The sequence below is a fragment of the Centroberyx affinis genome, unplaced genomic scaffold (assembly GCF_046629955.1).
Source record: "Centroberyx affinis isolate AG114_WGS23_722 - 3 ecotype Tasmania unplaced genomic scaffold, CSIRO-AGI_Caff_v1 ptg002641l_1, whole genome shotgun sequence".
NCBI lineage: Eukaryota > Metazoa > Chordata > Actinopteri > Beryciformes > Berycidae > Centroberyx > Centroberyx affinis.
This window is the reverse complement of record NW_027280833.1, coordinates 1-129508: the sequence shown is the minus strand read 5'-3', so window position 1 is coordinate 129508 and position 129508 is coordinate 1. Positions and strand designations below refer to the sequence as shown.

General features: G+C 41.6%; 7 protein-coding genes across 7 annotated transcripts; 6 read left to right on the top strand and 1 right to left on the bottom strand.

Annotated features, from left to right (window-relative positions):
- Nucleotides 1-368: 368 nt before the first annotated feature.
- On the top strand, nt 369-23230 carry wif1 (wnt inhibitory factor 1). The gene is made up of 10 exons (XM_071534969.1): nt 369-589; nt 765-904; nt 9318-9426; nt 9525-9665; nt 12732-12827; nt 14696-14791; nt 15248-15343; nt 17826-17921; nt 18799-18894; nt 20599-23230. Exons 1-10 carry the CDS (start codon nt 451-453, stop codon nt 20727-20729), a joined length of 1140 nt encoding a protein of 379 aa, XP_071391070.1. The 5' UTR covers nt 369-450; the 3' UTR covers nt 20730-23230.
- Nucleotides 23231-38090: 14860 nt separating this feature from the next.
- On the bottom strand, nt 38091-43793 carry tmbim4 (transmembrane BAX inhibitor motif containing 4). The gene is made up of 7 exons (XM_071534964.1): nt 43606-43793; nt 42748-42856; nt 42061-42166; nt 41092-41125; nt 40871-40988; nt 40714-40759; nt 38091-40011 (listed from the first exon to the last, which is right to left on the bottom strand). The coding sequence occupies exons 1-7, from the start codon at nt 43694-43696 to the stop codon at nt 39805-39807; spliced, it is 711 nt and encodes a 236-aa protein (XP_071391065.1). The 5' UTR covers nt 43697-43793; the 3' UTR covers nt 38091-39804.
- Nucleotides 43794-46100: 2307 nt separating this feature from the next.
- Nucleotides 46101-48523, top strand: LOC139657204 (beta-2-microglobulin-like). The gene is made up of 4 exons (XM_071534965.1): nt 46101-46239; nt 46781-47053; nt 47835-47870; nt 47989-48523. Exons 1-3 carry the CDS (start codon nt 46176-46178, stop codon nt 47846-47848), a joined length of 351 nt encoding a protein of 116 aa, XP_071391066.1. The 5' UTR covers nt 46101-46175; the 3' UTR covers nt 47849-47870; nt 47989-48523.
- Nucleotides 48524-50435: 1912 nt separating this feature from the next.
- Nucleotides 50436-53667, top strand: LOC139657206 (beta-2-microglobulin-like). Its single transcript, XM_071534967.1, has 4 exons — nt 50436-50603; nt 51718-51990; nt 52830-52866; nt 53001-53667. The coding sequence occupies exons 1-3, from the start codon at nt 50543-50545 to the stop codon at nt 52841-52843; spliced, it is 348 nt and encodes a 115-aa protein (XP_071391068.1). The 5' UTR covers nt 50436-50542; the 3' UTR covers nt 52844-52866; nt 53001-53667.
- A 5799-nt stretch (nt 53668-59466) lies between these two features.
- On the top strand, nt 59467-77137 carry irak3 (interleukin-1 receptor-associated kinase 3). Its single transcript, XM_071534968.1, has 13 exons — nt 59467-59603; nt 60704-60910; nt 61105-61175; nt 61732-61777; nt 62041-62216; nt 63201-63265; nt 63355-63469; nt 64735-64853; nt 69367-69565; nt 70076-70138; nt 70332-70499; nt 74492-75062; nt 75831-77137. The coding sequence occupies exons 1-13, from the start codon at nt 59486-59488 to the stop codon at nt 75938-75940; spliced, it is 2028 nt and encodes a 675-aa protein (XP_071391069.1). The 5' UTR covers nt 59467-59485; the 3' UTR covers nt 75941-77137.
- Nucleotides 77138-79946: 2809 nt separating this feature from the next.
- LOC139657210 (DNA helicase B-like) lies at nt 79947-94831 on the top strand. The gene is made up of 12 exons (XM_071534970.1): nt 79947-80202; nt 81725-82078; nt 82976-83244; nt 83370-84383; nt 85879-86053; nt 87166-87301; nt 87629-87771; nt 89169-89253; nt 90620-90679; nt 90885-91113; nt 92189-92356; nt 93720-94831. The coding sequence occupies exons 1-12, from the start codon at nt 79983-79985 to the stop codon at nt 94242-94244; spliced, it is 3378 nt and encodes a 1125-aa protein (XP_071391071.1). The 5' UTR covers nt 79947-79982; the 3' UTR covers nt 94245-94831.
- Nucleotides 94832-111760: 16929 nt separating this feature from the next.
- On the top strand, nt 111761-125804 carry LOC139657205 (DNA helicase B-like). The gene is made up of 12 exons (XM_071534966.1): nt 111761-111980; nt 113265-113615; nt 116023-116288; nt 116414-117427; nt 118841-119015; nt 119289-119430; nt 120091-120233; nt 121309-121393; nt 122639-122698; nt 122869-123097; nt 124261-124428; nt 125146-125804. The coding sequence occupies exons 1-12, from the start codon at nt 111761-111763 to the stop codon at nt 125668-125670; spliced, it is 3378 nt and encodes a 1125-aa protein (XP_071391067.1). The 3' UTR covers nt 125671-125804.
- Nucleotides 125805-129508: the final 3704 nt, after the last annotated feature.

Below are 129508 nucleotides of genomic sequence, written 5' to 3'. Positions count from 1 at the left end.
TTATCCATTGTGTCAAATCTCCATCTGAAAAGTAACTAAAGCTGTCAAATAAATGTAGTGGAGTAGAAAGTACAATATTTCCCTCTGAAATGTAGTGGAGTGGAAGTATAAAGTGGCATCAAATGGAAATACTCAAGTAAAGTACAAGTATCTCAAAATTGTGCTTAAGTACAGTACTTGAGTAAATGTAGTTACTTTCCATCACTGGTCTCCCCCCACATCTACACCCACTAAATGAAGTAATTAGCAGTCTGTCCGGACCCCGGCCCGCCTCTGCCCCCTAGTGTCGGGCTGTCCGCCCTGCAGCCCCGCTGAGCTATAAGACGCAGCCCTGCGCTTCATTCCAGCAGCAGTAACCGGCGGACAGTACAGTGCACAGCGGGGCTGACAAACTTCAGCACAAAGCCGGCAGGGAAACCCCATCAAGTGAAACATTTGCAACTGTTCAGGATGGTCACCGACACACCTGTCCTCCGCCTCGCCGTGCAGAGCTGCTTTCTGCTGCTTGCGGGCGCTTTGGTGAGCAAAGCGCAGGACCAAGGAAGTTTGTTCATGTGGATTGATGCCAACCAAGCAAGGATCCTAATTGGTAAACACAACTCCACTTTACTTTCCCACTAGATCTATTAATTGGATTTTTATTTTTTTTTATATTCTTGCATGCATTCATTCAAAAGTTGAAATGGTAACTTTGAAATGGGCAAAAAAAAAAAAAAAAAAATGTGTGTCATCTCGGCATGCTGAACTTTTGTTTTTGCTGGCAGGGTTTGAGGAGGATATTTTGATTGTGTCCGAGGGGAAAATGGCTCCGTTCACTCATGACTTCAGAAAGGCGCAGCAGCGGATGCCCGCGATCCCTGTCAATATCCAGCACGTCAACTTCACCTGGCAGGCCACGCAGCAGGTAGGACACACTGCGGGACTCACCAGTGAAACACTTAAAGGCTGCAGATCATGTGAAGGATGCGTGTCAGAGAGTTGTGACGTAGCCTACACAAAAGAGATTTTAATGAAGTCTAACTCTACAATAGGCCTATTTGATTGACAGCTGATTGACAGCCCCCGCATAAACTCACTTTACCCACCTTTTTATTTGCGGAATAGAGTTTGCCACCTTTTTAGTCTGGCATAAATATATTTTTTTTTATATCAATTCATCATGTAAGGAGCCTACTATCAAACTGACGTAATTTATGTGATGTGATAGAGCTTTTTAAAATGAAAAAAGCAGAAATCACTGCTTTTCTGTAAACATAATTGCTTTTTGTTGATACACACAGTTTGACCACCGTTTTATTTACCACCACATGACTTGTTGACACTCATTATATAACAGCAGCTGCATATTTTCTGCTCATTTGCGCGGCTGCGGAGCGCAGTTTCATTAATCCCCGCTCCCACTGCGGAGTCTGCGGTGAAGAGCGGATCAGACGTGAGGAAAAGAGGCGAACAGAGGAGGACTCTGACCACTCTCCTTTTTAATATTCTAATTGCCATCTCCTGCGGTATTTTACATGTCGGTGTGGCGGAGCTGCCGCCGCGGATCAAAGCCTCTTCAGCCATGTGCCAAACATCTGGCCCGGCCTGTGAGGAGCCGCTGGCTGGCTGCGGACGGCTGACCACCGCACAGCCTCAGAGAACTTCGTGAAATGAGCACGAACTCTGAACCGCAGGTTACGTGTCGTGCGTGTTGTGGACACGCATCGCGTGAACATTCCTCCACTACAAATTGGGAGTATGTGACTATAGCAGGGATAGGACGCGCCATTTTCACCTGGTTGTCACGTGAGTTGGCTAACGGTTACGTTTAGGCAAGTAAACAACTTTGGCTAAAGATACATCTGCTTAAGGTTAGGCAACTAAAACAACCTGGTTAAGGTTAGGGTTAGGTTTTAGTTATGGTTAATATGGAAAGCTTCACTTCAGTAAGCAGTGGTGGAAAGTAACTAGGTACATTTACTCAAGTACTGTGCTTAAGTACAATTTTGAGATACTTGTACTTTACTTGAGTATTTCCATTTGATGCTACTTTATACTTCCACTCCACTACATTTCAGAGGGAAATATTGTACTTTCTACTCCACTACATTTATTTGACAGCTTTAGTTACTTTTCAGATGGAGATTTGACACAATGGATAATATAACAAGCTTTTAAAATACAACACATTGTTAAAGATGAAACCAGTGGTTTCCAACCTTTTTGGCTTTTGACGTCTTACAAAAAGCAGTGTGTAGTCGGGTCACATTTCAGATGTCTATGAGTTGTTAACAGCTCCACCAAATAGTGATTTTTCCCTCTAAACCTCACATGGTTTCATTTCAATAAATGTTCAAATGATCCAATATTTCAGCAAAAATCAAAGATTAGAGAAAAAGTCCAAAAACTGAAAACAGATTTGTGTATCAGAACTTAGTTTTTTCTTCTTTCCTCTCCCATTAATCATCTCACGACCCCTCAGATTTATCCGGTGACCCTTTGGAGGGGCCCGACCCCTAGGTTGGGAACCACTGGACTAAACTAGCTAACTGTATATAAAGTAGTTCAAACTGGCTCCACCTCCAGCAGCTACAACAGTAACATGCTGCTTCCACACTGATGCTTCAGTATTAATAATCTAATGATGTCATATATAATAAAATATCAGTCAGAGGGACCAAACCACTACTTTGACTTTAATACTTTAACTACATTTTGCTGCTAATACTTATGTACTTTTACTTAAGTAGGATTTTTCATGCAGGACTTTTACTTGTAATGGAGTATTTTTACATTGCTGTATTGGTACTTTTACTTAAGTAAAGGACCAGAGTACTTCTTCCACCACTGCCAGTAACCCGGGTCATCAAAGTTGAAGGTAAATGTATTCGCCCATCCTCCCCTCCCCGCTGACCTCAACACCTTTACTTTCCACCTCGCTATTCAATGTCAAACTACCTGTTTCTAGTTGTCTGACCCTCCTACTCCATTGCTGGTGGAGGAATTTCTCTCACTTTTACCTGAACTGGCATTTGAAGACACTTCATTTCACAAAATCTCAGGGCACCAGGATCTGAGTGTGTCAAACTGATTTATATGCGGAGGGGTAAAATAATACATTAATGCTTTTCTAAAAAATCAAACAGATTTTTGTTCGTATTGGTGGATGCTTTATGATGATCACAGACTGGAGGTCGTTTTTATCTGCCACTACATCGCTGTGTAGGCTACATCAGTGGTTCTCAATGTGGGGTCCGGGGACCACCAGGGGACCTTGAGGGGGTTCCAGGGGGTCCCCAGCAAACTGATGAATTATTAAACTTCACCATTATTTCATTTACAAGAAGTTAACACAATTAGAGAATGTAGAAGAATGACTGTTTTGATCATAGTTTCACTGTTATCTCTCTACCTACAATACAGATAGTCATGGAATTCTGGACAAAATCATATCTGACAATAAAAGTATTCTCAGATTTGGGTCCGAGAGACAAAATCTCATCAAATGGGGGTCCGTGGCCCTAATGTGGACTAAATTATGGGTCCTTGATATGAAAAAGGTTGAGAATCATTGGGCTACATCACATTACAGCTGCATACATCAGGAACATATTGCTAAAGAAAACACAGTAAGGAAAGTGGAATGTTATATGCTATATCATAGACTATTCATTATCTTGTTAAACGTTAAAACTCTTGCTATGTTGTCACAATTCTGTCTCGTTTCTATTCATTGTGGAGTTTGAAAACTCTGAGTATGGCTTGCCTTCTTTCCTTTAAAACATAAAGAAAATAAATGAACAGTTGATTTAACAGAGCTTTAGTACTTGATGCCCTTTCTGGACACCCAGGAGCCTCTGAAACGCAGATTAGGTGTTGTGGACATGAATAATGTGAAGATTACATTCCTCCACAACGAATTGGACACATCATTTACATGTGTTCATCACAGGAAAAGGTTAGCTGTTAAGTGTAGGCAACTAAAACAACTTTGGTTAAGGTTAGGGTTAGGTTTGGTAATGGTTAAATAAGATTTTTTGGTAACACTTTACAATAAGGGTCACTAAGTTAAGGGTTAGTTAATGCTTAATAAGGATGAACTAACCCTTAATTAACAGTTAACTAATGTGTCTGGTAATCATTTACACATTAATAATACACATACACAATACACATTAAATTACACATTAGTTAACTGTTAATTAAGGGTTAGTTAATGCTTATTAAGCATTAACTAACCCTTATTAAGCATTAAGTAACCCTTAACTTATTGACCCTTATTGTAAAGTGTTACCGATTTTTTTTTTTGCTGAAAATGAAAACTTTAAAACTTTTAAAACTTTAGTTGGGTTTTGAACCTGGGTTGTCAGAGTTCGTCTTCCCACATATTCTTGTCCTTTAGGTTCTTGCCTGTTTAGATTGATCAAGTGTTGTGTATACAAATGAGCAATAAATCCCAATCATATTTATTCCAGATTTCTTCAAGGTTTTACTATAAAGACAAGTGCAAAAAAAACACAGGATGGGCAAAAACATTGTAAAGGTTTATAACCAATCATAGTAACCCTATACAAAAGCTTCAGTATGAATTTGCTCAACAATTAAAATACTTACAAGTGAACAATGAAAGTGTTGTTTTAGTAACAAGAGATTCAAAAAAATGAGTTTACTGGCTCCAAACAGGAATGAAAATGAGGTAGAATGGGAAATGACTTATTACGTTTGTGGTAGGCAACTGCTATTATGTTTGTGGGAAACTTATTACGTTAATGGGATTATTACATTAAAAGCTGCAGATTTGTATTACGTTTGTGGTTTAATACGTTTGTGGGATGTCGTTACATTTGCGGGTCTAACAATCTCTCAAACGACTGTCTACATGTAGTCTACTACACTGATTCTCAACCTTTTTCATATCAAGGACCCCTAGTTTAGTCCACATTAGGGCCACGGACCCCCCATTTGATGAGATTTTGTCTCTCTGACCCAAATCTGAGAATATCTTTATTGTCAGATATAATTTTGTCCAGAATTCCATGACTATCTGTATTGTAGGTAGAGAGATAACAGAGAAACTATGATCAAAACAGTCATTCTTCTACATTCTCTAATTGTGTTAACTTCTTGTAAATGAAATAATGGTGAAGTTTCAAGGACCCCAAGTGGTCCCCGGACCCCACGTTGAGAACCACCGGTCTACTATACAACTGACATCTCCTGAGAATCAAACCGACGGATTCACTACAAATGGACACTCAGCATATTCTAAGGACCCGTACACAGGAGGAGGCACTTCTCCGTTAACTACTCATGACAGCTGGAATACTTAAGAAGTGAATCTCTCTCTCTCTCTCTCTCTCTCTCTCTCCGTCAGAGTAACGAATGACCCGTTTCTCACGAGATCCATCCGCGGAGTCGCTGCCGCAAATCACACATGAAGGCGGCCGACCTAGGAGTTCGACAACACGAGCGTCTTTTCTCGAACTAACGGCGCGTCCGCACACACACACACACACTGAGATCATAATCCGCGAATGGCATGTCGAGGCGGCCCGACGAGAGGCGGAGTGAAAGAGAGAGAGAGCAGGGCCCTTCTCTTTCCCTGGGCTCGGTTACCCCCGCACTTCAAAGGCCTCCGCCGAGGCTTAGGAACAAAGGCCCCCGGCATAAAAGGCTGGCCGCCAGAGTTATCTGTGTCGGTTATTACCATTCAGCTGCAGGATTAGCCGGCTTCTCCACACGGCTTGTGTACTTTTCCCCTCATCAAACGGGGCAAAGCTTTATACACTGGGAATTTTTTTTTTTTTTTTTTTTTTTTTGCAGGGAAGGAAAATGGCTGCGTCTCCCTGTTTTGCGCTTTCATCTCGTTTCTGGCTTCTTCTTTTTTTTTTTTGTGTGCGTGTTTTTCACAATCATCTGACAAGTGTGTAATTTTCAAAGGGAGAAGACATTATTTAGGGGGTGAGGAGCCTCTGATTTTTTTTTTTCCAGAGGGAGGATACACTTGTTCTCACAAATAAGGACCTTCTCTCTCTCTCTCTCTCTCTCTCTCTCTCTCACACACACACACACACACACACACTACAACATCCATTCACTGGAGCTGAATTGTTGCTGTGATTGATTAGCGCGGACAAATTTACAGCCCTACCTTCCAGTGCGTTTTTTTTTGCTCATGATAAATCTCCATGATGAAAGCTAATGACTCTCTGCCAAGCCATCAGAAAGATCAACAGCTTCAATGTGGCCTTTTATGGATTTAAATGTTTTACTGCTTGTTTTGTGTTGCCCCAAGTTTTGCCCCAGAGTTGCCTGGGTCCAGACCTTTGAATCCGCCCACTCCACCAGTTGACTGATTCTGGTCTGGCATGAAACAGCGGTTTCTCTCGGTTGAAAAATCGACCGGTCCAATGAGCGCCGGGGGGGGACTAATGATTAGCCAATCGATGCCATGGGCGGGACTAACGCCGTTGTCAAGCGTTGTCAAGCTGTGTGCCGGAACCAAGGAGGAGTAATAACAACAATGGAGACCGCTATAGACAAGATAGACGCCGCTATCGAGGCTGTTCTGAATCCATTAAAAGTACCAATTACTTTGAAATCCAAAATACTTTGTTTTTACTTCGCTCCGTGTTGTCAAAGACGCTCTATACTTTCTGAACAACTGGTGTTGTCATGGCTACGCATCAGTGTCGACTTAAAATGACGTTAGATTCAGGCGGATACGTCGGTCTCTAGTGATTGGTTAGGGAAAATCGAATCCCCCTCCCCCATGGACATCGGTTAGAGTGGAGGCAATGTCAGACTGAAGATGGAAACGGAGTGGAACGAGGGGACAATTCTGTCTGATATCAGGCAAGCCCCAGAGGGGACTTTGACCCCAAAAGAGGTGGTTCCTTGACTCACTCAAGCTTGAGAGTAGGGGTCGACTCTGAGGGGTGAAGGAGTTAGCACTGATCGCAGTTAGATACGAGATCAAATAACGTCTTCGGTCCAAGCCGTGGTAATGCGCCCTTTCAAAGGTTTGCAGAACACCCGAAACTGCTCCGCTGATAGACGCACCAGAGATACAGGTGTCTGGAAGGACTGGTGGTTCCCCCGAGTTACCAAACTCCATTCGATCCACAGAGTCCCTCTCAATCTTTAAGAAACACCTTCTCACCTAATGGACTGTGTAACCAAACAAAAAAAAACTTTTTATCTGCCTGTATGCACTCTATGCATTGCCTCATAGCACTGCCTCGTAGCACCTATGTCCTGTTGGACCAGATCTTAGCTTTATGGCACTTACTCCCGTTGTTCTCTCCTGACTAGAACCTTGCTTGTGTTGTATTCAAATCTCATGTGTACGTCGCTTTGGATAAAAGTGTCTGCCAAATGGGAAATTGTAATTGTAATTGTTGGAAGGAGCCAGATGCAAGAACCCGAGGTGTCGAAACAAGTTTAATCAGTCTCATCCTCGATCTCATCAAGGAAGTCAATAATTGTTCGACTACGCAACCTGTAACGGCGAATAATTTCCATCTCGGTTAACTGAAACCGGGATGTTGGCGATGCCTTCTCCTGCCTACAATCACAGCTGCCGTAGTGAGCGTCACATCTCTTTTAAACCTCCATTACCGCCAGCTTTTGGGAAGGTCATAACAGTTTCGCCTCAATTGCGAGCGGCAATTAGCGATGATCTTTGCGAATTGGATGCACCCTGTAATGAGCCTCGTATGCATAGAAAGGGGTCGTTTTTTCCGCCCAAATGCATCTGGATAACGGAATTTAAATATGCATGAACAGCGATGGCGCAATCTGTGACTATTTTCCTCGGCGGCACAATTAAGTGCGCTTTCCACCCACTGCTGGTGGCTTGTGAATCACTTTTTTTTGCAGTGGTCTGACGGTCATAGTCCTTTTGTGAATTCACTCCTGGGAGTCCAAACTGAACAGTTGACTCTTGGTATCTGTCAATTATGCTTGTTTGACCATTTATTGTGCCAATTTCACAATATACCACACTAAAAAACATTAGCACCGTTGTCAAATTCTATTACCGTGATTACTGTCTTTTTTTACAGTCTTCTTTGTGCAGACATGTTTTATATTTCCTGGTGAAACAGCGAATAAACGAACCATATTTAATATGTGGGGGATCGTACGTTCATCACATCTCATGAGTCCATCTTTCTCCCCCTGCCAACTTTACTTAAGTTCAATCTACCTTGCATACGCTGACCTGACAATGACAGACTGCTTGTGTTAATCATAAATTCATAAATTTGCGACAGAGTTGACAAATTAACATCATGCTGGCTTCAGGTGCCTGTGGGAAATATCAGCTTTACGAGTTAGATGTGCAGTTAGATGTAAATATGACAGGGAGAGTCTGGATTATCTATGATCCCCAAGTTAAGACAAACTGCTAAAAGTTCAGTATAGAGCTTAATGTAAAAAGGTCCAATGTGAAGATTTAATAAAACAACACAAATAAAACAATAAAACAAGTGGGATATATCCAGTCAGTATAGGCCTAGTGTTCTATATGTACAAAAGTGATTATTATGTTAATAAAATGCAGTGCAAACATGCAGTGTTTTGTCTATATTTTCAACACTAATAGCAAGATTTCAGCAAATTGTGATGAAAAAATGTATACCCTCCCATGTCTAGTCTATAAAATAGCTAATTGTTTAGCTGCTTTAACATGAAGGTGGGACATCTCCCCATATTTCAAAGTGGAGTAGACAGTGTGTGCTTAGTCTACTGCTTATAGTCCATTGGAAAAAGTACCTCATCATCACCATCTCCACAGTGTGGCAATTCTTTTACACTTAAAGTTGACAAAGTTCCTAGACATATGGAGCAGAGGTACAATACAAGTCCTACAATGTGAAAGCACATGAAATCATTTGACAGAACTTCCTTCCTAAGATTAAAGGAATAGTTCACCCAAAAATGAAAATTCATGAACTCTAAAGAACAGGTCCCCATTGACTTCAGTTGTTTTGGAGAAGGCTGCTACCAAGTTGTGCTGGCAGCCTCCCTGTGTGTTATATGAACTAACAAATTTCACCTGTGTTTCATTTGGCATGAGGGTGAGTAGATGATGACAGAATTTTCATTTTTGGGTGAACTACTCCTTTAAGGCTATAGTTTACCTTCCTATGGTTTAATCTGTAGGAGTGGAGGAGTCGATATCAGAAACAGAATTGACTCCAGAAATCTGGTAATACTTCAATGAATCTTATATTACCAAGTGGACAATTTTCCCCCTTCTCCCAGTGCTGAGGAGTGAAGTGCCCCCTGCTGGCTCCTCCTCATGTCTCAGTGTGTCTTCATGTGTGTTGCAGGCAGAGTATTTCTATGAGTTCCAGACCCTGCGCTCCCTGGACAAAGACATCATGGACAACCCGACAGTGAACGTCCCCCTGCTGGGCAGCGTGCCGCACAAACCCTCAGGTCAGCGCCGAGCCTCCTAAAACCCGCCGCTAAAAAACCTCGCCGTCACCGGTTCCAGCCTACACAGTGTGTGTTTTTTTTTTTCTTGTCTGTGTTAGTGGTGCAGGTGGGTTTCCCCTGCCTGGGAGACCAGGACGGCGTGGCAGCCTTCGAGGTGACCATCCTGGTGATGGACGCCGGCGGTAACGTCATCCTCAGGACGCCGCACAACGCCATTTTCTTTAAAACCTGCCAGAGAGGTGAGGATGAATACACAGGTGTAGGTGTAGATTTGCGGGGGAGGGCAGCAGTCATGTCCTCCTCAATATTAGGAGAAGGATGAATTGTCCTGTCAGTTTTTTTTCTCAATTGCATATGTTGTGTTGTTGGTTTCTGTGCAGTTTTGAAGTAGGGGAGAGCGGGGTAAGATGAGCCGGTTTTTACTCAAAATCTTATTTTGGCGAGGAAAAATGAGACAGAACTAAAACAAATGCTTCCACCCATATTTCAGGATGTTGACTTTCAACTTAACTGGTAAGAATGCAGCTAAAAGAAAGAAGAATGAAAATACAACTTCCCTTGGCTCAATATGCCCCTTGGCTTTTGGCTCAACTTACCCCATAGCCACCTTTTTGAAAAAAGTTGGTTTCACACTAGTTCACTGCTAACCTTTTGCAATTAATTCGCAATTTGCAATTAATTCATGTGGTTTCAGTTCTTGGAAGTAGACCAACATTTACTGTACTTAAGTACAATTTTGAGATACTTGTACTTTACTTGAGTATTTCCATTTGATGCTACTTTATACTTCCACTCCACTACATTTCAGAGGGAAATATTGTACTTTCTACTCCACTACATTTATTTGACAGCTTTAGTTACTTTTCAGATGGAGATTTGACACAATGGATAATATAACAAGCTTTTAAAATACAACACATTGTTAAAGATGAAACCAGTGGTTTCCAACCTTTTTGGCTTTTGACGTCTTACAAAAAGCAGTGTGTAGTCGGGTCACATTTCAGATGTCTATGAGTTGTTAACAGCTCCACCAAATAGTGATTTTTCCCTCGAAACCTCACATGGTTTCATTTCAATAAATGTTCAAATGATCCAATATTTCAGCAAAAATCAAAGATTAGAGAAAAAGTCCAAAAACTGAAAACAGATTTGTGTATCAGAACTTTGTTTTTTCTTCTTTCCTCTCCCATTAATCATCTCACGACCCCTCAGATTTATCTGGTGACCCTTTGGAGGGGCCCGACCCCTAGGTTGGGAACCACTGGACTAAACTAGCTAACTGTATATAAAGTAGTTCAAACTAGCTCCACCTCCAGCAGCTACAACGGTAACAGGTGTTAGAGTACATCTTCCACCACTGCTAAATTGTACTTTTTGTTCCAAAAACAGTTTTATGAGCATAAATGTATTTACCACTTGTCCTATGTGGCTGGTTCCTTTGCAGCCATGTTGAAATCAAGGGCTCTTTCTAAATGGCTGGTCACATGACACATAATGCTTACCATTGCTAGGATACAGGGGGTGGTTCAACTCACCCACTGGCTCATCTCACCCCACTCTCCCCTACTACTGAGATTTACTGAAGTACGTTTTGGTTTTGGTCACACGAAAATGGAGCCCTTCTCCCAGCTGTTTGAAACTCCCTTTAATGCCTTTGCAAAGGAAGTTTGACAATAAATTAGACAGCCATGTTTCATATTTTGATTGCCCTTCAGATCAAGGTTCAGTTTAATGTCTTGCTGTATTTATAACTCTTTCTCATGTCAATTTGAATCATTTGTTTCAAACTTGCAGACGAACTAATGAAAAACAGATTTGCATTTAGTCTACCGCGAGTCCCATAGTATGTAAGCGTGATTTACTGCACAGGGTCTGATCAAGAGTGTGCGCCCCCAAAAGCTGAAATGAAACCCCTTGGCTTCCATGGTCCTCCCGGCCAATACCCTCACCCTGCTCTCCCTCACCCCCGGGGGCCTCGGCACCGGCCGGGATCGCAAAGCCGACCCCTGACTTGAAATCCACCGCGGCTGTATTCACACTGTACTTAGACCGCCTATTGTTGTGAGCGGAGTGAGTATAGTAGCCTGGCGGAGCAGGATGTATGTCAGCCATAGATCCCTGTGGATAAGGTCGGGCCCACATCACCAGTGGGAAGAGTAATTGGATCCGATTGGGGCTCCATGTGTCTGGCTGTGCTGTGGAATGTAGAGTGGAAGCAGCCTGGCGGTGCTGCTGCTTAAACCAAACATAATCTCTGCTGCTAATCAGCATCCGGCACAAAGGCCATTTCTGGGTTATGATGTCATGTGAATGCCCCCCCCCCTCCCTCCCCTCTCGCTCCACACACACACACCACACACCCCCCTACCCCCTACAGCTCTATACACACAGGGATACTGTAGACGGATTGACATACATACACATGTGTATATACTGTACGTACACAAATGGCACATATGCACACATGCAGGATCAGTAAACTGACCCGCACACACATAACCTGACAGTATTGTGTACATCCTAGACCTGCTCCTTTCAGCAGCATATAACAGCTGCCCTAACAAGTGAATTCCACCAGTTGATATCAGTTACAGGAAGCCATGCAACAAACCAGACTTCAAAAGTGACTTTGGTTACATGCTCCAGCACTCTTGAGTCACGTTATATAGTGTGTTAAGCGTGCACCTGACTCGATTACTGTATTTTAACATGATTTATCAAAGAGTTGACTTCACATCAGCCTTATGGCACACATGGCTCAATAAATGCCCCTGTTTATGCAGCATAAGATATGGGCCTATGGGGTGGATTATTACCAATATTAAACATTTCTTTTAAAAGTCGCTGAAAAGAAACGGTTGGCTTTGCTGACATGTTGATCGGATCCCGGCAGAACAAACTCAAACCAGACTCTCGGACCAGATGGGACCCCGCCATGTATACTACCTTTTTTTATTTTCCTTCATGAGAGCGCAAATCTCGTTGCCGGCTTTAGCCAAAGGCGACTGGACATCTCCCCCGAAATCACCTCGGACAACCGCTTTCGGTTTCGTAGACGCGGAGGAAATTGTCTGAGAAACAAAAAAAGTCCGCTGCCGTTTTTTTTCTCTCCTCCTATCGTGACTGTAGGGCAATTTTTTTTTTTTTTTTTTTTTAAGCAGGGAAGAGCCCTCGCCACTCCCAAGCTGAAAAGGTTCCACTGTTTGTTCGACAGTGCTGTTGACATTATACCCCCCCCCCCCCCCGCCTCAAAGCTTTCCCCTAAACGTTGTCGTGGTTTTTTCCCTCCCCGTCCGTCTCCGCAGCGAAGTGTCCCGGAGGCTGTCGGAACGGAGGCTTCTGCAACGAAAGGCAGGTGTGCGAGTGTCAGGACGGCTTCTACGGGCCGCACTGTGAAAAAGGTACGTGTCCCGCCGCATGGTCCCCAAACGAGAAGCCCTTCCCAAACGTCACGTATTTCAGGTCTGTGCATCTCGGACAGGGTTGTAGATGGTTCTTGGTACATCACTTTTCCAAACTGGGTCGGTCGCATCGTTTAAGTCTCCTTCGAAACAGCTTCCCCCCCCCCCCCATGAACTCTGAGCCATCGGTATAGATAAAAACAATGACGAGAGTTTACGAAATGATAATGATAATAATGAACGTAAATTACTTATATACACACATACAGTACTGTGCAAGAGTCTTAGGCACATGTAAAAGAAAAAAAAGTAAAGCGAAGATGCTTTCAAAAATAATTAAATGAAAAGTTTCTAAATATCAAAAAATGTACTATAAAGTGCAGTCTACTGACACACTAATGCAGAAAAAAAATGAATAAACATCTAAGACACAGTTTATATAAAAACTCTTTGGTGCCTAAGACTTTTGCACAGTACTGTATATCCACATGCATAAATGCATACATATATGCCTGCATATCAATTTGAGAGAAAAAATAAATAGATAAATAAATAAAAGAAAAAGGAAAGAAAAAAGAGTGTACAGTCTTACTTGGTAAATGTCAAATTTACGAAGTTAGGATATCAGGTCTTGATTCCAAAAATGTAAGAAATGAATCCCATATTTTATGAAAAATATGACTTTTTTTGTTTGATTGTGTAAGTAAGCCTTTCAATCACTATGCAAGAAGAAAGCTCATTAATCAAAAGGTTCAAAGACCGACAGCAAACACTTTTCCAGTGTCTGGCAATAAGACGTTTCACTTGTATTAAGCAGAGGTTAACCAACTTACTTTCATGAGTTTTTAGGGAGATGGTTCTTAGTTAATGACTGGCAAACATAGCCTATGGCTAAAGGCGGCGGTGTGGTAACAACAAAGCTGAACTTACCCAAAATAGAAACACTCTTGAACACGTTGCTGCATACTCACTGCGGCTGGATATTATTCATTTACGGTCACAGTGTGTGAAGAATTTGAGTAGTAAGAGATCACAGATTTGGCTGGAATTTGGTGGAGCACACCATAAACAAGACATTTGCAGTTACTCACATTTTCCTACAGGTAGTACATCCAGAAAATCATAGAACTCACACATCCTATTGTGTGCAGACTTGTTAAACGGAGGGATTTTGATCTATCAGGTTGGGTCAAGTTTATTTATATAGCACATTTCATACGACAGGCGTAGACTCAATGTGCTTCAAAATAAAAAGCAAAAAAAAGGCAAAGATCATACATGACAAAAACATATAAGATAGGAACATATAAGAAGGTATTACCTGTTAACCACGCACTTTAAACCTAACTAAAAGCATGTGAAAAGAGAGATGTTTTTAGTCTGCTTTTAAAAGAAGACACTGTTGTAGCAGACCTGAGTTCATGTGGTAGAGAATTCTAGAGAGTATGACCAGAATGACTGAAGGCACCATAAGCTGATTTAGAGTTTATTCAAGGTATAGTGAGGAGACCTTTATTTGATGATGTAAGGGATCTGTCCGGTGTGTATTCAGGGTGGCACAAGCCTCTGTTTTTCATGCATTTTCAGCTTTAAACAGGGGTTTTAGAGACTTATCCAGACTTGAAGGGTTGAAAAGAGAGTGGAGTCCATTTATTCTCTGTGTACGTACTTTGTGGCATGTGAAGCGTTGCTGAGGCACCTAGAAATGAAAAGTATATTGCTCGTATTTTTTTTGGTTTTTCCTCCACATATTTATTTCCATGGCTTTAGGACATTTGACCATGCCTCTGCTGGCCCACTGGAAACTCCTCAGAGCAAATGAGGAAGTCACAGTAGATGTAGTGATGTAGTTTCTGTAATCCTTCCAGCTCTTTGCTCACCCAGATGTCTGAACGGCGGCTTGTGTATGAGTCCAGGAGTGTGTATCTGCCCGCCGGGTTACTTTGGCGACAGCTGTGATAAAGGTACAGTACACCCAAACCCTCCAACATCCTCCCATGAACTATTAGTATTACTATTAGTCAGGTGGTGAGCTTGAAACGAGCACTAAGCACCCACGCACCTAGAGGCATTTTCAAACCTTTAATGTGGTCTAATGCAGTGGTTCTCAACCTTTTTCATATCAAGGACCCCTAATTTAGTCCACATTAGGGCCACGGACCCCCATATGATGAGATTTTGTCTCTCGCACCCAAATCTGAGAGTATTTTTTATTGTCAGATATGATTTTGTATAGAATTCCATGACTATCTGTACTGTAGGTAGAGAGATAACAGTGAAAGTATGGTCAAAACAGTCATTCTAAAATGAGTTTAACAATTCATCAATTTGCTGGGGACCCCCTGGAATGCCCTCAAGGACCCCTGGCGGTCCCGGGACCCCACCGGTCTAATGACGTCTGCTGTTTCTTCTGTCCGCAGCGAACTGTAGCGCCACCTGTCTGAACGGAGGAACGTGTTTCCACCCGGGGAAGTGCATCTGTCCCGCCGGCTACGAGGGAATTCGCTGCGAACTCAGTGAGCGGCACTTTCTTTTTTTTTTTTTTTTTTTTGGTGTTTGAAACTCTTCTTGTTTTTCATTTTTTTTTGTCTTCTACTGTCCATCTACTGCACACTATCCTAATGTTTGTTTTCATGCAGTAAGTAAGTAAGTAAGGGAAAGTCGTCAATTAAGCTCACGTTCTTGCGTCTACACCTTCAGCAAAAGGTTTCCAGATTTAAGGGAATAGTTCACCCAAAAATGAAAGTTCTTCATCTCCTCCCCCTCATGCCAGTTGAAACACAGGTGAAGTTTGTCCATATAACACACAGGGAGGTTGCCAGCACAACTCCATAGCAGCCTTCTCCAAAACAACTGAAGTCAGTGGGGACCAGTTCTTCAGAGTTCCAAAAAGACCTACAGTATATTTACACCATCATTTAGTGCAAATATTCATATCTCTCATATTCATATCAACTCTAAAGAACAGGTCCCCATTGACTTCAGTTGTTTTGGAGAAGGCTTGTGCTGGCAACCTCCCTGTGTGTTATATGGGCAAATTTCACCTGTGTTTCATTTGGCATGAGGGTGAGTAGATGATGACAGAATTTTCACTTTTGGGTGAACTACTCCTTTAAGACAAAATGCATAGTTAACGTTTCTCCAGCTGGAGATGTCGCATGACCTCTCTCTAATCCAGACTTTTGTGAATGGGGGGCGGGCGGGGAGGAGACCGGGCAGCAAACCGCTTTCTTTTAATCACCCGGCGTCCTTAAGTTTGTGAGCGCTCCCTCCTTTTTTTGTTTTCGTCGTTAAAAGCTGCGACACTGACGTCACCTCCTCCGCGATCGCAAATAAAAAAAACCCCCCAGAAGCTGCCCGTCAGACCAGCGGGGCGGCGGCAGGGCGGAGGTCTGGAGGATCTCATGCCGTTTCACTGCGGGCGGAGGAAGCCGCTGGGAGGGCGAATCCGACTCACACGCACAACAAAACACAGATCTCCGACACTGGGTTAAACCTTTCCATTAATTACCGGAGCCCGGAGAATGTCCACATTACGCAGCAAAACCCGGTGTTATTTTTGACCTTGCGAGAGAGAACGTGTCTTTGGCGAGCCCAAATGTAAAAACCAGTCCTTTATTTTCCGGCTCGTGGCGGGCCGTGAGGGATCAGACGACATCTGAAATCCGCGTCACGCGTCACGGGTATCGAAAACGCCACTTTTCACGCGTAAAACCTCAAAGGAAGCGATATCGCGTGAAGTCGAAAAGCACTTTGAAAAAGTCGCTCCGCTGCCTGTGTTTCTCTTTCTTTTTTTTTTGTCGAGAGTCCCCTATTGTCTCTTTCCACGGATATGAATTTCATCACTCCGTCGGGGGAACAAAGACGGCGCTGAAACTCAGTAGGTGTTGATCAAATACGCGGGCAGAGCAAAAGGCTTTCAGATCACTCCTCTCGCACCAGGACTCTGGTTTTTGAAAGGTGTCGAATTTCCTCTTCACACCTCGACTCGTCAGTTTTTTTTTCCGAGTCTCCGCTGTCTCTTCGGTGGCAGGGAAAAAAAAAAAAAAAAACCCCCCCGGGGGCTTCACGAGGAGTAATTGTTAACTCGACACTCTACGACCGGCAAAGTGGAAAGCGGCGTTTCATCGACATTTCATTACCTGCTGCGGCCCACGCCCAAAGTGAGGCATCCCTTCTAGAATAATACAGCTTGGCAACGCGGGTGGAGGCAGGATCCAGGGGCCGGTTGCACAAAACTGACAAGTCCTCTCCTTAAGGTTGTTCACTTAAGTATTTGAGGTTTTCTCCTTATCTTGGTCTTATACTTAAGTCCCTAAACCGTTGCACAAAAGACCTTAGCAACCAAAGTAAGGAAAAAAAACTTAAGGTACCTCTGACTCTATCTTAACCGCAACATGGCCGAGTTTATGGCGATAAATGAAGAAGTTGTCGTATTTTTTTTGGACCTCTTGGATGAACCTCTTCACCAGACTTCTTGAATTAATTTTCGTTGCAATTTCCTCCCACATTCGTTGTTTTCTGTTTGCTGTTATTTACGGATCAAATTTACTTTTTAGTATGTGCTTTCTTTTATTGTATTCCTCCAGAAGTATAATCTTTTCCTCCTCTGACCGATTTGGTTTTCTTGTCTTCTTTTCTTCTGCCATTTTTTTTTACTGTCTTGGCCAACTTTGTGAGACGATAACAGGTATCGCAAGTGCAAGCAAACAAACGGTCTCCATGGAAACTGTAGAATTTTACCACTGTAAAATCTCTTTCAATGCAATAAATGCGTTTTTCCTTAACTAAGGAAACCTTTTAAAGGATTCTGTGCAACACCCTTAAGTAAGTCCCTCAGCTAAGGAGAAATTAAGCCTTAAGTGTCATACTGAAGGAGAAAACTTAGGGTGTTTTGTGCAACCGGCCCCAGGGTCTACAGGCCTACAGGAAGAGAACGGGACGGAGGAGGAAAATATTTCAGAGAAGTCATCCGTCTCTTCGACCGTATCTTTGCAGGTAAATGTCGTCAGCCCTGCAGAAATGGAGGGAAGTGCACTGGGAGGAACAAGTGCAAATGCAGCAAGGGATTTCATGGTGACCTCTGCTCCAAAGGTCAGTATGTTCATGTATATTTGCTGTAAAAATCAGTAAGCCCTACTACTGTTATTTTGCACACTTTTTCCCATACTTTCCATCGATACACTTTACTGAATTTGTGTTGACATTGTTGGTTGCGCATGTTTATAAAACCCCCCAATTCACTATATTCCTGTTTATATTAAATTGTATGTTTACATTCTATTTTTCCCTACCGGACTGGAGTACAACATTGACCACCTATTAATCACTGACACCAAAATTGTGACTGTGCATGTACCCGGAGTTGAATTTAAGACGCATAACAGAGGAGAGGAGGGAGGGAGGGGGGACGGACATACTGAGGTCAAGAGCTGTGATTGGTTGGGAAAAGCCAAAGAAACAATAGGCCTTTTTTGGCATATTTTAGATCAGTGATTTTCAACCTTTTTCATATCACGGACACTTAATTTATTCCACATTATAGCCACGGACCCCCATTTGATGAGACTTTGTCTCTCTGACCCAAATCTGAGAATATTTTTATTGTTAGATATGATTTTGTCCAGAATTCCATGACTATCTGTATTGTAGGTAGAGAGATAACAGTGAAGCTATGATCATATAGTCATTCTTCTACATTCTCTAATTGTGTTAACTTCTTGTAAATGAAATAATGGTGAAGGTTAACAATTCATCAATTCATCATTTTGCTGGGGACCCCCTGGAAGCCCCTCAGGGACCCCCGGTGGTCCCCGGACCCCACGTTGAGAACCACTGTTTTAGAGTAACAACTCATGCCAGTGTATTGTAAGCGAAGCTGCTAATTTTCCCCACAAGGATCTTTAACATTCACACTTTATGACAGTCTTCGTGTTGTAAATCTGTGTGTGTGTGTGTGTGTGTGTTGCAGCTGTGTGTGAGCCCAGCTGCGGGGTCCATGGGACCTGCGCGGAGCCCAACAAGTGCCACTGCAAGGACGGCTGGCACGGACGCCACTGCAATAAGAGTGAGTGAGGAAACCTGATGCTCAAATCCCCAATACACACACACACACACACACACACACACACACACACACACACCATACCCCTCCCCCCCCTCCGGCTGCTAACTGCCACCTGAAAGTTGACGAGCACATATAATACCGTGTAACGCTACACCCTTTGGTTCTGCTCCACAGAGGCATGAATGAATGAATGAATAAAAAATAAAAAAAACACGCCGCGCCGTCTTTGTAGTTTTTCCAATGAAAACACCAAAAGCCACATGAGAGGGACTGACAGGGGGCTCGGAATCCGCAGCGAAACCAGCCGCCCGCTTGTTTGTGTTTGTTTGGCCGTGCGTCATTAGCGGTCACGGGAGCGCTTCATTCGTTGCCAAGGAGAAACAGATGATTAGAAGCAACAGGAAAACATGACGAGTGCAGAAAAGACAACCCCTCGGGGCTTTTCCCCGCGCTCCGCCCCGCCTCTCTAGCTTTACGCTTTAATTGCCCTCCCTGTTAAGCTGTCACGTATTGTCTTCTCTCATACTCTCATATTTCTCGCTTTGTTGTATATTGCATCCACACTTACACATACGCACTTTCTTTTGCACATTTTCATTCATACATGTCTATTTAAAGCAGTGATTCTCAACCTTTTTCATATCAAGGACCCCTAAGGTAGTACACATTAGGGCCATGGACCCCCATTTGTGTCTCGGACCCAAATCTGAGAATATTTTTATTGTTAGACATGATTTTGTCCAGAATTCCATGACTATCTGTATTGTAGGTAGAGAGATAACAGTGAAACTATGATCAAAACAGTCATTCTTCTACATTCTGTAACTGTGTTAACTTCTTGTAAATGCTATAATGGTGAAGTTTAGCAATTCATCAATTTGCTGGGGGACCCCCTGGAACCTCCTCTGGTGGTCCCCGGACCCCACGTTGAGAACCACTGACTTAAAGGATAAGGCCTGTGTTTTTTAATGCATTGCTTACCATCAACAAATCCTATGAAAATAACAAAATCAGCAATGAATTTGTTTTGCCAGCAAGTCTCGTCCAATGCAGCCATGTCCCAGCAGCCATAGAACTCCATTGTATTAAAAAAAACGATTAAAAACCCGTCACAGAGCCATGCTGCTGCTCTGGGCAACATATTTCATCATCGTGATGCACCTCAAACAACTTAATAAGCCGGCTGTAAACACGTTTGCGATCTCAGGAAAGTAGTTCCGTAGCACCGAAAATAGTCCCCGGCGTAATGAAGAATTTGTTCCCGTTTGAATTTGATTTGGTAATAACTACAGCAGTCTGACTTTTCGTGGTAACAGTTAGCGATTTTTAAAATTGAAACTATGTCTTTGTGAGCTGGATTTAAAGGTTTTTAGCTTGCAATTGGAGCCAATGACTTCTGGGTTGAAGGCTAAAAACGGTACGTGGGAAGTCAGAAAGTAACGGGAGTAGAGCAAACGCATTGTTGATTTTGTTATTTCATAGGATTTGTTGACTATAAGAAATGCATTAAAAAACACCAGCGTTATCCTTTAATATGTTGGAATGGTTGGTATGTTTATATATCCCCATTTGCTCTATTCTTATTCCTATGCCTATCCTTTGCTGTGCTCTGTTACTACTTGCTGCTGCAGTGACCCAATTTCCCCACTGGGATCACTAAAGTTTCATCTAAACCTAATCTCGCTCTGCCCTCTCCTCCACCAGGGTACAGAGGGAGCGTCTCCGGCAGCCATCGGCTCTCAGCTCCCAAATACAAGCAGCATCCGCCCTCCACCAAGAGCACGAAGGAAGCGGAAGACAGCAGCCGGCCAGCGGAGACCAACTACGTGGTTTGAGTGGACGACGCATCATCGCCCTGACCGACCCTCTGCAGCAGCCCGCCACCTAGTCGGGGGATTCCTACCCACTACAACAACTCGCTACCTACCCCGACACCTGCGACCCCCTCCTCCTACGGGCCGAGTTCCCATGCTGCTCCTAAACCACATCGTAGAACTCATTACCACAACCGGTACATTCTGTTCATCTCGTCCCCTCCGGCCTCGGACGTTTTCCCGTTTGCCTCTCAATCCCGTTTTCGTCTGGATTCCAAACCAGCCAGTGTTCCCAGTGCTGCTCTGATGTTATCAGTCTGTGGTGGAAGTCCATGCGTTCACACTGCGAGTTATTGTTCTAGTTATTCTTATCGATGCCCCAGACTGTGGCCGTCTATGTATATATATAACCTTTATTTAACTAGGAAGTCACATTGAGATTAAAACCTCTTTTACAAGTGAGACCTAGCCAAGACAGGGTCAAATAGGAGGTACAAACAATAGGTACGACAAGAATACATTACATAATACAGTACATAAACAAAAACCAGGCAGCAATATTTAGTCATGTGTTAGTTAGTTGAAGCAGCTGCAGCTAACAGTGACCACTTCCATTATTTTAAGTTTAAAATCATTTAAAGAGATGAGGGTCTCAAGTTTGAGATTGGCCTGCAAATCGTTCCAGGACCAAGGACCATAGTAGAACAGGCTTGATTTGCCAACCTATGGAGCGGTCTGCAGCTACCAAGTTTTGAACAGGCAGATATTTTGGTATTACCTTTCATAACATTACATTTCAATTAGTTAACATAGCTAGCTAGCAAGTAAAACATGTTGTCCCCCAAGAATGATGCAGGCACACGTTGGGTCAATCGGTAACAAGATGCATCACCCCTCCGAGTTTTGTTAAAATCGGACCGGTGGTGTAGCAGTTGCGGCCTTTCAAATTTAGAAATTTTGACCTTTAATTATAGCGCCCCCATTAGGCCAATCGGTGTAATTTTTTGAAATGCTGGAACAAGGATAAATTTCGGACGCTTCGGATCCATATCACAGGGTTCCTACGCAGGTCTGGAAAGTCTGGAAAAGTATTAAAAATGAATTTGATCATTTCCAGGTCTTGAATCGTTTGGGAATTTGAAAAAAATGTCTGGAAAAGTATGGAAAATGTTGCGGTTCAGGTCCGACACACAGATAATTCTAGCTTTTATGTTGCTGTAGAGCCACTTTGAGTCCACAGTTTTTGTTGATGTGAAGAATAATGTTCAGATAGAGGGACGCTCTTATTACCCAGCCGCTGTCAGCATGCATTATATCAAATACCCACCAAAATCAAATCTGGTCAAGAACATATGGTCTGGGAAAAATATGGCATTTTAAAATGGAAACCATGTAGGAACCCTGCCAATCATCTCACATATTGTGATATTTGTCGCTGTGAAGAGCAATCTTCATCTATACAGTGATATGACCTAGTTAGCAGGGGCAAGATGTCTATCTGCGTAAATCATATTGAACACCAGACAAAATCTTCCAAACAAATCAAGGTCTGGAAAAAGTATGGGATTTTTTAATTGAAAACGTTTAGGAACCCTGATAGCAAACGAATAGTCTTCTGGTGACGTGTTGATCATGTTGCTCACAGTGTGAACGCATGGTCTGGGCGTTGCCTCTGCTTCTTCATTCACCTTTCCAAACTCCAGCCCAAATACCTGAGAGGGGGTGACTCATGTTAGTGTTATTGTTGGGTGGCGGGGGCGGTGGGTGGATTGTGGGGCTTTCTTCACCTGAGATTTCCTCTAGGGATGTGGAAGTGACTCACCGGCCACGGTATTACTCCAGTAAACATAGCCTTTAGCTAAGATCAGCTCCTTGTATCTGCTGTTTTGACCATCAACACATCACTGGAAGCACGAAAGAAAGGCATCAGTCACCGAAGGCTGACTTCTTCTACAGTAGAAATGAATGTCAGGTATGAAAGCCAAAGAAAGTCTGCGTACCCATTTAGTCGTACAGCCAAACCGTTTCCTCTTGAGGCAGCAAATAGAAAGCGAAAACCATGTTGGGGGAGAATAGATATTTTTTACTTTCATACAGTTAATATATAATAAAACAATACGTTACAAACAGCATCTTGAAATTTAAAGATTTTGAGAGGATACTGATTTGCTTGAGATTGTTCCCCCATGTTGACTCAACTCTATCCTGTGTATTATAAGATGGTACCAGTTGAATTCTGAAGATCTGCTACACTTTTTGTGAACCACTTTTTTTGTTTGGTATTTATCTTATAGTTTATGGTAGTTAACATGATAAAGTAGGGGTAGACTATATCTCTCTACATTCACATTCTCATTGTGTTTTGATATTTTTGTGTATAACATTTACAACAGAGCACATGAACTGCCTAATGTCATATACTGGAGAATAATCACAAATGGGTTGTTTTGCATTCTATGTAATGTAATGTATTGAAGTAAATAACTGTAAATGCTATATTTGTTTCATGTTGAATGATCATTATTACTAGTAAATAAACATTTTATGAATTCAAAATGCTTGTGCCTACATATAATAGAAGGGCATTGCATTGGATTTCAGTAAATCCACTTTTTGAGGGTAAAAATTCATTTCAAGAGATTGTCCCGTTGGTCAACTTCCCTATTAAGTGATGACAACTATTGCAGGTGAGCAACCACGTATTCATTTTAGGTGTACAGAGTCGCCCACCAACTGTTCAACTGTTGCCAACAGCCACCGTCCATTTAACTTTGGTGAGCCAATGGGAGAAAAGAGTGAGGACCCAGTGTGAACCAATGGGAGAAGAGAGAGGACCCGGGATGAGCCAACTGGAGAAGAGTGAGGACTCAGGGTGAACCCATCTGTTTCAACTGACTCTGTTGCCAGCATGTACTTAGAGTTGTTAACTATCTCACAAATCCATATTTACAGAAGAGGATTAGGGCCATATGTGAAAAATGTAGTCTTCTGAGTTCTGAGTTTCTGAGATTAAAGTCAGAATTCTGACCTTAAACTCAGAATTCTGACTTTATTCTCAGAATTCTGATTTTAAACTCAGAACTCAATTAAATTTTTCACATGTGGCCCTAATCCTCTTCCGTACATATTAGACAACTGTAGGGAGGACTAGCAGCAGTAGCAGTTGCACATGGTGTTACCTAGTACTTTCATAATAGGTACTGGGTAACAACACTGTAACAACCTCATCCGTCTTCTGAACTAGAATATGGAAGTTCCATTTAAGATAGAAGGAAAGCAACAAGTAGGAGTATTATTTTATTATTTTAAAGAACCACTGGTTGATTATACCTGGTTTTATTATTTGAAACTATTGTCTTTTTTATTACCTTTTATTATTTTAAAGAACTACTGTCTCACACTCAACATGTCAATTGAAGCATGTTTTGCATGAGTTTGTATGATCTATGTACTTGCGTGTATGTGCATTGTGATGTCGCTGACAAATGTGTTGTGTGATGCAGTGGCTTGGAGCTCAAGACAAGTTTCCCTGTGGGACAATAAAGAATATCTTATGACCGGTAAGCAAATGTTTCCGAAGTACTCCATAGTAATTATTCAGCAGATTGCACAACTTACTACATTAATGTAGTACTCTTATCCTGCTAATAATTACTCGTTATTACCAGAAATGACCAGCATTTAACCGAGAAATTACCCACAAGTTATCATAATTACCAGAAATGACCACTTACTTTCTGGTAATTTCTGGTAATTTACCCTGTAATTTGTATAACGTAATGTAAAGTGCTACCTTTTGTTTTGGAATTGTGCTTTGGCCATTAGATATTACACCAAACGCGTCATGGAAGACCCAAGAAAGCACAAGCACACACTGAGAAACATCCTCTTTCCTCTCCATGGGTTAGAGCATGACATCCTCTGCCAACTTCTAGACTCTGAGCAGCCAGTAGCGTCTTTCCTTGGAAGAAAGTTGTCAACACGGCCACCTTCACTTCCTGTGGAAACAGGGAAAGCAGTCCCTACTAGTTCAAAACAGTATGTAATGTTTTAATCCTATTTTGTGCACTAGTCTCCCACACAAAACTGCCAGACTTTGCTGTATATTATATAAAATGAAGGGGGCGGCCACAGTGATCCATTGTGTCCATAGGTGTGCGTTTGTTTCAATTCATTTTCAATGACAGCTGTCCGTTTTAACTTTTTCTGGATGGAAATGTAGCTAATTAGAAGTGTTCCTATGTTTGTTTTCAGAAAAATGGCGGCATATATAGTACTGAGATAATGCAGTGACTCATCAAAGGATTACAGAAACAAAGATAACACAGGGAAAGCCTTGTATAATGTTGGGATGATTATAGGTTTTCAAGGTCAGTTTTTTTATTGAATTTATACTGTACAGTCTGTTTCTTCTTTTCTCTATGCAGAACCCCCACTGTGAGCAAAGCCATCTCTGCATGCTTTCTCCTTACTGTACGTCTGCCACGCCCCGTTCACGTTCCAAAACATCCCAATGGACAAAAATCTATCCATCAAAAATTGGGGAACATAAAATTGTCTGTTTTCTGATGGATCGGTGTGGCTGCTCCCTTACTATTTAGCTTCAGAGCTGCTACAAGTTCTCATTTTCTCACTTTTGAGATTAGGCTTGGGCCTACTATAACTCAACATAGTGTACACTAAAATATTAGCATAGAGCACTGGGGCTATGGATGATTTGGGCCTATATTCTCATCACTTAATGACTAAGTTGACTAACGGGACAATCTACCAAAACCTGGAGTAACACCAGGGATTACTGCACATCATCCCTTCCTCCCCCTCATGAAAACTTCCTTTGTCCTTCCTTGAGTAGTTTGGGAAATTGGATTCCAAGTTTTGGACATTCAATTTTCCATTCATTTCTAAATGGGATATTACATTATTATTTCCCTGCTTATTTTTCCCTGTGTTGTGTGTTTTGGATCCATCTCCCTGCTCTATGGGGTTAAATATTTTCGCTGAAACACATCATATGGTTACTGACTAATTTTGTGTACTGGGATGCTTTCCAGAAACCACAAGTCTTCTCATCATATGGGTCTTCCCTGCTGTGCTTCTATAATTATATCCATAGCACATTTGTGAAATCCCCATCGCTCCCTCCACTGTCATCTTCTCCTGTGGAGGATGAGGATGGTAAGAGTCCTGACATCTATAATAATAATAATAATAACTTTATTTGTATAGCACTTTTCTAAAAACAATGTTTACAAAGTGCTTTACATACAATAAAACCCAAAAGCAGTGATGTGAAACTACCACAATGAATGATAGAAAAATTAGAAAAAAAAAAAAAAATATATATATATATATATAATATAAAATAGGAATAAAAGGTAATATATGAGGTACAGGTACAACTAAAAACAGACAAACAAACAGAGATACAACTAAAAACACACAAACAAACAGAGATACAACTAAAAACAGATTGAACTTTACATAAAAGTGTGCCGAAAAAAAATTATAAAAAATAGGAATGAGAGGTAGTACAAGGGATAAACAGGTACAACTAAAAAAAAACAAAAAAAAAACAGAGATACAATTAAAAACAGATGGAAGCCTTTTACTACAGCATCATACCAAGCTGGCTTGTCCACATACTACATGCTTAGATTACATTAAATGAAACTTTAATGATCCCCATTGGGAAACGCTGCAGCAACAATAGGTTATAAATAAGAGTAGAGCATATATAAACATACTCAACACATATATTAAGTTGATATGCATGGAGAAAAACATGTAAAAGTCTGAATTCCAGCATTAACAGCTTAGAAAGACAGTGTGAGATTTGTGCATCATGAAAAAGGTGAATTCTAAAAAACAGACACAAGCATGCTTGAGTGCACCGTGATTTTGTGTGTGTGTGTGTATTTGCCCGCTACCTTCCTGACATTTGATCTTAATTACTGGCACTTTGAGCATGGAGGAGCAGAGTGAGCGAGCTGCTCTCTTGTTTTAATTTGGCTGAGCTCTGAAAACACAGAGCCGTGTTGTTTCAGTCTTCCTGGAGGCCTCAGAGCAAAAAAGCCTGGTGCTGGAAACTCTGAATCAGATGGACGTTATTTTCATAAGGCTGACTACATGGTGATGCACACTGGCGACCTCGATCTCTACCTGCCCCAGAATTTACAACCGGCGATCAAAAGCATAATGCTGCTGTCATGGAAAAAACACGTACCTGGAATGTAGGTGTTTATTATTGTCTTACTTTATATAGCCATTTATGTGCTGCATCAGTTTATGATCAAATCTGATGAAACTTCACTGATTCCTGTGGGGAAACTGGGCTCTTGCAGCAGCATAGTAATAGGATACAATAGGATATAAATAAGAATAAAGATACTTAACCAGCAATTTCAACACTAGAACATATATAAAGTAGAAATGTATGGAAAGTATAGAAAAGTATGAATTACAGTGTTAATAGGTTCAAATTAGCAGCAGTAAGAGTAGAATGTATTTTAACAAAGAAAAAAAGGCATGATAAATATGTACAATATGACAATGTGTTCAGTAGGCTATTAATAACTTATATAAACCCCATTGTATAATTTCATCAACATGTGGGTGTCAGTGAGAAAATAACCATTGTGTTCTTCACTCCTGAAAAACTATGCGGAAAAATATACACATTTGTGTCTTAGATTACCACAAATTGCTGGCACATGCATAAAAAGAGATAATTGTTGGTTGTTTAATGATTCCCACTCCTATTAAAGTTAGATTTACTATCCAGGGCACGGTGCATACCTGCAGACCGATACAGAATTGTACTGAAGAGCTGGAGTCATGGAGGAGGAATTTGGGAGTGGAGCTAATAGCTCTATAAAGCAGTTGGTTGAAACCACCTGCTGCTGCTAATGATCTGATCCTCTGTTTGCCCTGGCAGAGTGGGACATCCTCTTACTGGGACTCTACATACAGAATAGAGTGGGTCATCCTCTGTCTCAAGGCTGTGGTCTGTTAGAATAACAAGTCAGAACTAGCTTAGCGCTATATAGCCAGCTTTGCAGTGGGAGTGTGTCTGTGTTCCCTCAGCTCTATGTTCCCTCAACCCTATGTTCCTTCAACCCTATGTTCCTTCAACCCTATGTTCCCTCAGCCCTATGTTCCCTCAGCTCTATGTTCCCTCAGCCCTATGTTCCCTTAACCCTATGTTCCCTCAGCTCTATATTCCCTCAGCTCTATGTTCCCTCAACCCTATGTTCCCTCAGCCCTATGTTCCCTCAACCCTATGTTCCTAGAACCCTATGTTCCCTCAGCCCTATGTTCCCTCAGCCCTATGTTCCCTCAACCCTATGTTCCCTTAGCTCTATGTTCCCTCAACCCTATGTTCCCTCAGCCCTATGTTCCCTCAACCCTATGTTCCCTCAGCCCTATGTTCCCTCAGCCCTATGTTCCCTCAGCTCTATGTTCTCTTAGCTCTATGTTCCCTCAACCCTATGTTCCCTCAGCCCTATGTTCCCTCAGATCAGTACCTTCACGAATGAGGTAATGTTTTCGCCCCTTTCGCCCCATAACCCTAACCCTCTGATGCTGAGGGAACACAGGGCTGAGGGAACATAGGGCTTAGGGAACATGGGGCTTAGGGAACATAGGAATGACCCCCTTTGGAGCAAGGACCAAAGTTTCTACGTTACCCTTGACGCTATTGCCAGCTTTCAGTTGAGTTTTGGTTGAGTTGAGCTTCGCTAACGGACACATCTGCACAGTTCTCAAGCAAGTGTAACAGACTTTACGGTCTCAACGCCCAGACATGCCACAGTAACCCTTAAAATTCCATAATTGCCATTTTATGCTGTACTAGCCAAATTACCAAGGCAAACATAGGACCGTTCGATCCATCCAAGTTCTGTGGTCTCGGCTAACAAGCTGTCTACTACAACCAAGACGGCCATCAGTGACGACGGCAGCGAATGCTAACTGTGTTAAACCGTGCTAAACGTGTCCACAAGCAATTTGAACTGTAGAGAAACGTGAAATGGAAAAATCAATCTTCCAGTGCAACAGCAGTGAAAACTAGCATTAGCAGGAGCTGTAACGTATGGTCCATCAGCTGGTCTATAAAAGTTATTACCTCCAGGTCAACAAGGACCTAATGAAAATTCTATAGGGTCTTAGATCATCACATCAGCACATGGAGATGTGAAGAAGAAATAAGAAGCAGTATCATGTATATCAAGAAGGGTCTGACCATGTTGACTGATAGAAGCACAACCAACTGAATCCTATACATCCTGACTCTTTTTTCATTGTTCATAGGGAGTCATTCCTATGTTCCCAAGGTCGTATGTTCCCAGGGTCCTATGTTCCCCAGATTTATATGGCATATAATGGGAACATGACAAAGGGTCCTATGTTCCCAGGGTCCTGTGTTCCCAAGGTCCTATGTTACCAGGGTCCTGTGTTCCCCAGCTCTATATAGCACATAATGGGAACCTGAAAAAGATGTTCTCCAGCTCTGTATTCGCCTAATATGGTTAGTTAGGGTTAGGGTTAGGGTTAGGGTTAAACATAGGACCCTGGGAACTTAGAACCCTGGGAGAGCACATATGTAGAACTGGGGAACATAGGACCCTGGGAACATAGGACCCATTGTCATGTTCCCATTACGTGCCATATAACTCTGGGGAACAGGCCAGTTCATACCTGGTCAATGTGTTGAGACTCAAAGACCTGGAAAAGAGACTAGAAGCATTTCAGTCTGCTTGCTAACAGTCAATTCAGATTTGCGTAAAAACACCAAAACTGGTATACATGTACAGTTCATGGCAAGAATTAATCAATGATAGCGGTCTTTTTTCTTTCCTCCATTACAATCAAATGAGTTTTCCTCAACTGGTCGCTGAACTGGCCATGATAAGATTGGAAAAAAAAATGTCTACAGCTATGTTTAGATGGTCAAAGAATACAATAGTGCTAAGTTTGGGCAAACAGTCTTCTCAGTCAGAGCCACCCACTACTGGAATAGTCTTCCTACTGAATTAAGAGAGAGCACTAATTACCTAACCTTTAAACATAAACTTAAGAGATGGCTTAAAGCAAACCAAACTTGCAATCATGAGTAATCATACTACCTCATCCCTGGCACTGCCTTTACATACTCTCATTGTTTTTACATATATCTGTTACTTTTGTAATGTATTGTATTGTATTGTATTGTATTGTGTCATACTGTAGTGCTTGCTGAAGCATTGTATTGATGACATTAGGCCACTGATTTGTAATAACCTGCCCAGGGACTACAGATGAAAATTAGCTCATTAGCTAACTCTGGCACATTTACATTAATGTGGAAACTGAAATGCTGATTAATGTGCACTGTCCCTGGTAAATAAATAAATAAATGAATAAATAAATAAGGAAAACAAACTGTTCAGATCATCATATATGGGCAATTCAGTGATATTGTATAATGAAATAGAGTGAGAATTGCATTTTTTTTAAACATTTCTAAGTCATTTTTGCCTTTATTAGATAGTTCAAAAGTAAAAAGAGAGACAGGGAAGATTGGGGGAGACAGAGAGGGTGATGAGATGTGACAAAGGTCCAAAGCCTGGATTGGAACTCTGTACGCTCCCACAGTGATACTTATGCACTGCCCTCTTTACATCTGTTTATGTACAATATGCCTTTTTTTCTTCCCATGACCCATTTTGATATGAAATCTCATTACCAAGGAAAACATTACATAGGACTGCCTCACCGCCCATTGGTCAGTTTAGCATCTTCTACCCAGAGGCTAGATAAGACTGTTGAACTGGAAGCAGAATGCGGCGACATATTGTTTAAATTAAGAAGACAAATACAAAAATACAAATACAAATTTAAAAAAAGTGATATTTGAATGAGAAGTGGTGACATGACGAACCAGGCAAGATGGCTGGTTTTCGAATCGTCTAGCCAAGCCATGTATCATATTTAGTCTTTCACACTATTTAAAAAAGTGGCTAATAAAAAAAAAATTTTGGACTCTAGCAGACACACTGGCTACTGGATCAACAAGTTAATTTCCCACCCTGGTGTTGCTGCTCAGTCGACTTTTCCTGGATAAATAAAGGTTCAAAAATGTTCCAGCAATTAACCCCAGCTTGACTCCATGAGTCCATGAGTGAGTCAATCAGTTGTGTTTCCATAGGACACACACACACACACACACACACATGCGGTGGTCAGAGAAGACAGGTGAAAATAAACAGCCACGCCGGTGCTTATTTTTCCTGCTGCAGGCACGTAAATGAGCGCGGCCTCGTCCTCTTCCTCAGCTTCTTCACGGAGGAATAAAACAATAACAAAACAGGCTCAGGAATCCCAAGTATGCGGCTGCAGAAAGGGAATGTCGGCGGTCACCGCGGCAACGGTCAGACAGCTTGTCCGATGGTTTCTGATGGTGTTTTCTCTGCCTCCCATCTGCTCTGCATGTCAGATGTAGCGCCTCAACACCTGGATAGATGAGAGGGATTGTGGGATATAAGGGCCAAGCGTGCTGGAGACGATATGAAGCAGTGGCTCATGCCCATTCATGTAGAATGACAAGTGGTGGAAAGTAACTAAGTACATTTACTCAAGTACTGTACTTAAGTATAATTTTGAGATACTTGTACTTTACTTGAGTATTTCCATTTGATGCTACTTTATACTTCCACTCCACTACATTTCAGAGGGAAATATTGTACTTTCTACTCCACTACATTTATTTGACAGCTTTAGTTACTTTTCAGATGGAGATTTGACACAATGGATAATATAACAAGCTTTTAAAATACAACACATTGTTAAAGATGAAACCAGTGGTTTCCAACCTTTTTGGCTTTTGACGTCTTACAAAAAGCAGTGTGTAGTCGGGTCACATTTCAGATGTCTATGAGTTGTTAACAGCTCCACCAAATAGTGATTTTTCCCTCTAAACCTCACATGGTTTCATTTCAATAAATGTTCAAATGATCCAATATTTCAGCAAAAATCAAAGAGAAAAAGTCCAAAAACTGAAAACAGATTTGTGTATCAGAACTTTGTTTTTTCTTCTTTCCTCTCCCATTAATCATCTCACGACCCCTCAGATTTATCCGGTGACCCTTTGGAGGGGCCCGACCCCTAGGTTGGGAACCACTGGACTAAACTAGCTAACTGTATATAAAGTAGTTCAAACTAGCTCCACCTCCAGCAGCTACAACAGTAACATGCTGCTTACACACTGATGCTTCAGTATTAATAATCTAATGATGTCATATACAATAAAACATCAGTCAGAGGGACCAAACCACTACTTTTACTTTAATACTTTAACTACATTTTGCTGCTAATACTTATGTACTTTTACTTAAGTGGGATTTTTCATGCAGGACTTTTACTTGTAATGGAGTATTTTTACATTGCTGTATTGGTACTTGTACTTCAGTAAAGGATCACTAATTGGTACACAACTGATTTTCTTTTGGCTTCTGCTTCTCAACATATTATTACTACTGGCTCGTCTAAGTAACAATTTTTACCTTACAGGGGGTATCACAGGGTATATGCCAGAGAAACCCATCGCAAAAACAAGTGCACTGGAATGTTAACTATTTATCTCACTTCTCTTTTGTGGGAAAGCTTACTTCTCTTCAGGACACCGGCCTGGATGTGGGCTATCATTTTGTGGTCTTGTGGTTTTCCTGGACTCTCTATGAATAAGCCGGCACTGCCATTTAAAAAAAAGCACATGAGGTGATCCTGGCGCGAGCGAGTTGGGTTTGTTTTGGTCTTCGCTCTGTCTCTTAATACCTGGTTACCGGCAGACATGACTTTGTTGTTTTCCGTGTCGTGGCTCCAGAGGACAAGGGGAGGAGCAGAGGCGGTAGAAGTACACAAATTCCCTACTCACGTAAAAGTGCAAATACTCATTTAAAAATATACTCTGGTAGAAGTTGAAGTACCATTTCAAATCCTTTACTCAAGTCAAAGTATAAAAGTACGTGGACTTAAGTTTACTTCAAGTATAAAAGTAAAAGTCTTCTCTAAGTTCTCTAAGACAGTCATTTCTAATGTTCTAAACTGGTTTTCCCAGATGAGAAAGAGTCTGCAACTCAAATCACTAACCACTAACTAGGGCTGGGCGATATGGTTGAAATCAATATCATGATAATCATAAGGATTTTTCTCGATATCAATATATATCACGATATGGTTCATGTATGCAAAATCACGTTAAATAATCAAATGAATGTTCATCTCATTGAACCGAATGGTAATGTTAGGTGTGGTGTCAAACAAAACTGAAATATTCAAATAATATTCCTACCATACCTCATTTTATGAGAGTTTTTAAGTAAAATTTGCTTGTCATCATCAATTCAGACAGCAGAAATGTGTGTCACGATATCAAAATATCTTCATATCATCACGATATGATTCCACTGAAAGACGATAAACGATAATATTGAGAATGAATTCACTAATGTTAATTCTCTCTCATGTTGCTTCCCTCTCTCTCTGTCCCTTTGCTGAACAAGCAGCCGATCACATCCGGCTCTTGATCAGCTGCTTCCGGGATGAAAGTCGTCTGATGCTGAAAATATTTTTTATTTTTTTTAGAAAATCAGTTGATGATTTCCCGAGAGTAACGAGTCTGTTTTGAAAATGTAGCGAGTCGAAAGTACAGATTTCTCTTTTTGAAATGCAGTGAGTAAAAGTTCCATCATCACCACATGGCCAAGAGGGGAGGAGAGAGCCACACGGTAACCAAAGAAACACATCAAAGACCAAAGGGTGAGAATGAATAGGGTTGCCTCTGTCAAAGGATATAATATGTCCCATACATAATGGTGTGGAAAAATACAGAGTTGTTACTGGGGGGGGGGGAATGGTAGATGGGAGTGAAATATGATTCGGGAGTTTCAGCTCGGAGTGGAGTTTTTGCTCACCGGGCTGCACTGGGATCTGCTCTTTGGGCTTAGCACAGCAGAAACAATGCATGCCGTGCGTTGTCTCACCATAACACAGCGGCCTGCGATAAAGTCATGTGAAACGTTGTGGAGAAAATAAATCTCCTCCGGTCCCGCCCTTGATAATAACGTGTGAACCGCAAGAGGGTGTGTTTATGAGAATGTGTGTGTGTGTGTGGTGAGGCTTTTTTTATCACTGCAGGGTCTTTGCTTGAATGGTTAGGTGTTGGCTTCAAAAAGATAGAGGCATTTTTTTTTTTTTTTTTTTAAATATATCTAGAACCTTGTGCGTGTAAGGGAGGAGAAGTGAGCCGGAGGAATTGCAGGTTACAATCCCATCTGCGGATTAGTAACCGACACCTCTCTCCTCCATTAGCACCCATACAAACCACCGTACGCGTCTCATGTCTTGCGAAGCCTCAGTCAGAAAGCCCAAAACCTCCCACGGAACCTGTGAAAAGCTGCCAGCCGACATCAGAGAGGAGCGCGGAGGTCTGGCAGGGAGTTTCAAGTAAAAATTGGTGACGTTTTCATATAAATAAATGTCTCGTTTTGCTATAATTTGTCACCGATTGATATAGCACAATACTTTACATTTGCTGTTCTAAACACCCTGTGTCTGGTAGGTCTTTCCCGGGAAAAATCCTCTGCCACAAAGGAAGTGATGTGTTTTACATGTCCATGGTTTGGAATAAATAGAAGAACTGGCTAGTTATCATGATAGCCACCATGGCTGAACAGACAAAGAAAAGAGCGCCACCTACAGACACTCAACCTTCATCAACAGAAAAAAGCTCCGCCCACACTGTTTGATTGACAGGTGATCTCTGGGAAGAGCAGTGCAGAAACACCACAGCGATGAGCGCTGAGCAACAAAGATGGAGACAAAATGTTTTAAAATTGGTTTTCACGGATTACCACTTTAACACACAGAACAATCTGACTTGACAAAGGAATGACACCTGACTCAACAGTTAGTCTCTCCCAAACCATATCCATCAAACCAACAGGACCTCAGTATATTTGATGTAGTTCCACTGATTACATGGTAACACTTTACAATAAGGGTCACTAAGCTTAAGTAATAATAAAAAATAATTAACAGTTAACTCTTGTTTCTGGTAATCATTTACTAATGGTGTTCATGTTAAATAAGGTATTAATTTATACATTATTTAATAGTCATCTTTATAAACTATTAAATAATGTATAAATTAATAATAATTAATTAATTAATTAATTAATATAGTTAACATGAACACCATTAGTAAATTACACATTAGTTAACTGTTAATTAAGGGTTAGTTAATGCTTATTGAACATTAACTAACCCTTATTAAGCATTAACTAACCCTTAACTTAGTGACCCTTATTGTAAAATGTTACCGATTACATTTTTGCTGTGTAGCTGACATTTTGTTTCTGGTCTGTGTTTTATGTCTTAAGTCTAACAGTGTTGAGGAAGTGAGCATTTTGTTGGACTCCAACCTTCTAAATCACTTCATATGGAAACTAAGCAAGAGCTTTTTGTGTCCTGTACTTGCACTTATTTGTATTTTTTGAAGTCAGTAATTTTACTTTTAAGTAGGCTACATTTTAAATTGTATCTATTACAAAGTACAATGTTGTAGTCAGTCATTGCATCACTAATGTCAACAGTGGTGGAAGAAGTACTGAGATCTTTTACTTAAGTAAAAGTAGCAATACAACAATGTAAAGATACTCCATTACAAGTAAAAGTATTGGCAGCTAAATGTATTTAGAGTATCAAAGTAAACGTACTCATTACGTAAACTGTCCCCATTTAGAGAGTTATATTTTTCATAAATTATTATTATTATAAAGATGATCAAATGTTTTAAATATAAAATATTGATCTGAAAAATAACTAGTAACTATAGCTGTGAAATAAATGTAATGGAGTAAAAAGTACAATATTTCCCTCTAAAATGTAGTGGAGTGGAAGTACAAAGTAGCATAAAATGGAAATACTCAAGTAAAGTACAAGTACCTCAAAATTGTACTTACGTACAGTACTTGAGTAAATGTACTTAGTTACTTTCCACCACTGAATGTCAACCTACATGAACATTAAATACTTGTATTTATACAGTATTACTGCTTTGAGTTAGCTAGTTTTAGCTAGTTTGCTAGCCTTGCCAGTTAATTGGGTAGCTAGTAGCAAAAGAAGCATCAATGTAGAAATGTTACTGAATAATGTGGATAGACATTTTCAGTTTATTTTTATATCACAGATGGAATGACACAAATTTCAGAATCTTATTTTCAAAATGCTCAGCAGTCTATAAAAATGTGCAATATCATATTCCCTGCCTCTCATGCGTTTTACATTGCATGAGAAGATCATATGAACCTCTGAAGTTGTTGAGAAGCAGAAAGGCCTGACATCAAAGGTTTGCTGTTTCACCACCCAGGAATCTCTGTGTCGATCCACCACAAGGATACCAACCACACTGGAATTTTAAGTGGCTTTAACCAGTGTTTGTCTGTCGGTGGTGGTGGGGGGGGGGAGTGGGAGCCAGCCCTCTTTGTCTCCTGGATAGGGTGATGGTGATTGTAAAGCCCTGTCGACAGCATCCTTGGATGGAGAGGCAGCACCCCCCGGCCCCCCAGCCCCTATCTGCTGTCTGACCAGCTGAAGACCGACTGTCCCCTCTTGCAGAACTAAAGACCAAAGCACAATACTCCACCCCCACCCTCATGCAAGAGCTACATCGTTTATACACATGAAATAAAAGGATGAATGCTGATCTTTTGAATAATTAAAGGTACAACAATAGCTATATCGGGGGGGGTTAATAGGGTTTTTGATCAGTACCAATTGTTCAGGGATTACTTGGCCAGGTGCTGAGGTTTCTGGCTTTCAGAACTCACTTTCTGGCCCCGTACTCTGTTTTGGAACAAAAACCTCCCACCACTGGAGTTTCAAAACTCCCCCTGCTGGCATTTCAACTGCTCAACAAAGGCTAAAACGCTTCATTCTCAAGCCAAAATATGCCAAGGCCAGTATTACTATTCTTGTATTTAGCATGGTGATATATTATTACCTCTTTACTAGACATTTCTGTTGGATCTCTGCTCTGATTACCTAGCTTACTCCTCTCCACTGGGGAAAAGTGACTTTATTTGTGTCAATTACAGGCCACCTTAAACTCAGACCTTTTGACATTGTCACAATTCCTACTGGCTGCCAGTAGAGGGCGATACAATTCATAAATTACTTACTGCCCCTTTAAGAAGCTGAAAATACTTTTTATTTCTCATTTGCACCTTTTCTCTTATGTAACCTGGATTATGTAATCAATTTCCAAAGGACTAGATTTACAGTCCAGGCTAATGTTCCATGCAGCAGTTCATAGGGCAATCATGAAAAAGAGTTTTTTCAACCTGTAAGGTCACAAGGACTTATTGTTCAATTATCCAATATATCAGACATTGGGTGTACCCGTTCAGAATTTGTCTACTTATGATCTCAACTTGTTCAGAGTGGAAAGTCTTAGAAGCGAGACTAGGCCAGAGAGACCATTTACCTCAATAAAGCATTCCTCAGCCATGTGGAAATATACATTAATGATGGCAATAGCAGGACAACAGCTCCACATCTGGGTCCCAGAATGCCTTTTCATTACTGGCATGTCAATCACTTGCCAATGGCGCCCTCTGGTGGTGTTTCTGGGGAACAGTGGTTACCACAGATGACCAGTAAGGAGTAAATTATCCATTGAGATCTCTTCATTCAGACAGCCAACTCAAACTTTTGCAGTCTGGGAGTGGTGGCTGGGTTTCATCATCTATGCCAGGAGAGTGTTGATGCATGGATACCTACCTGAATAAGACAATTTATAAGAAACATTTTGATTTTGTTTGGGTTAAACAATAGTTGTATAGCCTTGTTCTTATCTCCACCACAATCTGTATATGGATCAAAATGGTCACATCCATACACTGTTGAAAATTCATAATTCTCTCAGGTGGATAAACCATGATCTCCAGTTGGTGATCATCATCAGGAAAACAACCACCAATAGAAACAAAAATGCTTTAAGAAAAAATAAAATTGTGCTTTTTCCCCTTAAAAGACTATATCCTTGTACCTTACATGAGTTGGACACTAAGTAAACTGACTAATATGAATTGACCTGTAAGATTAGACTAATATGTTGTTTTGCTGATCAAAAAAGAACAGATTTCTGTGACATTTCCACAACTTTTTTGATAGGTTTCCTTTTCCAGGATTTTTTCAGGTCTGGAAATATTCCACATTTTCCATGACTATGTTAATAGTCCATGACTATTGTTGTAAATAATGTTCCAAAAAACAAGAGTTTACAGCATTTGGAAGGAGCTAGTGACCAGAAACAGACCAAACAGAATAAAGGGACATGACAAATAACATACATCTGATTTTAATCCAGTGGAAATCCAAACACACAAGTGTCATCTCCTTGTCTTATAAGATATGCACTACACTATTTTTGAAATCAAAATTCTACTGTACTTGTGGTCTTGTTAATAAATTATTCATTAAGCAAAAATAGAGGCAAATACCTTCATAAACATTTCCCATATCTCAATAGACAATCTTGTAATGCCTCATTACATATCATCTCTTTGTATTTCTCAGAGTCCTTGAGATTCCCTTCAACAGCTTCTGTCTCTCACTGCAGGCAGACAACACTTTATCACATTAAGATTTTCACTTATGGTTCTCTGGTCCCACAAACTCCTGGTTGCTGGTACATTTACTTTATGAAAATATATACAATCAGAGTTATTAATTAACCCAAGCATGCACTTAACAATCACTGGAATGTATGCACAATGCTTCATTCGATCACAAAATTTAACTTCTGAGATGATACACACACTGGTGGAACTACCTGTATCTTGTAATGTAAGTACCCAGTATCTTATGTCAGGATTATACACTATTAACCGATGTAATGTGAGGTAATGCAGTAATACTTAAAGGGGCACCTCACCAAAAAAAAATCCTAATCCCAATTTTATTATGTGCAATATCATCAAACTAAACACAAGCATTATTAGACAAATTCGATTTGAAAAGCGATTAATTATCTTAAAGGATAAGGCTGGTGTTTTTTAATGCATTGCTTACCATCAACAAATCCTATGAAAATAACAAAATCAGCAATGAATTTGTTTTGCCAGCAAGTCTCGTCCAATGCAGCCATGTCCCAGCAGCCGTAGAACTCCATTGTATTAAAAAAACGATTAAAAACCCGTCACAGAGCCATGCTGCTGCTCTGGGCAACATATTTCATCTTCGCGATTCTGACTTTTTCCTCAAACAACTTAATAAGCCGGCTGTAAACACGTTTTCGATCTCTCAGGAAAGTAGTTCCGCAGCACCGAAAATAGTCCCCGGTGTAATGAATAATTTGTTCCCGTTTGAATTTGATTTGGTAGTAACTACAACAGCCTGACTTTTCGTGGTAACAGTTAGCGATTTTTAAAATTGAAACAACGTCTTTGTGAGCTGTATTTAAAGGTTTTTAGCTTACAATTGGAGCCAAACGGTACGTGGGAAGTCAGAAAGTAACGGGAGTAGAGCAAACGCATTGTTGATTTTGTTATTTTCATAGGATTTGTTCACTGTAAGAAATGCATTAAAAAACACCAGCGTTATCCTTTAAGCCTCACGGAGGCTTTTTAAGTTACTAAGCCGTTTTATAATATGCTTCGTAAATTGTAGTTTTAAGAATTCAAAACAAAGCTCTACAGCCGAATATGTAATAAACTGAAGACAAAAGAAGAAAATTTCCAGCAGAATCAGCTACAAAGCTGTTCAGTTCTAGGTGAAATGCCCCTTTAAAAAAAATGCACAATCACCCAAAAGAACAGAAACAATCAGTACAGCTAGGCATAAAGATGTCATTCACCAAGCACACAAACGGCATTCGTTTTTTTTGCAAAATTCTTCTGCAAACTTTGATTTTGGCAAAAATTCTGGACAACAAAACTCAGATAAACACAATTTTAGTTAGGAAACATAAAGCACAGGGTCATTTTAGGGTAGTTTTCAGTGGGTTTGGGATGATTGACAATAACCTGTAGTACAGCGGTTTGAACGCCAGCCGCCTTCAGTTCTTCTTCATGGAGTCGAGGAGGCGCAGCAGGTGCAGGAAGAGGTTGACGATGTCCAGGTAGAGGTTGATGGAGGCCAGGACGTGCTCCTCGGGGGACAGCTGGTGCATCAGGAGGTGGGTGTCGTAGATGATGAAGCCGCAGAACACCAGAGCGCCAGCTCCGGCCATAACCAGCTCCGTGGTGTCGCTGTTGAAGAAGAGCTGCAGAGACAAGGGGTGACCACCCATCAGGGAAGTGTAGCTAAATGAGAAAACAAAGGTCTTGGGACCCCTTGTATTTAACAGCAGCTAAATACAAAAATCAGTCAGATGAGGCGTTTACTGTCCATTTTAAAGGATGTAAATATTACCAGAGGAAGTGATGTGCATGACAATCAGTTTTGGCAAGGGAAAGAGAAATCAAATTTCAATGTGTATAAAAGAGACCCGCCTTAATGCCAGGTGTAAATGTAATCCAGCTAAATCAGATCTAGACACAATCTGGACACGAGTCGCATGTTAATGACAGATGGAAAGTAGGGCTGAACAATTCATCGAAATTTTATCGAAATCACAATATGGCCTACTGCAATTTTCAAATCGCAGGAGGCGCAATATTTGTTAAAGGTGAAATGTGTCAAAATAGCATTTTAAATGAAATATTGTGGTGCTGCAGAGATGTCCTTATCTACACATCATATTCTACAGACTTAAGAAAACATCTTTGTTTGGTACAGATCCCCGCAAAAATCACACCATAATCATTTTAATACGTTTTTCAATGAAAATGAGAATAATGATGTAAAAATTATAATTCCCTCTAATATCGCAAATCACATCGCAATTGCAATATCAGTCAAAATAATCCCAATTAGATATTTTTTCAAAATCGTTCAGCCCTAATGGAAAGGCGGCTAAACTCACCCTCATGAAACTCGCAATGATCAAGATCCACAGGCAGGCGAACAATCTGTAAGGCACAAAAATTTTAAATCAGCCTCACTAGTATCCAAAAACACAAATATGCAAAAACTGGTAAAAAAAATAAAAAATAAAAACTATAAAGCACTTCAAGACTCACCCTGCTCCCAGCTTGCTGAAGTCTCTCTTGGACTGGAAGGTGTAGGCCGTCAGTCCAACAAACACAGCGCAGGTCAGGAAGAAGGCCTGGAGCACGGTGGAGTATTCATAGAAGGTCACTGTGGGGAGAGAAAACAGTGGAATCAGCACGGGCTGCCAACAGGGGCTCAGAAGACTGGAATCTGGAATCTGGCTTTTCAGAATGACTGGCAAGCAACTCACAAGCTGTCGCCACAGAGATCGCCTCCAGCAACGTCTGTGAGACAACAAACAACTGGTTAGCAGCATTCATACAGAGGCCTAATGTAAACACTATATTCACAAGCCAATTTATCTAAATGTTACAGTCATTAACCAGCTAATCTATTCACTAGCCACCTATTGTCGATGTGACATTCACTAGCCAGCTAATCTAAAGGTTACATTCCCTAACATACTCCCTTAGATCAGTGGTTCTCAACGTGGGGTCCGGGGACCACCAGGGGTCCTTGAGGGGGTTCTAGGGGGTCCCCAGCAAATTGATCAATTGTTAAACTATTTAATTCACTAGATGTTAACACAATTAGAGAATGTAGAAGAATGACTATTTTGATCATAGTTGCACTGTTATCTCTCTACCTACAGTACAGATAGTCATGGAATTCTGGACAAAATCATATCTAACAATAAAAAATATTCTCAGATTTGGGTCCGAGAGACAAAATCTCATCAAATTGGGGGTCCGTGGCCCTAATGTGGACTAAATTAGGGGTCAGTGGTTCTCAACCTGGGGGTCGGGACCCCTCAGTGGGTCGCAAGATAATTTTGGGGGGGGTCACGGGGTGATTTATGGAATAGGAAAAAAACATTTCTACTATACAAATGTTTTATCATGTCTGTTTTTCTGATTTTTCCTTAATTTTTGCTTTTCTTCTTGTAAAATACTGAATTTTAGCCTCTGTGCCTCCTCTGATAATGAATCAAACGAAACAACCTGAAAAGGGAAAATCATTCGTTGGTTTAAACTCTATATGCTCGTGACCGGGATTGCAAGTAGACATTGCTTCGTTTTAACGGGTCATGAGTCAAAAAGGTTGAGAACCACTCCCTTAGATGAGCTGTGTGTGTGTTGGTATGATGAAAGAGATGTGGCTAGACCGAACAGCTAACTACTCAACAGACTGGAAACACTCAAGAGAACGAAAGCCTTACAAATGTGACCAGCAGGTAGAGGTTGACTGGATGCTGGTGTCTGTAGATGGCCAAGGCCAGCAGCAGAGCCAGAGAGCCCAGGGCTGAAACCAAAACCACCGCGGGACTGAGGAAGAAACCAGGCCACAGTCAGACAACATGACCAACACAAGCTTTATGGATACAATCCTGATATTTCAGCTAAGACAGGGGGGGGGGGGGATACGACCTGCAAAAGTTCACAGAAAAACACGCAGCTGCAATTTTTGTTATTTTCTTACTTAAATTGAAAGTCTACATAGTCATTTATGTGCTGCATGACATTGAGATAAGGCTTGATGAAACTAATATTTCTAGTATTGTGCCAGCGCAACAAAATATTTTTCTTGGGATAGGGATGCTTGTCAAAAAGTCTCAGTAACATGAAGAAGCAGGAGTAATAGGAAACAGCAAAGAACAATAGGCAACTAACAAATTCGATGCTAGTAAGTAAAAATGGGCCAAACACTATAGCAGCTCATTTCACTATTAGTTCCTCCTCTCTGGTTGAAGGTGCATTAATCAGTTAAATAGTGTTTGGTTGACGTGAAACCGGCAGACTCTTAGGTCACGGTGGGTGGGACATGGCTGAAAGACTCATACGGTCAGAGCTCTGCATGACATCTAGCCATTCATATCTGTGCTACATGATAACCATACTGGCCTTACCTGGCATGAACAAAATCCCTGATGGTGTGAGAGAACATGAAGAGGGCCGAGGTGGCTGTGGTCAGGATGATCTGCAGGCTCAGGAGGCTGTACACCTTCCGCAGGAAATCTGGTGGAGGAAAGACAGTGGTGGAGAGAGCATCACATTAGCTAACATTGCTAACAATACTATCAGTTTGCATTAATTATGTTTGAACCAGTGCAACAACTAGTTATGTTTGAACCAGTGTAAACAGCTGGCTATGCTATAGGTAGTGCTAACAGTTATATACGTTTAACAGTGCTAACAGTTTGTTATGTTTAAACCAGTAGTGACAGTTAACTATAGTTAACATATACGTTTGAAACAGTATGGACAGCTACTCAGGTATGTTTAAACCAATGCCCACAGCTTGGTTTGTAAACCAGTGCTGGCAGTCAGAGTTAAACCTGCTGGCTTTCTAGTAACTTTTGAACGAGTGCTAAAAACCAGTTAGTTGTGTTTAAATTAATACTAACAGCTACTTATATTTGAACCAATAGTAAGCTAACTAACGTTAGGTTAGTCATGTTTGAACCAGGTTTGAAGCAGTGCTAACAGCTAACTACCTAACCAGTTAAGTTACGTTTAAACCAGTGCTAACACCTAGTTAGGTTCAGACAAATGCTAACAGCTACAGTAACAGTGGCTATGTTTAAACCAGTGCTTAACAGCTAGTCATGCTTCAACCAGTGCTAACAGTTAGGCTTAGCCTTAGTTATGTTTAAAAATGCTAACGGCTAGCGTTAGCTATCAGGTTATATTTATACCAGCGTTTGGTTTAGCTAGCGTTGATGTCACCACTACAATCCAAACGTCAAGCTAGGAACCTGACTTACCCATCCGGATCTGGACGCTGGCTGTAGCAACATTTGTGCCATAGTTAAAGTCATCTTCAATAGAAGACCTGGGGTATTTTTCACTACTCATTGTATTAAATAAATGTAGATTAGAATAACGACTGGTATTTTCGTCTGTTTCACAGCTGTTTCCGTGTTCGTCAATCGTCACGTGAGTAGATTACAGCATTATAGTCCAGTCAGTCCGAACTACGGACGTTCACCCACTCACGCTATTCAACGTTTCCACAACCTACGATTGTTTGAGTATTGGAGATTTTTTATTAAGTATTTGGGGCAAAGACACACAAATTAAATGCCACTAATTTACACCAAGACACAAAGTGCGTTTTACTACTAGTGTAATTCGGCAAAACACCACACGATGTCGACAAAAGACCTGTCTTTCAATCAGCTAAACGCAGCAGGTGAGTTTCACTGAAATCGGCTTTATATACATAGTATGTATCAGCCTTAAAAGTCTGCCAATCACCTCTTTATGTGTGTTTTTAGAGCAACATAAGGCAACATCAGGCAACTAACAGAGATTCACAGAGGACAAATAGATGGTACTAGAATTAGACTGAAGGAGCCTCCATTTCAAAACCTGCAACAATGTGTCAAGGGGAAGAGTGTGGAAAATCAGTTTAGGAAGCCTTCAACCCACAACCCACTAAATCACATAGGACAGAAAATGACTGCTGAATTGCTCTCTATGGGTTGAAACTTTCACGAATGTTGCACTGGTGGCCATGTCAAAGCAGGTGTTTTCCATCAGCTCTCAAAGGCAAAATACCTGCTTTGACATCAATGATTGCTGTGTGACCAGAAGTGCAACATTCTTTCAACCCATTGCCATCTGCCATGCCATGCCATGGCTGAGCCTTGATGCCAGATGATGTCACCACCTGTTGTAATAATATATGACAACACCTGGAACCAAAGATCAGCCAATTGCATATGGCAATTTCAGTAGCATGCTTTTTGCTTTACGCAGATTTGGGGTTCTGTAATGGTATGGCACCATCTACTGGGTGTCAGGAGGTCTGACAATTGTTCTGCATGGTGGTATAACAACGAAGGAATATGAATCCATTTTACAGGACCAGGAGCACCCTAGGGCAGTGGTTCTCAACGTGGGGTCTGGGGACTACCAGTGGTCCTTTAGGGGGTTCCCCAGCAAAATTATGAATTGTTAAACTTCACCATTATTTAATTTACAAGACGTTAATGCAATTAGGATATGCTGAAGAATGACTATTTTGATCATAGTTTCACTCTTATCTCTCTACCTAAAATACAAATAGTCATGGAATTCTGGACAAAATCATATCTAACAATAAAAATATTCTCAGATTTGGGTCCGAGAGACAAAATCTCATCAAATGAGGGTCTGTGGCTCTAATGCGTACTAAATTAGGGGTCCTCGATATGAAAAAGGTTGAGAATCACTGCCCTAGGGTGCAAACGCGGTTCCCTCATGATGTCCCCATATTCCAGAATGATAATGCCCTCATACATACTGCTAGTTTCATGAAGTCACACTCCTTCCATGGCCTCCCCAGTCAGCAGATCTAAACATCATTAAACGTTTATGGGAGGTAGCTTTCCACCTCTTTTATTCCTCAAAGCATTAGAGGCTTTCTTTCTTGAAGAAAGCTTCAATATCCCACCACATACAGTTCAGGATGCAGTATGACAGCCAGACAATGAGGACTGAATGGTGGACCTACTTATCAGATACTTTATCTCCATATATTGTGTGTTCCTCTTATTTTATCCACTCCCTGTGTGTATATATTGTATATTGTAGTACAGTAGTACGCAAATTGATCAACTCTTATACTTCACCATTATTTAATTCACCAGAAGTTAACACAATTAGAGATAGAAGAATGACTGTTTTGATCATAGTTTCTCTGTTATCTCTCTACCTACAATTCAGATAGTCATGGAATTCTGGACAAAATCATATCTAAAAATAAAAATATTCTGGCCCCAATGTGTACTAAATTAGGGTCCTTGATATGAAAATGGTTGAGAATCACTGTTGTAGTAGACTAATTGTCACTATGTCCAAATGGATGAGGAGGACTTGTTCCAGCTTGTACTTCTCTCAGCCACTAAGGTTGTCTCTCTACAAGAAAAAGTCATATTAACGGCATCAACATTCTTATGGATGTCCAAATTTGATCTTATGTAGTTAATATCTTGTCTATCTTGCAGTCATCAGGTATTACTCCATGTTGTTCCTGAAGTTGGTTTGGTTTAGTTTGGTTTGGATGTTTTTCTGGAGCTGGTGACTATGGTTTTTCAGGGAGTTTCCATAAACCTTCCCCCCACCATAACAAACCAAACCTGTCCAGTCATATTTTACCTGGTAACAGGGTAATGGACGTTTCTGATTGGCTGTTGTGATGACCATCCTACTGTAGGGGCGGTCCTACAGCTTTGTATAATGCTGCTCTGCAATACTTTCACTTTACTTTAGTCTTTCAGACAGAGCAGACGCACCAATTTCTCTGTGTCATCTGATATTCTCGAACAGCAAACAAGGACTTCGATTAGAGATGAACGCTGTGTTGTGTCTCGCGGCCCTGGCAGCCATCTTCTGTGCTGTGGAATCCAAAACATGTAAGTAACATTGATCAAAAAGCTGTTCAATTTGTTTGACCTGTATCTGCTGTAACTGAATTTTATTTATTTATTTATTTATTTTTGATCATTTAGAATTCAGTTGAAGAAACCAGCTTTCTCTATGGTAAACAATACACATAGATGCTACAGATAAACTACTTTGTGTATCATTTTACCACAGATGAGTTCAATTTCCTTGATGCATATAGAAGACAAGGCAGGGACCTTTGAGGTGTAAAACTGTAATAGGCTGGTTGTTAACCTGGTGAGAGGGCGTCAGAAAGTAATGCAACAGTTAAAATATTTAGGTTTTTGAATCTATTGTCCTTTCTGTTTTTATACGGTGGAATTCCCCTCCAAAATCTAGTTTCGATTTCCAGTAAAAGCTGCTCTGCTCTGGCAGTGCCCTCCACTGGCCACCTCCATATAAGACACATACAGATACTGATGACTTTTTTTCACAGTGCATCATGAAAATATCTTCTTGATTTTTTGGTTTGATAGAATTTTTTTTTATAATTTTCCCCCTTCCTTTCAGCGCCACCCAAGGTCCAGGTGTACAGCCATCAGCCAGGAGTGTACGGGGAGAAAAACACCCTGATCTGCCACGTGACCAACTTCCACCCTCCCGACATCACCATCCGCCTGCTGAAGAACGGAGAGGAGTTGCCCGAGGCCGTTCAGACCGACCTGGCCTTCAAGCAGGACTGGCACTTCCACCTGACCAAGAACGCGGCCTTCACCCCCGAGAATGGAGACAAATACAGCTGCAAGGTCACCCACGGGCAGACCTCCAATGAATATGCCTGGGGTGAGTTATGACCGTCCTGCACGGGTTTAAGATAATATGAAGTAATAAGGTTCTATCTGACCTTTTTGTCAAAACTGAACCTATTCTATGAGTGCCTGTTGACATATGTGTGGTGTTATTTGTTTTGAAAATGATGATTTTTGAGTCTGTCATTTCTAAAACAAAAGGACCCGTCTCCATTTAACTCAATGGATGCTGAAAACTTTGAAGCCCAATAACTCAGAACTATCCTGAAGGCAGATAGAACCTTATAATTCTAAGCTCAATTCAGAAGGGGAAAATGATATAAGCATAGGATAAAATATAAAGTAAGCAATAAACAGTAGAAACAATAAGAATAATACAAATAATACAACAATTAAAAAAACAAGCACAAACTAAAATAGAAATAAGTGAGGGTTTATGTAAATAGCGTATGCTGCCAACAGTTTCAACACTTAGTAAATATGAATCAAAATGTGAAATAGTGTAACCTTTATGAAAGTAAAATGTCATTACTATGTACAAAATATAAGTATAACAATGTGTGAAAACCCACGAAGCAGATATGTTAATTTAAAGTCAAATACACAAACGCAAAAGTGCGTCATATTCACATTAACAAATCTATAGAAGGCCAGATATGTACAGAAAGTGTCTCGATGTGTCGACTAGCATTACAACAAACAAACAAAAAAGTGTATTGACTTTACAAATGCAGATGACGCAGAATAATCCAGACATGTTGCCACAAATAGGCTTCTGCTGTGCCTCATTTGCATTGCTCTGTCTCGTTTTACAGACCCAAACATGTAACTGTCAGCAGAGCGGCCGCCTGGTGAGTTCACCCGTTCACTTTATCGCTCTCAGTGCCAATATTCAAGCCAAAAAGCTCAAAGTCTGTCCGCGTTTATATAATGCGGTATGATAATAATGATGTCATTCTCTCTTTCCAGGGTGTCATTGCGTCTTTTGATCTCAACTACTGCGGTGTCCAATCGACAAGACATCTTCAATGAATCCACAGCATCCCGATTTCACCCGCACTTTCTCTTTTTTTGACAGTATATCAGTTTAGGAGACGCTTCATTTTCCATTCCCTTTTTTATATGCCAGATTACCGGGATTGCAGACACCCAGTTTTGTTGTTTGTAAATTAACAATGTGCTGCTTAATGTTATTTCTCACTTAACCAAATTTTGCTGTTTATTGATGAATATTTTATTATTTAGGTTAAATAGGGATTTTGGTTCTGTGTAGTTTGCAAACTGTTATTTTTTTCCTTTAATTGCCTTACACTGGGTTTTTAAATAAATAAGTAAATAAAAGTTGGAGTAAAAATCTAATTTTAATTGGCCAAATTTGACACTCGAGTGCTTAATAGTCTGATTCATAATGTGTGAACTGGGTGTTCTTTCTTTTGGAAGTGTGTTTTTCTCTGATTGAAGGTATTGATGTTTTCTACTGAATAAACGTCTCTTCAAAAATTGATTGCGGATGCTTTTCATTCTTTTAATACATACCTCTCTATACAATTTCATGAGATGAATATATCTTATATATATTATTACATTATGGAGTGAGAAATATTTGGTCCCATCTTATAATAATGACTCGCCTCATATTTAATTGTATTGTTGACTTGACTGAAAGCATGGGCAACACATTTCATATGAAATTTAATATGTGATTTTCATATAAGTATATACGTTTAGGCTAAAACCAACCCCTCTGGATGCACAGTGATTTTTTTTTCTAAACAACAGCAAAACCCATACCCCATACACTAAATATTAAAATATATATATATAAAAAAGTACATTAACATGAATGGTGACATATGGAATGAGGGCCTGTGTGTAGGCTACATGTTGGTGTACTGTTGTGCAAAATCAGAGCAAAAGAAGGCCATTACAGATCAAAATGTGTCTACAGGTAATGTTTGTAGTGTGTTAAATAGGATAGAAAAGGTTGCCATTTTTGGAACAAGTTATCTGAAACTTAATATTTTAAAGTATTAAAATGGACATTACACCTTAGCCACAGAGACAGAAGGATTAGGAGGTTTAGGAGATTTCCATGCCAACAAAATGCTGGGAAGTGGGAAAGTGTGAGATGGCACAGTCTAATTTGGAAATAGAGTCTCTGAAATGTTCATGCCCATACGAGCCCGGCCAGAGAGAGAAGATAGATTTATTTGAAAATAATAAAAAAGATATATACATGCGAGACTGCATTCATAAAGTACTCGTTTACACTTAGAATTGTTGAGAATAAAATACCCAATAAAGCCAACGGTTCGTTTCCATTGTGGTCCTCTAGGGCAGCGGTTCTCAACGTGGGGCCCGGGGACCACCTGGGGTCCTTGAGGGGGTCCCAGGGGGTCCCCAGGAAGTTGATTGAGTGTTAAACTTCACCATTACTTCATTTACAAGAAGTTAACACAATTAGAGAATGTCAAAGAATGACTGTTTGGATCATATTTTCACTGTTTTCTCTCTACCTACAATACAGACAGTCATGGAATTCTGGACAAAATCATATCTAACAATAAAAATATTCAGGGTCAGAGAGACAAAATCTTATCAAATGGGGGTCCGTGGCCCTAATGTGGACTAAACTAGAGGTCCTTGATATGAAAAAGGTTGAGAATCACTGCTCTAGGGGAGGAAGGAAGAGGGGGACAAGGTGACAGATCGACAAGTCAGGTAAGATAAGGCGGGACAAAAAGACACTATCGCTGCCTGACGCCATCTTGGACGCCAGGTGTAGGCTATCTTTGTTTTTGCAACAACACCTTGAAATAATCCCCATACAGCCTGCTCATAATGTGAAGGTGGAGTCAATAGCGGAGGTTATAATACTTTGTTTTTACGAATAGGGGGCAACGAGGAAGCAGACACACATTTAAAATGGCGCCTAAATGTTTTATATTTCGCTTTCATACTTTTATAACAGCATACGTCATCTTGTAGCCTATGTGTATGTTTTAAGCAACAACGAAACGTAGGCTATTAGCCAAATTACAGTACTTTTTATTAGCCTATACAAGACATTTTAGATAGTTGTCTCTCTTATTTAAAAGCCGAACTAGGGACTAGGGTTGGAAAATTCGAAATCTTTGATATTTCAACTGTGGAGTGTAGGCCTATGTTAATTTCACTGTCCCTATCAAATAAACTACAAAATAAATAAATGATAATGATCATTATCATAATCATAATCATTGATACACCGGATTATATGAGGTAATAGCAGAACTAAACTGGTGAAGATCTCTAATAATGAAACTGCGCAACAAGCGCCAACATGTCCGAGCAAATCCTCCCTAGCAACAATTCCTGCTGATTTTTCTATTGGTGGGATTCGAGGGGAGGCGTGGCCTCACAGTGTGTGTTAGCACTATCATACTTTCGTTTTCCAGAGGAAGGCAGTTTTGTCGTCTCTCGTGCCCTTTTGAGAACTTTTATCATATTTCCGTCTATTTCGAGGTCGATTGAAGGCGAAATAATGAAGACCTTTCTCTTATCCGTTCTCTTCTGCGTCCTGGGGACTCTAATGGCCAAAGACTGTAAGTAGCCTACTGTACTTCTACTTGACAACAGAAAGGCCGCTGGCTGATCACACTGTAGTGTAGGCCCGTACGGAAGTCGAGCTGAGAAGATTTTGTCATAAGGAACTGAATCTTAGAAGATTTGTTGTTAAATTATTCTGGTACAGAATACATTATTCTGGTATAAATTATTCTGGTACAGAATAATTTAAGTGTCTATCGTTATATTCACTCTGAGTGATTTATATATTTCCTATTGTGGAAATATGTAAAGAGTTAGCCCAGTGATTCTCAACCTTTTTCATATCAAGGACCCCTAATTTAGTCCACATTAGGGCCACAGTCCCCCATTTGATGAGATTTTGTCTCTCTGACCCAAATCTTAGCATATTTTTATTGTTAGATATGATTTTGTCCAGAATTCCATGACTATCTGTATTGTAGGTAGAGAGATAACAGAGAAACTATGATCAAAACAGTCATTCTTCTACATTCTCTAATTGTGTTAACTTATTGTAAATGAAACAATGCTGAAGTTTAACAATTCATCCATTTGCTGGGGACCCCCCTGAAACCCCCTCGAGGACCCCTGGTGGTTCCCGGACCCCACGTTGAGAACCACTGCCCTAAGGTTCCCTGGATCCCACTTTGGGTACCATTGCACAGAAATAGTACGATAGTTTTTTCATTAATTTCAGCTAATAGCACCATGACCAGTCTGGTTAATAATGTTGAAGCATAGGATATTATGTGGAAAAGTAATAAGTAATAATGATAAAAAATAATTCCTATACAGCCTGATCATAATGTTGTTGTTTTTTATTATTTAACAAAAACATGACATAAATCACCAGAAGACAAACAAACAATAAACACAAATAAAACTTAACACACTAAGTCACACTAAAACAAACCAAAATAATAAACACAAACACATACCATATATCATCACAACATATATCAGTAGGCCTAACAAACTAAATAAGTAACAAAACATTAGAGGACAAATTCTACACTTAATGTTTTTTTGTTTTGTTTTTAGCTAAATACAAACTTCTTACCAGCCTTCATAATGGTCATAATGTTAAGTATCAAAGGTTAGCTCAGTCTTGTTTTTCTGTTTCCTGCCAAGCTCCGCCCAAGGTCCAGGTCTACAGCCGCAACCCAGGAGACTTCAAGAAGGCAAACACCCTGATCTGCCATGTCAGCAACTTCCACCCTCCAGACATCACCATCGAGCTCCTGAAGAACGGAAGGGAAATCCCCAACGCCAATCAGACCGACCTGGCCTTCGAGGAGAACTGGCACTTCCACCTGACCAAGACCGTGGCCTTCACCCCTCAGAGCGGTGAGGAGTTCACCTGCAAGGTCACCCACATGGGAAAGCCCATGTCTTATGTGTGGGGTAAGTCTCTCTCGCTCATTCTCTCTCTCTCTCTCCTTTACACACCCACACACTCACTCTAGCTCCATTACATTTCCGCCTACTTCTAAGATGGGAAGTCATAAATACAGCATTCATGTCCGAGCCCAATATTTCAGTTGTAAAGTTTTTTCAAATGAAAGAAAAATAATAATGATAATCATAATATATATATACATACGGAAGAGGATTAGGGCCACATGTGAAAAATTTATTTGAGTTCTGAGTTTAAAGTCAGAATTCTGAGTTTAAACTCAGAACTCAAATACATTTTTCACATGTGGCCCTAATCCTCTTCCGTATGTATGTATGTGTATATATATATATATATATATATACACACAGTACTGTGCAAAAGTCTTAGGCACCCTAGATTTTTTATATACATTTCTTAGAAGTCTTAGATGTTTGTTTTCTGCATTAGTGTGCCAGTAGACTGCTGTTCATTGTAAATTTTTGATATTCAGAAACTTTTCATTTCATTTGTTTTGAAAGCATCTTCGCTTTATGGACATCTTTGACATATGCCTTTTATACCCATAGACTTTTGCACAGTACTGTATAATTGAAAAAATGAGTCCAAAATCTCAATTTTGCATTAATCTGCAGGGTAAAGAGTTTAGAATACTGCACTCATTTTTCTCTTCTTTCTTTTTCAACATTCATTATATTGCACAATTTCTTCTGTTTCTCAATTTTCAATTTGAATAAACCGATAAGTGTTATGTGGGCCAATGTACATCTACATACCCCTTTTCAACATACATTTTCTAGATTGTTGTTGAAATTTTTATCAACATGCATTCCTTTGCCCCCTGCAGAGCCAGATATGTAATTCTTCGGAGTGCCTTGCTGCAGGTGTGTATAATTTATTCATTTTGAATGTCATTTTAGTTTAGTAAACACATATTTTTCTAACTAAGTGATTGTACAGGTGATAAAAAAAAACAACAACAACAACATTCTGTTTTTCCTTGCTTTGATAACCCCAGGTCCTGTCTCAGGAAAATATAATTTAAGTCCGCCATCTATAGCGATGGTGTCTTTGGGTCACTTGCAATGCCAGCAAGTGGCAGGAAAGGTTGAAGATGGTGAAGATTGAAAATGGTTGAAGATTTGATTCAGGCAATTGTACTTTTGGTGATGGATTTTTGTATCAAAGATTCAAAATGGTGGTGTACTCACCCGTTTTCCATTGATTATTGGAAACCTAAATGTGTGTTTGCATTCCATTGTGTTGCTCATACTTAATCTTTAAAGGCTAAATAGACTTCATGCACTTGTAAAGACGAAATAGGCTTCATGCAGTTGAACTGTCCAGTGTGGAATGTAGAATGTGGTTTGTTAATCTTTCATTTTAAATGTAAAATTAAAATCACATCCTTATGAATTGTACTTTTAGAATCTTGTGCTCATTTGTCTTTTAAATTCAGATCTAGAAAGCATTTCCTCTTGTTTACCTGCAATGCCAGTGTTGTTCCAGAAGATGGCACTAGCAGATAGCAGAACTGTTAGATGTTATGCATGGCTTTGTAATAGAATTCTTTTTCACAGCACTTAAAAGTCGAATTGATTTGAAAGTAAATGTTTTTCACAATGTTTGTCATGTCTCGAAGATACTACTCCTATCAGGATTAAAGTACTCCACCATAGGATGTACATGTGTTTGTATTTATTGGGGTTTACTTTGTCACATAAGGCTCCTCATCCTCTTCCTCAGAAGCAAACTGGGCAACCACTAACTTTCTTGTCAGTTTTTATTTTCGACAATGTGGTCCCAGTTGTTACTTCAGGATCTTGCAAGTTGTTAAACTTTGTGTTTCAAGAAAGTGAAAGAAACATGAAAGACATGATCTTTTTTACCTACACCAAGGTCAGATAAGATGCGTTTTTCTCATGCTCACCAACCAAACCACTGAAGATAACACGCTAAAACAGAGGTGTCAAGTCTTCACCATGTAAACAACCTTGTAGACTTCTTGTAGTGTTCACCACCCATAGCAATCTTGACCACATATCATGCAGCAAGAAGCAGCTGGTTGAAGACCAGATCTGATGCAATGCCTTCCTCCTTGAGGTTATACAAAACAGACAGATGTGAAGAAGGCACTTAGAAGTTTGATTTTGATGTTGAAATCCTCTTCGAACATCTCAGATACAGAAACCTCCATGACCAACTACACTGTTTGTCGTATAAGCACTGATCTCCATGACACCTGGGGTCTCTAGCATGCCAAGACCAGATTTCAAAATAAGAGTGATCAAAATAAGAGTTTTGAAGAAGTCATGCTCTGAATTCTCTCTTTCCACCACACTCTCCCAGTCCCAGATTGCCAAATTTAAGAATTTCACAGATTTTTTTGCCGAAATTGGCAAAGATTTTTGCCAGTTTGTCATCATGGAGGCTTGTACCATATTGGAGCCGAAATTGTTGCGAAATTGATCTCATGTGATCTTTGTCATGATCCGCCCCTCTCTGCGTGTTCTGCCCCTGTTCCTGGTCCTGCTCTATCTCTCCCTTCACTCCCCAGTCCTGCCATCCTCCTGATGTCCTCGGACTTCCCCCTCTTTACCTTTCCTCCTCCTGTACCTTGTTCTGCCTTCTCCTGCCTGTCATCAACCTATCACCTCCCGGACTCTCCCCCTGCCAGCCAGCTGTCCCTCACCTGTGGAGATCTTCTTGCCTTGTTACCGGCCAGGTTGGGTTTTTTGTCTTCCTTTGTTTGCCGGCCTGTTGCGTTTTTTGCTTTTTTGGATTTCTTGATTTGTACTCTGCCTTTGTTCTTTATTAAAGCTTCAGAAAAGCTCTCTGCCTCTGCCTGTCTGCATTTGGGTCCTAGCCTCTGCCTCCTTGATAATCTTTCCATGACAGTTATAAAGACTGGGAATTAAATGACGAGTTTATGCATAATTCCCACACCACTCGACATTTTGACATGAACTCAAGTCAACACAGATGCAGAAATTGTGTGGATTGAAAAGAAAATGCCTCTAATACTGATTTGGACCTTGCTCATAATTCTTCACTGAAAGCAGAGCCTGGTTTGAACAAAGGGGGGAAGAAAACATCACTACATGCAAATCGGTGCTCAACATTTTCATTTTTTGCATTACTCATTGGCATTGCTGTACATGAGAATGCTTTTCTCCCCAGAAGACGTAGGCGTCTGCTAAACTTTCACTTTTAATTTGTTATTATGAAACCAAGTCAATATTGACAGCATCATAGCGGCTTTAAGATACACAACAAGGTCACGTAGGCCTAGGTAATGAATAGTGGTGGAAAGTAACTAAGTACACTTACTCAAGTACTGTACTTAAGTACAATTTTGAGATACTTGTACTTTACTTGAGTATTTCCATTTGATGCTACTTTATACTTCCACTCCACTACATTTCAGAGGGAAATATTGTACTTTCTACTCCACTACATTTATTTGACAGCTTTAGTTACTTTTCAGATGGAGATTTGACACAATGGATAATATAACAAGCTTTTAAAATACAACACATTGTTAAAGATGAAACCAGTGGTTTCCAAACTTTTTGGCTTTTGACGTCTTACAAAAAGCAGTGTGTAGTCGGGTCACATTTCAGATGTCTATGAGTTGTTAACAGCTCCACCAAATTTCCCTCTAAACCTCACATGGTTTCATTTCAATAAATGTTCAAATGATCCAATATTTCAGCAAAAATCAAAGATTCGAGAAAAAGTCCAAAAACTGAAAACAGATTTGTGTATCAGAACTTAGTTTTTTCTTCTTTCCTCTCCCATTAATCATCTCACGACCCGTCAGATTTATCTGGTGACCCTTTGGAGGGGCCCGACCCCTAGGTTGGGAACCACTGGACTAAACTAGCTAACTGTATATAAAGTAGTTCAAACTAGCTCCACCTCCAGCAGCTACAACAGTAACATGCTGCTTACACACTGATGCTTCAGTATTAATAATCTAATGATGTCATATATAATAAAATATCAGTCAGAGGGACCAAACCACTACTTTTACTTTAATACTTTAACTACATTTTGCTGCTAATATTTATGTACTTTTACTTAAGTAGGATTTTTCATGCAGGACTTTTACTTGTAATGGAGTATTTTTACATTACTGTATTGGTACTTTTACTTAAGTAAAGGATCAGAGTACTTCTTCCACCACTGGTAATGAACGAACCTTCGTATAATCACACAGTACACGCTGTTCTCTCATGTAGAGGAGTCACGCCAACTCCCAAATCTCCAGCAGGGGTTGTAGCCAATTCAGTGGTCTGTCCACGGACCATGGTCGCTAACACGGACTACTGGTTACTACCACTAGGGGCGCTGAAACTAGTGGTCGGTTGTGGTCCGGACCAGTCAGTGAGTGGTCTGTGGAGTGGTCTTTGTAATCCACCTTCTCCCGTCTCTCTCCTCCTTTGGCCGTGTTTGCAATACTTTTGTCAGCCGAATAAATAGATAGATAGATAGATAGAAAACTTTATTGATCCCAGAAGGGAAATTGAGTCGTCATAGCAGCCAAGACACACAGATGACAAAATACATTAAAACACAACAGATAAGAACACAAGAGGCTATGATGGCTAAAAAAGCAAGTGACTAAATGAATAAATAAAGATATAAATACTTGACAAGTTAAAAATAATAAAAGTTAGTCCACAGACAGTTTAATGTCACCAGGCCTTTTTTATCAGTTTATTCAGTCTGTTGGCGTCCTTTGCTTTGATGCCACCGCCCCAGCACACCACAGCAGAGAAGATGGTGCTCGCAAACCACAGACTGGTAAAACACGTGGAGCATCTTATTGCAGACATTGAAGGACCTTCCTGCAGATCAGTGGTTCTCAACGTGGGGTCCGGGGACCACCGGGGGATTGAGATGTGGATTGTGCAAAAGGCCCTCCAGCTCAATATCAGGAAGATGTCCCTAATATTTTGTACAGTCAGTGTCTAATCCTACTGTCTTTTCTCTATTAACCTGTGAATCTATATCCAACTACATCTAATGTATTTTCTATTAACCTGTGAATCTATATCCTACTATATCTACTGTCTTTTCGCTATTGACCAGTGAATCTATAGCCTACTGTATCTACTGTCTTTTCGCTATTGACCAGTGAATCTATATCAGTGGTTCTCAACGTGGGGTTTGATCATAGTTTCTCTGTTATCTCTCTACCTACAATACAGACAGTCACGGAATTCTGGATAAAATCATATCCAACAATAAAAATATTCTCAGGTTTGGGTCCGAGAGACAAAATCTCACCATTCCAACTTGCCCTCCAAATGAACGCCCGGGTACTTGTAGGAGTTAACAATCTCCACATCACTCCCATTGATGCAGACCGGAGCAGGTGGGGGCTTTCTTCCTTCTAAAATCCACCACCATCTCCTTAGTCTTGGCCACATTCAGCTGCAGGTGGTTTTCCCCCCACGCCAGATGTACTGGAAATCTGATGTGTAGAGGGTAAACAGGAAAGGAGATAACACAGTCCCCAGGGGGGCCCCGATGTTGCTCACCAGGCACGCACACACACACAGCTCTGTAACCTCACACGCTGTGGTCTGCCCGCCAGGTAATGCTTTGAGTCAAACCTGTTGGAAAAATTGGTTTCGCTCTAGATTCCCCTCAGCTGCACCCCCCACCTTTTTTCTTGAAGCCGGTGACCTCTCTCATCCCACTCCAAACATCCCTTACCTTCAGCTTCCTCCTGTAGGAGTCCCTGCTCTACTTTAGCCTCAGTTTCAGTTCTCTCTGTACACGTTTTAGCTCCGCCCTGTCCCCTGTCCTAAAGCAGTGGTTCTCAACGTGGGGTTCAGGGACCACCGGGGGTCCTTGAGGGGGTTCCAGGGGGTCCCCAGCAAATTGATGAATATGTTAAACTTCACCATTATATCATTTACAAGAAGTTGACACAATTTGAGAATGTAGAAGAATGACTGTTTTGATCATAGTTTCACTGTTATCACTCTACCTGCAATACAGTTAGTCATGGAATTCTGGACAAAATCATATCTAAAAATAAATATATTCTCAGATTTGGGTCCAAGAGAAAAAAATCTCATCAAATGGGGGTCTGTGGACCTAATGTGGACTAAACTAGGGGTCCTTGATATGAAAAAGGTTGAGAATCACTGTCCTAAAGGCCCTCTTCTTTTCATTAAGCAGGGCCTTCAGGTCGCTGGTAACCCAGGGCTTATTGTTGGGGAAGCAGAATGTCGGAAATCATAATCCTTTGATCTATTAAATATATTCTATTATCGATTATGCCTATATTCTCATTGTTGCACTGTATTTTGCAGTTTGTGTGGTTATACCTAGATAGTAGCCTAATCTATTTATCTATCTATCTATCTATCTATCTATGCATAGCATATGTGAGTAGCTATTTTATTTATTTCATATTTATTTCTAAATATGAGGTGAACCAGTGCAAGGTGTGATTCTTGTGGTCCAGACCAGTTGTTCAGTGGTCCGTGGAGTGGTCCTTGTGGTCCGTGGTGTGATCCTTGTGGTCCGGACCAGTTGTTCAGTGGTCCGTGGAGCGGTCCTTGGTGTGATCCTTGTAGTCCGGACCAGTTGTTCAGTGGTCCGTGGAGTGTGAGTGCAGGTGAGTCACTTTCATTTCGTGTGGTTTCGTGTGGTATTTTGAAGACAGTCTTAATAATAGCTAAATAGGCTACTGGCCGGTGACACAGTGTGGGCTAATGACGGACCACTTGTTACTACGACGGGCTGTCGTTGGGGTTGCGCAATACATGTAACGCTGTTTATGATAGTGTAGTGGAAATATGCAGAAAAATACCACCGCACACTCTTAACTCTTATGCATATGTACTCGTATTCAATAAAGATTTGCTACAAACCCCTCTCCAAATCTGGCAATTTAATACTTCTTTGCTCTTTGGTCAACGTAAACACCTCGCAGAATATGTCATAGCCTATGATCTTTTACATGTTTAATCAATAGACTGTAAATCTCCAGTTCGGCATACATATATCCCACCAAGCAGCACTTATTTCTGTAAATAAAATTGCCTACTGGTTCGCCTCCAATCACCCTCCACCAAAATACACTCTGGGCGCGCGAGCGTGAAGGTAGTTGACATTTTATTTGAAGAAAAGTGCTACTTGCCGAATTTCGTGCTCTAACAGGTGTGTACGTCTGCTGATTAGCAAAGCAACATTAAATGTCCATATCTTTAATGGAGTTAGGCGACGTGTTTAACGTTCTGTGCATACAATTCATGTCTGAAGGCTAAAAAGAAAGAAGACCGAAGAGGATATATATGGAGAGGTAAACGCAGGATGTTTGGGTGATTGTGGTCATCACAGTCACTGACTAACCTACTGACTGTTCCATTGTGGCTTTAGTCGTCATGCATGTGCAAGCGCGGGGGGAGTTTCCAGAGTTGAGCAACACAGTAGTAGCCTAACGTACGGGCTGTAGTAAGGCTCGCAGCTGCTTTGTTGATGAACAGTGCCGTTATGGACTCCTCTACGTTCCTCTACGATGTCCCTCCGTTTATCATTGAAAAGTTTTGTAAAATCATGGATAGCGGGGATGACAGGTTCGGCTGGCGTGGACTGGGTGAGTTAAAAAACAGCTTCGGTCACGGTTACTGACTTTGGTCGAGTCGAGTTTGATAGAGATAGCCTATCCGTCGATGCCAACCACATCCGTGGGTAGTCTGTAGATAAGAATCTATATTCTGCTTTTAACTACACTTTGAAAAGGACTAAACATAGCATTAATGATAATAGACTAGATTTTTTCAACACAGCATATACATTATACTATATTTGAGTTACTTTTCAACACATGATAATGACAACACAGGCGCACACACAAAATACAGTGTATGGCGTAATTTTATGCACTGAATGTACAACATATTAGGGACACTTACTCTTTTCCTGAAGTACACTGATGAGCTGAATCCAGGTAAAAGCCATTATGCTTTATGGATTATACTCCAAATCTACTCCAAGCACAAAGGATGTAAACTGAAGCAGATGATAGAGGAGATAGAGGAGGATTTCCAGTATTGCAGACGATTGAGATGTGGATTGTGCAAAAGGGCCTCCAGCTCAATATCAGGAAGATGTCCCTAATATTTTGTACAGTCAGTGTGTAATCCTACTGTCTTTTCTCTATTAACCTGTGAATCTATATCCAACTACATCTAATGTATTTTCTGTTAACCTGTGAATCTATATCCTACTATATCTACTGTCTTTTCGCTATTGACCAGTGAATCTATAGCCTACTGTATCTACTGTCTTTTCGCTATTGACCAGTGAATCTATATCAGTGGTTCTCAACGTGGGGTCCGGGGACCACCAGGGGTCCTTGAGGGGGTTCCAGGGGGGTCCCCGGCAAATGGATGAATTGTTAAACTTAAGCATTATTTCATTTACAAGAAGTTAACACAATTAGAGAATGTAGAAGAATGACTGTTTTGATCATAGTTTGACTGTTATCTCTCTACCTGCAATACAGATAGTCATGGAATTCTGGACAAATCATATCTAACAATAAAAATATTTTCAGATTTGGGTCCGAGAGACAAAATCTCATCAAATGGGGGTCCGTGGCCCTAATGTGGACTAAATTCGGGGTCCTTGATAGGGAAAACGTTGAGAATTACTCATCTATATACTATATCTAATGTGTCTCCTCCTCTCCAGCCACCCGCATCGCCCCCAGCTGGTCGGAGGTGCGTCTGTCGGAGCGCTTGGAGGCGGCAGGCCGGAGTCCCACAAGGGAGCTGCTGTGGTCCTGGGCCCAGCAGAACACGAGGGTGCAGGACCTGCTCGGGGTGCTGCGGGACATGGGCCATCACAGGGCGCTGCAGCTCTTCCTGTCTGAAGGTCAATTAACCAATAAACCTCAAGGTCAGTTTACATAAAGTCACAGTTTGCACTCGCTTCATGGGCGTCGGCTCGGTGCGCCCCTGACCTGCTTCCTCTTTTTGTGGTGCGTGTCTGACGTCAACAAACTGTGCTGATGCTGTTATCAGACTATATAGTTGCCATAATTTCTGCACATTGAATGCTCGTGAAAGACCTGGGCAATGTTTGTATTTCAGAGTCACCTTTGGCCTCCAGTGATGAATTGCCAAAGTTCACCAGGCAGATCTCGCCAGCTGAAGTGCACAAGGTAGAATAAAAACAGTTTGGTCACTTTATTAAAGGAATAGTTCACCCAAAAATGAAAATTCTGTCATCATCTGCTCACCCTCATGCCAAATGAAACACAGGTGAAATTTGTTAGTCCATATGACACACAGGGAGGTTGCCAGCACAACTTGGTAGCAGCCTTCTCCAAAACAACTGAAGTCAATGGGGACCTGTTCTTTAGAGTTCCAAAACAAAAACAGCCAAACAATCACACTGTGAAAAGAAAGACCTATACACCATTATTTGTTGCAACTCAATCAGCTGTAGTTAAGACTTGCACTAAATGATGGTGTAAATATACTGTAGGTCTTTTTGGAACTCTGAAGAACTGGTCCCCACTGACTTCAGTTGTTTTGGAGAAGGCTGCTATGGAGTTGTGCTGGCAACCTCCTTGTGTGTTATATGGACAAACTTCACCTGTGTTTCAACTGGCATGAGGGGGAGGAGATGATGACAGAATTTTCATTTTTGGGTGAACTATTCCTTTAATGTGTTGAGCGCTAAATGAAAATGATGTCTGTATTTTCTCTGGTAAGAAACTCCACCCAGATGAGAGTCCTTCAAGTCAAGCATTAAGTCCTGGTAAGTTGTCACATTTTCTCACCATGGGTCTCAAAAACTGAAAAGCCCTGAAATGGAATAATTCACATGTCATACGTTGTAGATGCTACACACACTGATGATCAGTAAAGAGGCATTTCCACTAGAATCTCCCCTTTGACTATGGTTGAAAACTTGTTTGTTGCCAAGTGTTGAAGTTTCACTTCACTTCGCACGCTGGGTTTTTAGGATGTGTGAATTAGTATGAATGTGTGGGTGCCTGCTGATCTGTCTGTGTTTTCCAGTTAACATTGCTGTCCTGACAATGGGAGGAAAACAGCCACCTAAGATCACTTTCCAAGATATTGTTGAAGGAACCAGAGATTTTCATCGTGAAATGAAAATCGCAGAGGGCCACTTCGCAGACTTATACAGAGCACAAACGGGAAATGAAACCTTTGCAGTGAAGCTATTTAAACAGGTATGCCAGGGCGGATTGCTAATTCCGGGATGGGGAAGTTAAAATACAGAAGTTGATTAAAGGAATAGTTCATGCAAAAATTATCTACACACCCTCATGCCAGCTGAAACACAGGTGAAGTTTCTTTGCCCACATAACACACAGGGAGGTTGCCATACATCCAAGTCTTTTGAAGCCATACATGACGGGAAGATACCTATATTTACACCATTATTTAGCGCAAATCTTCACTATAGCCATTGTATTCGGTTTAAATAATTAAATAATGGTGAAGTTTAACAATTCATCAATTTGCTGGGGACCCCCTGGAACCTCCTCAAGGACCCCTGGTGGTCCCCGGACCCCACGTTGAGCACCAATGCTCTAAAGAACTGACCCCACCGACTTCAATTGTTTTGGAGAAGGTTGCTATACAGTTGTGCTGACAACCTCCCAGTGTGTTTTATGGACAAACAAACTTCACCTGTGCTTCAACTGGCATGAGGGCGAGTAGATAATGACAGAATTTAAATTTTTGGGTGAACTATTCCTTTAAGTGGAGGTAGACAACACTTGATTATTACTTTGTTGAATATTTAATTCTGATTGGCCAATGAACACATTTTGTGGACTGTTATCTCTGAATCATAGACTGCCATGGATGCTAGCTACAAACATTTCTATGGTCACAATTCTGCTACAGTGTAGCCATGGACGCTAGCTACAGAAATGTATGGTTACAGTTCTGTTACAGTGTATCTATGGATGTTAACTACAGATGTTGCTATGGGTACACTGCGGTACACTAAACCATTTTTTTTGGCAGAACCTTGCCAATTCCTTTAGCTTGAAATACAATTTTAAATCAATATTTTGTGTCAAAGGATTAATGTCTTTGGTATGTAGCTATGCAAAATTGATTCATTATATTGGGGTTTTATTTTGCCATAATGACCGGCTCCCTGTACATTATCCCTTATTTGTCACGTGTTTGTTGTCCTCCAGGTAAATAAGGCCTCCTGGAAGAAGCTGTGGGATATGTTCAGAACAGAGATGGAAGTCCATCATTTGTATGTATAATCCCTCTCTCCCAGAATGCCTATTCTATATTTATTTTGTAGTCCGTATCCAATATTTAATGTGTTGTGGTGTGTTGCAGGTACCAGCATCCAAACATCTTAGACTTGTTGGGTTGTTTCTCTGATAAGGGCCACTACTGTCTGGTCTATCCCTACCTACCCAATGGATCCCTCTACAACAAACTACACCATCAGGTAGACTACTACAGCTGCCTTCTATCTGTCTGTTGATTAGAAAATGTGTTTTTGTCTGTGATATGTTATACCTAGCCTGGGCAGAATACACATACATATAATACATATTACATATCCTAGAGTATCCCAGACAAGTTTCTGTTTATACAGTGATAGAAAATTACCATTGAAGCAATTTCCCTGAAATCTTACATTTCTGGGTGATTCTGCGTTTGTTAGAATTCCATTGTTAAACATAAATTCTGCAATTCCATCTGTGTTTACGGCATCACGGAAATTATAGGGCCTGTAACAACGCATTATGTAATAACATGACAAAATGTAATACATTTTCACTTCATTATGTAATAACACCCACATTTTGTAATACACAGCTTGAACGCAAGTTAAAACTGAACTGTTTTTATATTAGAAATCCACTGCAAATCAGTGTGTTGTTAGGCTGTATGCTGTGGATTTTCTTGGTTAAAGCAACTTCAAGTGTTTGTAGTTTAGATGTAGTTTAGTAGTTTCCAGATGTAAGCTATGGCCTGTTTTAAGTGAAGGACATGTTGGACACTCAGTGTTGTACAGTTTCTATGTCTCTATGAACCCTCAAGTACAGTTTCTATTAAGTTAAGGAATACAGTGACACTTAATGTAGTTTTGACCAATGAAAGATACTAATCTACTGAACTAATAGTATATTTTTAAAATGAATTTTGAGTCAGTATGATTCATGCTAGAATGCATAAAATAAACATTGCTGTTATAATATTATAACGATGTTTATGAATGAAGACATTCATTTTGGTTGGTTATTACATAATGCACCATATTATTACATTTTCATCAAAAAACAAGTGCAACTCCCGTATTTTGTAATAACCACCGCAATATGTAATAATTTATTACAAAATGCAGGGAAATTTATTACATATTGCGTTCAGGCTGTGTATTACAAAATGCAGCAGATTATTACAAAATGCGGGTGTTATTACATAATGAAGTGAAAATGTATTACATTTTGTTGAGTTATTACATAATGCGGTGTTATTACATAATGCGTTGTTACAGGGCCCTATAGCAGAAGAGCATGGTTGTACTGGGCAGCTTCTAGGATCTCTAAAAGCAGTTTGTATATCCATTAAATGGCCTTTCTGGTGAATGGGCTCCCCACTTGATGTCAGTTCCACTTTCCCAGGGTTTTTAATTTGGACTGACCACATAGTTCAGTTATTTTCATCCATTTAGAAGTCCATCTAGCATGTCGTGTTATTCTACAGGGTGGTGAGCGTCCTCTGTCCTGGCCGGAGCGTCTCAACATCATCAAGGGTACTGCGAAGGCCTTGCATCACCTCCATGAAGCCCAGCCCAGCCCAGTCATCTGTGGCAACATCTCCAGGTACTACCCAGCAAAACACACACGTGTGCGGACAAAGCTCTTGTTGACTGAAGTGCTGAGTTTGCAAGGGCGCAGGGGTGCAGGACTGCATTAAAGGGGTGAGCGGGACGGGCCTTGTCAACTCAATCGTTGCCGTGGATACCACAGAGGCGAAATCTGAAACAGGAAGCAGTCAGCTAACGTACATAGAAAAAGTACATCACTTCAAGGATAGGCCCAATATGTAACTTTTCCGCGTTTAAATGTCTAAAAACGACTAGACCTATGTTATATATTTTGTTGAGTTATGTACTTACATTATCCCAAATGTTTCCAACAATTTTCAAACCTAGAGAAACCCGTAATTTTAATCAAGGTGCATTTCATTTGGTCGCCTGTCAATGGCATCAGATCCCATTTACCCCCTCTACTATGTGTCGGCGTTGTGGTTGTCCTCCAGAAGCTCTGTCATAAATTGACTTTTCATCCAGTTTTAAGCCACATTTTTACGATAAATTTTTTAGATCTTGGTCGTTTTTAACTATATCTTTTAAGCTGATGAAGGATTTTAGTCTTCGGACGTCTGGATCTGAAGTTATCAGAGAAACAAGCTGAGCAAACGTTATTCGGTGTTTTTACCGGTTTTAATCACCGGGTCCGTTTGTTTTGGAGAGGAGGAGACCTCTGCGGATAATTCGGCTCCCGGTAAAAACCTCCTGAACGATGAACACTGAAGGAATCCTAACCGGGAGAAGCTGACTGCAGAGCACCGTCTGTCTGAGAGAAACCGTACAGCAATGGTGGTTGTTTAACAATGAAGACAACAACTCCCATGATCCCACGCTACTTCACGACGTCATCAAACTCCGTCTTTTGTTATTGTTTTGATTGAGAGACCACTTGCGGCAGAAATTTACATATTGTGTGTTTAAATTGTCACGTCCAGAGTTGGTTTTGTGGTTGAGACTGAAACACCTAGCAATATATTACTATCAAGTATCTAATGAGTCATGCATCAGTCATACTGCATCTGGAACTGAGATATTGGAGCTTTCTTCAAGAAGGAAAACCACCAGTGCTTTGAGGGATAAAGGAAGTGGAAATCCAAACCAACCAAAAAGGGTAAAAGATGACTGAACCGACCAGATTACTTTTTTCCATTGCTCAGGGCTAGAAGTTTTGTGCTCCTTACACTGCGTTATGCATCTTTGAGACAAGTGGTTTCTGAATGTAAGCCCTGCCATAAATACTAGCTTTGTGAAGCTTGTGCTGAGACTGTGTCAGAGGTGTCTGTGGTAATTGACACTTGGCTTTGTGGTGGTTAGCTACTACCCTGTTATGTCTCTGTTGTGACAACCCAGGGGACTAAAGAGGCAAGGTTCACAATAAAATAAGGAACTAGTAGGGCACTCTGAGAGCGCAGACCTCCACCAAGGTTTGTGCTATTACTGCTTGTTTGTGAGTCGGATCCGGATCCGCTCCAAAATGTAATAGGTTCTTCCTTGGCCCATGCTACACCCTTCCACGAAGTTTCATGAAAATCGGGCCAGTAGTTTTTCCGTAATCCTGCTAACAGACAAACAAACAAACGGCACTGAAAACATGACAGGGACAGTTGATGGGAAAAACAGAAAGTGTCTAATTAAGGTTGCAGGGAAGTAGTGGGGATGGGTTAAAACTAAAGAAGACTCCTCGCTGTGGGAGTGCTCCAGTGTCTGCCTGCAGAGAGAGAGTGGGGAGCCTATATATTATATTTGTGGAGGCAACATCTGTTACACTAGCAGTTATTCTCCCTCATTCCCTTATTTTTCCTCTCTTCCACAAATTGTGTATCCCAGAATCCCTTAGGTCGCTGAATCCACGCTGAATGTAACAGAACGATGGCTCATAGAAACTGTGCATATCCTATGTAAGCTGATTTGGCATTCCAGTTTTGATATAGTTTCTGTGTTGCAATTTTTCATAATGCTGCACCATTCAAATGTGGGCAGTTTTATGTATTTCAATAACCCAATATCCTCAAAAAGGCTTTATCTGACTTATATAGACCAAACAATTTTAGCCGCATTTTTGCTCAGTGTTCCTCAATCTGTGTACTGCGCTAATGATGCGATGCAGGAGTCTTTATTTATGGTCTATAGGCAGCGCTGCATATCTCCAATATGTAAACTAAACTGAAAACATAAACTGCAACTATGGCAACAGCTGGCTGGTGGTGTGCAGAGCCATTGAGATAGAAAGAGTTGCGTCAACTCCATTCACTTCATCAGGCCAATTATTAACGATGGTTGATTTCTGATTGGTAAATTAAATTACTATAGTTGTTTATGCCAGTATATGTGAAGATGTAAATGTACCATATTGTCCTCCTTGTTATTTTAATTGCATGTTAATGGGATAGAACATTCAGACTTGTAAATTACTTATTCTAGTCCTGTCAAGTCTTTGTCTAAGACTCTTGCCATAGACTTACACCTGAGTAAGAGAGTACATTTTTTATGTACTCGTGCTCTATGTGCATTGATGCACCTCAATAGTTACATATGAGTCACTGGTGCCTTCCTGTAGGTCTAGGGCCTTTAGGTCATAAACTGAATAGACCGCTCACAAGTAACTCAATGACAGCACACTGAGCATCATTCACTGCCCCCTACTGCTGTCAGTTGTTACTGGATTCACAACACTTGAAGAGACTATCTGGATGGATTGATATTCAATTCATACCTTCTGGTGATATTATCTGAAAATTAGGCTACATTAGGATGTGACACAGTGAATAGTGAATAATATCATTGACTAGTAAAAGCGCCAAGCCTCAATCACTCTAATCTTCTAATTTGAGGTCATTTCTACCATAATATGAAATAGTAAATATTACAGACATCTAACTTGTCAGTTTGCAATACTGTAAAACAGCTGTCATATTGTTTATTATACCCAAAGTCACTGTTGTTAGCACTGTTCCCTATAGAAAACAATGGATTCAAACGGGAACTACATGAACCACGTGACCCCCATGTGACCGTCCATATGTTTGACCTTCCGTTGACGCAACTCTGTTGTTGGCGTGCCATGTCAACAGGAAGTAATAGATAGATAGAGGGAAGTGCGTCCTGGAGCTGTTGCTGCAATTCATACCCCCTCTCGACTACCTTCGTACTCATCCACATATAAATCCAGATGTAAATGCACCCAAGACGCATTGGGGATGGATTCAAATCCGATTGCTTAAACCACCTCAGGAGGTTGTCATTGTGGTTGCAAGTTTGCCAAGTGTAAATGGAAATTTCTCCAAGCCACATACATAATCTCTACCCCCCCCCTGCCCCCCCCAACACCGTCAGGCTATACATGAAAACCTCTACCATCGGTTGGATATGAATGAGACTCACGGTACAAATGAAACCAAATGTTTACTGTCATTGTGGATGGAATTTGCATATTGCAAGGGAAAACACAGGGGGAACTGTTTTCTATGTGGCTGCTAAAGATGCCCTTTTGATACAAGGCGTAAATGAGCTAACTGTTCCTCTCTGCTGATGCAGTTTGTCTTTGTTTCGCATATGTCGTCACGGTTCTTCAGTGTTCCTCTTTACACATTAAAGGAATAGTTCATTCAAAAATGAAAATTCAGTCATTATCTACTCACCCCCATTTGAATCGAAACTCAAACTCAAGTTTGTTAGTCCATAAAACAGTCCCGGAGCTTTCCAGCACAAAGTCGTTGCAGCGTTCTCAAAAAAAACGTAAGTCGTTACGGACCTATCTTTAGAGCTCCAAAAAGAGCAGAAAATATCCATAAAACTACTCTATACTCCATACTTGCTGTTTTATGGACTAACAAACTTTTCGAGTTTCGATTCATATGGCGGTGAGTAGATAATGACTGAATTAAATTTTTTGCGTGAACTATTCCTTTAAATCATTTCACAGTTTTTTTTGACTGATGTTCTATGTCTGAGATCTTTTGGTTGCCTCATGTTGCTATGAAACCGCACGTATAAATGTGTTGATTGTCATAACCTCTTTTTTTTTTATAAAGATTTTTTTTTTGGCATTTTTCCCTTTATTACACAGTTCAAAGTAGAGAGAGAGAGAGAGGGGGATGACATGCGCTAAGGCACCACTCAGGATGCTGTGGCCACATGGCACATGCCCCAAACTGGTATTCAACTTAATGTGACTGGCCTTGTGGCTGCCTTTGTGATTGTGATTGAGTTACTCCAAAGTAAAAGTCCACCTCTTATACATCAGCCTCTTTTACATCCCTATCCAGCCAGAACCTTCACCCCTGTGTCTCCTCTGGTTTGTGTCCCGCTCAGCCTTCCTGCTGTCTCAAAGAAAAAAATATCCCTTTCTTTTTTTTTTTTTTTAATAAATGTTCACTGGGCATCCTGGAGGCTCAGTATTTAGCAATACCCTAGGTTCAAATCTGTCCTGAGACCTCTGTTACATATCATCCCTTTCTCTCATCTTCCCTACTGTCAAGTACAAAAAAAATCCCAAAATGAGTCTCTATGGCTTCTTTGCACAGTGCTAACATACTCCTGGATGAGGGCCTACAGCCGAAGCTGTCTGACTTTGGGTTGGCTCGTCTCCGGCCTCATTCAGCCAATCAGAGCTGTACCATCACCCTGGATACGAGCTCCCACAGCAACCTGGGATACCTGCCCGAGGAGTACATCCGAGATGGCAAGCTGTCCTTTAGCCTGGATGTTTACAGCTTTGGAATGGTGAATTGAAATAAGTTAATATGACTTTAGATGAAACTTTATAGATCTCTGTGGGGAAATTGGGTTGATGCAGCAGCAAGTATTAATAGGATACAGCAGGGAAAAGAAAATATGCAAAAAAAAGTAGAAAATGAGCAATAAGAGCAATGAAAACAATAAAAATCAACAAAAGCAATACAAAGAGTATATAGCCTATTTATATAAGCATATGCTGCTGACAAGTCCAACACATTAAGTAGACTGTGTGAGTAAGAAATATGAGAAAGACTATGGAGTAACTTACATGGTATGGGTTCACTTACTGTTACTGTATGTACAGATGTTACTAAAAGGCTTGATTGCTTGTGTGAATATAGAGTACTATGGATGAAATATATGCTGTATATATAAATATGCATAATATGCAAATATGTATTAACATAATACTATAAAAATATGAATAGATCAATTTGAGAGAAAACATTTTCACACTTTTTTCATTCCCATTAATTACATTTTGTTTGCTCTCAGCTTATAATGGAAATAGTCACAGGACGCAAAGTCATAGAGGAGACACCAAAACATACATTGCTGGTGAGTCATCAATGCTACACACAATAATACTGTAGTTGAAACGATAACCTCATGTTATTTAATGTAGTACGATAAGATAGGATAAGATAAGATATCACTTTATTAATCCCCTCGGGGAAATTCGGGAAAAAGTACATACTTAACCATATGCTCTCTCTCTTTCTCGTATTTTGTCTGTCTGTCTCTCTATCAGAGGGATGTGCTGGCTGCTGAGGTGGAGGATAGCGGCGGTAAGAATTCATGTCTGCGGTTTGTGGATGCAGCGGCTGGCCAGTGGCCAGCTGCTGTGGCCCTCAGCCTGCTGGGCCTGGCCATAGACAGCACCGCTAGCCGCCACCGCACAAGACCCAACATGAAGACCGTGAGTTAGCCTGGGAATAAACCAGTGAACTATTCCAGTACCAGCCCTGCTATATACTGTGGCCCATATTCATAAAATTCAGCAGTAGCAGTGTTGTGCAGCGCAAAATCTGTGGCACAGTAATTTTCCAAAGGCTATGAGGGAAGTGAATGCTGGACTGGTATAGTACCTAGTTCATAGAACCATGGTTCTCTTCAGGGACTATGCTAGTCACTCTGTTGGGAGACAATACTAGAGTAGCTGCTGAGCCAGATTGAGTCAAAAGTTCAAGATTAGACACCTTGCCATCTCTGAAGAGAGGAAATGGTTTTAAAACGGTGTTTTAAAACGAAAACGATCTCTCTCCACACGAGCGTTTCAGAAATAATCTCTGTCCATACTAACGCATATCACATGACCATTCATGTACACTGGGCATGTGCGTGCCGGTGTAAACAGGAAGCAGATTGTCTACTCTGTGGTTGGTTGCTTAGTTGCAGAAAATACTACGGAGGGAGAACAGCAATGGCGAAAGGTAGGGCTGATAACGCCGCTGGACAGGAGAATTGTCGCAAATCGCTCGAATAATAGCTTGCCTCCTGCACATGTAGGCAGTAGTAGCATAAAATGCAGAATTTAACTGCACAACAGCTGCTAGCATAGACAACATGGTCAGCAACGCCTGTAATTCGTTATCCATGTTGAATTAACCACTGGTAGTCAAGGCTGATGTTGTTTGTTTTCTTCCGGAAAAGGGTCATGTGATAGGGGCGTGACGAATCAGGGAAGGACATGTCATGACTGATAAGACCCAATCAGGGAGCGAACGTGAGCGTCTGCGTCATCGTTTTCAAAAGTCTCCGTTTCCGCCCGTCCAGACTAAAACGCAATCCCGGAGTTTTCAAACTAAAACGGGGTCAGCAGCGTTTTCAAAAGTCTCAGTTTTAGGGGTCCGAAAACACCAGAGTAGTGAGGACGCTAGGCGTATACGTAGCAAAAGTTATGCGTTTTAAAACGAAAACGTATTAGTGTGGATGTGGCCTAAGAGGGGTAGCAACATTCACACAGGTACCTGGAAACATCCAACTGGCAGCCATACAGATGTCAGACAGAGATACTCCCCTTGTGGAGTGTGCCACCACTGAGGAGGGTAGGGACAGTCCAGCTGAGCCATGCTAGTGTGATGGCAGCAACAATCCAATGTGATAGTCATTGTTTTGAGAGAGGCCTCACAAGGTATAGAGGAGGAGGGGGAGAAAGCTGTTAGCACCAGTTCCCTGTTCACATGGCTAGAGGGTAAAATGTTAGGCAGAAGTGAAGGGTTAGGCCTGAGCCAGTGACGTTTCAGCCATCTTGGGGCTGTAAGAGCTGATGGCAGGCCTCCCAGACATTGTCCAGGGGAAAAAGCAGGAAGGCGTATAGTCTTGTTCTTAGCCACTCATGTGCTAGTGCATCCAGACCGAATGGCCGAATGGTAGACTGGTCATCGAAAACCAGTAGGGGGCAATGAGTGTTCTGCCTGAATGAGAAAAAGTCCACCTGGGCTTCTCCAGATATCTCCCAGCGCAGGGATATGACCTCCATTCTCCCTCCAGTGGGTCGTCCCTGGACAGCATATCAACCGCAATGTTCAGGGCTCCTGGGACATGCACAGCTTGCAGAGAGGCTAGATTCCTCTCTGACCATAGCAGAAGAATGTATTGCCGCTTTTCCACCGCATGGTACCAGCTCAACTCGCCTCGCCTCGCCTCCACTCTACTCGCTTTTGGTAGTACCACTTGGTTTTCCACTGCAGATAGTACCCCCTTCACGTCACCTATTGGTATCGCCTCAGCTCGCTTGGAACCTGGGCAAGTACCAGGTACCAGGTAATATGGTACCTGGTACCTGGTACTTGCCCAATGGAAAACCAAAAAAGGCGAGTAGAGTCGAGGCGAGTTGAGCCGGTACCATGCGGTGGAAAAGCGGCATATGTTACCATGTGGAGGCAGTGTGAGCCCAAGCCCCCTTGGTGGTTTATATAGCACACTCTGAAGTGCTAACTGGACTGCTCTGAATTCCAGAATGTTTATATGACACCTGGCCCAGGTGGGATCCCACGTCCTTCTGCCTGGGCACTGTGTCTAGGCAAACTCCCTGAGACAGTCCACGTTCCTCCTGATTTTTGAGTGCACTTATACGCTCCTGGGACACAGACAGAAGGCAATGTCTGTGTTCCTTGGGGTTTAGACCATGGGCATTAAACCACCTTTGAAGTGGTCTCAAATGTAGCAGACCTAACGGGACTAACAGTAAGGCTGCCAAGAGGAGACCCATCAAACGTTGACATATGAGCGCTGTTTTGGTCTTGAATGAAATGGCTGATGTGACACCTTGCCTTCTGGGCATGCTCCTCTGTAAGTTCTGCTTTCATCAGGAAGGAGTCAGTACGCATGCCCACAAAGGTCAATACCTGAGAGGGGACCAGCTGACTTTTCTGAGGATTTAGTGTGAGGCCTAGCTCCTGTATGTGTTTCACAAGAAGGACTGTGTCTGTTGCAGCCCGATATGGTGAGGCACATAGAAGCCAGTCATCAAGATAATCTAACATTGTTATTCCCTGCGTTAGAGGGGTCAGGGCTGCATCAACACATTTTGTTAATGTCCTCGGAACTAGGGATAGGCCAAATGGTAGGACATTGTATTCCTAGGCTACGCTGTCAAAGGAAAAGCACAGGTACTTCTGGTGTACAGGGTGATCAGGCCGATGGAAATATGGTCCCCGACCTCAGATCGCACAGCGAGAGGCAAGTGCTGCCAGCTCACGAGCTAGCAAACAAGCCAGCTAGACAAGAGACAATACAATTAGGCTTAATTGTATTGTCTCTTGTCTAGCTGGCTTGTTTGCTAGCTTGCGAAGATGGTGATCAACCACTTCATGCCACTGTAGCATGCTGTTGACCTGTAAAAGAAACCTAACAGTTCAACAAGACACTCAGAGCACTCCCCAAGCGTTAATGTTAATCGCTCACCTGCTGTATTCAGCCGAGGGAAGGAAAGAGGTTTGTATGTACTGTGGTGCGCCTAGGTACTTAAAGGGGGGAGCGGCACACCACACATCAGAAAAGCAAAGAAAGACAAAGTTCTTCGCCAGCAGAGCTCCATATATTAAAGGAATAGTTCACCTAAAAATTTGAATTTGGTTGTCATTGTCTCCTCATGCCAGTACAAACTCAGTGTTTTTTCTTCATTCAACTTACCAGGAGTTCATCAGGCTCACTGCCGGAGAAGCTTTCTTCCAAACAATTCCCGTAAATGGAGGCCAGTCCTTTAGGCTTCAAAAAGGGCAAAAATGTCCAGAAATGCTCTCCATACAGCTCGTGCAGCATAATCCAAGTCTTCTGAGGGCATGCGATCGTTTGCAACGAAATTTGATCAATTATTTAATATGAATCGAGTCTTCATTGTATTCAGCTTCTGCGTTCCTAAACCTTACGAGATCATGCGGCCAGGAGTCGCGCTCTGTGGCACACACCCAGGTTAGTTTTGGTTTATCTAGGTGGCCTCGCGAGGTTTGGGAACACTACAAACATTAAGTATATTAAGTACTCTCTCTGATACAATAAATCAACAAATCAAATGGTGCTGTAAAGAACTCTTTAAGAACAAATGAAATGTTCCAAACCAGCAGCATTAAAAGAACTTTCTAAGAACCACTCTGGGTTCTTTATTCTGATTTACCAGTTTTTTATTTTAACAAATCAGAGGATTATTTGAGTCATTACAGTTCTATACAGAACCATTACCTTCAAAGAACCCTGGAACAACCCTCCTTTTTCTGGGTGGAGCACTGCACTGTTACATGATGGCTCTATGGTCACAGGAACTGCACTAAGATCTAGATGTTGTCCTCCTTATTTTTGGTTGCTTGTAATTTTTGCAGATCTCTGAATCGAACCTTATTCTACTATCATAGGAAGTCACCCTGGAGAATAGATAAATGCCATAAATCTAAATTTAAAAAATCTCCCCAGGTACTGCAGGTATTAAGTCAGCTGCTTCCCCTGCCCAGCTGCCCACCTGGCGACCAACCCCACAGTCTGGATGATGGAGCCTTCCCCAACGCCCCACCCCACAGTCTGGATGATGGAGCCCTGCCCAGCGCCCGACCTCACAGTCTGGATGATGGAGCTCTGTCCAACGCCCGACCTCACAGTCTGGATGATGGAGCTCTGTCCAACGCCCGACCCCACAGCCTACATGATGGAACTCTGTCCAGCGCCCGACCCCACACTCTGGATGATGGAATCTTGCCCAACGCCCGGCCGAGCCCCTCACCCTCCATACCTGTAGAGGATGATGAGCAGTACAGCTCCCCTGTCCGTTACCCCCCAGCCCCTCCGGGCCAGGCAACGCCCTGCGAATGCAGCCAGTCGGAGGTGACCTTCCTGAGCAGCTCTTTGGATCCACAGGGTGAGGCAGCAGGACTAGACCTGTACAGCAGCTGGCCTGTACAGTGCAGCTGCTCGGCCGAGGCAGCCGGACAGACCTGTGAGGACTGCAGGGCTAACGGCTTCACCCCCAACCACTCAGACACACTCCATAGTGAGTTTTCTTCAGATATGTAGCTTTAGAGAAGCATAATCTCTCTCTGTTTCCACATTAGTTGTTCTCCATCATCCTTCACCATCATTCACATGTTTGTTGTTTGTTGATATCCCAAACACCACTGACCAGATGTTGATGAAACTTGCTACATGCATCCAGCTATCCTTACAAATTACTGATTGGCCTAATAGGGGCGCTATAATTGAAGGTCCAATTTTTAACTCAAACAATATCTCAGACACCACTGGTCTGATTTAGCTAAAACTGGAGGGATGATACATTTTAGCACTGATTGGCCTGATGAAGGCGCTATTATTAAAGGTCAAAATTTCAAATTTTGAAAGGCTATAACTGCTATACCACCAGTCTGATCTTTGCAAAAGTTTGCGGGATGATGCATCTGGTTATGGATTGGATACAGAGTTCATACTAATACTTCCCATGTGTTATGCGAAGACAAGTATTTTGACACAAAAATATTTGCAAAGTTTGCATTACTTAGCGTAACTGGTTATGTATATCATGGTGATTATGGCGGGCTCTGATTAGAATAATTGTCATGCACTCACATTGTGTTTGTAATGCTCTTATAATAATTGTTTAAAATAGTAATACTACTAAATAGCAGTACTAGGAATAGTGTTTCCTCATCAACTTCATGTCTTGGTCTGTATATCATGTTAGCATGGTCGGTATAACATGTTTAACATTTAACACGTGTTAGCCTATTTCAAGTCATTAGTTGTTGTGTTTTGTGTGTTTCAGCTGATATCAGTGTGGTGGAAAACCCAGCGAAGGAGAGACTGAGGACCAAGCTCAGTCTGTACAACAAAGGCCTGATCCAGACAGAGGAACTCCTCTCTATGACGGGATAGCAGCAGAGAGCAAGGACTGGTGGAACCAACGTCCTGTTCTACAAGCCTGACATCATACTATACAAGAGAATACTGTGAGCTGTCAAGTGTCAGACAGATTGAGATGATAGCGGTCTGTGGATAGACATATCACGTGATAATTCTCGGTAGATTTGCTCATTTTCAAATGAGCTTTATCAGTTATGTAAATGTTTTTTATTTTATTTATAATGTGGTTCACAATGCCACAGTGTTCTAGATAATCTCAGATATCTTACTAGCTTTCAAGTAAGCCTTAAGGCTTCAAGGCGTGAACAGAATATGCAGACATGTGGAAATGTATTCTGTTTAAGGGATAGATTCACATTTTAAATTGGATTATGTTATTTATCTTGCCAGTTACTGGAGTTTCATTGAAAAAATGAATTGGAAACTTAACTTGAAGTGGTCATCACAGCATTTCAGTGGTTATCACTGTAGCTAGAAAGGTTGTGGGTTTGATTCCCTGTCCTTCCTATGTGGAGTTTGCATGTTCTCCCTGTGTTCTCCTTGGTTTCCTTCCACAGTCAGGTGGATTGACTCTAAATTGCCCATAGGTTTTCAATGGGAGTGTCTATCTATCTGTGTTAGTTCTGTGATGGAGCCAGTGAGGCTGAATGCATGCTGGGATAAGCTCCAGTGAATGAATGAATGAATGAATAATTAAAGTGGCGCTCATAAGGCATTGTAAGTGCATAATAAGCACATTGTCAGTGCTTTGATGATGATTATTATAATCACAGCATGATATAGTGTACACAAGTTGCCAAAATGTAGGCAATTGAGTACTTTATGGGGCAACTGTATAGTTAATGACCTGATATAACATTTTGCCTGATGATTACATTGTGAAATCTCTGCTTATGATGGGACTATAATTTGTTCATAATTCATCGCAACGCACTTGAAGTTAAGTACATCGTACCAATACATCATTAGCTTCGTGCCACTATATGTGAAGATTTTAACGTTAAAGCTGAATGGCAGACCTTCCCACCAGTATTTGAACACAACACACATTTGTGGATCGGAGGATGAATCTCTGCCTGAATCTGAAAACCAGTGCAACCAAATCCCCCTGTCAGGTGATTTGTGATTGTAGATTTGACAACCTGTAAATACATGAATGCAAATAAAAAACAAAAACGTTTTTGACGTAAATATGCACATGAAGCACTTCCATGAATATTGAGGATGCTGAATCCATTAATATATAACTTTGGAAAAATAAACTTACAACTTGGAACTATATATGTGGAATTGTTTGACATTTATTCAACTTGGGTGGTTCATGTGTTGGCATGACTGAAAACATGCTGCAGCTTGATGGAGTGTTGGGTTATATAGTGCTACATCTCCTCTGCTTTGACTGGGGCACTTGACAACACTATGTTTTATCCAGAGGGATAATGAGTCAGCAGGGAGAGCTTGGTGTCTAACTGTTAATCACCACAACACTGACTGTGGAGATTTGATCCTGAAATCTTCACTTTACAAGACAAGTCTGTTTACCATTCTCTAACCTCTGGACCATCTGACCTCCTCTGACACTAGGCTTCACCTGATCATTTCTTGTTGAATGAAATCCACCTTGTCAGCTGGTTGAAATAATATATTATTATATTAAGACTGTCTAGACTCTCTGAAACCTCTGGACAGTACTACACTTTACAATTAGGACATTTAGCGGACACTCTACAGCAATGTAAAAATACTCCATTACAAGTAAAAGTCCTGCATGAAAAATCCTACTTAAGTAAAAGTACATAAGTATTAGCAAAATGTAGTTAAAGTATTAAAGTAAAAGTAGTGGTTTGGTCCCTCTGACTGATATTTTATTGTATATGACATCATTAGATTATTAATACTGAAGCATCAGTGTGTAAGCAGCATGTTACTGTTGTAGCTGCTGGAGGTGGAGCTAGTTTGAACTACTTTATATACAGTTAGCTAGTTTAGTCCAGTGGTTCCCAACCTAGGGGTCGGGCCCCTCCAAAGGGTCACCAGATAAATCTGAGGGGTCGTGAGATGATTAATGGGAGAGGAAAGAAGAAAAAACAAAGTTCTGATACACAAATCTGTTTTCAGTTTTTGGACTTTTTCTCTAATCTTTGATTTTTGCTGAAATATTGGATCATTTGAACATTTATTGAAATGAAACCATTTGAGGTTTAGAGGGAAAAATCACTATTTGGTGGAGCTGTTAACAACTCATAGACATCTGAAATGTGACCCGACTACACACTGCTTTTTGTAAGACGTCAAAAGCCAAAAAGGTTGGAAACCACTGGTTTCATCTTTAACAATGTGTTGTATTTTAAAAGCTTGTTATATTATCCATTGTGTCAAATCTCCATCTGAAAAGTAACTAAAGCTGTCAAATAAATGTAGTGGAGTAGAAAGTACAATATTTCCCTCTGAAATGTAGTGGAGTGGAAGTATAAAGTAGCATCAAATGGAAATACTCAAGTAAACTTGAGTAAATGTACTTAGTTACTTTCCACCACTGTGTGTGTGTGTGTGTGTGTGTGTGTGTGTGTGTGTGTGTGTGTGTGTGTGTGTGTGTGTGTCTGGGACAGATAAGAGAATCATGTGAGAGACCGGCAGGGATCGGGAGGACGGGAGAAATAGTGGGAGGGTGTGAAAGTTGACAAAGTGAGAATGACCTACTCAGACATGCCTCGACATGTCTGAATAGGGCCTACAGTAGAGAAAAAAGACAGAAAGTGTAAACAGGATGTGAGAGAGAAACAATAGCCGCCCAGACTGGACGGCCGACATCCCTGCAGCCCCAATTTGTGATTTAGAGTGATAAGACAGCTGAAGACATTTAAAACATCAAAACACCACTCAGAAGCAACCAAGCAGTTGAGAATACACTGGAAATCTGAAGTGCATCGACCACCATGTATTTCATAGTTCCTGCTCTAATAAACTGATGTCACTCCCCTCCACTCATGAGCGTTCATGTGCGTGTGAAATTCATAATGAAAAGCAAAAATATATTAAAAGGGTATTGAAGAGAAAAGTCATAGTACGTAGTAAGTTTAACTAAACTAGCCACAATAAGGAAAATCACTTCCGGTAGAATTTCGTAGCCTTCAAAATAAATGTCTTGATGTTTTAACAAAATGGTATTTCTCTTGTTGATAATAAATAAACACGTTAATCACAGAACCCCCTCCAAGAAACTGTGATAGTGACAATGCAGATGCGGTTGATGTGTAAACTGCATTAATTCACACAGAAAGAGGAAAAAAGTACACATTCAGCTAGTGTGGCTGGGAAAACTACATTTTGTGCCTTCTTGAAATGGGCGTGAAATTGAATCTACAGGAGAGGGATAAGAAAATGTATCGAAGAAACCTATCGTCATTGTAAGTGTGGGGGCTGTTACTTCTTGTATCAAGAACTCTATCAGTGAATTAAGTATACAATTAGACTACTTCAATCACAATTTGGTTTTTGGTGGTGGGGTTATTCTTTAGTTAGCTTATTTAGGATTAGCCCAATTGTAAACCGCAGGTTTTTAAATTTAAGAATTTATTTATTTTTGCTCTACATTGTTATTTCAAATTTATTTGACATGTTCAATTCCAAATTCTATTAAAAGTACTCTGTTATATCAACGTGACAAGGAAATTATATTATTAATAAGACTGCATGCCCCCTACCTTTCTATTTGTTATGCCACCTCAGCATCGTCCTTTTAAATTATTTGCTACATTATTAATTATTAGTTACAGAGATTTCACGATTCACAACTGTGTTTTTAGTGGCAGCCTCTAGGGGCTTTTATTTTGAAAAGGAACTGCGCACCGGCGACAAAACAGGTTTTAGGCTGGTTCGCGGAACTGCAAAGTTCCACTGTCCGACCCTCCTCCCCATTTCGGCCACCATATTCTCAGGGTGCGTCTGCGTTTCTTGTACTGACGTAGCCGGTGGGGGCATCTCTTGTAGCGAGTCTGTCTGCAGGCGCCGTATACACCGTTCTCCCGGGGAATGTACCGTGTAGGTTTTCGATATGTCAACAGCGAGGAGAGCGAGGTCAGCTCAAGAACTCACCCTTATAGGGTACATATTACCTGAGAAGAAAGTTTCCAGAGTGGAGGATGAAGCTGAAGAGTCTGAAGAGGAGGAGGAAGAGGAAGAAAAACAGCCTGATTTTCTGGATATGACCGAGATGAACAGTGTTTCCTCCGGGGGACAAATGCTCCAGTCCTCGGTACCTCGGAAAAACAAAGGTCAGGATTGATTGTGCTTGGTGTTGTAGTAGTGATGTTATGTTGTTGTTGCGGTGGTGGTTTTGTTCTTTGTGTTGTATTGGTGGTTGTTTACCCAGGTGCATGTTGTTGTAGTTATGGAGAGTACGTGACACTCAACTCCATCCAATATGTGGCAATTTAATGTGACGTTCATGTATATCGGCAAACGTACACCTCTTAAAACATGGCTCGAGAGGTTTTTTTAGTAACCGTTCGGATAAAGTCTTCAATTGGGCACAAATCCAATTTACGCCATCTTTTTTTTTTCCCGGTAAATTTTAAATGTGAACAACGTTGCCTGTTGCGGCTTCTCCGTGTCATACAAAGTGGTGGGCGGTAACGTGACGGTGACTAGTGCTAGCCATTGAGAGAAAGGGATTTTTTGTTCCTTCTCTCAGTGGCTCTGGTGTGAAGCAGTTAGGAAGAGAGCTGCAAAAAGTGCTGCAAACCCTAAAATAAGTGTATTAGGGGCTAATTCATAAAAGCCGCTATTCTAAACCGAATGTTATGATGTCACTGAAATTATAAATTGGCCAGTGGTGATCGTCACCTGATGAAGACCTATCAAAACGTTGTAAGATATATAATATATGGGAGCATTGGCAGCAGCGTTCTTTCTTAAAGACTTTAGCTCTACTCCAGCACATGCTAAAAAGTTTATGGGATGTGCGTATGTTCATCTTATCTTTTTTTAATCATAAACTGAATCAAATCAGATGGAAATTGCCGTATACAATCAGAGTCATATTTATTAAACATTTTCACGTTTCCAAGATAATTAATCTCCTAGGACACACTGTGACTTCATCTATTGATTTTTAAATAATTTACATTCATTTTCATTAGTTAACATTCATTTCTACAATATACCGTCTGAGTAGAACAGGTGGTATTTTTTGCGGGGCGTTTTGAGCCCCTTAGTCTGAGTCCCATCATGGTCTAAAGCAATGATTCTCAACCTTTTTCATATCAAGGATCCCTAAGTTAGTACACATTAGGGCCATGCACCCCCATTTGTCTCTCGGACCCAAATATGAGAATATTTTTATTGTTAGATATGATTTTGTCCAGAATTCTATGACTATCTGTATTGTTGGCAAAGAGATAACAGTGAAACTATGATCAAAACAGCCTTCTTCTACATTCTGTAACTGTGTTAACTTCTTGTAAATGATATAATGGTGAAGTTTAACAATTCATCAATTTGCTGGGGACCCCCTGAAACCCCCTCAAGGACCCCGGGTGGTCCCTGGACCCCATGTTGAGAACCACTGACTGACAACCAATCTAAAGGCTGTTTCAGAAGCTTTTCCATTTGACAAGAATAAAATACTAAGGGGAAACGGTGAATACTTGTAATCTTTGGTATAAAAAACCCCCAGAAAAACTGAATATTGGAACAAAATATCATTTATTTGCAGCTTTAATACATAAATATTAGTATCTGCCTTCAAAACCCCCCATCGGTTGAACCCTACTGATCTTGTTCCTATGTGTACAGTTGAGTTCCAGGCCTTGTCTGGAGGAATCCACCAAGTGGAGGGAGGATTCGCTCTCAGGAGTCCTTGGTGGGAGGTGACATGTTCTGTCCGACGGCAGAGGGACAAGCTGGTTGTGAAGGGGTATCCTTCCTACAAGCTACGCTCCGACATGGACAGAGAAGGCTGGCGTCCTATCGTGTCCCTGTTTCTAGCTGCTTGCCAAATAGAACCAGAGTTTATTGCACAGTTCTTTGAGTGGTTGCCAAAAAATACAGATGTCTCCATTTGCAACCTGATGGAAGTCCTCGGTGAATTTTCAGAAGGGGCCAATGCAGGAGTTGCTCAGTGCATTGCAGCCCGTCTGCCAGAATCAGGTTTGTTAACAACTATCTATAAGACCTGAGTGTTATGAATAAGATGGTTCCCAAATTAATAATACTGTGTTTTCTCTGTCTACATGAATGCTTGGTAATTGTAGCACTCCCTTCCCATGACAACTGATATTGAGGTGCCTCTCAGCAAGGCACTTAAACCCAAGCTGCACCAGTGGAGCTGCTCAGTGGTTTTACTGGGCAGCTCCCAAATGTGGATGTGTAAAGGTTAAATCATACTTCTGCGTTGACTGACGCCGTAGCTACGCCATCAGTACAGCGTAGACCAAAGAGGCTGCCGCCGTAGTTTACGTGCACCTATCCAAAAATGTAACTGTCAGATGTCAGAAAATGGTGAAAAATGTTGTTATTTTTCTTAAAAAATTACTCAAACCAATTAATCGATTATCAAAATAGTTGGCGATTAATTTAATAGTTGACAACTAATCGATAATCGTTGCAGCTCTAGCTAGAACACAAGCTTCAGAGAATGTAAACACTACTTCTTCTGTTATTATTTCCGTGTTAACAAAGCACGGCACTGCCGTCTAGCGTTTCGGTCAATCAAGAACGCAGAACCATAAATGCTCGGACCATAGGCATTAGGCACCTACGCTGTTGCTACTGTGGCAATTCAGCGCACACATATAATTTACCCTTAACTGTGAATGTGAAGCAGGGTGGTGCTGAAAAAGAACGTGCATGCTCAGAAAACCCCCTGTCTTTATAAAGGCTAAAAAAGGGAATGAAGGGGTGTCCTGGTGACGTCCTGGGGTCAAATCTGGCCCAGGACCTTTGTTGCATGTCATCCTCCTCTCTCTTAAGTCTTTCCTGTCTCAGGTTCATAGTTACCTCACATGTGGCTTGTACATCTTTAATACCGAATCTCTTCTGTTTCAGTTGCAGGGATGCAAGTGCATGCATCCTGTCTGTATCCTAATGTGATGAAATACCTCCCAATCCTGTTGCCTGGCCAGTTTGTTGATCTGCTTGTAAAAGGCAAGAGAAGAAAGACTCTGCCAGCCACTCAGGCCACACAAGCTAGACAGGCTGCACTGCCCACACAACAAGAGGATGACGAGGAGGAAGAGGAGGGGGTGGACCTGAGCTCGCTGGCCAAATTGGAAGAAATCATAACAGATGATGTGTGGAAGCTGGGATTTAACTATGTAAGGTTCCAATATGTTTGCCCAATCTGCCAGCTACAAGTGCAACATCTTGTGTCAAGCCTCAGTGAAGGTATTCATGTGTTCTTGTGCTCTTGATTTTCAATTTCTCTTTCTTTTCTCTTAAGCTTGTGTACAAGGAACTGAAACTGGTGCGCTGTGAGGCTCAGCTCAAGGCGTTCGTGGATTGCAACCTGTTCCACAAAATCCCAGAGCTTCAGCGTAACGCCTTGCATGTGTACGAGCAGCTGAAGAAGCATTGCCATGGCACAGGCAGCACCTACATGGAGCTGAAGGGTCTTTGTGACGTCCTACTCCCGAAGATGTCTGACGAACAAGCCTGGAAAGCCATTCATTTCCTCAAGGAGCAGGGTGTAGTGGTGCGCGACAAACAGAGGGTGGCGCTGCAAAACTTTAAGGTATATGAGACGGGTATCGCAGAATGCTTGCGCTCCCTGGTGGAGTATGAGCCGTGGAAAATTCCTCTGAATGCCAGAGAGGTGCTGTGTGCAGATGCTGAGAAGAGGCTGATATTGGAGTCAGAGCAAGAAACAACTCGCCATGATGAAAATGCTGATTCTGAAGGCAACCCTTCAGTCCCAGACCCAACAAACATATCTGTTCCACTTGCTCACGGGGAAGAAATCCCTCTGATCCAATCAGAAGCCAACACTCACCCAGTCTCATCATCTGAGTCCTCAGAGCAGAGGGCTGGACCGGGCCAGGCAGCAGCAGACCAGGTCCTTCCCCCCATTGAGCTGGATACAGACCAGGTCCGGGCTGTAGAGATGATCTGTGCCAACCCAGTGACGGTCATCAGCGGTAAAGGCGGCTGTGGGAAGACCACAGTGGTCTGCCGGGTGTTCAAAGCTGCCATGCGGCAGCACAACTGCAACCAACAGGAGATCAAGAACGCCTGCATGGACTTTGAGAATGACACTGGAGGATCCCAGGAGTGGGACTACCCGCCAGGCTCACCCAGCCTCCTCACTCAGTCAGAGGAAGAGGAGGAAGAGGAGAAGGAGAAGGACGGGAGCAGACCGATAACTAACGAAATGGAGATCCTGTTGACTGCTCCTACAGGCAGAGCTGCATCTCTACTGACCAAGAAGACTGGTTTCAAGGCATACACTCTACATCAGGTAGGGATTGGAGAGGCGGCATCTGAAAGCTACAATATGTTTTCTCCTTGAGACAGGAAGTGTATTGTTAGTCCCCCCAGTTGGTCAAGTTCCCACCCCAACAGGACAGTTCTCATCTAGCCTGAAACTGAGGTAACTGGCATCCGTAAAGCCCCCACAGGTGTTGAAGCAGACGTCGAATGCAGCCAATCTGCAATTACAAAAGCAACTCTGATGTTCACCATGTGTTTGAACATGTAGCTTTGCTCTTCTTTCTTTTCTTACTGCTTTCCTCCATTGTTGATAGTGCTATGACTTCCCTGCTTCCCGGCTGGTCACTAGCCTCACCTTGATAGCTACAACCATCTCACTGATGGCCACGCTCATACAATACGCCCACAGCAAATGGTATACGCTCTGAAACATCCCAACATAATTGAAAAGGCAATTTCCGGTAAACAGATAGATCTAGGCATGAACACACAGGGTCACAGACACACAAAGACCCACAGAGACTGATAACGTAGAATATCCTATTTATTGTTATTTTCATGCCCAAAAAGTTGTATATTGCAGCTTTAATCTAGAGATACACCAATATGGTTTTTTGAAGGCCAATACTAATATTTTTGTATTTAAACTACCGATAACCAATATCTTTTGACAATATTCAATATGTTTCAATGTGACCATTTTCATGGCAAGAAATTCCAAGTAATCACTGTTTCCGCAATAATTTTATTCTTGTCAGGGTGCAAAAGCCACCAAAACAGCATTTAGACCATGGGACACTAAAACTCTCAATTGAAATCAAATAATAATCATAATAATAAAGACTCATTAAAATCAGCTTCCCTTAGACAACCAGTTCCACAATGAATATGTAAATGATCAAATTGCATCATATCCATCATATTGAAGGTGCACTACGCTGACTGAACCAATTCTCTTTTTAATAACGGACAATATTAGCAATCCCAAACAGTATAGTATATACAGTTTAACTGTACCTATTTAACAGTTCAGCTCGTCTTTCGTGGGCTTCCGTTAGTTATATGCTGAACAACAATGTATCCTGTGTCACATTTCTCTTTGAGAACCTAATGTTTACATGCATAGTATTCTGGATATTAAGCCATATTTAGGGTCATATAAGGGTCATTTTTTCCAATGGAAAATTTGGCCATTGTAACTAATTTGAACAATGTGCGATGAACAATATGGTTGCAATTAAATGATAAACTTGACAAAAGTCACAGGCTAACAACATTAGTTATAACTAATCGAGCATGTCCGGTCTTCACGAAACTTGTCTGTGTCTCTCTACCTTGTCTACCTTCTGTAATGTTTTCTCTGTCTTTTCAAAGTATGCTTGGACCCTGCTGCTGCTGCTGCTGCTGCTGGCCACATTATCTCATTTTGGTTTCTTACATTTGGGAGAGCTTCTCCAGGTTATTGTATATGGTTGCATGTGAACACCTCAAAGGTTTTTCCTCTCTCTCTCTCATTCCCCTAGGTGCTGTGGAGTTTCATGCACAAGAAGGAAGATGAGAATGGCCATAAGAAGTGGATGTTCCAGGATGTTCGTGTTTTCGTGGTGGACGAAGGCAGCCTGGTGTGTGTCCAGCTCCTCCACTCCATCCTCACCATGCTAACCAAACACGCCCAGCTCAGGAAGTTCATCCTACTGGGTGAGCTCCAAAACACTGTAGCATTCACTACAACATTATGATTAACATTTCACTCGGTTTACAATCAAAGCAAACAGGGTTCAACCCATGCTTCTTTTTGAAGGCCAGTAACAATATTTTTGGATTGAGGCTTCTTATATTTTGATATATTAAAAAACTTGACATTTCACCATTTTAATGACGACTTACACAACATTTAGACCATGGGTCACTAAAACCCTGCCGCTACTAGTACTACTGCTATTAGTACTACTACTACTATTGCGGCTAGTACTAAATGGACTGCGACTACTATGACCACTATTGTTCCTGCTGCCACTACTGCTGCTACAACTAATACCGCTACTGCTACTGCTACTACTACTGCTACTGCTAGTGCTAGTGCTACTACTACTGCTACTACCACTGCTAGTGCTACTGCTGCTACTACCACCACTGCTAGTGCTACTACTACCACTGTTAGTGCTACTACTACTGCTACTACTAATACTACCACCACTGCTACTGCTAGTGCTACTACTGCTACTACTACCACTGTTAGTGCTGCTACAACTGCTGCTACTACTACTACTACCACTACTACTACCACTGCTACTGCTACTACTACTACTACTACTACAGCTACTACTGCTGATGTCATCAGTGCTTGGTTGTCTGTGCACCACCTCAAGCTCAATCTTGCCTAGATGGAGCTACTCTTTCTCCCAGAGAAAGATCACCCTCACACAGACCTCTCCATCACCATTGAGAGCATCATTCTGTTGCCTTCTCCGACTGCCAAGAACCAACAACTGACAACCAACTGTCCTGCTCTGCCTACATTGCACATTGCTGTAGGTTCTCCCTCTATATCTGCAAAATTTGCCTGTTCCTTACAAGGGAAGCGGTACAACTCCTGGTCCAGGCACTTGTAATCTCCCGCCTGGACTACTGCAACGCTCTTCTGGCTGGGCTATCCCCCTCTGCCATCAGACCTTTACAGCACATTCAGAACGCTGCAGCCCGTCTGGTGGGGCTAGTTGGTTTAGATTTATTGTAATGTTCTGTTAGATATTGAATAAAGCTGACTGCTGAATGTATGTAAATCTTCCTTCTGTGTGTTTTTTGTGTAGGTGATATTAGGCAGCTTCCCAGTATCCAGCCTGGGAACACCCTACATGACCTGTTTCACAGTCTTGGGCCAGGGGCCATTGAGATGAGGACCAACCACCGAGCAGAGTCTCAACTTATTGTTGAAAATGCTACACTGTAAATATATACATTTTTCTGTTTAGCTTCCTTAAGGCCTAAGATTTAAAATGTTAACTATAATACTATCAAGTGTATTGCAATATGCAGTCTGTTTTTTGAGGGTGTTCAAATACCCTGACTACTATAATACTGTAAAGCAGTGATTCTCAACCTTTTTCATATCGAGGACCCTAATCTTTATCTTTGACCATTTTCATGCCTGAAACTAACACTTACAGGACTAGATCCTATGCTAAATAAAAGGACAATATCGGCAGACCCATATATCAGTCTAACCCTAGTTTAAGAGCATTGATTGACACACCTAATGTTTGTGTGTTTCAGGATCTCAGAAATGGGGATGAGACGCCGCAGGTATGGCCCTCTGAAGTTTGACGCCACAGTGGATCTGAATGAGTCCCACAGCATGCCGTCTGCTGACAAGAAGTTCATCCTCGTCCGTCTGCCGAGAGATGGGTCAGCTGACGGTCAGTATATCTACTGGGGTTCATTTTCATCATTGGGAATGTAAGATTGACATTACCAGGATGCAGTGATGGCACATGTTGTAAGACAGTAAGGAATATAGCTGAATAGATTGTACCACAGAACTTGAATGGATAGAACGGTCTTTCCCATGCTGAATGGTTGCAGTGGCCGCCATTTTTATGTGTACCGTTTGGCTAAATTCTGTATGAACCGACTTATGGCAGTTGAATTAAGTTGTCAATCATGCCACCACTAGCTGGTTCTCTTTTACAAGTTGCAGTTGTCTTTAAAGGAATAGTTCAGCATTTTGAACCCTGGGCTCATGTTTTCCGTCATGATCCCTATTAGTAGAAACCATAACTTCACTAGCCGCCTGCTCCGCCTGTCCGGTAACACCGGGATGCCCCCTCCCACGCTACTGCAATAGAAACGTAGGGGCATACGCGCCAGTCTTTGAAAACTACTGCCACTTTTCCACCGCATGGTACCGGCTCAACTCGCCTCGCCTCTACTCACGTTTTTTGGTTTTCCATTGGGCAAGTACCAGGTGCCAGGTACCAGGTACCTGGTACGTTTTTTTGGTAGCACCTCCGTCGAGGTTCCAAGCGAGCTGAGGTGATACCAAAAGGTTACGTGAAAACACTGCAGACTACTGATTGGTCAGAGAGAATCGTCATCGCGCGACACGGGACATATATGCTAACGTTAGCTACCAGGTTAGCTTACCCTCTTGCGTCACCTTTGAGCAACCAGAGAGCAGTCTTTTGTCTTGCTGCCTTCAGTCTCAGTCTTCATATCCTCCATTGTTGCTGTGCGTGTGTGTCGCGTTGAAAGTGACGCCACGGCAGTTTCATGCAGTGTCGCTAGCTGATGTCCATTAGCTGTTTGAAGTTAGCGAATGTTAACTTTTCTTTTCCACAAAGGGTGGGCTAAGCTCCATTAGTTTAATGGGTTGTATTAAGTCAAAGGTACCTGTTTGGTGATGCCTACCCAATAAGTTTGCTAATATGCTGATTTTGACAAGAAGCGCTAGCGACAGAAGCACAATCTTTGATTAAGCTACGTTAACCTTGTCGCAAACAGCAGCTTTCAGTTGAGTTTTGACAGTTTGCTAAGCACTCGTGCAGCAGACACATCTGCACAGTTTTCAAGCAAGTGTAACACACTCTTGACCTTAATGCCCAGACTTGTGTTGTCACTATAGCAACAAACCTTTAAAATGCCATAGTTGCCATGTTATGCTGTACTAGCCAAATTACCATGACAAACAGTCGGACTGTTCTGTCCATTCAAGTTCTCTTGTTAGCCTTCATATAGAGTATGAAGACAGAATATACACTAAGTATGGTATGAGGCATGATTTACATACTGTACTGACTGCACATTTAATTTTCAGGTTTACAGAGGGCTGTCAAGTTACTGATAGACAAAGCTCCTGGACTGAAAGAGGATTCAACTTCCCAGTTCATTGCTTTCAAAAGGTTAGTCACTAGAGAAATGAGAGGACGATTGACTGCAAATAAGATGCATTGTGGACCCACTTACAGTTATTTTAAGTCACAATGAAACAGCATGAAACAGGATATTGGGGCGGGACATAACGCGGGGAGGGATTATTTTTTTAGGTGTATATTATGACATGGAAAATTGGCTAACAAGGTGAAGAAGTACATTTATATTTCATTGTGAGTTTAAAGCTATATTATGTATAACTTGTTAATGGTAAAATTCTGCCTTATATTCAACAAATTAATGTGTTGGGTCTCACCCAGAGAAAATCCACCCAGCAGCACTGCATGAAACCATGTAGTTTGTCCCATTCCAGCCCCTGTGTTTAAGAAAGACCAGTGTCAGGATGAGTTTTTGGCAAATAGGAAGTGATGTGTTTTACATATTAAAGGAATAGTTCACCCAAAAATGAAAATTCTGTCATTATCTACTCACCCCCATGCCAGCTGAAACTCGGGTGAAGTTTGTTAGTCCATACAGCAGGCCCTGAGCTGTTGCTGGTTGCTGGTGACCTGACTTCACGGTTAAAAAATTGACGGAAAATAACCATAAAATGGCTCCATGCAGCATAATCCAAGTCTCCAGAAGCCAAACCATCCTAAAGAAATCGCCACACTAGCTGTTATTTCAAAAGACGTCACGTATGCGCGCACCCCAGCCTCGATAGGTAAGACTAGCTCGAATTAGCAGAAACAAAACTTCCGGTTTGGCCGTTTAGCCTTCAAAGTTTTCTGATTCCAATTTCAGTGACCAGGTTTGATCAACTCCGGATAAGCTGAGAATGAACTATGCGCGTTCACGGTGAATTTATAAAGCCATCCTCAATCGAGGACTGAAAATAGGATTAATGATGGATTCAGAGGGTGACAAGCAGAGCAGAGCGTCATATTTCACTCCACCGAACAAGAAATATTAAGCAGCATCTAGAGGGCAAGAGTTGGTGTGGCAAAGAAAATTGCAGATAGAGTTAATGCATGAGTTGACTATCAAGTTTAAGGCCTATTTTAGTCATTCAACATTTAACAGACCTCTGTAAACTAATGTTTAATAGGTCGGATGTAACCTATCGGCTGAATTCTTAATGAATTTAGCTGATTTTTATATTTAATTTAGGTGTAATCCAGGCGGCATGAAACACACTTGGTAACAAATTAAAATAAATCCTGGATTTCCGTGAATTCTGATTTAACGGATCTGGATATTTTGCCAATCCTACTTTCTGGAATACCCCTCTGGCCAATGGTTTAGCCATTGGTATTAATAAACAACCCCATCATCATCATTTTATGCTGTGTAGCTGTGAAAACCTCACTTAATGCACCTTTAATTCTTTTACAGGATAGATGTTGCACTGATCAATGAGCTTTGCTGTAAGCATTACAACAGTCACACAACTAGGTGAGTGACTAGCCACTTAAAACATCTGCATAACTACTACTTCTGACACCTGAATGATATCGTCCCCAGTACAAGAGTACTTCAGTTTTGATGCTGCTACCATTTCAGTGCTATCCATAATGTGTTGCGATCATGTCTTACAGTGTAGATTACAGTGTTTGTTCATTTTTGACAATAATCATACAATTATTTTCCTCAATGGCAGAAACCACAAAAACAAGCTGCTGTTTCAGCCTGGGGACAAAGTCTGTTGTACAAAGAATGGCTACATCCAAGTCGAAGAGAAGGTGGACGGAGAGAATGAGGAGGGGGGAGAGGAGAGGCGTGGCTTCATGCAATCCAACACGAATCATGAACAAAGTCAGAAAAAGAAGAAGGATAAGGAACAGGACAAACTGCGGCTCTGCAACGGAGAGATTTTCTTCATCCGAGAGGTCGGCATCATGGACAGTGGCTCTTCTTTCCCTGCTGTCTTTAACTTTGATCTCAGTATGAAACACTGCAAGTGAATGCAGGAATGTGATGAATGGTTAATACATAACCTCTTGCTTCCTTGAATAGCTGGACAAATCTCGGAACCCATCGTCTATCGGTCTGACGATTAGAGTAGACTCTGGGGGTGACGGCCAATATTTTGGGGTTTCCGGTGTAGCCAGCGGACATCCGGGCCAAGACTTCCTCTTCCGTGCGCCAGTCCGATTAGCAACTTGAGACGCGAGAATGGAGTTGGAGTTGAGAGACAATGTCTGCGACCGGATTGTTTCACAAGTTTTTTAGGTCCAGACGACATTTCGGCATATGCAACGTCGTCTCCGTGACCGGCGCACGGAAGAGGAAGTCTTGGTCCGGATGTCCGCTGGCTACACCGGAAACCCCAAAATATTGGCCGTCGCCCCCAGAGTCTAATCATCGTCAGACCGATAGACGATGGGTTCCGAGATTGTAGCTGGACCAATTTGGTTTTGAAGGCCGATACGGATACAGATATTTGTGGCTCTCCACCATGGTACATGTGAACAGTACATGATAGAAACTTCATACTTACACCACAGGTTCCCCCTATAGAGCAGATTATTTGATTAGATTTTGAGCACCTTGCTGCATAAATTTGTACGTGACAGTCTTTGAAAACTATGATAAACGTTGTTTTGCAAAACATCAAGCTTTCTGTCAATAGTTGTGTTCTATTTGGATAGGAACTATTTTTTCTGAAAGACACACTTTCTAAGCAGGAGTAAGCATCCATGAGAGCCAGAAGAATCCAAAAATAACTTGACAGAAAGCTTTTTTTTTTTTTTTCCAAGATAACTGACACTGGTATGATTACACTGTAAGCGTAGTGTTTTGCAAAACAACGTTTATCATAGTTTTCAAAGACTGTCGTGTATGCCCCTAGGTTTCTATTGCAGTAGAGTAGGAGGGGGCCACCTGATTTCATTGACTAACAGATTTTTAACAAAAGGCCAATATCGATATCAAATGGATGTATTGGTGTTGTTTCTCTGGCAGGACAGGACGGTGGAGGGGGAGCCTGGCTCTGCCGGGAGGCGTCCACGCACAAAGCGCTATCTCACCCTGGATGACGGCGATGGACGTGTGCTAAAGGGGGACTACAGAGAACTGCAGAGGGAGTGCAGGCTGCAGCATGCCTGGGCTAGGACCATCCACACCTTCCAGGTACCCTGACCAGACAGACCGAAAGCCACGTAATACAGAAACATAAGAGGAGAGGAAACTTTAATGACCCCCAAGGGGAAATTAGGTCATTGTAGCAGCAAATAGTCATAGGATACAGCAAAGAAGAATAAAATATAAATAGAATATAACAAAATGAGGGTACACAAGAGATAATTTCAATACTAGAACATGTTAAAGACCCTATAGACAACTTTTTTGCTTTAACTTATCATTATGAAGTAAATGTTGATTGCACAGTGTAATGGCTATAGAATAATGACACCATTGGCATTTAGATTGGTTCCGCATAAGCCTCACTTTCACTGTGCAATTCTGTCTGCCACCCGGTACGATCTCCCGGGAGAATTAAGGCTCGATTTACGGCACAAAGGAAGTGCGTCATCCATTGCGCAACCCAAAGAGGAATAGGATAGTTTTCCCCGGTAGCTATTGGTAGCTATAGCGTTAGCCATGTTGCTAACGCTACTGCTAGCAGCCAGAAAACGAACCAGGAGCTACAAGGAAGCCAGGAAACAAACATCTATGTTTGTTTCTGGAACAAAAGAAACAAACAAGTTATCCATTGTCTGTTTGATAATCTAAACAAAGAACAGGTTTTCTTGCAGCGGCCTTTCTAAAATGAGCAGTGGTGAAAGTTACTATATTGTTATGATCAAGGAGTTGATAAGCAGACAGATGGTTTGTTCTATTGCACAGAGCTAGGCTCTAATGGAAAGCGATCCGGTTGTCTTTGTGACAGCGGCGCAAACAACAATACCACTTGGAAACACTAGGGGGCGACAACAGGGGGAAAGTTGAAAAGTTGTCTGTATCCACTTTAAATGAGTAGAAATGTTTAAGTTAAAGTATGAAAAGGTATGGATTCCAGCTTTAATAGAAAACAACCTAAATAATAAAATAGCAGCCTAAATAATACGGGATTTATGGGGCTCTTTGTAATACAAATGTTTCCACCCCTTAAACCTGCAATAAGCGATATCAGACTTACAACCAATCCTGAAAATAATGTGTGCTATATGGAGATTTCATTGTAATGGCGGAATCGATGAAGCGAGTGAGTTAACTTGTTAAACTGGTGAACTTGCTACCTACCTCTTCACTAGTCATTGTGGGACATGTAACCTCCATTTGTCCTTGGTAGGCCTCCGTAGTGCAGTGGCATTGATGTGTGTTATTTACAAATGTGCTGTGGTTTCTGTTGCCCACTAGTGGTCAGAAAAATAGCTTACTGCAGCAACACAGAGGCTCCACTACATGTCAATCATAAAATGTGATTTAGTATAACATGGATTTGCAATGTGTGAGAATTTTCATTTCTTTGTCATTGTTTTTAATGACTCAGGGCTCAGAGAGCGACACCATTGTCTATGTGCTGCAAGACGGCAGGGCCCAGAACTGGAAGCACGTCTACACGGCCGTAACGAGGGGTAAGAAGCGCGTCTATGTGGTGGCTGATGACGAAGGCATTGCATCGGCCATTAAGAGACCCGTAACCCAACGCCAAACCAGACTGGGAGGTCTGGTCAAGGAGGCGCTGGTGAATCCCTGCACTGCAGGACAGGAGCAGGACAGTCAGCCCAGCGGCAGCCAAACCCCGCCGAACACGCCACACAAGACGGTCTGGTGCTTTCGGTCTCAACCGTCCACCCCTCTGTCCTCACAATCCCCCAGCAGATCCCAAACATCCCCTGCCCACTCCACACCACTGCTACCCAAGAGCTTGTGGAAGGCCAAGGGGGTTAAGGAGGAGGACAGCGAGGAGGAGAACCAGCCGAACAGTGCTGCGGCATCACCCGGCAACAAGAGGGCGCTCTCTGCTGAGGGTCTGGAAACCCCACGCAAACAGCTTCGGATGATGTCAGTCTAGCAGAAAAGAGTCCAAGTACTGTACTGTAGTTCAGACAAAGTGTGTTGTTGTGGAGCTTTTGTTGGCGTCTTCTGTTTCAGACGTCGTAGCATTCACCACTTGGCTGTTCCAAGGCAAGAGACTCTTTGCTCTAAGTTCAGAATTACCCTCTGAGAAAATTTTAAAGTCAAGTGCTGCACTGCTTCATATTGTGGAGTGTGTATTTGCTGTGTTTTTATTGTTTTCTAAAATATATGACACCAAGTTGCTATAAAATCCTAGTGTAAGTGCAATGGGATTCTCTTTGTCTTTGGTTGTCTTTTCCTGAGCCCTTATGAATTCTCCTTCACATCTTTCCTTGACCTCATGACGTTTTCCAACAAGGTCAAGGAAAAGTGGTTAGGAGTTAGGACGTATTTTTTTGACTATTCGACCGCAGCCTAGCAGGATGAGGGAACTTGAACAATTGTGGGGCGGAGGGTGGGACTAAGGCTGCAATCACAACTATAGCTGGTTTTCTATGCTCCGAACCATAGTGGAAGTTTACTTTGTTGGATTTAAGTATCTACAAATCATTTCTTCTGCAAAGTTGTACTAGAAAAATATATCCAAGAAAAAACTTTGATAAAATATTGTTGATAAAGTTTACAGCTTCTATTAAATTCATTCAGAATCTTTATTGTGAATTTAAATTTAGAACACAGGTGTGTGAATATTGTCTTTGAGTGTAAATTCCAACATGCAAGTTGTAAAGTATTTTGCTGAAAAAAACATATTTATGGTTTCTGGCTAACATAATCCAGATGAAGATCCATTTTGGTTGAACAGCTGTATTGCAGAGCAGTGAGCAGTTACTTTTCTCTTTCCAGTGTCTTTCCTTCATATCCTCACTACAAGCTTTGCTTCATGAATACAATCCTCTCATAGTGTGTAATGCAACAGTGAAGGGAAACAATTCTAAATGACAGAACAGAACATTTTTCCTTCATCATTATTACTCAAGTTTTATCAGGTAGGCTTACAGTATAACCAGTCCTCTTACTTTGTGTCTGAGGGTCCAGGTTCATTACTGAACTCTGGAGGATTGCCTTTAGACCGGTCACTCTTCATAGACAGACAGCTGGGTACTGGAGACTCTGCTCTCTGCCTGTGGTACTGACCTCTGGAAACAAATGTTTTATACATATCATTAGTTCTAGTAAAGACAGACAACAATGCATGTGATGTTGCATATTGTCACTTTTTCTGTCCATCTGGTTCCTCCATCTGGAGTTTTTGCTAAGGTGAACAGCTGGTTATGTTCATATCCTAATCTGCACTTTCACAATCTGCTCTGTGCCAGACGGCTGCTGATCACCTCTTCCAGCTTTTTTTTCCAACATGTACTGTCATAGCGGCGACCCAAGTCTTTCTGCCTGGATTGTGCGTTGGTTAGTCTGTTCAAGACCACACTGCAGGTCTTGATTAGTTTGCTTCAATCTGATGATTTCAGCAAGGCGCTCCTGTTCTCTGTCATGAGCCTGTTGGTCGGCCTGTCTCATGTGTGCTACCATGTTGAGAGCCACACACCCAAGAGCTTTAGAGAGATCCTTGCCTCTCTGTGTTTGGTCCAGAGCTTCAGACGTAAACTCTGCCAGGTTCTGGCTGATCGTGTCGGGTCCAGCACTCTGTACGGACTCTGCAGAGTCAGTCAGTCTTTCATCAAGACCGCTAACAGTGACTCAAGCAAGGCCGGCCCGACACATAAGCAAACTAAGCGCCTACTTTGGGCCCCCAAGAGCGCTTGAAATGTTTTTTGGGGGTTTTTTTGTGATATATTATATTATGTCAATGGTAATCATACAAAAATCAAGCGACTCAAAAGAAAAAGACTGAGGTTTTAACTCTCAGTAGGTTTGGACATCTTGGTCCTTAAGGATGTCTTCAGCTGCAGCAGGTTCTGATGAGTATACAGTATATGTGGCAGCCTAATAAAATGTACCACTGTTCCATTGTATCAGTGAGTACGTTTACATGCACACCAATACTTCCATTACTGGGAGTCATCAGCTTATATTATAAGTAACGTGATTCCTCTAATGACTCGGTTTACATGGATTCAGTGAATAATCTGCCTATCGCTCTTTACTCCACTGCACTGCTCCATGTTGTTTGCTTTGTAAATACAACATCCAGGTTACTGCGTCTGGTGACCTTTGACCTGTTCTGTTTGAAAAAGCCAAAAGAAATCTAAGTTGTTTACATGCCTCAACAGATGGAAAGATTGAGCAGAAATCTAGCTGTGTTAACCAGGTTCTGCTTACTCTGGTTATGAACTTAGTCTGATTAAGAGAATCAGATGAAGGCCTTAACATGACACTTTCAGTCTTAGTATTGCCTTGATTGGGCTAAGATCCAACTATTAGTGCGCATGTAAACGTACTCTATGTAGGAGCAGTTCAGTGGGTTAATCAGTGATTCCAGTAGTGAGAAGGTTTCAAGGAGGGACCACATGAAGAAATGAAGTAGAAATACAGTTAAAATTAAATTCAACTAAACAAGTGAGTTTTATTTGATTAATTCAATGGCTGTAAAGGCAGATGGGTTTTCTATGGAGCCCGGGAGTGGCCATTGGGAGAAAAATAATTGATGGTGCTCTGGATATATAAAACGTGTGCAAGTCACAAGCTTCTAAAGAGTCAGAGCACATCATTTCATTTGAAATGTGGCGTTGCCCTGGCTGTGTTGACAGGAAATCGAAAGAAAAGGCAACATGTTTTCAGAGGTGGTTGAACTCAACGGCTCGGCTTTTTGGGATAATTGATGTGCCGTTTTAATTGTGGCAACATCATTATTTTGTGCGCACACATTATGGATTAGTAGGAAGGAAAAACAATAAATTGAGGGAACAAAATGTATTTTGTGCGCATGTATTCAGCCAAACCGAGGGCAGGTATGAACCACATCCAGGGAATGAAATGTATCTCATGTGCACGTTGTTCTATATCTTGGCCTCCATAAAACTTTTTTTCTCTCCCTATGGCCACTCCTGGGCTCTGTAGTTTTCAGTACAATAGTGTAGGTTATCAAATAACATTTCCTCATTACAGTATAACCAGTCCTCTTACTTGGTGTCTGAGGGTCCAGGTTCATTACTGAACCATGGAAGTAGACCTTTAGACCGGTCACTCTTCATAGACAGACAGCTGGGTACTGGAGACTCTGCTCTGCCCTCCTCTTCCTCCACACAAACACTCATCATCTGGACTTCAGTCAGGCTGAGAGGTAAACGGGTAACACTGGAGACACACACACACACACAGACAGACATACAGTTAGTACCGCCTTGTTTTCTTTAAATATGTCTAATTAAAAACATCCAATCAGGACTTTGGATCCACAGATGAATCAGTGATAAACTGTTCAGTTCATTCTGACTCTTATTCCCTCTACAGGCCACAGGGTGACAACTGACTCAGAGACTTTTACACTAAAATAAAAACAATAATGTTGTAATAACACCAACTCAGACTTTTACAGTAAAATAATAAGAATGTTGTAATAACACCAGCTCAGACTTTTACAGTAAATAATAATAATGTTATAACACTCACATTGCTTGTTTCCTTGTTTCCCTCTGTGAAGTTGGCCGATACTGGAGATTCAGTGAGGAGGCAGGAGGCAGATCAACTTATTTTTAAGCCCATGGTGAGGCACATTTATTCAAGCAGAACTTTTTACAGGTGCTACCACCAGCCCAAGCAGCATTACCCAAACAGCCTTGAATCCCCACACACAGTCACTCCTTATATACCATCCTACCCAGGTGCTTAATTAGTGGATCAAACCAACAACAGGGGAGCTCCCACAAAGACATTCTTACACATAATTAACACGTATAGAGTTATATTTAGTAGTTATACAATTTGTAGTCTCCTATATATATATGTATATATATATATATATATATATATATATATATATATATATATATAACAATAATTTAGGAACTACTACTACTACCAACAATACAACCTTACTATAGCTCCCAACCTTTAGGATGTCCCCCCCTCAATTACTAATGGGAGCACCCAGAACTAGAAATTAAACTTCAGCTGCTGTAGGACTCTTTTTCCCAAACACCAGGACCTACAACACACTGGTAAGTACATCCAGAGGAACAGTTATGTTAGCAGTATTTAGACTACCATCAAACAATAGACAGCCGGCATGCCTGTTTGTGGTATTGCCCCAACTGCTTCTCCATGTCTCCTGCCTTGTGTCGGACTGACTTCCATGGCTGCCAAGAACTGCAGACCAGTGATTCCTCCTAAGTTACACAAGCACAGACATTAATAAAACACACAACACACAACATGATGTGAGGGAAGTGAGGGAACTCTCCATCACATTTCCTCCCCCCTCTCAGAGTTCCTAAGGCAACCAATCACTTCAATCGCCCTCCTCCGGGATGCGGGAAAGACAATCTGCCACCAGGTTGGTCTTTCCTGCCCTATACTTCACAGTGAAGGTGTATGGCTGCAATGACAGATACCACCCAGCAATCCTCATGTTGGCATCTCGCATCTTCTGCAGCCACTGCAATGCCCTGTGGTCTGTTGAGGTACTATCTGCTAGGAAGAGACTTAGTGCTTCTAAGTCTCTTCCTAGCAGATAGTACCTCAATGATTCCACTGCCCACTTCATTGCCAGGCATTCTTTCTCTATCGTGGAATACCTGGTCTCTCTGGGCAGCAGCTTCCGACTCAGGAACACCACTGGCCTCTGTTCCTCATCCACTTCCTGCAGCAGCACAGCTCCCAAGCCCACTCCTGACGTGTCTGTCTGCAAGGTAAAGGGCTTAGAGAAATCAGGGGTATGGAGGACTGAGGACTCACAAATGGCTCCTTTCAGCTCCTTGAACGCCTTGTTGCAGTCATCAGACCATCTCACTCTGTTCGGCGCTGAATCCTTCTCCAGGTCGGATAGCACTGCAGAGATGTCAGCAAAGTTAGGGATAAATCTCCTATACCACCCTACTAACCCCATGAAAGATTTCACCTTCCTCTTGGTTGTAGGCACTGGGAACTCATGGATTGCCTCCACCTTTCCCACCTGTGGTCTGATCATCCCATTCCCAATCCTGAACCCCAGGTACTGTACCTCTCTGTGGGCAAAAGCACATTTACCCGGATTGATGGTGAGACCTGCCTCTTTTATGTGCTGGAGCACCTGGCGGACGTGTGCTACATGGTCTTCCCAGGAGTTGCTAAAGATGACCACGTCATCTAGATAGGCTGCCGCAAACTCTGGGACCTCCTTTAGCACATGATCCATCAACCTCTGAAATGTGGCTGGTGCCCCATGCAGGCCAAACGGCATCACTGTGAACTGGAACATGCCGAATGGTGTCTTGAAGGAGCCAAGGGCACCTGCCAGTACCCCTTGCTCAAATCCAGCGTGGTGATGTACCTGGCTCCTCCCACTCTCTCCAACAACTCATCAACTCGTGGCATGGGGTATGGGTCAAACTTGGAAACTGCATTCACTAGTCGCAGGTCAATGCAAAACCTAATAGTGCCATCTTTTTTAGGGATCAGCACAATAGGACTGCACCATTCGCTACGAGAAGGTTCAACCACACCCAGGGCCAACATTACCTCCAGTTCCTGCTTTAGAGCTGACAGCAGCCTCTCTGGGATCCGGTAGGACTTCTGACGAGCTGGGGTGTTGTCCGTCAGGTAAATTCTGTGATGAATCAGGTTGGTATACCCCGGCTTTTCCTGGAACAGCTCCGGGTCCAGCAGTTCAATCAGATCCTGTTTCTGGGCATCAGACAAATGAGTCAACTCCACCAGATATTGTTCTGATGGTGCAGGGAAAAACATTTCTGAGGTCTCCTCATTCCCACTTACTGCTCTCACAAACAAACTTTCCTTCACTGGTTCTGGTCTAGCATGAAACTCTTTCAGCAAATTAACATGAAAGGTTTGATACTTCTTACCCCTGTCCGGCATGTAGAGTTCATATGTCAGTTTCCCAACCTTTCTTGTGACCTTGTAGGGCCCGTGCCACTTCGCCAACAACTTGCTCTCACTGGTGGGAAGGAGAAGAAGTACCTGCTGACCTGGTTGCAATTCTCTGGATCTGGCCTTCTTGTCATACCAGGTCTTTTGTGTCTCTTGGGCCGCCTGTAGATTTTCCTGTGCCAGCGCCGTCATCTTCTCCAATCGCTCTCTCATTTTCACCACATAAGACACCACGTTGTCTCCCCCAGACTTTGGGCTCTCCCAGTGCTCCTTCAAAAGGTCCAAAGGACCCTTTACATCCTGCCCATAAAGCAGCTCAAATGGGGAGAATCCTGTTGATGCCTGGGGTACCTCCCGATATGCGAACAGGAGGTATGGCAGCCACTGATCTCAGTCTGAACCTGTTTGAGACACAAACCTACGAAGCATGTTCTTTAAGGTTTGATTAAATCGTTCAACCAAACCGTCAGTCTGTGGGTGATATGGAGTGGTTTTGATGCCCTTAATACCCAACAGCTGATACACATGCTTGAGGAGTCTTGACAAGAAGTTTGAGCCTTGATCTGTGAGAACTTCACTGGGTATTCCTACTCTTGAGCACAGTTGGAGTAGAGCATTAGCTACATCTCTAGCCTTGACACTTCTCAGAGGAAAAGCTTCTGGGTACCTTGTTGCATAGTCCACTACAACCAGAATGAAGTGGTTGCCTGATGCGCTCCTCTCCAGTGGTCCTATCACATCCATCCCTATCCTGTCAAAAGGAGTTTCGATGATTGGAAGGGGTTGTAAACTTGCCCTGGCCACTCCCTTGCCTGAAATAACTTGACACTCAGTACATGTCTTACAGAAGGTTTTTACATCTGTATACATACCCGGCCAAACAAAACGTCTACCGATCCTTGCCAGAGTTTTGTTGAACCCCAAATGACCAGCCCATGGAGTTGAATGGCCCAAAGTCACAACAGTGTGCCTCAGAGACTATGGCATTACCAAAGCATCTACTTGGCCCTTCCTCTGATATAGACTGCCTCCCTTCAAGATGTACAGTGCATCATCTCCTATGCTTGGCTGTCCTTGCTTCACCCCATCCTTTTCTGACACTTTCCCAAACCATGCCGACAATGTAGGGTCCTCCTCTTGTAACTGTGCAATGTCTGATGGGATGTGCATCTCTACAGGGAGGGTGGGGTTGGGTAAGCTTTCACTGGATGGTTTAGGACCACCCAGAAACTTGTCACTTCGCTTCTGGTTGTTTGATTTCACCCTTTTTTCTGGTGTTGGTTCCAGGTCAATGTTATCAAAAGGCAGCTCCTTGAAATCCTCAACTATACTCTGTGCCCTTGTAATGACCATATTACACCCTTTAGGCTTGTGTAAAAGGTCCAACAGTATTGGGATGTCCCAGCCCAATACAACCAGGTAAGGTAGCTTTGGCGCTAGTGCTACTGGGAGGAAAAAGGTTTGGCCACCTGCTGCAGTGGGGTAAGGTTTCTCATCCACATGGATACAGGTTACTCCCACCCCTTCCTGACAGCTCCACCCTTCCCTAGATACCAGGCTTGCTAGCACTACTGTCTGTGAGCTCCCTGTGTCTATTAGGGCTGTCTGTTTCTTGCCATTAACCAGTACTGGTGTAAAATGACGAGTATCCCCCACCAAACTCTCTGATGGGACCGGCCTAGGTACAGAGCAAAGGAGGACCTGCTTGCTTTTTCGGGCAGGACAAAAGGGTTTTGTGTGCCCCAACTCCCCACAGTAAAAACATTTAACATCTTTTTTGTTAGCGCCCATAGATGGTATCATAGCTGAGCTGTGGCCTTATATACCATCCTACCCAGGTGCTTAATTAGTGGATCAAACCAACAACAGGGGAGCTCCCACAAAGACATTCTTACACATAATTAACACATATAGAGTTATATTTAGTAGTTATACAATTTGTAGTCTCATATATATATATATATATATATACAGTATATATATATAACAATAATTTAGGAACTACTACTACTACTAACAATACAACCTTACTATAGCTCCCAACCTTTAGGATGTCCCCCCCTCAATTACTAATGGGAGCACCCAGAACTAGAAATTAAACTTCAGCTGCTGTAGGACTCTTTTTCCCAAACACCAGGACCTACAACACACTGGTAAGTACATCCAGAGAAACAGTTATGTTAGCAGTATTTAGACTACCATCAAACAATAGACAGCCGGCATGCCTGTTTGTGGTATTGCCCCAACTGCTTCTCCATGTCTCCTGCCTTGTGTCGGACTGACTTCCATGGCTGCCAAGAACTGCAGACCAGTGAATCCTCCTAAGTTACACAAGCACAGACATTAATAAAACACACAACACACAACATGATGTGGGGGAAGTGAGGGAACTCCATCACACCCTCCTCTGCTCTGCTCTGTGTCTCAAAATGGAGTCTGAACTAAGTTGCTTCACACTTTCACTTCCACTGTTCATGTACCTGGATCACCTGGTCAGTGTTGCTCCTCCCCGCTCCATTTCCTGCACATGTCTTCTGATTAGACTGAAGTCACATGTACACAATTGTGTATGCATGTGTGTGTGTTTGTGTGTGTGTGTCTGTACTTTTTGTTGATTTGTTTATGAGAAACTCTCTTGTATTGAATAGCTCTCATTGAAAGGAGGTTTGGGCAAAATTCAGAGGAGGCCGGGCCACAGGACACAGAAATTCATCTTTTGACATACAAATGTCAGATAAATAACACAAAAAAGAAATAACCCACAATATACATAACACAGTTAATAGATACAGTATTCACCACACAATCAACATAACACAGTAGACAAGATGGTACAGTATTCACACATTCAGGGACTCAGTCTTTGTTCAGCAAAGCTCTGCTGGTGGATGAATGACCTGCTAGCATCCTGTATCTTGGGCCTGATGCCAATGGCTCATAAGCACTAAACAAAGGATGTGACACATGTCCAATAATTGCTGCTCCTTTCTTCATCGGTCGGTTCTCATAGATCGATGTCATACATCCAAGCTGTGCCCCAGCGATCCTACCGGACATAACGACTATCCTATGGAACTTATTTTTACCGCTTACTGACAAGGAGGAAAGGAACGTTAAGACACAACGAGAGAACAGAACCATTATGTCTTTGTTCACTTTATATTGCCTCAACTTCTGCATGAAGTGCAACTCTGTAAGCCTTTCTTATGAATAACCTCCGCATTTAAGTCCCATGTCCAATTTGCATCACTATTCACATTCTAGAACCTGAGGATCCATTTGAATGGTTTAGTCCAGCTCTGTGCTCAGGGAAGGGAACTTTGTCAGGAATGCCTGGTTGGGGCATGTTGTCACGCTGATTTCAGGGCATGTTGTCATAACTATTGAAATTGTTGTTTTTTTTTTGGTTAGAAATGCCTTTACATTCATCTTTTTCTGAATAGATATTATATTATTTTGGTACTTGAACCCACAAACCTTTGCTTGTGTAACATACAGCTACAGAAGGTACATTACTATTATTATTGTTTTCTTTAAGTGACTAAGAAGTTATTTTACATCAAAAAGCATCAATGTGTATATATTACATGCACATTAATATATCACACTGTTAGAAATTGTATCAGAGTTTATGTTTGTCTGGTTATTTTACCTGGTGTGAGGTGGGTGTCGATTTCTGTAGTATGTTGTTTTCAATACATACTCATGTCATGTGTTGTGTGTGACAACATGCCCTGACGTGGGGTAAGTTGTCACAAGTTGTCAAGTGGTATTTGATCAGTAATAACTTTTGCTTCCAGTAAAATATTGAAAATGTAAAAATGCCATTTTTTGGAGGAGACCTTAATCTAGCTAGAAAACTATATATGGTATCCCAGTAGGAAGGCACTGCTGAGAAACACACCAATGAGTAAAAAGTGTGACAAAATGACCCGGTCTCCCCTAATTGTGCAGTTCACCTCCTGCTCCCACAGGGACAAAGGGGCTCAGGGCAAAGTCAGAAAACTGACTGGCAGCTTTAGCATGAAGTTAGAGCAGACTCCTTCACCATAGGCAGTTTTCTCATTCAGAAACCAATTACTTTGTATTTAAAAGTCAAATTCAATAAGCACCCATATTAATGTTTGATGTCATAATAATAGGCTCTAATGAAAACATGCCAACTAACTATAAATGCTGCATGTGCACTATGACATACAGAACGGAGACTAAAGTGGACATCAAACAGTAATGTGGGTGCTCACTCACTAAATTTGACGATTAAATATAAAGTAATTGGCTCAAAACAGTATTTCTACCTATTTTAAAATCTCACGCTTTTATTTTGAAGGCTAAACGGCCAAACCGGAAGTCTTGTTTCTGGTCATTCAAGCTAGTCTTACCAATCGAGGCCGGGGTGCGCGGCGCGCAACCGTGACGTATTTTCAAATCACGGCTAGAGTGGCGGTGGCGATTTCAGCTAAATAATGGTGTAAATGTCGGTCTTTTCAAGTCACTTTGGGGTCGTTTGGCTTGTGGAGACTTGCATTATGCTGGACGAGCTGGAGCATGGAGCCATTTTATGGTTATTTTCCGTTATTTTTTTTAACCGTGAAGTCAGGTCAAGTCAGGTCAAATTGTAGTCAGCGGGTTCAGGAAACAGGCTGCAATAACAGGGTTCCTCCACTAGATGGAAGAAGAGCTCTATTCTTGTTAGGTTTTCTCTCTCTCTCATCTGTCCTATAAATACATACAAACAATGCATACGATTTGAACATACATTACATAATATTAAAGCACATAGAACTGTTTTTTAATAATTCTGTAATATAAATATAAAGTTGTACATTGTTCCTGGTATTATGGCAGCAGTAGACACATTTAGCTGCTAAGTGCTGCGATCTTCCCCCTACAGAGAAGGAAGTTTATTTTCATTCACTAGGTCATGAAGCCTGGAATAACTTTTCCAAAGTTGTGGAAATATTTAGTCCTCATGTCTTTGTATTTGGGACATGAACAGAGGAAATGCATTTCAGTCCTTGTGGCAATAGGTGCAGACAGAGAGGAGGCTCTGAGTCTGGTCCTCTGACTGTGTTGTTCAGTTCAGTGAACTTCACAGCCAGCCCATCTAGAGGCTGGACCTCTGGGGTGTGTTGATTGCTGAGGAGAGCTTTGTATGTTCTGCCTCATTTAGATGGAACCAAAATTGAATTGCTCTTTTTTGGATTTGAATGCTCAGGGGATACAGACCAAGTTCAGCCCTGCGTGCATTGCTTTTGCAAAATTCCACTTCAGATTTTCCAGCAGGCGTTTTATCCCAATTTTTCATTTGTGGTTTTCAAATAGGGCCCCATGTTTCACTTGCATAGAGCATAACTGCTGTGATGAGTGACTTGTCTGAAATGATGATCTTGTCTAGTGCCTATTGGAGCACTTGTACAGAAAGGTTGACTGCTCTTTCTTTAATGCCACTTTGTATTTTGCTTTCTTACACTGTTGCATGTTGTTTGTAACCTGTATGTTTGTCATGATGCTGCTTTCTTGACCGGGTCTCCCTCAAAAAAGACATTCTTCGTCTCACTGGGAATCAACTGGAAATAAACACATAAACTAAATACATAGAAATGCATTACCCAAGTTTATGGAAAGTCGTGTTCTTGCACCTGTATTCAAAATCTATCATTTTTTGTGTGTTTTATTTTTTCATAATTCTAGATCCTTAATATATACAGTATATATATAACATGAATTGGTAAATCGGAGTGTCAGTGACATCTTCAGCCAAATTGGCAATGTAAATCAATAGGTTACATTTTAGTGATGCTACGTTCGCGAACGATACGATTCTTTTCAACGGCTCTTTGGTACGAACGAAGGGAACCGAGTCGTAGATGAGAGCCGTTCTTTTTGCCAGATTATCTATCTGATTTGCACTAAAATCTGTTCTGCCCAAAAATTCATTATACTTACATAACACATTTCATACAGAGGGTAAATTCAAAGTAGTAAATTCACTGACAAAGCAGAGGGAGATGGCGTCACGTTGTGTTTACAATGCAGATCATTGACATTATGGTGTGGTGTTCCGCTGCCCCCCGGTACAGCGCTGCCCCCTGTTGTAGTTTCGTATTTCAGCCGCCAGGTGTCAGGAGACAAAGACACTGTTTACTGCAAGCAGGCGTGCTGTACAAATGTGTTTCCCGTGGACACTTGTCATGTTCAGTGGTAAAAAAAAAAATAACCTCATAAAGTATTTTCTGTACACGCTATTTCCAAACGTCAAAAACAAAATTCTAGATCTCTAAATATAAGATGGATTGTAAAAATGGGTTAATGTTTATTAGTAATTTAGTTTATTAGTCCTGAATTTCTAATTAAAAAAGTGCTGTCCAATCCTAATAAAAATCTACACAATCTAAACAATTAATGATTTTACAAATAAGTGGGCCTATATACGCTATCTGACATAATGGGGCAGACATGCAACAAAGCAATTAATGAGCAAGTATTGAACCCATGACCTTCATTTCTGCAGCCTGTACTGTGAGGCAGTTCCTTAGACCACTGAGCCACTGTGAGCTTTCTCATAAATCCCATTTGTGTTTCTATCATTGTGTTTTGTTTTTCTTAATTACTCTCTATGACTGGGGAAATTCATGAAACACACCAATCTTTTTTTTTTTTTTATATTTATTTTATGCTTTACTGACAGAGATAGTGCGAGAGAGAGAGACAGGAAGGTATGGGAGAGAGAGGGGAGGACATGCAGCAAAGGATTTGAACCCGGGTCGCTGCGGGAAAGACTGAACCTTATGTACCATAAGTGACCCGGGTTCTACTCAGTGAGCCACCAGGGTGCCCCACCTTGGCTCTAGTCTTGCTGGGTTCTCTTTATATTGGATTAATGACAGTATTTCGCTTTTAGAGTGGCCAGTCCACTCCCCATTATTGACACAGTAGGAAAGCTGAGAGGACGGAGTAGGGGAAAACATCAGAGAAGGTTCTGGTGGGACGGAAGCCCAGACCAGCAGGGGAAGACCTGCATGTAGACCCAAAGACAGGCGGACTGCCACTACCTCTGGACATGAAAATGTCTGTCTACCCTAAATGATAAGGCATAAGAGCAATCATTTTATGACTTGGGTTCAATTCACTCTCCAACCAGGAGATTAAGACAAAACACTAGAGAAGAAGATTGAGGGGAAAAGTACATTAACTTACATTGGAGTTGAACCTTTCAGCAAACTGAGACTCCTTGATTTTCACTAAACTACACAGGGAGATGAAACATCCGGGGCAAGACAACATATCCATATTATCTGATGTGTTACAGTGAGTGTTGTCATGTGTAAAGTTTGAGGTCACTACTTTTGTACATTTGTGAATGAATGGTAGGCCTATCACACATCTAAAATACTCAAGAGGCTTGTATATAGGCCTTCCCATGTGAACGATTCTGTGCCTTAGCTCTGATACACAAGTAATGATAAATCAACCAGGATTGCAATTTACAAACTAAAGACCAATTTGGGTTCAGTTATTACATTTTTGCATTGGATTACCATACAAAGCGAGAAAGAAAGGCATAATCACAGAGGGTGAATCACCTTATACAGATTCTACAGTTCATATCAAAGTTGCTTTTACTGCAAAATGCATATTTTTACCCCACATTTAAGTCTATCAAAACGTGTAGAACTTTTGTACCAAAGAACTGGAGAAATGCCATCAACAAATGAACCAAACCAAATCAGCTGAATGAGCTTTTAAAAATGCAGTGAAGGGTTTGGAGGCCGATTCAATTGGAGTTTGTAAATGCTTCCCTATAGCTAGACTCATCTACTCTTTTTAGGTGCAGGATTCTGTGTGTTTTTTATTACTTCTTTTACTGCCTTGTTTTTATTGTATGTCTCTTCATGTTTGTTTTTGTATGTTGTTGCAACACTGTATCTCTGCTGTCTTGGCCAGGGCTCCCTCGAAAAAGAGATCTTGTAATCTCAATGAGACTCACCTGGTTAAATAAAGGTTAAATAAAATAAATAAAAACCTTAACTACAACCTCAAACCAGATTTTTTCTGTTTATCCCTTTAACCCATTTGTAGAACAGACTGTCCTTTCCACTTAGAATACATTATACAGATCTAACCAGATCTAACACAGCAAGAACCCAATCAAGCATATTAATGAGAATTTGCTCATAAATATGCTTGTTTGGGTCCAGGGGTGTTGGAGGGTGAACACCTGACTGACTGTTGTTTGAAATTTTAGCTCACAGTAGCATACAGCATCCTCAGTAACAATACACTGCATTGGGTCGGCCTATTTGAAATGGCCTGTAACTTTTTGAGAGTTACCACAATGATCATGACAAACTTGTCTTCAATGTATTGCATGTGAGAGGCATGGAGAGAAAATGCAACAGGAAAAGGTGATTAAAATCAACTATTTTTACCCTCAACAGTAACATGCAATAATTTCAAAGATTTTACTGAGTTAGTTCATATAATATCAAATCACTTTATCTAGCACTAACCTGTGGATGGCATCTCTGGGGATACAGATATGCAGAACAGAGAAATAACTTTTTTCCATAGTTGATATGGTAGGCTGATAGTATACCAACAAGCAATACATGTGTTTTGCCTGAAAATAGCATTTCAACATCTGTACTAGCGTCTAAAACCTTTACCTCGGTGCCTGTTTGGTTTCAGACTGCCTTGTGACTTGCTTTGAACACAGAAGAGGTAAGAAAACAAGAAGCAAGCTTAGCCTGCGTGCATATCAAAATGAAGCTGAGAAGAAATGGCATTTAACTTGTTTATTTAAAAATCGCACTTGACAAAAAAAATCGACAAAACTGTTTTGACTGTACAAGTAGCCCAATATTTTACAAAGTATTCATGTTCGCCTGGCTCTGGGTAAAGAACGGTTAGCAGTCAAATATTCCAAGGCCTTAGTAAATTAATACAAGCTTAAATAAATTATTGTGAACAAGACAACATATGAATCTCCAGTTAATTCAAAGTATTACATTTGCAAGATACACCTTTGTTTGCTCGTCGTACCAAGCCGTCTCCCCCCGCAGCAGACCAGTGCAGACACTACTGAGCAGTATCAAGTTTACCTCAGGAAAGTAAGACAGGCACAGATTCAGTTGTGGAGTACATGCGCCGTCTAGTGGTGACATGCTTTATTACACGGGAGACACGCATGTACGGGGGGGCAGCTCTGCGCGGAACACCGGCAATACGAGTAATTTAGTGCTGCTAAACCTAGTCCACACATGCGAAATGAAATTATATTGGTGGGATGTCTAAGTTTGAATCTGATCCAAATCTTACCCTATCATTATCCTAGTGATTATTTCACAGATAAACCTAGTAACCCCCGCCCCCTAAAAAAAAAGAAAAAATAACGATGAACGGCTCTTTTGAACGGCTTGAAAGGAACGGAGTCATAAGATCCGGCTCCCTTCAAAGAGCCGTAATTCCCATCACTATTACATTTTCCTTGATTTTCATGACTCACAACTTATTTAACAACAGAGCAATACACTGCTTTATTTAAAGGCAACAATAATTACATACTAGAAATAGATACATTTTCTGAAGAAAATTTAAAGTGGCCTTTGCTAGAGTGCTGTTAAGTTGCGGGTAGGGTTTCGCCAGTGGTCGCTACGGTGTTTCTAGGTGATTGCTAGGCTTTTGCTAGGTGATTGCTAGGGTGTCACTAGTGGTTGCTAGGGTGCTAGGGAACACAGAGAATCCAAGTCAAAACCTAGTATATGGCTAGACCTTGTATGGGTGTGCCACGTGCCACGGCCGACCAATGGCGTAACTTCATCACTCAGTCAGTCAGTCAGTGAGTGACAGACATTTGCGTTTATAGGGCTGGCCCCGCTGTTGCGGTCCACCCAAAAGGAATTGTTTTTCCACGATTTACAGTCACGAGTTACGATCATTTAAAATGTAACAGGTTGCTGTAGCGCCCCCAATTGACGAAATGACACAAAATTTTACACATTGGCTGAGACATGATACATGCACACTTGTACCAAATTTGGATGGGATAGCATAATGCGTTGATGAGTTATACCAATTTTTAAAACATAGGCCCCGCCCACAACATTTGATCAAACTTTGGAAGCCAATAACATCAAAACGGTACGGAATATCAAAAAACATAAGGTTCTTATGCAATGGAAATGTTGTTCACTACTCCAGTAAATAGGACGAACCTTAGATACAACTTGGCAACGGGAGATATTTCTAGTCCGCTCAGCTCATAGAACCCTTTGGCTCAGCTATGAGCCAGAAAGCTAACGTTATGCTAGCAAGATTCAAAGTCAATAACAAACAGTAAATATAATTTGACAGTATGTTTAACAACAAGACTAGCTAGCTATCCAGCCATGGCATTGTCCCCAAATCAATATCAAGATTTTCACGAACAAATGAGATAGACCATGTGTCTGTCGGCCGCAGCCTGAAGTAGTGAGTTGACTAGCGAATGGGATGTGAGATGATCGCTTACCGTATGTGATGCAAAGTATCAGTAAGTTCAGAGGGGCAGTGTACTTCTTGCAGCTTGTGTGTTACAGTCGCCATCCTGTGGTGTTCAGAGGATGAGGCACTATGCTATGGTTACTCATTTTAGATACAGGCTGATGCTACGTAGCCAGCGCATTCATTTAGAACGGTGAAGAGACAGTTTCACTGGAACTACTTAGTAGGTGTCCATTATCAGGAATTAATAGACACCCTGCAGCCAATCAGAATCGAGTAGTCAACCAGACTATGGTATAATTCCTGATGCTGTGTGGGAAGTTTGGTGAAGACTGGACAAAATCTGTAGGAGGAGTAGTGAAAAAACTGTTTTGAACAAAATTCAAAATGGCAGAAAATCTAGTTAGGCAGAAGTGGGAGGGGCCTATATCGTTAGATGCGTAATGAGCCAAGGAATCCAGGGAAAAAGAATTTTGATTCTACAGGCTACGATTCAAAAGTTAACCAAAACGTAAATAGGGCTGTAAATAGGGCCACCATTAGGTCAATTGGTGTAATTTTTTAGACCTGCGTTAAAGGGGACACGTTGAACCTATCTAGCCAATTTGGGAACTGTAGCTCTCATGGATTCTGAGCTACAGATACTTTTATGCAAAATCCCATGTACTTGAATGGGGCAAAAAAACAGCACTTAATCGCGAATATCGCAAAAACTACATGACAAATCTCTTAGAAAAGTAATACACACTTCCCCTTAATAAGCCGCACGTTTTGTAGGAGGAGTTGCGCGCACAACTTTTGTCCAGAAAAATACAGAAAAATAATAAATAGGTGAGATAATAACAGTGTGCTTTGCCTACGGCAAGCACAGACAGGCCAAAGTTGCACTGTCCGACCCATTTCGGCCACCATATTCTCAGGGGGCGTATACTGATGTAGCCGGTGGGGGCGTGTCTTGTAGCGAGTCTTAATATAGAACCAACTTGGTCTGCAGACTGCAGATAGCCCCTTCTCCCGAGTAATGCTGTCCTGTAGGTTTTCGATATGTCAGCAGCGAAGAGAGCTGAGTCAGCTGAAGAACTCACCCTTATAGGGTACATATTACCTGAGAAGAAAGTTTCCAGAGTGGAAGATGAAGGTGAACAGTCTGAAGAGGAGGAGGAAGAGGAAGAAAAACAGCCTGAATTTCTGGATATGACAGAGATGAGCAGTGTTTCCTCCGGGGGACAAATGTTCCAGTCCTCGGTACCTCGGAAAAACAAAGGTCAGGATTGTGCTTGGTGTTGTTGTAGTGGTGTTTGATGTTGTTGTTGCGGTGGTGGTTTTGTTCTTTGTGTTGTAATGGTGGTTGTTTACCCCAGGTGCATGTTGTTGTAGTTATGGAGAGTACGTGACACTCAACTCCATGCAAATATGTGGCAATTTAATGTGACTTTGATGTATATCGGCAAACGCACACCTCTTAAAACATGGCTCAAGAGTTTTTTTAGTAACCGTTAGGATAAACTCTTCACCTGGGCACAAATCCAATTTACGACACCATTTTTTCCCGGTAAATTTTAAATGTGAACAACGTCACCTGCTGGGCTAATTCATAAAACTCGTCACCTGATGAAGACCTATCAAAAGGGAGCATTGGCAGCAGCGTTCTCTTTCTTAAAGACTTTAGCTCTACTCCAGCACATGATAAAAAGTTTATGGGACGCGCGTATGGTCATCTTCTCTTTTTTAATCATAAACTGAATCAAATCAGATGGAAATTGCCGTATACAACCGCAATCAAAGCCAGTGCGCGAGTCATCAAACATTTCCACGTTTCCAATGATAATTAATCTTCTAGGACACAATGTGACGTCATCTATTGATTTTTAAATAATTTACATTCATTTTCATTAGTTAACATTCATTTCTACAATATACCGTCTGAGTAGAACAGGTGGTATTTTTTGCTACGTGTTTTGGGCCCCTGAGTCCCATCATGGTCTAAAGCAATGATTCTCAACCTTTTTCATATCAAGGACCCCTAAGTTAGTCCACATTAGGGCCATGGACCCCCATTTGTCTCACGGACCCAAATCTGAGAATATTTCTATTGTCAGATATGATTTTGTCCAGAATTCCATGACTATCTGTATTGTTGGCAAAGAGATAACAGTGAAACTATGATCAAAACAGCCATTCTTCTACATTCTGTAACTGTGTTAACTTCTTGTAAATGATATAATGGTGAAGTTTAACAATTGATCAATTTGCTGGGGACCCCCTGAAACCCCCTCAAGGACCCCTGGTGGTCCCCAGACCCCATGTTGAGAACCACTGATCTAAAGGCTGTTTCAGAAGCTTTTTCATTTGACAAGAATAAAATACTGAGGGGAAATGGTGAATACTTGTAATCGTTGGTATAAAAAAAAAAAAAAAACAGAAAAAACCCCAACTGAATATTGGAACAAAATATCATTTATTTGCAGCTTTAATACAAAAATATTAGTATCTGCCTTCAAAACCCCCCATCGGTTGAACCCTACTGATCTTGTTCCTATGTGTACAGTTGAATTCCAGGTCTTGTCTGGAGGAACCCACCAAGTGGAGGGAGGATTCGCTCTCAGGAGTCCTTGGTGGGAGGTGACATGTTCTGTCCGAGGGCAGAGGGACAAGCTGGTTGTGAAGGGGTATCCTTCCTACAAGCTACGCTCCGACCTGGACAGAGAAGGCTGGCGTCCTATCGTGTCCCTGTTTCTAGCTGCTTGCCAAATAGAACCAGAGTTTATTGCACAGTTCTTTGAGTGGTTGCCAGAAGATACAGATGTCTCCATTTGCAACCTGATGGAAGTCCTCGGTGAATTTTCAGAAGGGGCCAATGCAGTAGCTCAGTGCATTGCAGCCCGTCTGCTAGAATCAGGTTTGTTAACAACTATCTTAACTCCCACCATATAAAAAGACCTGAGTGTTATGAATAAGATGCTGTGTTTTCTCTGTCTACATGAATGCTTGGTAATTGTAGATTAGCACATCCTTCCCTCGACAACTGATAATGAGGTGCCTCTCAGCAAGGCACTTAAACCCAAGCTGCACCAGTGGTAGGGCTGAACAATTAATCAGAATTTTATCGAAATTGCAATATGGCCTACTGCAATTTTCAAATCGCAGGAGGTGCAATATTTGTTAAAGGTGAAATGTGTGTCAAAATACCATTTTAAATGAAATATTGTGGTGCTGCAGAGATGTCCTGGCCTACACATCATATTCTACAGACTTAAGAAAACATCTTTGTTTGGTACAGATCCCCACAAAAATCACACCATAATTATTTTAATACATTTTTCTATGAAAATTAGAATAATGATGTAAAAATTATCATTCCCTCTAATATCACAAATCATATCGCAATTGCAATATCAGTCAAAATAATCGCAATTAGATATTTTTTCAAAATCGTTCAGCCCTAACATCCACATTTGGGAGCTGCCCAGTAAAACCACTGAGCAGCTCCCAAATGTGGATGTGTAAAGGGTAAATCATACTTCTGCGTTGACTGACGCCGTAGCTACACCATCAGTACAGCGTAGGCCAAAGAGGCAAAAATTTAACTGCGTGTAGGGTAGGGCTGCACGATATATAGTTTCAGCATCGTCATCGCGATGTGCGCATGCGCAATAGTCACATCGCAGGACGTGCGATGTCAAGTAAGGCAAATTAACTCAAACACGTCCTGCTACAACTTTTTTGCTGTTTGACACAAAAGGAAAACTCGCACAGTTCTCGTTTTCCATGACGAATCTACAAGAGAAGTCTGTCTGATATAACATAATTTACTCTGATTTAAGGGTTTGTTATCAGAGTAGCGTATGTTATCTTTCCAGCTTTCGCGGCTCCGAACCGTAGTTAGGAAGCCTCTGGTGTTGTGCTAGCCTATTTTAGCTTAGCCTGGCTTGTAGCTGGTAACACGCTTTTTACTAAGAGTCTGGACCAACTCTGCAGTGGAGAACTGGCACTTTATTTCGGTAGAGCAGTGAACATAATGCACGGCCTCTCTGTGACGTTCTAAGCTCTTTTCCCGCTAACTATGGTAACTTAGCATCCTGCAACTCACTCTGGCTCATGGATGTAGGCTCTGGCTACGGCTAAAAACACACTCACTTCCTGCTATGTCACCCGTGCAGGTTACCCACAAGGCCACCTTCTTAAAGGGGCAAGGCTTGATAGAGCTATTCAAGTCATTTGGTGAAAATTCCTGTATTTTTTCATATTGCAATGTGTATCGCAGAAAACAAAAATATTGCAGTTGTCAGTTTTTTCCAATATCGTGCAACCCTAGTGTAGGGTGACGCAAGACCGGAAGGACTGATTGGTCCGCTTTGTATTGCATCCTACCTGTATCCGGTTCATGTTCGCTGACAGCAAAGACAATGGAGATAGAAGAGAGACGAGCTGTGGAGGGCTGCAAATATATTAATTTGTAGGACACCTCATCTCCAAATTATAAACACTACCAGATGTCACTGAATTCATGGTGAGAAATATGCCAGAACTAGGGCTGCAACTAACGATTATTTTCATTGTCGATTAATCTGTCAATTATTTTCTTGATTAATCGATTAGTTGTTTGGTCTATAAAATGTCAGAAAATGGTGAAAAATGTCGATCAGTGTTTCCCAAAGCCCAAGATGACATCGTCAAATGTCTTGTTTTGTCCACAACCCAAAGATAATCAGTTTACTGTCATAGAGGAGTAACGAAACCAGAAAATATTCATATTTAAGAAGCTGGAATCAGAGAATTTTGACTTATTTTTCTTAAAAAATTACTCAAACTGATTAATTGATTATCAAAATAGTTGGCGATTAATTTAATAGTTGACAACTAATCGATTAATCGTTGCAGCTCTAGCTTCAGAGAATGTAAACACTACTTCTTCTGTTATTATTTCCGTGTTAACAAAGCGCGGCACTGCCGTCTAGCGTTTCGGTCAATCAAGAACGCAGAACCATAAATGCTCGGACCATAGGCATTAGGCACCTACGCTGTTGCTACTGCGGCAATTCAGCGCACACATATAATTTACCCTTAACTGTGAATGTGAAGCAGGGTGGTGCTGAAAAAGAACGTGCATGCTCAGAAAACCCCCTGTCTTTATAAAGGCTAAAAAAGGGAATGAAGGGGTGTCCTGGTGACGTCCTGGGGTCAAATCTGGCCCAGGACCTTTGTTGCATGTCATCCTCCTCTCTCTTAAGTCTTTCCTGTCTCAGGTTCATAGTTACCTCACATGTGGCTTGTACATCTTTAATACCGAATCTTTTCTGTTTCAGTTGCAGGGATGCAAGTGCATGCATCCTGTCTGTATCCTAATGTGATGAAATACCTCCCAACCCTGTTGCCTGGCCAGTTTGTTGAACTGCTTGGAAATGGCAAGAGAAGAAAGACTCTGCCAGCCACTCAGGCCACACAAGCTAGACAGGCTGCACTGCCCACACAAGAGGATGACGAGGAGGAAGAGGAGGGGGTGGACCTGAGCTTGCTGGCCAAATTGGAAGAAATCATAACAGATGATGTGTGGAAGCTGGGATTTAACTATGTAAGGTTCCAATATGTTTGCCCAATCTGCCAGCTACAAGTGCAACATCTTGTGTCAAGCCTCAGTGAAGGTATTCATGTGTTCTTGTGCTCTTGATTTTCAATTTCTCTTTCTTTTCTCTTAAGCTTGTGTACAAGGAACTGAAACTGGTGCGCTGTGAGGCTCAGCTCAAGGCGTTCGTGGATTGCAACCTGTTCCACAAAATCCCAGAGCTTCAGCGTAACGCCTTGCATGTGTACGAGCAGCTGAAGAAGCATTGCCATGGCACAGGCAGCACTTACATGGAGCTGAAGGGTCTTTGTGACGTCCTACTCCCAAAGATGTCTGACGAACAAGCCTGGAAAGCCATTCATTTCCTCAAGGAGCAGGGTGTAGTGGTGCGCGACAAACAGAGGGTGGCGCTGCAAAACTTTAAGGTGTATGAGACGGGTATCGCCGAATGCTTGCGCTCCCTGGTGGAGTATGAGCCGTGGAAAATTCCTCTGAATGCCAGAGAGGTGCTGTGTGCAGATGCTGAGAAGAGGCTGATATTGGAGTCAGAGCAAGAAACAACTCGCCATGATGAAAATGCTGATTCTGAAGGCAACCCTTCAGTCCCAGACCCAACAAACATATCTGTTCCACTTGCTCACGGGGAAGAAATCCCTCTGATCCAATCAGAAGCTAACACTCACCCAGTCTCATCATCTGAGTCCTCAGAGCAGAGGGCTGGACCAGGCCAGGCAGCAGCAGACCAGGTCCTTCCCCCTATTGAGCTGGATCCAGACCAGGTCCGGGCTGTAGAGATGATCTGTGCCAACCCAGTGACGGTCATCAGCGGTAAAGGCGGCTGTGGGAAGACCACAGTGGTCTGCCGGGTGTTCAAAGCTGCCATGCGGCAGCACAACTGCAACCAACAGGAGATCAAGAACGCCTGCATGGACTTTGAGAATGACACTGGAGGATCCCAGGAGTGGGACTACCCGCCAGGCTCACCCAGCCTCCTCACTCAGTCAGAGGAAGAGGAGGAAGAGGAGAAGGAGAAGGACGGGAGCAGACCGATAACTAACAAAATGGAGATCCTGTTGACTGCTCCTACAGGCAGAGCTGCATCTCTACTGACCAAGAAGACTGGTTTCAAGGCATACACTCTACATCAGGTAGGGATTGGAGAGGCGGCATCTGAAAGCTACAATATGTTTTCTCCTTGAGACAGGAAGTGTATTGTTAGTCCCCCCAGTTGGTCAAGTTCCCACCCCAACAGGACAGTTCTCATCTAGCCTGAAACTGAGGTAACTGGCATCCGTAAAGCCTCCACAGGTGTTGAAGCAGACGTCGAATGCAGCCAATCTGCAATTACAAAAGCAACTCTGATGTTCACCATGTGTTTGAACATGTAGCTTTGCTCTTCTTTCTTTTCTTACTGCTTTCCTCCGTTGTTGATAGTGCTATGACTTCCCTACACCGTGGTCACTAGCCTCACCTTGATAGCTACAACCATCTCACTGATGGCCACACTACAATGTGCCCACAGCAAATGGTATACGCTCCAAAACATCCCAACATAATTGAAAAGGCAATTTCAGGTAAACGGATGGATCTAGGCATGAACACACAGGGTCACAGACACACAGAGACTGATAACGTAGAATATCCTGTTTATTGTTATTGTCATGCCAAAAAAGTTGTATATTGCAGCTTTAATCTAGAGATACACCAGTATGGTTTATTGAAGGTCAATACTAATATTTTTGTATTTAAACTGCCGATAACCAATATCTTTTGACAATATTCAATATGTTTCAATGTGACCATTTTCATGGCAAGAAATTCCAAGTAATCACTGTTTCCGCAATAATTTTATTCTTGTCAGGGTGCAAAAGCCACCAAAACAGCATTTAGACCATGGGACACTAAAACTCTCAATTGAAATCAAATAATAATCATAATAATAAAGACTCATTAGAATCAGCTTCTCTTAGACAACCAGTTCCACAATGAATATGTAAATGATCAAATTGCATCATATCCATCATATTGGAGGTGGACAACGCTGACTGAACCAATTCTCTTTTTAATAATGGACAATATTAGCAATCCCATACAGTATATCAGTTTAACTGTACCTATTTAACAGTTCAGCTCCTCTTTTGTGGGCTTCCATTAGTTATATGCTGAACAACAATGTATCCTGTGTCACATTTCTCTTTGAGAACCTAATGTTTACATGCATAGTATTCTGGATATTAAGCCATATTTAGGGTCATATAAGGGTCATTTTTTCCAATGGAAAATTTGGCCATTGTAACTAATTTGAACAATGTGCGATGAACAATATGGTTGCAATTTAATGATAAACTTGACAAAAGTCACGGGCTAACAACATAAGTTATAACTAATCGAGCATGTCCAGTCTACATGAAACTTGTCTGTCTGTCTGACCCTGCAGGTGCTGCAGGTGCTACATTATCTTATTTTGGTTTCTCACATTTGGGAGAGCTTCTCCAGGTTATTGTAAATGGTTGCATGTGAACACCTCAAGAGTTTATCCTCTCTCTCTCTCATTCCCCTAGGTGCTGTGGAGTTTCATGAACAGAGAGAAAGATGAGAATGGCCATAAGAAGTGGATGTTCCAGGATGTTCGTGTTTTCGTGGTGGACGAAGGCAGCCTGGTGTGTGTCCAGCTCCTCCACTCCATCCTCACCATGCTAACCAAACACGCCCAGCTCAGGAAGTTCATCCTACTGGGTGAGCTCCAAAACACTGTAGCATTCACTAGTTTACAATCAAAGCAAACAGGGTTCAACCCATGCTAACCCATAATCTCCCGCCTGGACTACTGCATCGCTCTTCTGGCTTGGCTATCCCCCTCTGCCATCAGACCTTTACAGCGCATTCAGAACACTGCAGCCCGTCTGGTGGGGCTAGTTGGTTTAGATTTATTGTAATGTTCTGTTAGATATTGAATAAAGCTGACTGCTGAATGTATGTAAATCTTACTTCTGTGTGTTTTTTGTCTAGGTGATATTAGGCAGCTTCCCAGTATCCAGCCTGGGAACACCCTACACGACCTGTTTCACAGTCTGAAAGTCGTCCAGTGGGCCATTGAGATGAGGACCAACCACCGAGCAGAGTCTCAGCTTATTGTTGAAAATGCTACACTGTAAATATATAAATTTTTCTGTTTAGCTTCCTTAAGGCCTAAGATTTAAAATGTTTACTATAATACTATCAAGTGAAAAATGAAACACAGTGTATTGCAATATGCAGTCTGTTTTTTGATGGTGTGCAAATACCCTGACTACTATAATAGTGTAAAGCAGTGATTCTCAACCTTTTTCATATCGAGGACCCTAATTCAGTCCACATTAGGGCCACGGACCCCCATTTGATGAGATTTTCTCTCAAACTCAAATCTGAGAATATTTTTATTGTCAGATATGATTTTGTCCAGAATCCCATGACTATCTGTATTGTAGGTAGAGAGACACACTCATTCTTCTACATTCTCTAATTGTGTTAACTTCTTGTAAATGAAATAATGCTGGAGTTTAACAATTTATCAGTTTGCTGGGGACCCCCTGGAACCTCCTCAAGGACCCCTGGTGGTCCCCGGACCCCACGTTGAGAACCACTGCTGTAAAGGAACATGCTGTAGTTTAAGTTGGGGTATATCTTTATCTTTGACCATTTCATGCCTAAAACTAACACTGACAGGACTAGATCCTATGCTAAATAAAAGGACAATATCGGCAGACCCATATATCAGTCTAACCCTAGTTTAAAAGCATTGATTGACACACCTAATGTTGGTGTGTTTCAGGATCTCAGAAATGGGGATGAAACGCCGCTGGTATGGCCCTCTGAAGTTTGACGCCACAGTGGATCTGAATGAGTCCCACAGCATGCCGTCTGCTGACAAGAGGTTCATCCTCGTCCGTCTGCCGAGAGATGGGTCAGCTGACGGTCAGTATATCTACTGGGGTTAATTTTCACATCAGTGGGAATGTAAGATTGACATTACCAGGATGCAGTGATGGCACATGTTGTAAGACAGTAAGGAATATAGCTGAATAGATTGTACCACAGAACTTGAATGGATAGAACAGTCTTTCCCATGCTGAATGGTTGGAGTGGCCGCCATTTTTATGTGTACCGTTTGGCTAAATTCTGTATGAACCGACTTATGCCACCACGAGCTGGTTCTCTTTTACAAGTTGCTGCTGTCTTTAAAGGAATAGTTCAGTATTTTGAACCCTGGGCTCATGTTTTCCGTCATGATCCCTATTAGTAGAAACCATAACTTCACTAGCTGCCTGCTCCGCCCGTCCGGTAACACCGGGATGCCCCCTCCCACGCTACTGCAAAAGAAGCCTAGGGGCAGACGCGACAGTCTTTGAAAACCTGTAAAAAAAAACCCTGAACTTTCTGTCCTAATGTTAAACGAATAGTTTCTATTCAAATAGAACACAACTATTGACAGAAACTATTGACAAGCTGATGTCCATTAGCTGTTTGAAGTTAGCGAATGTTAACTTTTCTTTTCCACAAAGGATGGGCTAAGCTTCATTAGTTTAATGGGTTGTATTAAGTTAAAGGTACCTGTTTGGTGATGCCTACCCAATAAGTTAAGTAAGCTAATATGCTGATTTTGACAAGAAGCGCTGTCGACAGAAGCACAATCTTTGATTAAGCTACGTTAACCTTGTCGCAAACAGCAGCTTTCAGTTGAGTTTTGACAGTTTGCTAAGCACTCGTGCAGCAGACACATCTGCAGTTTTCAAGCAAGTGTAACACACTTAATGACCTTAATGCCCAGACTTGTGTTGTCACTATAGCAACGAACCCTTAAAATGCCATAGTTGCCATTTTATGTTGTACTAGCCAAATTACCATGACAAACAGTGGAAGGACTGTTCTGTCCATTCAAGTTCTGTGGATAGTCCTCATATAGAGTATGGCTGTTGATGCAAGACAGAATATACAAGTATGGTGTGAGGCATGATTTACATACTGTACTGACTGCACATTTAATTTTCAGGTTTACAGAGGGCTGTCAAGTTACTGATAGACAAAGCTCCTGGACTGAAAGAGGATTCAACTTCCCAGTTCATTGCTTTCAAAAGGTTAGTCACTAGAGAAATGAGAGGACGATTGACGCACGTCAAGATGCATTGTGGACCCACTTACATTATTTAAAGTCACAATGAAACAGCATTTTTGCAAGAGCATGTTGCTCATTATGCGTTTCCTGTTGGAGCAGGATATTGGGGCGGGACATAACGCGGGGAGGGATTATTTTTTTAGGTGTATATTCAACAAATTAATGTGTTGGGTCTCACCCAGAGAAAATCCACCTAGAAGCGCTGCATGAAACTGTAGTTTGTCCCATTCCAGCCCCTGTGTTTAAGAAAGACCAGTGTCAGGATGAGTTGTCGGCAAACAGGAAGTGATGTGTTTTACATATTAAAGGAATAGTTCACCCAAAAATGAAAATTCTGTCATTATCTACTCACCCCATGCCAGCTGAAACTCGGGTGAAGTTTGTTAGTCCATACAGCAGGCCCTGAGCTGTTGCTGGTTGCTGGTGACCTGACTTCACGGTTAAAAAAATTACGGAAAATAACCATAAAATGTCTCCATGCAGCATAATCCAAGTCTCCAGAAGCCAAACCATCCTAAAGAAATCGCCACACTAGCTGTTATTTCAAAATACGTCACGTATGCGTGCACCCCGGCCTCGATAGGTAAGACTAGCTCGAATTAGCAGAAACAAAACTTCCGGTTTGGCCGTTAAGCCTTCAAAGTTTTCTGATTCCAATTTCAGTGATCGGGTTTGATCAACTCCGGATAGGTTGAGAATGAACTATGCGTGTTCACGGTGAATTTATAAAGCCATCCTCAATTGAGGACTGAAAATGGGATTAATGATGGATTCAGAGGTTAACAAGCAGAGCAGAGTGTCATATTTCACTCCGCCAAACAACAAATATTAAGCAGCATCTAGAGGGCAAGAGTTGGCATGGCAAAGAAAATTGCAGATAGAGTTAATGCGTGAGTTGACTATCAAGTTTAAGGCCTATTTTAGTCATTCAACATTGAACAGATCTCTGTAAACTAATGTTTAATAGGTTGGATGTAACGCCTGAATTCTTAATGACTTTTTTTGTTGATTTTTATATTTAATTTAGGTGTCCTGGATTTCCATTAATTCTGATTTAACGGATCTGGATATTTTGCCAATCCTGCTTTCTGGAATACCCCTATGGCCAATGGTTGAGTCATTGGTATTAATAAACAACCCCATTATCATAATTTTATGCTGTGGAGCAGTGAAAACCTCACTTAATGCACCTTTAATTCTTTTACAGGATAGATGTTGCACTGATCAATGAGCTTTGCTGTAAGCACTATAACAATCATACGACCAGGTGAGTGACTAGCCACTTAAAACATCTGCATAACTACTACTTCTGAGAACTGAATGATATTGTCCCCAGTACAAGAGTACTTCAGTTTTGATGCTGCTACCATTTCAGTGCTATCCATAATGTGTTGCAATTTTTGACAATAATCATGCAATTATTTTCCTCAATGGCAGAAACCACAAAAAAAAGCTGCTGTTTCAGCTCGGGGACAAAGTCTGTTGTACAAAGAATGGCTTCATCTACCCCGAAGAGAAGGTGGATGGAGAGGATGAGGAGGGGGGAGAGGAGAGGCGTGGCTTCATGCAATCCAACACGAATCATGGACAAAGTCAGAAAAAGAAGAAGGATAAGGAACAGGACAAACTGCGGCTCTGCAACGGAGAGATTTTCTTCATCCGAGAGGTCGGCATCATGGACAGTGGCTCTTCTTTCCCTGCTGTCTTTAACTTTGATCTCAGTATGAAACACTGCAAGTGAATGCAGGAATGTGATGAATGGTTAATACATAACCTCTTGCTTCCTTGAATAGCTGGACAAATCTCGGAACCCATCGTCTATCGGTCTGACCACGATTAGACTCTGGGGGCGACGGCCAATATTTTGGGGTTTCCGGTGTAGCCAGCGGACATCCGGGCCAAGACTTCCTCTTCCGTGCGCCGGTCATTATTTACAGTCCGATTAGCAACTTGAGACGCGAGAATGGAGTTGCAGTTGAGAGACGACGTCTACGACCGGATTCTTTCACAGGTTTTTTAGGACCAAAGGCCGATACGGATACAGATATTTATGGCTCTCCACCATGGTACATGTGAACAGTACATGATAGAAACTTCATACTTGCACCACAGGTTCCCCCTATAGAGCAGATTATCTGATTAGATTTTGAGCACCTTTCTGCACAGATTTATACACGACAGTCTTTGAAAACTATGATAAAACGTTATTTTGCAAAACATCAAGCTTTCTGTCAATAGTTGTGTTCTATTTCGATAGGAACTATTTTTTCTCAAAGACGCACCTTCTATGCCGGTGTAAGTGTACACGAGAGCGAGAAGAATCCAAAAATAGCTAGTTTATTTTTATTTTATTTTTTTTACAATTATTTCTCAAGATAACTGACACCGATATGATTACACTGTGAGCGTCGTGTTTTGCAAAACACCGTTTATAGTAGGAGGGGGCCACTTGGTGTTACTGGACGGGCGGAGCAGGCAGCTAGCATAGTTATGGTTTCTACTAATGGGGATCATGGCGGAAAACATGTTATTTGGGCCCAGTGTTCAAAATACCAAACTATTCCTTTTAATGAGGGAAAAACTGTTTTTTTTTTAACTACGAGAAGTATTTAGTGTTTTCCCCCAGAATTTTGTTCTTGTCAGGGTGGAAAAGCCTCTGAAACAGTATTTAAACCATCATGGGACACTAAAACTCTCCATTTAAATCCAAACTAATGAAATTCTTCTAGGTAGGTTAGCAGCTCCTTAAGGCAGATTTCATTGACTGACTGATTTTTAACAAAAGGCCAATATCGGTATAAAATGGATGTATTGGTGTTTCACTGGCAGGACAGGACGGTGGAGGGGGAACCTGGCTCTGCCGGGAGGCGTCCACCCACAAAGCGCTATCTCACCCTGGATGACGGCGATGGACGTGTGCTAACGGGGAACTACAGAGAACTGCAGAGGGAGTGCAGGTTGCAGCATGCCTGGGCTAGGACCATCCACACCTTCCAGGTACACTGACCAGACAGACGGAAGGCCACGTAATACAGAAACATAAGAGGAGAGGGAACTTTAATGATCCCCAAGGGGAAATTAGGTCATTGCAGCAGCAAATAGTCATAGGATACAGCAAAGAAGAATAAAATATAAATAGAATATAACAAAATGAGGGTACACAAGAGATAATTTCAATACTAGAACATGTTAAATGAGTAGAAATGTTTAAGTGAAAGTATGAAAAGGTATGGATTCCAGCTTTAAGAGAAAACAACCTAAATAATGAAATAGCAGCCTGAATAATACAGGATTTATGGGGCTCTTTGTAATACAAATGTTTCCACCCCTTAAACCTGCAATAAGCAATATCGGACTTATAACCAATCCTGAAAATAATGTGTGCTATGTGGATATTTCATTGTAATGGCGGAATCGATGAAGCGAGTGAGTTAACTTGTTAAACTGGTGAACTTGCTACCTACCTCTTCACTAGTCATTGTGAGACATGTAACCTCCATTTGTCCTTGGTAGGCCTCCGTAGTGCAGTCGCACTGATGTGTGTTATTTACAAATGTGCTGTGGTTTCTGTTGCCCACTAGTGGTCAGAAAAATAGCTTACTGCAGCAACACAGAGGCTCCACTACATGTCAATCATAAAATGTGATTTAGTATAACATGGATTTGCAATGTGTGAGAATTTTCATTTCTTTGTCATTGTTTTTAATGACTCAGGGCTCAGAGAGCGACACCATTGTCTATGTGCTGCAAGACGGCAGGGCCCAGAACTGGAAGCACGTCTACACGGCCGTAACGAGGGGTAAGAAGCGCATCTACGTGGTGGCTGATGACAAAGGCATTGCATCGGCCATTAAGAGACACATAACCCCACGCAAAACCAGACTGGGAGGTCTGGTCAAGGAGGTGCTGGTGAATCCCTGCACTGCAGGACAGGAGCAGGACAGTCAGCCCAGCGGCAGCCAAACCCCGCCGAACACGCCACACAAGACGGCCTGGTGCTTTCGTTCTCAACCGTCCACCCCTCTGTCCTCACAATCCCCCAGCAGATCCCAAACATCCCCTGCCCACTCCACACCACTGCTACCCAAGAGCTTGTGGAAGGCCGAGGGGGTTAAGGAGGAGGACAGCGAGGAGGAGAACCAGCCGAACGGTGCTGCGGCATCACCCGGCAGCAAGAGGGCGCTCTCTGCTGAGGGTCTGGAAACCCCACGCAAACAGCTTCGGATGATGTCAGTCTAGCAGAAAAGAGTCCAAGTACTGTACTGTAGTTCAGACAAAGTGTGTTGTTGTGGAGCTTTTGTTGGCGTCTTCTGTTTCAGACGTCGTAGCATTCACCACTTGGCTGTTCCAAGGCAAGAGACTCTTTGCTCTAAGTTCAGTTCAGTTACCCTCTGAGAAAATCTTAAAGTGCTGCACTGCTTCATATTGTGGAGTGTGTATTTGCTGTGTTTTTATTGTTTTCTACCATATATGATACCAAGTTGCTATAAAATGAATGAGAAACCTTGCCTATGCTTGGCTGATTATTATTATTATTATTATTATTATTATTATTATTATTATTATTATTATTATTATTAGTTGAAGCGTCAAGCTGCTACACGTCTGTTTCCTCAAATTAGAGACTCCTCTGGTAACCTGTTGTCTGACCCCACTGATGTCAATGCAACATTTAAATCATTCTACTCTACTCTTTACAAATCAGATTTTCCTACCAACACCACTACTATGGACCAATTTTTTTGACAATTTGGCAACACCCACTATTGACCCTGCCACTGCAGGTGATTTGGACTCATCACTGGCGCTAGATGAAGTAATAAGAGCAATTAAGTCAATGCAGAGTAATAAAGCCCCAGTCCCGGATGGCTATCCGACTGAGTTTTTTAAAAAATTTTGTGATAAACTAGCCCCACTTCTTTTGGATGTGTACAATGAGTCAATGGAACATGGAATATTACCACCCACTCTCACTCAAGCATCAATCTCTCTGCTACTTAAAAAGGAAAAGGACCCCACTTCCTGTGGATTGTATAGACCCTTGTCCCTTCTAAATGTGGATGTCAAGGAGTAAGCGAAGGTGTTGGCAGGTCGTCTTTTAACATACGCACCCTTATGAATATCCTTTACTCCGGGCAAAACTCAAAACACCCTGAGGTTGTTATATCATTAGACGCAGAAAAGGCGTTCGACGGAATAGAGTGGGAATATCTGTGTGCTGCTCTCAAAAAATTTGGCTTTGGTGACTGTTTCACCTCATGGATCCGTCTTCTATATACTAACCCCCAGGCAAGTGTCAGCACTAATGATATGCAATCTGATGTTTGCACTGTCATGTGGGACTCGTCAAGGTTGTCCTTTTAGTCCCCTTTTATTCGCTTTAGCGATAGAGCCCCTTTCAGTAGCCCTGCGTTCCTCCCCTCTATTCCATGGAGTTCGCTGGGAGGGTATAGAACATTGAGTATCTTTATATGCAGACGACCTGTTACTTTATGTTACGAACCCTGCAACTGCTATGCCCACAATAGTTTCAATCTTAGACGAATTTGGCTCTTTTTCTGGGTACAAGTTGAATCTTCAGAAAAGCTAATGTTTTCCCATTAATATAAATGCTTCACAGCTCCAGCAGTCAAACTTGCCTTTCCACATAAGCCAATCAGGGTTCAAATATCTTGGGATTAATATTACTCGCTCTCAGGCAGCTCTTTATCTGCAAACTTCACTCCCCAACTTTCTCAAACAAAATCTGACTTTCAGAGATGGAATAACCTCCCTTTGACTTTAGCTGGCAGAATTAATGTCGTAAAGATGACTATTTTACCAACATTTCTCTATTTATTTCAATCCATCCCACTATGTTTACCAAAGTCTTTTTTTTCATTCTTTCTACACAAATTGATCACATCATTTATTTGGGCAGGGAAACATCCTATAATTAGTAGAAGTGTACTACAGGAAAGTAAATTCGGTTTACTTCACTTATTCGCCCCTTCTGTTTCGGACTCCTCTTTTTCCTCGTGGAAAAGAAAGGGAATTACCTGCTTTCGAGACCTTTATCATAATAATATTTTCTCTAGCTTTGTGTCCCTGTTGAGCAAACATGACTTGCCACGCTCTCATCTCTTCCGTTATTTTCAGGTACGACATTATGTATCCACTCAGTTTCCTTCGTTTCCTTCACCACCAACTCTGTTGCCTTGGGAGGAACTACTCAATTCAGGCCCAGTCAGAAATCACTCATCTCTCGGATTTATCTTTGCCTTATGTCATTTAACAATAAATCTGTTGTCAAGGCCAAAGCCGCTTGGGAGAAAGAAATGAATGTTGAGCTTTCATACGACTGGTGGGGTGAGGCAAAAGGGTAAGGGCTCCAACATACTCCATGTAAGGAATGCATGCAACAACGCAAGGGGCAACGCACGGGACATCTCTCGCGTCCTTGCATAGCAAAATGTGTAGGGCAAAAATTTGTAGCGCGACACAAACGTCTGCTGCAATATCACGCGTGTCAGGTAGGGACGCTAAATGAAAATCACTACAAAAGGAGGAACTACCAATGAAGAAGTCATTTCCTGTGTAAACAAATGTCAGTGGCGGCAGATTTGGAAGAACAACTGGCTGTCAGACGTATGTACCATCTTTTCATTGCTCTCTTTTTGCGGTGATGGAGAATGTAAAGCAGCACAAATTCCTCCACGGTAGCTGTTTTTAAATACCCCGCTCCAGCATCAGATTGGCTTTGCTTCCCCTTGTGGATTAGCGATTTATAACAAGTGACAAGTGACACGGTCTACGCGTGTTTGCTATGTCAGCAAACAGCTTGCGTAGGCGGAGTACTCGCATTAGCGCATGCGTTCCTTACGTGGAGTATGTTAGAGCCCTAAACGCTACTACTTCGTGTGCACGACTGGGTCTCATACAGTTTAAGGTCCTTCATAGGATCCACTATTCCAAAGCCAAATTAGCAGAAATATACCCAAATGTGAATAGCAGATGTGACCGGTGTGGCCACGCCCCTGCCAACCTTAGCCACAAGTCACATTTTTGCCCAAAATTGCAAAAAATTTGGGGCATCATTTTAAAAACTTTGTCCCTTGATTGCCATCTTTGGGGTCCCTGTAGACATGCCAAACGTACGTACCAAACAGGCAGATTATTGCATTTTCTTCCCTCCTGGCACGAAGGAGGATTCTACTCTCGTGGAAATCATCTAGCCCTCCATTAGCGTCTTCTTGGTTGGGGGACATGATGTTTTTTCTCAAACTTGAGAAAATCAAGTTTACACTTAGAGGTTCGGTTGAGAAATTTTATGTCAGGTGGCAACCCTTAATATTACATTTCAGCAACCTAAAAAGGCTTCCGATTGATCAGCCATAACTATCTTACTTATCTTACTTCTCTTATTAGTATAATGTCCTAAGGATTACTTGTCATCCCAAGTAATTTATTGATTTTTTTATTTTTTATTTATTTATTTACTTTTTTATTTATTAGTACTATTTTGTTTTATTTATTTATTCATTTATTTTATTTGTTTTGTCCCTTTTAGTCCTTGTCATTTTGTTTACTTACCGCTTTATTATTATTTTATTTTTTTTTCAGTGTAGACCCAAGGATTGTTTGGGGTTGGTGGGGGGTGTTGTTCTGTCAATGTAATTGTATTAAAACTCAATAAAATTGTATTGGAAAAAAACATATATATATTATTATTATTATTATTATTATTATTATTAGTAATGAATTATTATTAATTTATCCAGTCTCAAACAAACATATTGACAATATTACGAAATTGCTCAGTGTTCCTCAATCAGTGTAATGCGGCAATGATGCGATGCAGGAGTCTTTATTTATGGTCTATAGGCAGCGCTGCATCTCTCCAATATGTAAACTAAACTGAAAACATAAACTGCAACTATGGCAACAGCTGGCTGGTGGCGTGCAGAGCCACAGAGATAGAAAGAGTTGTGTCAACTCAATTCACTTCATCAGGCCAATTGTTAACGATGGTTGATTTCTGATTGGTAAATTAAATTACTATAGCTGTTTATGCCAGTATATGTAAAGATGTAAAGCT

Excerpts from the sequence above, each read along its gene's own strand:
- LOC139657204 (XM_071534965.1), top strand. The coding sequence starts at position 46,176 with ATGAACGCTGTGTTGTGTCTCGCGGCCCTGGCAGCCATCTTCTGTGCT. Across the intron at positions 46,240-46,780 it reads TGCTGTGGAATCCAAAACAT|CGCCACCCAAGGTCCAGGTG; the intron begins GTAAGTAACATT and ends CCTTCCTTTCAG.
- LOC139657210 (XM_071534970.1), top strand. The coding sequence starts at position 79,983 with ATGTCAACAGCGAGGAGAGCGAGGTCAGCTCAAGAACTCACCCTTATA. Across the intron at positions 80,203-81,724 it reads GGTACCTCGGAAAAACAAAG|TTGAGTTCCAGGCCTTGTCT; the intron begins GTCAGGATTGAT and ends CTATGTGTACAG. Across the intron at positions 87,302-87,628 it reads ATTGTTGAAAATGCTACACT|GATCTCAGAAATGGGGATGA; the intron begins GTAAATATATAC and ends TGTGTGTTTCAG.
- LOC139657206 (XM_071534967.1), top strand. The coding sequence starts at position 50,543 with ATGAAGACCTTTCTCTTATCCGTTCTCTTCTGCGTCCTGGGGACTCTA. Across the intron at positions 50,604-51,717 it reads GACTCTAATGGCCAAAGACT|CTCCGCCCAAGGTCCAGGTC; the intron begins GTAAGTAGCCTA and ends TTTCCTGCCAAG.
- tmbim4 (XM_071534964.1), bottom strand. The coding sequence starts at position 43,696 with ATGAGTAGTGAAAAATACCCCAGGTCTTCTATTGAAGATGACTTTAAC. Across the intron at positions 42,857-43,605 it reads CAGCGTCCAGATCCGGATGG|ATTTCCTGCGGAAGGTGTAC; the intron begins GTAAGTCAGGTT and ends TTCCTCCACCAG. Across the intron at positions 41,126-42,060 it reads TCTACCTGCTGGTCACATTT|ACGTTGCTGGAGGCGATCTC; the intron begins GTAAGGCTTTCG and ends GTTGTCTCACAG.
- LOC139657205 (XM_071534966.1), top strand. The coding sequence starts at position 111,761 with ATGTCAGCAGCGAAGAGAGCTGAGTCAGCTGAAGAACTCACCCTTATA. Across the intron at positions 113,616-116,022 it reads AGCCCGTCTGCTAGAATCAG|TTGCAGGGATGCAAGTGCAT; the intron begins GTTTGTTAACAA and ends TTTCTGTTTCAG. Across the intron at positions 121,394-122,638 it reads CAGTTCATTGCTTTCAAAAG|GATAGATGTTGCACTGATCA; the intron begins GTTAGTCACTAG and ends ATTCTTTTACAG.
- wif1 (XM_071534969.1), top strand. The coding sequence starts at position 451 with ATGGTCACCGACACACCTGTCCTCCGCCTCGCCGTGCAGAGCTGCTTT. Across the intron at positions 9,666-12,731 it reads CTTTAAAACCTGCCAGAGAG|CGAAGTGTCCCGGAGGCTGT; the intron begins GTGAGGATGAAT and ends CCGTCTCCGCAG. Across the intron at positions 17,922-18,798 it reads TGGTGACCTCTGCTCCAAAG|CTGTGTGTGAGCCCAGCTGC; the intron begins GTCAGTATGTTC and ends TGTGTGTTGCAG.
- irak3 (XM_071534968.1), top strand. The coding sequence starts at position 59,486 with ATGAACAGTGCCGTTATGGACTCCTCTACGTTCCTCTACGATGTCCCT. Across the intron at positions 61,778-62,040 it reads AAGTCAAGCATTAAGTCCTG|TTAACATTGCTGTCCTGACA; the intron begins GTAAGTTGTCAC and ends TGTGTTTTCCAG. Across the intron at positions 62,217-63,200 it reads CAGTGAAGCTATTTAAACAG|GTAAATAAGGCCTCCTGGAA; the intron begins GTATGCCAGGGC and ends GTTGTCCTCCAG.